The sequence below is a fragment of the Phlebotomus papatasi genome, chromosome 3, assembly GCF_024763615.1.
Source record: "Phlebotomus papatasi isolate M1 chromosome 3, Ppap_2.1, whole genome shotgun sequence".
NCBI lineage: Eukaryota > Metazoa > Arthropoda > Insecta > Diptera > Psychodidae > Phlebotomus > Phlebotomus papatasi.
Genome location: NC_077224.1, coordinates 63,704,274 through 63,848,452, shown reverse-complemented (window position 1 = coordinate 63,848,452; position 144,179 = coordinate 63,704,274). Strand labels below are relative to the sequence as shown.

At 33.3% G+C, this 144,179-nt stretch overlaps 1 protein-coding gene and 1 long non-coding RNA gene across 4 annotated transcripts in view; one reads left to right on the top strand and one right to left on the bottom strand.

Annotated features, from left to right (window-relative positions):
• Positions 1-303, top strand: part of LOC129807177 (uncharacterized) — a 2,003-nt gene extending 1,700 nt beyond the window's left edge. Inside the window, exon 3 of the long non-coding RNA XR_008752246.1 lies at positions 1-303. This exon is cut by the window's left edge and continues 89 nt beyond it. This is a non-coding gene — a long non-coding RNA (uncharacterized LOC129807177).
• A 43,107-nt stretch (positions 304-43,410) lies between these two features.
• LOC129807176 (out at first protein) lies at positions 43,411-141,392 on the bottom strand. 3 transcript variants are annotated; one of them, XM_055856267.1, is made up of 6 exons: positions 141,162-141,392; positions 122,093-122,206; positions 82,432-82,566; positions 77,202-77,385; positions 49,238-49,456; positions 43,411-45,866 (listed from the first exon to the last, which is right to left on the bottom strand). In XM_055856267.1, exons 1-6 carry the CDS (start codon positions 141,267-141,269, stop codon positions 45,850-45,852), a joined length of 777 nt encoding a protein of 258 aa, XP_055712242.1. In that variant the 5' UTR covers positions 141,270-141,392; the 3' UTR covers positions 43,411-45,849. The 3 variants fall into 3 exon arrangements, with proteins under 3 accessions (XP_055712242.1, XP_055712243.1, XP_055712241.1); XM_055856268.1 differs by having other exon boundaries at positions 49,304-49,456; XM_055856266.1 differs by lacking the exon at positions 43,411-45,866 and having other exon boundaries at positions 48,923-49,456.
• Positions 141,393-144,179: the final 2,787 nt, after the last annotated feature.

Genomic DNA, 144,179 nt, shown 5'->3' with positions numbered 1-144,179 from the left:
GCGGTTACTGGTTATACTCTTAAAATTATGAAAAATAAAACTTAATTTCATTCTGCATAATGACTTATTTCTATTCTTCTTTATTCTTGAAATTAATCTTCTGCAGTCTTAAATTTAATCTGATAGCTTCTTAAAAAAAAGATTTAAAGTTATTCGAAAAAAATCTTATTTTCAGTTCCGACTTGATTTTATTCTTTATAGGACTAATATTAAGAATAAAAAAATCTTAATATTTTTTAAGCCCTAAAAAGACTAGAAATTATGAAGAAAAGAATAAATTTTAATCTTTTTTTTCTCTCAGTGGGTATCAATTCAAAAGCATTGTGGTATCAACTTTAGAACATTGTGGCATCAATTTAAGAGCAACGTGGTATCAAGTCAAGAGCATTGTGGTATCAACTTTAGAGCATTGTGGCATCAATTTAAGAGCAACGTGGTATCAAGTCAAGAGCATTGTGGGATCAATTTAAGAGCATTGTGGCATGAATTTAAGAGCATCGTGGCATCAATTTAAGAGCATTGTGGCATCAACTTAAGAGCACTGTGGTCTAAAGTTGATGCCACAATGCTCTAAAGTTGATACCACGATGCTCTTAAGTTGATCTTACAATGCTCTAATGTTGATACCACAATTCTCTTAAATTGATGCCACAATGCTCTTAAATTGACACCATTCCTTTAGAATCAATGCCATTTGTTGCTAAAATTCGGGTTTTTCAAAATCAATGCCAAAGTGCTCTATAATTGATGCCAAAATCTCTTGAAGTTCAATACAGGATTCTCTAGATTCAATGCCATTTGTTGCTAAAATTTGGGTTTTTCAAAATAAATGCAAAAATGTACTAAAATTAATTCCACCATTTCATTAGTTTTGGAGCAGAATTCGAAGTTAATGCCAAAATTGATCCAAATTTAAGAGATTTTGGCATACTTTTGACATTGAATTTATGGCATTGATTTTAATGCCATTGTTATTGAATCTCTCTATACTTCAAATTTTTTTTTCTATGCATATATCAGGCGAATGGGGTCATGTTTGGGCTCGTTGGAAATGTCTTGGAATTTCCGACAAAACTGAACCGGTTCCAATATTTATTCGAAATTCAATTATATAATCAGTTCTAAATTATTTTAGAAAATGTTTTGAGTGATTTATAAATCTGTTAAAATCGGTTCTGAACCGGCAATGAACCGATTTTGAATCGATAAGTAATTTTTGTCCGAAAATCAATTTTATTGCTCTTACAATTATTTTGTGGGATCTTTCAAGTATTTACAAATCGGTCTAAATCGGTTGAGAACCGGTAAACTGTAAATGATGCGAAAGTACTTTTGAGGGATTACATCTAACGCACGAGTTCGAGCTCTTCGCAAAGCCTGGGATGCTTTGCCATCCCCTTTCCTTAATATGGTTTATTTAATTAAGGATACCGTCTCAATTATACCATACGATCTACAAGTATATCGAATCCATTTTTAATAAAATCTGTTTTATCTTATATCTATATATTTTTTTAATAATTAAAATTTCTTTTTCCATAACATAAAGAACAACATTACGAAATTGATCTAAAATTGTGTTTTTCTAGTTTTTTTTCGAAAAGAGATCATAAGTATTTAACCAGTGACTCTGAAAAAAAAAAAACATTTCGGTGGCCAAAAACTGTCTCACCCTCCTCCTCCATTGTGACTCAATAAAGATATTAAAACTAGATCCTAGCTTCTCATGCTTTCTTTCTAAATTGTAATCAATACGTTTGCAAAGTAGATATAATTGTGGCTGTGCTCCAAAGCATTTATAAATATTTCATTTGGTTTAAGTGAATGTGTAAAGAATAGCACAAAAAGAAAATCCAGCCTTTACAACTTGAATAAACATAACAATATTAATATCGTACATCCCAGCAGCTTTAAGCCCAAAAGGATTTTGGGACGCACGCATCATCATCAGAAAAACTTTTTGATCGCTCAAATCGAATTCGTACCATTTTGTCAAGTACAAGTCGACAAAAATATTTGTGGTCTTTGAATATATTAATTCTCCAAATATGCACAATAAACTAAATTGTAAATAAATTCCGAGAACAAGTGGTACGAATATAAGATTTGTTTCGATACGAATTATGTAAAATAGGAGCATTATTATCACTGAACTCGATAAAGTTTGAATTGTAAAGACAAAAGAGTAAACATCATTGAACATTTTAAGATTTTTTAGAATTTTGCAATGAAAAATATAGATAGTTTTTAAAACCTTTTTCTTGTTTTCGAGATTAGAATTATCTAACTGTTTAATCATATCGTGAAAAATATTTTGTATGGCTATAATGTAGAATCCAATAGTTATCAAAATGTATTCGCAAGGTGTAGCTATGATCGTTATGCTTGGTAAAATGAAAGCTTGGTTAATATGATGGTAAATATTTGACTCATTCTGCTTCACAGGTATCCAAGGAATCGCAAAAATCACCAAATTGATATAAATGGCATATGCAATTACTCCAGCTGCGGCCATGTTATAAAGTACACAGATAATTCTGAAATTAATATTGACCGTTCAGTTCCTTTAGAAAATGTTCTGGGCTCTTCACTAAGTTTCTTTTTCATGGAAGTGCACAAAACAGTGAGGTATTATCAAGAAACTTAGTACTAAAAATAACTAGAATATTCATAAAATTTTTAATAATTAAAAAACACATTAGTGAACAGCTCATTCTAATAAAACTTACTTTTTAAATATCCTTATAAAGAATTGGATGGTACTGAAATGAGTTTCTACAGACTGTCTTATTGCGTCAAATGTACAATCTTGATGAAGTCCTCGGATCCACAACAGTAGCTCATATAAATCCTTTTCATTGGTTAAGACGGTCAGTAGTTTTACTAAAACTTGCACAACACCTAAAAAGATCTCAATAACCATAACTGCTTCCAATATAGTGCCATTGAGATAGATGAAAGCTATAATTATTGATAAAATGTAGTAGATAAGTACAACAAGAAAGGTGTATTTTTCAAGACCAAATAAAATTTTTCGTGAGAAAAAAGAAAAAGTTAAAATTTTAATTACAAGATTGAGAAAATTCTCAATCTTGATAAATTCCGAGTAGCACTCAGTTGTATCAACCATTCTGAACAAAAACTTCCAGGAGACTAAAACAAACAGATTTTATTGGTTATTGAAATTCAAATGACACAATAAGTAGGGGAGACCGGGGCAAAAAGTCACAAGACGGATATTTTATTTTTTTACAAGCTACCCTAGCGCCCCAGAAATTTCTAATTAGTGCAGTTTTAAAGGAAATTTGCTGCTCTACAACTTTGTGAAAGTCATTTTCCTCTATTGTGTGAGGAAATACATTTATCGAGCTGTTTTCTATAAGGTAATTTTATGACCATTCTCAAAAATGCTGGGGCAAATAGTACCAGGTATGGGATATTATCATAATTTAATTTGCTTTATTACAGGCCTTCATAAATTTAAAAAAAATAGCTAGATGACATATTTTTATAGAAAATTTATTCCTCTACACTTTTTTAAAACACAGTTTTCTCTATCTGAACGAGAAAAGTGCTTTTCAAGCTATTTTAGAAAAAAAAAACACACAAGAGACTGCTAATCGTTTGACCAATGCTAACAAAAAGCGGTGAAACATGGAAATGACGTTTTTTCTCACCGTGAGACATCAGAAAATTGCTTCGGTTTTGTTACTTTTTGCTCCATACCTTTTGTCAAGGGCATGACATTTCCTATGTTTCCCATATGTTTCTAGCGCGTCAAAAAAACTTTTGGGTTTATTAGCTATTTTCTGTCAGTTTAGAATGAATTAGCAAATAATAGTAATACAATACAAAATAAAAGCCAATTTAATATAGAATAGGCAACCGCAAACCCCAAATTGGCAACCTATGTAGTTTTGGAGATATCTCGTGAAATGTGTACGAAAATGGAAAAATTTTCACTAAATTGGTCGCATTTTTCAGAGTTAATGCCTTTTGTTACTTTTTACCCCAAGTGGTCATTTTTAATAAAGGGATTTCTGGAGAAAAGGATCTTTGTAAAATTTCAAAATAGATAGTGGTTTCGTATTCAAGGAGTCCAAATCATTTGGGAAATATTTACCAGTGCATCAATTTTGCTAAATAAGTAGGTCAAAATTGATATCTTCTGTAAGGAAAACATTTTAAAAATAGGGTTAAAAATTTCAATATTTTTTATTTTGTGAAATCCTAATTCGAATTCTAAGAAACTTACGATTTTGAAGAAGGTCTATGGAGGCCATCTATGGAAAAAAATTTAAGCCGCTGTCTTTTTTATCTTGTAAGATATTAGATTTTCAAATTTTCAATTTGTAACTTTTTGCCCCAGTGTCCCCTATGGTTTTCATAATAAAATATTTAATGACTAGTATTAATGATATAGCACTGCGAATGAGTTTTGTTTTGATAAGTTTAAAGTGCAAAATTTCTGCATGTGTCCATTCCCAGGATATCATCATAAGTAAAACGAGTGAAACAGTTAAATATTTTATAGTAAAGATTGGGTCAATATCTAAAAGAATAGAAAAGATTGATTCCAAACGTACAAATTAATTCCCATACGCAATTAGTTTATAATAATATTGAACCGGGATGTTTTAATATGCCAAAGCAAAAAAGTCAAATTTTATAAATCTTATGTACTTCTCTTTGAACTCAAAAATACAACAGTAATTATATACAATCTGCTTTTTTTTGGTGACCCCAATATGTCGACAACTCGTAGTGACATTTTTCCACTACACTCTCCTATCTTCTACAACTATATTTTCCATTAGTTTCTCTCGAAATTAGCACACCAAGAGAGTTCAGGCAGACCTTTCGTCCATGAGTACCTATGGCCGGAAAATTTTCCATTTTATAAATTTTTGAAGGTCGAATTTCAGCTACTTTGAAGGGCTCATTTCTCAATCAATTTGCCAAATATGGATTCTTTGAAGGGCCTTAAAATTTTCAATGAGACTGCATCGCTCTTGATTGATAAGAAACCAGTTAAGTAGTAATTAATTTATGTTGCACGAATTTATTTGTCATTTTTTTTTAAATTTAGAAACTTATCAAAATAAAATATGAACATTTGTTATTCGATGAGAACTCTTGAACTAACAAATAGATTTTTTGCTTCCTTCACCCAAATCCCCCCATCACCAGCAAAATTATTTTTCGCTAGTTTTTCATTTTTCCGCAAATAGCTAGGGTAAGAGCTCATAATTTTGACCAGTTTCTAAATTTAGACACTTTGAGGATAAAATTGGACACTGAGGGTAAAATTGGATAAAATAAATTGATTAAAATTATGGATTTTTATTCCAATATTTGATGAATATTGAATTCTATCTAAATATTTGTTCCTTTTAGAAGATTTTAACATTAAATACGTTAAATTTTGAATATGATTTGAGTTTTTTTTCTTGCCTCACAACGTCCACTTTTCACCGCATAAAGATAAAAAATGCATTCCTCTGTTTGCTTTTAAATTCGTCAATCTGGCCGTTACCAAAACTCAAGCACAAACTGTTAGAAACTAATCTGAAATTTTCGGAGAACCCTCAGATAATGTCGATTCAGGGGTTATTGCCTGTTCATATTTTTTAGTCTTTGAATGTGCTTTAAAAGCAGTGATAGATAACTTTCTAAAATAAATCTACAAAAACGGTCAAATTGACCTGTTTAAAAACTCTTTAAAATTAATACATAAATTTAAACGGTAAATAGTAATTAAAATAACTACAGACATAAATTACTGCAAGAACATAAGGGTTTAACACTTTTACAATGCATTTACATTTACACTATTAAGGTCACAATACTCCTAAAAAAGATTGTGGGTTAATTTTAAGGTGTTTGTCGGTAATAAATATAAAAAAATAGTAAAGTGTAAAATGCTTGACGGAAAGTTCGAACACTTGAGTGCGATTCTTTTCTCTTTAGTTGGATGACTTTACAACTGTTTTTTTTTATAGAATCGATAATATACACCTGATTTTGTGTGCATATAGCTTTAAAGTCAAAAATTCCAGCATTCCTTTTGGGTTGCAATTCCATTCCTTGTGCTTGAAATAATAGAATAGCCTCATTAGCCAGCAATACAACGATGCCCAAATTTTCATGAAAATTAGAACTCGCCGATAGCATATGGGAGACCCTGCGTGTTTGAGACGCGATGGATTATTCCATGTAAATAAATGTGGCAAAAACGCTAATCGAGTTATTTTAATAAAGTCTACACTAGAAAGTGTGCTAGCTATACAAAATTTCAAGATAATTTATTTATTTTATTTATTAATTTATTGTGTTTACACTCGAGTCCTTTAAAGTAATTATATGTTTTGCGTTTTGCGGCCACCGCCGCCTTAGTGTTGCTGACCAACCGGAGTGAAAACGATGGAAAACTCCTTCACAGGTTGTATAAGGTAAAGTGCCTTCACTCGACCAGGATCCTCGATTCGACCAGTGCGGTGGGCCAATTTTTGAATGTTTTGAATTTTTGAATGTAAGTTTCTATGAATTTGTCACTGATTCGTTTTATTCATCACTAAGGAAAAAATGAGGGTGCGATTAACTTTTTTTCCTCATATTTTAACACTTGTTAGGTGTAAAAATATATCAACTTTTTTTAATGTTAATTTTACACCTTTTAAAGGGTAAAATTAACATAAAAAAGGGTAATTTTAACCCATTATACACCTAAAAAGCATAATATATTTACACCTATTTCGGATCAATATTGCAGGGTAAAATAACAACAACATTTTCTAAGTACCGTTACGCAAAATTTCATTTCATTTCGTACCGGACCTCGAAGGATAAGTAGTGACTAAAAAATTTATGAAATTTAGTGTTGTGTTTTCAGAGTTTTAGAAATAATGTTTTAAACCTTTGAAGTCAAAACATACAGAAGTCTCTAAAATGCCGGATCTCGCCTGTTTCTCAGAGTGTCTACTCTAAAAGGACTCAAAATAGTAATAGAATTTAGCCGTCGATTTCAGGGACTTTAACTTCGTTACCATCATAATAGCACAAAGCAATAAAATGACAAGCAGCATATTTAAAATTTCTATTCATTATAATAAAAAAACATTAATATTTATTGATTTCATGAAATTTTAATTAAAATAATCTCCAAATTATTATAATTACGCTTGCATGCTTCTGTCTATTTAAAAAAATATATTAATAGTTCATATAACATTTTCGCATACATTTCGAGTAATAATTTAATTTAATAACAATGTCTTTATAATAACGTATTTCTGGCAGTAGAATAGAATAAATTACAAATTTTCCACGGATATAATATAAAGTATTCCATATACTATTATACTTAATTAACCACATCGCAGTTCAATGAAATGAATTCGTGATAATGGGTGTTTTATAGAAATTGAAATTTCTATTATTGTTCGCTATACGTTGATGGATCTTCTACAATCCTAGACCCTTTTTCATCTAATTCAATCCATTTACTTAATGATTTTCTTATGATGTATTCAGCTCACAATGGAGCTAATAATGCCAACACCACATTGCGGCAACAATGTTATGTCTATTTGCCATGTATTCCATGTTAAATAAATGTTATAGTTACGAAATGGTATTATGACTTTGTCAGCAAAATGTCTTTCATTTCTAATATCATCCAGGAATCGTAATTATTCCTTTACGCATGGAGGAGGTGGGGAATTGTGGATGAATAGGATGGGATGGAGTTGTATGTTGTCACAGATATAGTATAGAGGTGTAGGAGTTGTGTGTTGATACGGAATTGAATCTGTCACTCATTTGCATCTTATATTAGGGATGCTGTCTTCGTATCTATATCACAATGAACAGATTCAACAATAACGAATACCACCTATCTCAGTCTCCGGAGCACCTCCTGTTCTCATTATCATCACACCGAAACCATGCAGCAACGTCTCTGTCTCAACCCCTGAGCAATGATTGTGTTTGTGCGTTTCAATGAACGGGCTTTTGGTTACAATTAATCTTTCGTTCCGCTTCACGTACCGATGAGGATTGAAATTGCTTCAGAGACAATGTCGATGAACCGTACACTTCAATATATACATAACTACTTTATCCTAGGGATACCATTAAAAGAGAGAAATGATAGAAGGGAAGCGAACTGAAACTACTGTGCATTGTCTATACCATGCTGGCAGACCGTACCCACAAAAAGCACATATACCATCAGCAATCCTTCAATATATTTCAACTAGAAATCATTCAATGGTATAAGAAGAACCAACTGAAAGCCTCAATTGCTATATATCTGAAGGAACTCATTAGAAGATAATCAATCGAAGCTTTTCCACATGGATCTCACATATAGAGGAGGATAGGGAAATTTAGCAGATGGAAAATACATCGGAAGGCATTCATGCACTTCATGCTTCACTTAAATATTGGATAGGTATTCACTTGAAATAAAAAGGAAAAGCTCAGATGTAAACGAAAAATTTTGACCATTGAAAAATGGCTCTCATGAACCACAGATTACAAAAAAAAGATAAATGTATTTTTGATAAGATTTTTTCTTGGGATTTTAATTTTGTTTTTTATCTATTTGTTTCTTACCTTCTTCTTAACTTCCTTCATTATAGAATTGGTAAACCAGTCTCCTTGGTATTGGGTGGCCTTTTCTAGTTTCTTTTGAAATACGGCAAGTCTTCAGCTGGCTGAGCCTTATCCCTGAGGTCTTCAAAAGTCCCCAGTATTTTTCAATCAGTTGAACTTCCAAAGTACAGGATGAGGTGAATATCTTTCCCACAGCCTTGGAGTTCTTTAAAAAGATGATCGTAGAGTTTTTGCGACAATTTTTTTTTGCACTTTGACACTCCAATTCAAATGTGCCTCCCTTCCCCCTAATACAGAATAAATATGTAAATATTATCATAAAACGTGAGATGAAAAATTAGTGTAGTTATTTTGATTTGTTTTAAAGTGCTCTACTTTTGGTGGGGACGCCTGGTACTGATGGAGGCGCCTGGTGAAACATGCCGAATTTTCGATTTCTCTCCTAAAAAAATGTATTAATTGCCAGTTTTAATTAATCAGTTCAATAAAAAGGGTATCATCGACAAAAATTGTATAAATTCTCCTTTTGACGGTGTTAATTAAACTATATTTTTGAACGATATAAAATACCATTGCGGTTTTCGATGATATGTACGATATTCCAAAAATCACAATCTATTGATGTAGTTATCGTCAGACGGTTGGATCAGCAACTGTGCTAACTGTATTTGCTTCGTGTTCACATTCGTTTCAAACACCACGCAGTGATGCATCATTTACAACGAATATAGACATAAAACAAATGCAGTTAGCACAGTTGCTGATCCAACCGACGATATAGAAAGACTTATCAAAAACGTTCAGTATCGTCCAGCTGTTTCATTTTGCCTGCAATTTCAATTACATCTACAAAATGAATTTATGGCAAATGAAAATGTTTCCATGTGATGCAAAATCAATTAAATATGAATTTCCTTTCATGCCACCTTCAACAATGAATTTCTGCTCTGTGACTGACAAATTGAAATTGTGCTTCAACCCTGAAAAATATTATCTGTTCCAGGTGATATTCCCAAGCAGAGGTATTGTCATGGAAAATTCGTAAAAGGTGTTTTACGTAGAAGTGTAAAGAGACAACGGGTGGTTTTAAGAAATTCAATGGGAAACACGTGTTGTCTTCTGAAGACCATCATGTGCTATAAATAAGCTTAAGGAGTTCCATGAAAATTTCAAATTTCCTTGTATAACCTTTTCTAAGGAATTTTCCGAGGTAGCGGCTATTGTTAATTGATTAACAACACACCCAAGAGTTATCCCGGTAGGACCTTGTTTGACTTGAGAGACGATATAAAGGATGAAACCCATTTCAATCTAGGTCATGTGCCTACTCCTTGAAGATACTTGAAGCAGATTTTCGACAGCACAAATTGGCAAATCAATCGACTAGATCGGAAATGTACCTTGAGAAAAGATGGATTAGATAAGATTAGAAGAAACTCCAAGAGTGGATGTACCAAGATGTTCGTTAGTTAAAGTAATTCAGTAAATACTTTACCTAATAATCTGTGGAATTCTTTACCCAGAATATTGCTCATAAATTGAACTTATTTTTTTTAACGAAATAGCCTTCATGCAGATCATGAAGTTCCTCCTATAAAATCCTTGTAAAGAATATTGCAGAAGTGATTTTCAAATAAAAGACTAAAACTTTTTTATTTTAAAGGAAAACATTTTCTCATGTCATTAGTTCCTCTGATAATACGTAAATTTCTGTGATAATTTCGGTCAATCTTGTATGTAACTAATGCAACTAGAAAAAAATTCTGGAGATATTAATTTTAATGGGGGTCACTGAAGATCGAATGTCAATATCCCAAACTGTTTGAGCTCTAGTTCAATGACAAGTTGAAAAAAAAAACAAAGTAGATACATAGATACGTACATAAACTGCGCTCTCTGTTTGAGTTCGAGTATTGAATATGGAAATTTACGTACTTAGTACATTCAATCACTCGGGTCCTGGTCAAAATCCCGAAAGCCAAAATCCCGAAAGTCAAAATCCCGAACGCCAAAATCCCGAAAGCCAAAATCCCGAACGCCAAAATCCCGAAAGTCAAAATCTCGAATTCTTAAAAGTGTCATAGATACTCCCACGATTGCACTTGCGCTTGTTGGAGGCAAAGGGAAATCTTCTGTGTCTTGGGAAATTATTCTAAATATTTTCCTCCACATAATTTCATCCCTTTCAGAATTTTGAACATTCGGGATTTTGGCTTTTGGGTTTTAGGTATTTTCGGGATTTTGGCGTTTGGGATTTTGTCTTTCGGGATTTTGGCTGCCACCGGTTTTGCAGATATGACTCAGATTTCGTTCAATTTGCTTCTCTACCTTAAAGACGATGACTAGCAATGCAGCATTTTTTACAGCTCCATAAAAGCATTTTAAAATGCTACAAGTATCCTTGCAACCAAGATATGTTTCGAAAAGTGAAAAGTTTACATTCAGGTTTTGAAGAGCCCTAAAAATAGCTGCATCCAACTTTCCAGTAAATTATAGCGTCATCAAATGAGTTCCATTACAGATTTCAGAAGTTTAACAAAATATTTTAGGAAATGCTTTTGTGAGCTTTTAACCGATATAATAATTCAGTTCAATTCAATTCAAGTTTATTTCAATCAACTGTTTGTGGCTTTCGACCGATTTCAAAACCGGTCTCCTCGGGTAAACGGCAGAAACCCTAGTTCTCTAACCGTATAAACCATAGAGTTACGGGAGAGTGGCCTGCCTTTGAACGCGGCAGCCTTTGAATGCTTCCATTTTTCTCTTATTTCCCAAAGCTAAAATTTTATTTTGTTAATCGAAATTAATAGGAAATAGTTAATAGTATTAACTTTAGTTAACAAAGTAATATTTTAGCTTTGATAAATAAGAGAAAAACTAAAACATTCAAAGGGTGCCGCATTCAAAGGCAGACCACTTTCCCCTATATACATATTAAATTCAATATAACAAAATTGAAAACCGAAACATAGCATTAGTGAAATAAACGCGACTAATATCACTTAGTTTAGGAAGGGAAATCGGAGACAGGTCCGCGCACCAGTTCATTAGAACGCAAGCAAATAAGCTATAATGATGCAAAATATGAACTCGCAAGTGGATTGAAAGCTATCATTTCTGAATCTTGTTGCATTTTTTTTCAGCCACTCTGTGTGATATAAAATGGTGATTTTAGATACATCTTCCCTGCAATCTAATAGGTGATAATGAGCGATTTTGTGAAGTCCTAAAACCCTTCGAAATGCTATTGCCACATAGGAGTGCTAAAATCGTAAAATCAAATTTCGAATTATAAACATTGAATATCTAGAAAAACCTATTTTCTATTCCGATGAAATTCCTTTTATGTTTCATATAAGATAGACACCATTCCAACGATGATGTACACTCTCCCCCTTAATCCTGGTTCAATCTGATTGATCTATTGAGTTGCAAACGATTTTAGCTATTTAAACTATGTAAAACAGACAAATCAGTGATTGATAAACCTTAATAATCTAATGGGAGCTTGAAATTCTTCACAGGCTACCAGAATGCTTGTAACTGGGAATTAATGCAAATTCGATTGAGAATAGAATTTCAACTGTCGAGGTCAGCCTGTTTAATGCGATTCTTTATCTCGAAGATTACTCGAATTTATGTTTGTTGGTATAATATTCTACGATTTAAATATATGCAGAATCACTTTTCTCATTCAAATAAATTAATAAAATTATAAGAGCACATATTTTCACATCACCACCTCTTCATGCAATACTTTGATAAGAGGCTAAACTTCGTAATACAAATGATCTCAAGTCGGTTGTTAAATGTTCCTCAACCGAAAAAAAATTATAAGAAATTTTTTCAGAATTCTTATGAGTACAATCACTTTCTTAATGTCCCACAGCGGTTGTTTTATATGTACGTGTACATTAATGCTTTTAAAAAGCTCACTGCATAAGCTTTAAAGTCAACAAGAGTAAATACTCAAGTTATAGATTCATACTTTCAATGCACCTGGAGGGTTATGAATTTTGCATTTTATCCCTTGAGGTCGGTCTGACACAATATTCCATTCTCTATTTTTTCCACCAAAAAAATATAAAAAAAACAAATCCACCAAAGAGTTTCTGAGTTTTTTCGTTGATGTTTTCAAGAGAAAAAAAAACTGCGCAAAAACATGAAAATATGGAGAAAAATATGAGTGTGTTATGCATACGTTTATACAAAAATGCCACAAAAGCTGCTCCGAAAATTACATGAATATTCTGCTGAGTGGTGAGTGACAAAGGGTTATTTGGGGCTAAATACCTCAGACTTTAATAAAGTCGCTCCAATTGGAAAAAAAATCCATGAACAAACAACTATCGCATAAACTCTGTCATACGTTTACTCCAAAAAAAGAGAAGGATGAATACCTTGAACTGTGGGAGCTTTTCATTCGTCAAGGAGAGCGACTAAGAGGGTGCAGTATGATGGTGGAAAAAGGGGAAAAACCAACAAACATCGAACTCATAAAAATGTTGTTTTTCCACCCATAACAAAAAGCAATGTATAGCTTTGCAAAAGGGATGATTGTCGTGTTATTGGGTTGTTGCCATCCAGTCTTTTTTTTTTACATCCCCGGTATATTTGTTTTTCCCCCCTACATTTCTACCTTACACTTCTCGGATTCTTTGGACATCTCATTCTGACTCAGAGAAATTTTAATTTAACTTGCTGACCACTGCAAGACCAACACATCCTGTTTATAGAGAGCCAGAGGGCGTGAGAAGTAAAAGCATTTAATTTGAAAAGAAATTAACAGACGTCTTATGAACCCCTTTATTATTCCCTAGTATAAACCCCCGCTTTCGTATTCAATTCCGGTATATTGTTTTTTGCTCCTTTTTGGAATTGTTATTAAAATTCAGGGTGGAAATTTAATATTTTACCCCTGAAAACACAGCATGAGTAAATTGGAAAAGTTAAGTGTCGTTTCGCTACGGTCAGTAACACGAGTTAAACACTTTAGGTCAAATTTGTGATTGTGCGTATTCTTTGGGTTAATTTTAATTAAAATAACTTTAAACAGTTTATTTTCCCACTGAAATAATATGAAATTCTGAAAGAACATTTTTCAAAATATTTGGGAAATAAATTATAAATCTCCTGACTCTTTTATAAATAGTATCTCAGTTTATTTGATTTTTGTCGTAAGTTAAATTCTCTCAAAAGCTCTTTTGACCTTGATTTACATTAGAAAAAAGTAATAAAAATAACAACTTTTATCCGTAGAAATTAGAATAGATTCAAACTCCAACTTTTTCTTTATTGGAAAAGACTTTTTTGGGGTGATCTTCAGAGGAGGGTCACCAATAACAAAAGTTCAAGAGGTACTTTTTATTAAAATAAAAGTTATAGATTTTGAATTTTCACACAATATTGAAAATTTTGACTTTCACTACAGGGTGACTCAACTGAACTGCAACTTTTCAAAATGATGTATTTTTTTTATTTGAAAATTAAATTTGTTGACGTAAACGAGAAAAAGTCAGAGAATAGTCAACACTTAAGAATTTATTTAAAATTTGCTATAAAATCACGCTGAACGAAGATAAGACTACATCTGTGATCCCATTCAAGACGAAAGGCTGACGACGAAAGGGATGAATCTCCACTATTTCTAACCGATTTTTTTTTGTGTACAGTCACGGTTTAAGAGCTTCTTCCAGGACAATTACTCGATGCACATTGATATTCATTTTGACTCCATTGTCCAAAAATAGCAAAGGAAAGCGATAATTTGACATTGCGGAAGTCCATACTATATGTATATAATAAAATGATGGTCCTTGACTTCCGGTGGACGTTCAAATGTTGAAATTATAATATGACCTTTCCCTTAGGTAGACACAACCATTTTAATAATTTTGCCCATCAGAGAAGCTGATCTTCAGCATTAATCGTCTAATGACCAAGCGAAGCAACTCATTCACCCAATCGAGCATAACTTTTCTTGGACATCGATAAATATCTTATGCTTTTTGGAATTTTTAAGTCTTCATATAGAAGTAATTTCTGGATATTTGTCTCATGGTTATTTGCGATTTGTGCGTCTCAGGGACCGTTTGTCTACAGCGATGACGCGGATTTTGTTCAATTCGCTTGTTCACCTTAAGAACGATGGTTGACAATGATGCAATTTTTTTTCGACATCCACCATAGAGTTTTATAATGCTAGCAGTAGGTTATTGTGGTACATTTTGGACCGACTTTTAGCATTTTCAATTTTCAGTCTATTCAAACTTTTTCCCAAATTATTTTTTTTCGTTGAAATTTATATTTATATATTCTTTATTTTATTAAGAATAAAAATCTTATCGAAAATTACTGGAAAAAGCATATTTTTTTATTTAAGATAGCAAAAAATATAAAGAAATAAAATGGTACATTTTGGAATGATGTGGGTGTTTTGGAACAAAGAAAAATGGGGTATTTTGGAACAAAGAAAAATAGGGTATTTTGGAACAAGACGAATTCGTACACAGGATATCCAACACTTGATCTTGGGTTATTGGATGCCACCGATTGTAACAATCTGAGAAGCATTGCGCCAGGCCCTTCTCCCCCTCAGGAGTAAGTTTTGGAGAGTCCAATCTGGCATTTCACTGGACACTTACCGGTGAAAATCGTACTTTTTGACTCATTGAATTCCATCAAGGCATCTCTTAGACATTTCTCACACCTGAATGCTTTCAGAGTCTTCACCACATTATCCTGAATATATGGTTTGCCTTTTGAAGACTCCCTTGGTATAGGAATTTCAAGAAAAACATGAAATACTGTAAAGATTTTTCACATTCCAAAATGCACTGGATTGTTTACTTTTGTAAATTTGCTTTTTTCACTAAAAAATCAAAAAAAAATCATTGAACCTGATCATTGGCCTCTGAATAAAAGGTCCAAACTTCACTTTTTTATCAAACTTACGTTTCAATTTCACTAAAAAAAATAGTTTAAATAATGAAAAACTTAGCACTTTTTCTGCTAACATCGGCAAAATTGACCACACTTAAGATTTTGTGAACAGTGGAATGATACACTATCAATTTCCGCACGTATGTTGCGCTCTAAATTTAATCTAATTTCAGAAGTTTTATGTATATCTGGTACGTAGAAAGTCAAATAATTCAAATAAAACTTAAAAATGAAGGCGAAACAAGTATTTATATGATTTTCAGCGATATATTTATGAAGCATTCCAAAACACCCCAGATTGGTTCTAAAACACACTGTTTTCCAAAATGTACGACATTACCCTATCCCTATATTGAGTTATATTTCAAAACTCAAAAGATTTAATCAAATTAAGGTTTTGAAGAGAGCTAAATATAGAGCAATACATATATATAGAGCAATCACGCCATCATGTTTTAGTGCCATTACAGATAAAAAAAAATCACAAAAAAAAATCATAAATGCTTCTCTGGGCTTGTAACCAATAAAATAAACTAACCTTATGCAAAACTTTAGCATGCTGTCCTAAACGGTTTCAAAGTTATAGCAGTCTAAATTTAGTTGCAGTTCAATTGACTCACCCTGTACTATTTATATTCTTCACTAAACATAATCTAATTGAGTAATAGGTTTAAATTTCTTTTTGGCATGACAAACTTTTAATTAAATATTTTCCACACACTGAATAATAACGAACAAAAACCTATATGAATAAGGGAGACTCGATTTCAATTTATTTAAATTTTTACATATGCTTTATTATATATTCGACAACACTCTCTATTTGACCCTTCCGTGGTATTATTTAAAGAAAAACTCTGCAAGAAATAAATTTTAAAAAGCAGTATAAGTAGTTGTACCAATTTATACAAAAAAAAAAAACCTTTTTTTTATTCGACGTTATTTAGAAAGAGGTAGGGGAAACTTGGCCTGTCTTGGAAAAGAGTGATTAATCGAAAACTAATAGAATTTTTGCTTTGGGAAATAAGAAAAATATAAATAAAATATTTAAAGGATAGTGCATTCAAAGGCAGTCCACTTTCCCCTATACAATACTGTCTGAGGAAACTTCATCTATATAACTTAAGGTCACGCCCCTTAGAAAAGTAAGATCCACGTAGACAATTTTGAATTTTCAATATTCAATATGATTGTATTATATTATTCAAGGTACGATTTATTTCCGAATATTTTTTTTTGCTTTTTGTGAGCCCAGTGAAGATATATTTTTTTAATCTATAAGCCACGCTTTCCTTAAAAAACAATGTTTTAAAATCACTATGCAAATGGTCAGAAAAAGAAAGATAGATCTAAATTCATTTTAGTTTGTATTTTTAAGGAATTTTGTAGTAAAAGTCCAATATTTTATTGATAATATTACATTATTTTTTTTAGTTCCTTTTAAAATTGTTTACTCGAGTTTATGTCGCAGTTTTATAAAGGGAAATTACTTTGTACTGTTCAAATATGACGTATTTGACTTGAAAAGCTTATGGCCTCTACACACTAGAGAAATTTATGTCCATATTGAAGCAAATTTCTTACGACTGTGTAGGAAAAACCCCTCAATATGGACATAATTTTCTCTAGTGTGTAGAGGCCATTAAAGAGATGCACATTAAGCCAAAGAGTATAATAAGAAAGTCTCATTTCCTTGCTGTAATATTTCCTACACTCAAACTTCATTCTCATTTCATTTTTGTCTGGTTGAGAAAGAAAATTGCTGAAATATCGCAATTTTTCACGCAAACAACTGAAAAAAAATCAAGTCACTTTCTCAAGCCAACATGCGCACTCAACAAAAGCTTCCATTCTTCCTCTGGCTTGTTCTTTTCCGTTCGAAAGGAAAACTTTTTCGTGATATTACCTCTCATACAATAGTGCTATATAAATGTATTTTGCAAAAAAGGGAGCTGCGTGTTAATACTTCGCTCCAAAAAAAAAGAAAAATGAAAAAGTATGCCTTATTGTAATATTCTAACTCACCCTTCGTGCTAAACTTAATGAGATTATAGACGCATTTGAGCGGCAAAAGTTAAGGGTGAGCTCATGTTAATATTGTGAAAGAGGTTTTAAAGGGCATCCCAAACATTTGTGGTGTGTATTTGACAGTAATAAATCGTCGAATGTGTTACAGTCTATATTGTTTTTGATAAATGATACTCCATTCCAGGCACGGAGTAAGTGGAAACTTCAAAACTTATATCACTTGCCACAAACTTCTATAAGTTTATTTTTTGGCTGTTGTTCATATGAGAGGGATCGGATGATGAAATTTGCTTTATAAATAATATTGAGCTCATATTTTTGATACTATATGCATCATATGCATAGTAGTGAATTTAAAAAATACAAATAGAAACATTTTTATATAATAACTATTCATTCTAAGATTTTTTTTTACTGTGCTCTAGTTGTTTTCCTGCAAAACTCATTGAAAATAACTGTAAGTGCTTGACAGAATATTGCGCGAAATGTGTATGAGAGCACTTCGGAATCAAATGCTCTAACTTCGCAATTTCTGCACCAATTGCAATATCTGCTAGAGTGGAAAAAAAATCTTTCCAATTCAACTCATCTCAAAATAATTGGCTGCCAGTATATAGAATTGTAGATACAAGATACAAATAATAATGCTAGAATGAATTATAAGATGTTGATATGTATTTATTTATCTCCATCGCGTGGGAGTTTCAGGATGTTTTATTGCATTTCTTGTATGGTAAACTTTGTCTTGCGATATGTGCAAAGATGAGCTTTTACGAAACCCTAAACTCTTCCTTTATAATAAACCTCTTTAAGGCACGCACGCATATCAGCATATGGAGAGCAAAGTTGTATATTGCGATGAACTCTGTAGGTCTGAAGTATCATCCATCCAAGTTGAAGTGGATGACATGAGACGTTGTAGGAAAATGCTTAGAGATGGTTTTGGTGATGAGGGAGTGTTGAGTTATATATTCAATTTCAATTGACTTCCTAAACTCTACCTCGAAGTTTGCATTATGGATAAAACGAAAAACATCCTCTCGAAACTCATTTCAAAATCCACCTCCAGAATAATTCAATTATACGTACAATTTAATTAAAGTTTTACTTATATTCCTTTAAGCAATGGTTCTCTCCCCAAGTTCAGGCTCATCTGCAGGAACCTGATGGACCTTCGGGCAAATGTGAGGCCATACAAATGGAGATGGGTAGATCCTTGAGAAGACTAAAACCTACCTCTCGGGACCACTCAAATGTGAATGTTAGACAAAGTTTACAAGGTTCAAAAACAGCAGAGGGTGAGATGGAGATGAAAATGGGCAGAATAAATTAAAATTTTCACCAATTAATAAGCACAAACTCTGTACGAAAAAGTGTTGAGAATTAATTTCTCCACTTCAGCAATATTTTTTTCTCCAACAATTCTCTTGTACTTCCCATCTCTTAAAATAACATTTCCCACCACAAAAATTCCAGAATTTCCCCACACTCCATGGATAAATTTCATTTCCTCTGTATTTTCGACTCTCCACACGATTATTGCCTTTCCCCCAAAAAGCTCCTTTTTCAGCCTCTCTCTCTCGGATGCCACGGGGTGGATTTAACGAATACTATAAATTTTTAAAATTCAATAGACAGTACTTTTTGGAAAGAGCAATCATTGCTACAAAATTAGAGGAATTTTTATTGTTTGCAATGGGGAAAAGTTGCTCTTTGGTCGTCCAGAGGTATGCTCTGCTAGCAATCATGTCAGATTATCTCTTTTCCAAATACCTCAACTCTAGCTGAAATTTATGTTGTATAGCTACTAAAATAAAAAGAATTTTCAGAGAGAAATGCTAGGCCGAAATTTCTTCGTAATATTAACAAGAAGATCTGTACTTTTACTTGATGGTTATATAGTGCTTCAAATCTACACGTAGAACCCGTAGAGCAATAAAAATAAAAACAATTATTTTTTGGAGAGAAGAGATTTATATTTTTTTAAGCCAAAAACCAACAAACACATAAAGCGTGATGTTTTTTCGAAAAAATAAAAACTACAATTGATCACGGATTATTCTATAGGCGGAAGTGGGGTACTTTCGAAATTGGATACCTTTGAAATAGGGCTTTTTTCCCTTACTTATAAACTAATTTGGACCATATAATAATATAATTTAGATCCACAAACCAATTGTGAAACTAAATTTGCATTATGATAAGGTTTAGTTTAATTTAAAAATTAGAGAAAAAAGCTCAATTTTAAAGCTGATCCAATTTAGAGGTCCCCACCTCCCTCTACTTAAAATTTATTTCTAATAGTTCCTTAATATTATCTGTCATTACGGCGTTATCACACTTGCACATTAAAATTTTAATGTGATTCACATTAATTGTCGCTTATGAGCGTCCAAATATGTTACTTGTGTCTTTGGGTCACCTAATATTTGGAGTTTTTCTATTTATTGATAAAGAAGTGGACTTGGCCTGCAAAAATAAGTTTAAATTTACCTAAAGCATAAATATTTTTCACATTAAAAAATTAAAAAGAAAATCGTATTAATTTTTCGCATTAATGCTATAAATCAATTTATATCAAATTTTGTGGGCCAAGTCTACCTTTTTATCAACAAATAGATCAAATTTTGAATATAAAATGATTTAAACACACAAATTACACATTTGGACTCTCACCAGCGACAATTAATGTGAATCGTATTAAAATTTTAATGTGCAAGTGTGATAACACAGTTAAACTTCCTTTATGGAAAAAAAGAAAGATTTGTTTTTATCTATTTAATTCTTTTTTTTAATTCTTTAAATCCACATCGATTGTGATGGTTCTGGAATATAATGAGGGAGAGCCGACATGTTTGAGACACTTTTTTTTAATTTTTGACTTAAAGGGTTGCATGGGTCTCTCAGGTCAAAAAAAACATTTCTTTATTTTTTATTTTATAGTATAGCATTTGAAAAATATTTTCTGAAAATTTCAAGTCAATCGGAGTAAAACTCTCGGAGGCAGAGCAGTTTTAGTTATGCATTCCGCCCGCGCTCTTGTTTTGAGAATTATTATCTACTGTTTGAACGAAAGATTTGCACTTCCTTTAATCAGAGCCATATTTACAATACAAAATGTGTTCAAAACTAGCGTAAAATTGATACTGTTTGTACAAAAACTTTTGCCAAAAATCCAAATTTTCTTTTTTCAAAAATCCTTCGTTCATCCATAGGGGTCTAACTAATCCTCTAACAGAGTATATTTGGTTTTTTGATTTCAGATGAACCTACTGGGAGAAATCCTGCCTACCGCAAGGTCTGTTTTTTTGAGGAATGGTTCCAAAAATCAGGTAACGGTCGAATTTTGAAAATTTTTCAACATTTTTTTTTTAATTTTCTTCTAAAGTAACTCTTTCATATACCAAAAGTTGGAACTTCTAAAATATTTTCTACACAATAAATTATTATCAGAAAAAAGTCTTATTTTTTGACCTGAGAGACCCATGTAACCCCCTTAAGGCAATATTTCCAAAACTCATGAAATTATCTTAAAATCCTATATAGCGCATAGTATATAGTACAGGGGAAAGTTTTGGCACCACCAAACATGGGTTAGCACCAAACACTGCGATTTTTAAATAGATATTCGACTTCTGAGGACAAGACTTATAGAAATTTATAGGCATTATAGGAAAAAATTAGAAATAATAGAAATATAAATTAGTGTTCGGTGCCACCCCGTGTGTAGTGGCGCCCCAGTTACCCCTAGACTTTTCTCATATTCATTTAAATAAATCAAACAATAATCTACCGCGTCTCAAACATGCAGGTTCTACCCTAAATACATATCATTCAAAACCGCAATGATATTTTATAGTTTATAACCATCGTTTAATTATGACCGCATCAAAAGGAAAATTTGTACCATTTCTGTAGATGGCATGTGTTTGATCGAATTTAACAAAAATTTAAACCCGAAATTAGTTGATTTTTTAGAAAAGATGCAATTTACAATGGTTAACCAGGCGTCTCCGTCAGTGCCAGGCGTCCCCATCGAAAGCAGAGACTATTATTGCGAAATAAACTAGCGAATAGTAATAAACAGCGAATAGCCTAAATAGATTTACTATTAATGAGATTCTTAACTTGAATCAAGACTGACAAAAGGAAAATGGGTGAAATCTAGATAAGAATTTGAATATTAATTTAGCCGAAGAACTTGATCTAATCTTTTGCTTTGATAAAGGAAATCAAATGTCCTAGGAAGGTTATATACAAAAACATATGCATAGATAAATAGATAGATAGATAGATAAATTTAATCATCCACAATGCTTTCAAAGTACAGTTTCGTTTTAATGAGATCCCGTGTGGTTTTCAGCGTCCACCGCTGTCTTGGGGTTGGTGACCAACCTCCAGAACAAAAAACACACTAGATTATAGCATGAACGTTATGAGTCTAGGTAGCAGGTTACACTCATCACATTCCTTTTGTATCGTCTTATTGTTCTATTACCTTCTATCAAAATGTATCAACTCACCATAGGTATCTCTAATTCTCTAATAGTTTACCTAGTATCAATTTCATAATCAAATAGAAGAGATTCTTATGAATCTCGCCTAGCATTTGGTTGTCATTGAGTGCCACTTTCTTAAGAAAATCCAGAAAAACACCTTAAGCTTCTCAAGCCTTGAGATACTTGAAAAATTCTGAACCTCCTTGTCGCTTGAAAACCTCTAATAGAAGTAAACGTCACAAAAAAGTTTCGAGTTTTCTGTATTTGAAGAACATTTTTTTCTCCGTTAGGACTTTATACGTTTTAAAAAACTTTAAAGAAAATTATAAAAAAAAATACATGGTTATTTTCAGGTTCAGAAACCATGTCTTATTTCACAACGCTGCCAAATATTTGAAGAAAAAGTTTTAAAATTACCTAGAACTTGTTATGTATAATACTGCAATAAAATGAAAATTTTCCTTTTATAATCACATTTTTAAAAGAATATGTGACTAATCCAGGAATTTAATATGCAAGTTTCAAATATGCTTAAGACTCCCTTGCATACTTCTCATCCCTGTATTATTAATATACTCTGAATTATGAAGAATTTTATACAAACTTCCTTTTATTTTAACCCAAGACCTACAAAATATCAGAAATTCAACACAAAGTGGAACTTTGTGGGAGAAATAATCGTACATCCATCCAGTACAACCTTCCATAAAACGAGATGCAAAGGATGGCAAAGGGTTTTCGTTTGAAATGCCATCCCCTGGAGGGATGCTTGTGTGTTTTATTTTAAATTGAAAGGCTCGTAAGTGGATGTACGATTCGGTTCCATTGAGATAGTTATCTTGTTAGTCCCAAATGGGATGCCTTTCCAATAAAAGTGCTGTATTACAAGAAGGAAGAAACATGGAGAACAACAAGTTGAAGATACTTTATGTGACAGAGGGTGGAAAAGTCTCCCGAGTGGACAGTTCTGGGATATTCCTTGAGTTGGTACTAGGGGAAGAAAAAAACCCTTTCATCATATTAGGGATGTTCTTGAGAGTAAATGATAAGAATGGGGGAAATTTTCTATTTCACCTTGTGTAGAAATTCTCGTGAAACGAAATTGTATTTCCTCATTCAATTTCCCATTTTCATCTTCCGCGTATTTTCATCTGCACATACCCCTCATCCTTATTTCTCTTTATCACACAACACCCAAGAAGCTAGCGATAAGCTTGTTTTTGTTTATGGGAGTTGTGATTGTGTCAGTGAACAATCCGGTTCTTGATCTAATTTGAATAAAGTGATAAGCACTTTAATTTGAATACACCTAGATAAATTTATCGTAGCAGAATGATTTGCTAACAAACCATATCGTAATTAGTTAAATTTTATATATATACAAAATTTAAGAAATATGAATTAGTATAGGTAGAATAATATAGCTCAACAATACAATAAGTGTAATCTATAGTTGAAATTGTTGAAATGGTTGAACTCATAGGTTCGTCAATATCGATTATTAAAATCCAAAGATATGGTTTGTTTGATCCGGGAAAGTTCTGAACATTATGGTTTTAATTCCGGCTTGTGGGAGACTAAAATGCTTGGACTAATTGTAGAAATTCGATAACAAAATTTTGAAGAACGATTTCTCGATTTCTGTGCATTTTTGGCACTATGGACACGATATTATTATATAAATTATATAGGGAAAACCGGGGCAAAATTAGCCACGCATGGTATTAGACAGTGGGATGTTATAACCTGTCTTAGAAGGACTATTAAAGAAACCAATACTTATTCGAAGAAAACACAGCCCTTCCTATTCCTTGAAATATTTATCAGCCTGTTACAAACATTTTTCTTATAAATTATACGCAACGAAAAACTTCATTTGCTGACTAATTCTGCCCTGGTCTCCCCTACTGAAATGAATATACCATTTGAAGATGGTCTTTACTGATTGGACATGGTAGGAAGAATCAGTGAAGACCATATTTAGGTGCTAGAATGAAAGAAAAGCTTATAAATAGCAGAAGGCAAAATCACTTGAATCCACGGTATAGCTCTATCAAAACCAATCAAAATCAAAAGCAGTATAATCTGGATCAATATTGGCGGTTAATCGCGAAAATCGATCTTGCGATTAGAAGAGTTCAAAAAAATATAAATATGCAATTAAATGAATTCACGATTTTCTTCAGGTTTTCTTAGTTTAACTATGGAATATATCAATAAGAATTGATTTTTTTTTAACTTTTTCTTAGACAAGAATTACGAGCTGCAGATTTCCAGTGCATAAGGGAAGTGTACCACGGACCGGAATGTTAAGAGACATGCTCCATATTTAGCTGAAAATATGAGCCCTAAAATACTAAAAACAAAAAAAATTGCGAAAAACATTTAAGTTCTGGCTTTCAAATTGGCAGTCCCCCATTAAATGCATTTGAAAACTTCATTTTGGAAGGATATTAAGATTTTTTTAAAGATAATTTCAATCGCTCAGAATAAGAAACGAATAACTCGCACTAGGCAAATTTTACAGGAGAGCGATATGAAGCTGAGATTTTACACGCAAAGTATAGGATTTTTGAGATTCAAAATCTCTATAATAATAATAATGCTGGCACAACATTCCATGAAAGAACAAGGCCTTCCCTCAAGTGGATTTCTAGACATGCATTATTATTTTTTCTTGTATGGGATGAGGTTTTTAGTCGCATGCCGGTGGAATCAAATGCAGTGAAGCTCACTGGAAGCAATTCGAACAACTTTAACGCCAGAAAAATTCCTGGTGACCTAAAGGGGATTCGAACCCGGGACACTTGCATCATAGACCGAGTGCTCTACCACTTGACCCATTGAGTACCATCTCAAAAACCTCTATAACTTTGAAAATAATTATCTTTCTAGTATTTATCTAGTAGAGGACAAACTTTAAAAGAAGTATCCAAAAAGCGAATAAAACAATTTTTGTAAAAAATCGAATTGTTCGACTAATATTCTGAGTCATCGATTTTTAAAGATGGACGTAGAGCTTTCGTCGCGGATCGGTCAGGCTTTTGCAGTAATGTGGAAGCTTGGCAGAAGCCTAGTGAGGAAGGCCGAACTGAGACGTTCAGCTAAACTATCGGTCTTCAAAACTTATGTTCATTCGGTTCATTCCTATTCACACCTATAGTCATGAGACTTGGGTAATGACTGAAAGTATAAGATCGCGAGTACAAGCTGCCGAGATGAGGTACCTCCGGGCTGTTAAGAAAATTACTCGTCGAGATAGAATGAAGAACGTAGCCATGCATGAGGAACTAAGAGTTGAAGAGTTGCTTCTTTGAGTTGAGAGATCACAACTTCGATGGTATGGTTATTTTCAGTGCATGAAAGAAGAAAGATTCCCCAGAAAAGTTATGCAAGCCATTTTGAGAAGACATATATCTCGGGGCAGACATGGGACAAGATGGCAAAATCAAATTCAGGATCTTGTCTTGGAGCGCCTGTATTCGAGCATCGGTGTTCACTGGTAAAAAAAACAGTATCATATTGATCCAAATTTGATCATTTTGCAAAGGATGGATCAAAAATCAAACTTTGAAAGCACATTTTTCATAATAAAATATGTTTTATCATAAACTTATGACTCACAACATATTTCTCTCATCAGAGTGAACACCAAAGATGACTTTTCATTGTTTTTATTCATTTATTATTTAGTGAAAAAAGTGATACTTTTCAAATGATCTTTGGTGATCCATTTATATTTACCAGTGTTCATCAGGGATAGATTCTTTTTCACATATCAAAAGAATTTGGAATTTTCTCCAGAGCTTTTGATCTTTAGTATAAGTCCTTGGCATGGTCGAAAGTTCTGAGATAAATTCGAATTTTTCAAATTTGAGAAAAAGAAGATATCCTTGGCAAGTTGCAACCAGAATCTTACAGATTGCCAACCTGAACAATTGCTTTATAGTCTTTCTTAATAAAGAAGTAGAAACGTAGAATAAATACTACATACAAAAGCACTTCAAGCTAACTTCAAAATCTCAAAAAAAAATTGTGAGTTACTACAGAAGAACGGATGAGGAATACTTATGTAGTAAGAAGGTTATCTGTTATCTTTTATTACTGTATACTTGTCAATTTCTCCAGAAAAAAGGAGAGTGTAATAACATCAGATTTTGAACTAAATTTAACGAAAATGAACTAAATTGAAAAAGGAAAGTGCAATTATTTAAAGAATTATATAAGGTCTAGAGATAGATAAAATACAAAATTATAAAAATTAACTCTCTCTGTGAATATGAGCTCCGATCGGACATAATTGATTGAAATTCAGCATTACAATAGCTGTGTTTATGAAAGGATCCCAGCGAAGATATATGAGAATGGAATAAATAAGATAAAAAACATATACAATTGGGTGTTTGGCACTCTTTCTACCGATTTCAATCAATTTTCAGTATGTACTTGATGATATTTCTTACGGTTTTTTTTTCATCCAGCCTTTCCTGGCATCTCGAAACAGAACCGATTCTTTGTGTGGGCCTTTCCCAAAAGGCCTGTGTAATCATGAGTGTGGAATGATGGTGGATTCCAGAAGAAGAATGGGGAACCTGCCAAATAAATTATTGATGAATTTGAATTTTTACACCCTCTTTCGCAGCTTTTTTTTGAGGGGTGGGAGGTAGGCTTTTTTCGTTCGCAGGGTATTTGCACACAGCATGGAGGATTCCAGTTCGAAAAGGGGAACCCGAAGAGCAACAATTGAAGCGTTGATTTATGATTGCTTTTATCGTAAAATTTTTCCCCAGTAGTCTCATCACGTTTCATGCTGAATTCGAACAAACACCATCCCCCCCATGGAAGCCAGGGGAGCTGCCCAGTTGCCACCCCCTGCAATGCGCCGCTTTTTTTCCCTGTCACCCTCTTCAGGCTTCGCCAATTTTAAAAGTCCTTCATGGCTGCCGTTGTGGGAAAATAATGAAAAACGAGAGAAATTTCTGATAACCACATTTTTGTCTCAAATCCCCCAACCGCACATAGTACCAACATCAAAATAATATGACACTCAAGGGAGTACCATGGAAATTAATTTCATATGCGAAAGACATAGCGAATGCGAATGATTTCCGGAAGGGAGCAAGTTTTGTTCTTTTTTTTTCTGGGGTGGTTTGAGGATGACATATTTTTTGAACAATATTTACCCCAAGAAATGAGCATTTTTTTCCCAATGCCACACACAACTTTTCTATAAAATTTCAGAAGAAAAAGTTTCTTACCCTGATGAAAGGAGCCTTTATTGCTTCATGTCAGGAAGTTATGGGGAGAAAAGAGATCGCAATTTGTGTTTGTCAACGTCAATCTTAATTTCAACGGATCACGGATATGCTGAAAAATGTGTGAATCTTTAATGTGAATTTACACAGAAGATTTGTTGACCCTACGAATGTCTTAGTAGTTTGACACATTATTTATTTGACATCTGTCAAAAAAGAAGTTACCAGATAATTTTAAATGTCACACAAGTTGTATGAATATCACAATTCAATTTGCATGTCTTTTGAACTTAAGTTTCTCAGGGATTTCTGACTGTCTAGTAACCTTTTCCTTTATCTTTAAGATCAATTCAATTGAATAAGAATATTTGGCTAAAATAGAAGTGGTGTGAGGTAAATAATTCGAGGTAAGGACCGGTAAGGTAGAGGTATTCAAAAACTCAATAAATAAATGAGCACTGAAAATTAAATTTCATAAGTAAAATATAATATTAAATTTTGCTTAGTAAAAACCATACATAACATCTTTCTAAAAAAAAAAGGATGGCGAAGCGTGCCAGCTTTATTGAATGCTCCATCTCGCAGCTTAGATGTTACATCTTAAGAGCACTTTCGTATAAGTTATCGTTTAATAGTTCACAACCAATTTGAACCGACTTATAAGTCACTCAAAGAAATGTTCAAAATCACTCCAAAAATTTCAGAATTAAATTCCGTAAAAAATACTTAACTGTTCATAATCGCTTCATCACTGGTTCACAATCGACTGGAATAATTTCAGAGTTCAGACACTGATCATAAATTCCAAGATCTTTCCAGTGAGCTCAAGCATGACTCCACTCGATTAAGAATTATACTTTCTAGAGCCTTTTTACGGTTGCAAGAGTTTCATCAATGCTTAAGCTTAAGTTAAAGTTTCAAATCAACTCAAAGGTTTCAGTGATATTTCACACTAATCTTGACAGTTTCCAGAAGTATTACGGGCCTTCTAGATTTCAACGATGAAGTATCAGACCGAGAATCAGAGAAAGAATTACGGAAAGAGTACTTCCAATATATTACAGGAATAGAGCATACAGCACTTTGAAATAACGTAAAAGGCTGTAGTTTCGCGAAATCCGTAATAGATGGATTAGATTTAAATAGATCTCAACTCTTGTTAAATCTTAACAGGGGGAACTTGAGGATTATTATAGGAATTTACACAGGACACTGGCTAAATTTACATCTTGCAAAGTTGGGTGTAGACGTTACCTCAGCTTGCAGGGGTTGTGGAGAGCGTCTGGAAACAGTAGAACACATTTTATGTTATTGTTCCAAATTCTCAAGCCAGAGAATTTAGATCTTTAAGAAAGAAGTGCTGACACTGGGGGATATCAAAAGAGCGGCATCTCAGGATATTCTGCAGTTCAGCCACGTTTTAAAAGAATTGGAGTAAGGTTTGTTGGGTAGACATAAGGTGCTCAAATAGAACCTATTTGTCTGCAGCCCACAGATCGTACCATGCTCCCTATACAATCTATCTATCTATCTTCTAGAGCCTTTTTAACTTTAACATTTAAAAGCCGTTATTATAAGAATTTAATAACTCAGGACAACTCAGGTCATATGACATTGTCATACTGTTACAGAATTCCCCTACTGGTCCGCGAATCAACTTTATGTTGGAATTCTCGTAAACCTTCGGAAGGTTCGAAACCTCTATATCCAATATCTCTAATCGTTTGACTTCTATGTGTTGTAACAGCCTGACAGACAAATGTAGTGCGTCGCATGCACTGGCAGTGCAACAAAAGTGTGCTCGAAAACAAATTTGTCAGCGTCATTTGGAATGTTTTAAGAAAAACAAAATTGATTTTTTGCTGGTTATTATGGACAAATCATAGATCTATCATCATGATTCTAAGTTGCAACAAGAACAATTGCAATGGACTGAGGAAGAATTATCGGCTCCAAAGCAAGTAGAACATGAAAAATCTGCAAAAAAAGATTTTGGCATCAGGTTTTTGGGATACTACTTAATTTTGGTCATGGCTACACTTCCCATCAACCAGGCAATCGCCAGAGAAATAGACAGTAACCAGTAACCATGTAGTGACTGGTTATTTTCAAGAATATGACCTATGGATTGAAAAAGAATAAAATCATTTTTCACCAAGAGTTAACCAAATGTATTAACCATGTCGAAATTCAAAGATTTGAAATATGAATTGTTTGTTCCTCCACCATATTCTCTAGATTTGGTTCCCAATGACTACTATTGGTTCCGAAACCTCAAGCAGTTCCTCTGTGGAAAGGAGTTTTCGTCAAATAAATTAGCAATTGCAACTGTAGAAGGATATTTTGTAGAAATTCCAGAAACACATTTCCGCCATAGAATAGAATTGCTAGAGAGTCACTGGGCCAAGTGCATTGAAGTTAAGGGAGATTAAATAACAATATAAAAATAGTTTCGGAATTATATAGGGTAAGTGTACCAAATTTCGGCATAGTTGCATGCAAGTGCCAAACTCTCAAGTTTGAAATGTAATATCTTTAATAGAAATTGATTTTTTTTATTCCTTTTACTTTAGGAGTGTTGCTTAGAACCTTGTGGACAGTTTATCGTCTTTATTTACTCTAAAATTATTCTTAATAGGGGAAGTGAGGGATGCTTCGCACGTTCGAGCCTTCGAACAATCCGAGTTTTCTCTTTGTTTGAAAAGTGCTAGTTCCTCATTTCTTAGGCATTAGATAGATAATCATAAACCTCATCTTCACTGCAAAAATAAGCAACCTAGCCCTTCTTTCCTAGGTTCTAGAATCACAAATGCAAAAATGGCCTAAAATGGGAAATTTTGATGACTCACATTTCGTGTTATTTCTCACAGTTAAATTGATTTTCAGAAATAATCATTTACACCAATAGATGTAGGGTTAATCTGGGTTGATATTTACGTAATATTTTTTGCATCGGAAGAAAATTATTTTCCGAGTGGCGAAAAAATCCTAAATACTACATTGCGTATTGGTTCAACCACTGAAAGTGTTATGATTCGCCAACTCATCAGGCAACTCCAGCAGCTTAAAATCACAACATAACCTCAAAGAGGAAAACAAATGAAAAGGAAAATGAAGAAAAGACAGCTGATAAATTTTTAGGGTTGTCACATTTGAAATTTTCTCATTTCAGTCGATTTTTCGACATAAACTTGCAAGAAAAACAGTGCTTCAGAAAAATTAGAAGATAACTGGTTTAGATACCTTCTTTTAGTGAAATAATGGTTTCCATGGATTCGTGGAACTTGAATCTAGTAATCGGTGAATAATTTTTAATTGTGAGCAAGAGTTATTCCAGGAAAAAATTTAATGACGAACCTTAACAACCCTTCGTGCGAATCTTGCCTCCACAAGCAAGGTTCGCACAAATCATCATACTTTTTTCATTTTCCTGTCCAGGAAAAAGAACAGATTTTACGGCAGTGAATGAGGCACGCATAGAAAGTTAAAAGACCGCAGATTCTTGTGGTATAGCGCAATTAATTGTCCATTTTACCGTTCAGCCAGAAAAAAATCTTGAATATTGACTTCCACAAAGTGTACTTCCCCTACATTGTAAAATGAATAAAAATGTAGACATAGCTTTGGTGCCCTATTTCGGCCACCTTCATTCTCATAGTTCCTTGCCCTTCAGGAATTCTTCCAATGCCTTTTTCACGTCATCTCGTTTGTCGAAGCTACATTTTTTGTTATTCTTTTGCATTGTATAATCTTTCAAGTATGTAAAAAATTAAAATTCGTATAAATTCGAGGAACAAAAAAGGTGGCCGAAATTGCAAGCTGGCCGGAATTTGACACACTTACCCTATTAGTTTTTCTTTTCATTTGCGGTCTTAGAACTTTTCAACCGACCTGTACTAATCTCAGATCGCCCTTCTTCGGTGCTCCTGATGTTTTTTGGGTAGAAGCGGTGCATTTTACTACGTTTTTATCAAATATGAAAATATCTTTATCTAGAGACCTAGATCTAGACGTTCAGTTGCATGCTCCGGGCAGGACTCGAACTCAGAGCTGCGAGAGTCGAAGAGATCTCACCGCCCAAGAGCCAAGGGTCTTTGCTTTGCTTAGTGCTCCACTGAGATCCCCTAGATTGCAGTAGAAATATATAAGTATATAACTCAAAATCCAGAGATTTTATATACTGTTTTCGAAGTTTGAGCAGTAAAAAAACGATAAAACTTAAACTTATTCTCAACTTCACTTCAATACCGTTTGGAATAATGGGCTTCACAACAGTCCTGTATCTCTTGTTCTTTAAAAGCTAAGAGATTTACGGATTTTACGGAGTATGGATGAGAGTGACTCACCTATATCCCATAGCTAATCACCTCTACCCTGACTTTGTTACCCACAGGCAACACCGTCTTTTGGTATTTTAAGCCTTTGATTATCTTAAAATTCCACTCATTTATTCGATTATGTACTTGATTAAAATTTCTTCTTCAAAAAAAAACAAGAATTTCTTATTGCTCATCATCCACATACAATGATACAATTTGATAATACGCGAATCTACAATTCATTAGGGAATTCCAAAAGACAGTATGGAAATTAAAATGCTGCTTAGGTAATCCTCTAGGTTAATAGATATACTAAAAATATGTCTTCATAATCGTTTTGTGACATTTTAATGCTCTTCTCTCACATTTAAAGAGCAAACCTATTGGAGTGACATAGTAAAAGCTCTCAAAAGCTTTTAAAAGCTTTTGAAAGAAAAAAACTGCGGAAATGGTCTCTTAAACTTTAACATTATGATTTCCTCACTGGTGTTGTCACCATAATGAGAAAATAAAATTCCAATTGTGGAATATGCTCTGCATATTTGCATGTTCTACAGGCGCTTCTCTCACGCTTTTTTTTTTAATAAAACTCTCGTAGACCTCGTAGAACTTACCATTGTAGTGTTGTTCTTTCCAAAGAGCTACCAGGCTTTCCTGGCAAATTGAGCGTAGGCAGAAAAATATTAAGCCTGTAAATGCGATATATTTTTCATTTATTGCTACTGAATGCATCGGAATTGTGTCTGTGGGCGGCTTATAAACCGTTTTGAGTTCCCTTTAAAGAGAATTATGCGTGATTATCGTTGGCAAATTCTGCGGTGTATGAACCCTCTTTGCACATAAGAACATGGATAGTCCCCCAACAGAGGTGGAGCATGAAATATGACCATAAAGAGCTCATTAGGAGAGATCATTCCTGGACTATTTATATTTAAATTATATATTGTGTGTTTGACTTTTGCGTGGGCAAAAGCACCGAGTGTCACGATACCGTAGCAATTGTGCTCATCCATACTCAAGGGCTCCCGGAACGGAAGTCATGGGGTGAACATTGGATGACAGAGTATCACGGAAAAGATGGAGGCTTGAGTGTTGAGTTTAAGCACTTGCCATAAATTATATTTGTGGGCTCTCTCCTACTTCTGCAATTCTTCATAATAATAAATTCTCTCGATTATGTATACGCAATAGTCAGTTTATATATGTGGAGGATGTGCTTTTAGTCCTTGGCTGACGCCAACCCCATTCCCATGTTTACCATGTGGTTATTTCAAGAACAAACAGCAACAATGACAATTTAACATGAAACTCGAACATCTCCCGCACCAGAAGATGGAAATTGTGGCGGTGGTTTGGCCAGCAATAAACACGATTACATTTGAGCAATTTTCCATGGTATTGCAGACCGAGACATTGCCTTGGCATATGAACTCCCACCAGCCGAGGATGATGGAGAGTCGGACCACATTATTAACATGGGACACAATGGGACACTGACACATGAGATGTACACAAATAGAACGTATGTCGAGTGCTCCAGACGGCCCATCCACATGGTGCTCACCCCTTTTAGAATTCCAACAATTCTGCTCCCAAGAAACTGGACAAGTTCTTGGACAAGTTTACACTGTCAATTTTGGAGCATAGCCCATATGCAAACTTTACACTGAATTCAGCAACTTTTCTCCCTTGGACTGCAGACGCTGAGCAATGACACATTTCGGGGAAACTTGCAAAATTCCACCCCGATAACTATTTCCATCAAGAAAAGCTATCAGTTGTGCTAAGAGAAATTTTTGTAAGCAAAAGAAAAGTTTAGAACTCAGATGTGTTTGACAGAAATACTAAATGTCAATTTAATGATCTTTGACAGCTGTCAAAAAGAACTTTTTTACCATACTTCACTGGCGTTACTTTCCACATCTCACACTCTTTAAAATGTTTGGACAAATTCGTAGTTATTCTACCCAGTATAATTGACTCAATCAGAAAAGATGTTAAAATCTTCTCCGAGATGGATTAGTGGCATAAAGTAAATCGTCTATAAGGTCATCCGTAGCTCATAAAAGATATAGGGGAAACTGGGGCACCACTAAACACGGGGTAGCACCAAACACTAATTTTTATTTCTTAACTACTTGGCCTATCTCTACCATTTCTTCAGTAGAAAAGTAAACAAGCATCCCTATAGTGCCTATAAATTCCTATAGGTCTTATCCTCTAAAGTCGAATATCCCATTAAAAAATCGCAGTGTATGGTGGTACCCCGTGTTTGGTGGTGCACCAGTTTCCCCTACACTTTTCAGAAAAAACAAGAACATATCGGATGTACTTAATTTAGATATTTCCAATACAAAGCATTTCTACTTTACACCGTCTCTTCCTCGCGATTTTCTTTCAAACGTACGACTTTTTTTGGGACAAGAATTTTTCTCAAACGTACGACTTTTTTTGGGACGGAGGGAGTAGTATTTTATGAGGTGATTATCTGACTTTATAAGAACACAAAAAATGTTCAAACAAGTAATGATTTTTTTGAAATCGTCCAAAATCTGACCTTTGTAAATCCGTACGAAGCTGTACACAATCTCCCTACAAGAAAACACAGAGTAGGGTAAAAGCTCATAATTTTGGACAGTTTCTAAATTTGAACACTTTGAGGATAAAATTGGACACTTTAAATAAATTGATTAAAATTATGGATTTTTATTCCAATATTTGATGAATATAGTAGACTCTCACCCAATCGGCTCTTTTTCAATCGGTCGACAAATTTTGTTGGCAATTTTCACGTTTAATTATGAAGCTAATTCGCTCAAATTCGCTGTAGTTACAGAGAAATTACAGTTACAGTAGAATTTACAAAGGCTTTGACGACAAATTCTATCGCTAAACCGGTTGACATTTTGCCCCATATTCTCGATTGAGAGAGAGTCTACTGTAATGAATTATATCATAATATTTTGTTCCTTTTGGAAGATTTTAACACTAAATACATTAAATTTCGAATATGATTTGAGTTAAAATTGCTTTGTTGAAAATTCAGTGTGAGCAATTGCTCACGAGAAATATGACAGAACTTTGTGTTTACTTCAGTTTTATTTAGCTGTGGTGAAGCATTAACCATTTTTCTACACTGTTTTTAAGTGATATTATTAAATATTAGTTGAATATTGTGTTGATTCACATTTATAGTGACTTGCTGATTAGACCTGAAGTGAGATTTTTCTTGTGAATTGCGTTTTTCGTGTGAAAAATGAGCAATTTTCTAAGAGATTCACCAGTGAGGTGATACTCCTTATTTCACTGAGAGAAATCCGAAAAAGTTAATATAACATTCCGGAAATGTTAATTTTACCCTGCATTATTGATCCGAAATCAGTGTAAATATTATGCTTTTTAGGTGTATTATGGCTTAAAGTTACCCTTTTTCATGTTAATTTTAACTTAAAAAGGTGTAAGATTAACATTAAAAATGTTGCTATATTTTTACACCTAAAAATGTTAAAGTTCTGAGGAAAAACAGTTAATCGCACCCAATTTTTCTTCTCAGTGTTTGGAGATGTGCTTTTCTTTCGAAATTTCGTGAAGTTTTAACTTTTGTGATGACTATGTTGTATAAATGCCTGGAGAAACACAGGAATATCATCTCTGCGAACGTGGTGTAGTGAGAAAAGCCTTAAAAGGCTCCCGTAAAAGTCAGAGAATGAGCAAATTCGCGAGTACTTGCAGTTTCGAAGTCAACTCACTTTAATGAATGATGTGTAAACTTTCCGGGCTTCTTGTGACATTCTACAGTTCTCTTACAAGTACAGAAAAAGGACTTAGTAAGATTGTTTCATGAAATGAAGAACAATGGGCATCCTATTGAGGCGGATTAGCTGTCCAAATTTACAGCCAAGTTGTCCAAATTAATAACCAAGTTGTTCCAAATTCGAGTCAAATGCACCTCTACATATCAATTCATTTTTAAACGTATTAAAACTAATTATAGTAAAAAAAAAGACAATAAACCCTTGCCAAGTTCCTAAACAACCCTTTTGAAAAGAGAGTAACAAAAAAAGTCAATTAGTACTGAAAATATCGTACTTCAAACTCAGTACATTGATGCTTATAAGCACCCTGTCCAAAATTATGAACCCTTACCCTATATTTCATTTCTTATTTACCATTTTTTATTCAAAAAATACGACATTCTTACAGTTCAAAATTGTTATATTTAAATTGATCAAAATCAATTTTTAAGTAATATTTTTTTACAGACCGCTGGAATCGATTTTCTTGCTAACCAAAATCGATTTACTTACCAAATTTTCTGTTTATACTTGGCACAATTTTTAGATTAGGAAAATTCACGAAAAAAAAGTTTTATAAATTTTTTTCTCATACGTATTGTACACATTTTCGTACTCTTTAGCACTCAAATCAAAATTGAATTTGTTGTTATACTCAAAAGATGAAGACTGAAAGTGAAGGATAGACATATGCAATAGGTTGTTCTGATTTAAAATATCTGGTAAGGACTTAATTGACCAAATGCGATTTCTTTTTATTTACAGATTATTCGTTTGTTGAACATGGGAATTTTTACCTGATTTTTCTGAAACACTGGCACTGTCGAAAAATGTTTAATCCAGTTATTAATTAGGAAAATTGACGGAAGATGTAGTTCCACTTCTGGTCTCATTCGATTTTAATGGCTGTCAATTTGAAATGAAATATGTATCAAGTATGAAAATTCTTAATGGAATTCTACTATTTCGAAAATGTTTTTTTAATAAGTGCAACATCACAGATTATGAAAAATCAATAATATTTATAATTAAATATGATTTGCAAGGGAACTTTTTATGTCTTTCATAGGTTTACCATTCAACTCATTTCATATTAAAAAAAATATATTAAAAAATAATAAATAAAATTGGTGAATTATTATACATAGGAAGTAGATATTGCAACTTAGTTAGATAAATATACGTCAATGTAGAGGTCGAATTGCAAATCATATTTAAGTTTAAATTAAATATGTCAACATATTAAAGAAAAAAGTAATAAAAATCCAGGGTTTTTATGAAAAGAATCAAAAATTTTATTGATTTTCTCTATTCATTTTGTTCCTCAATACAAAATTTATTAAATCATCTTCAGTTTAGTTCTTTCTTTTGTTTTTCACTTTTTTCACATTTACAGAGTATTGAACTGAATAAAAACTTATTTTTCAGTAAAACTAAATGCAATATTGTTCGATGTTAGTAAAGTTATTTCCTATTTATTGAGCGTTCTATACAATTTTTGTTTTGGGAAATAAAAGCCAAACGCAATATCTTGCCCTTCTATTGGTTAATTTTGTCTGTCATACATTTAATACACAAAAACTTCATTTCTTTCATATAGAACATTTTTCCTGTCTGAAATCATCACTTAATAGCATGTGGGAACGGTTGAAGAAAAAGGAAGGAGTAGTTTTCAAAGGATTTCTTCTTCTTTCATGTCAAAAATTGCGAGAAATTGAAAAGCTAAACGGATTATTATACTTTGCACATTGCAATATTTTTTCTATTAGTTTCATTTTCACTCTCTATTCACACGTCTCTAAATAATAGTTATATATAGTTTCCTTTTATTGTAGATTTATTTTTCATTTTTTACTCCTTTCATCCTTTCTTTCTTTTTTACTTACACTGTGTCACTTTGAAGAGAAAAGCTAAGGCCACATAATAATCAGATTCTCATTTGCGCAAAAACATAAGCACTAACAGAGAGAATCCAAAGGGCATTAAAGTCTCACTTTTGGTAGAAGCAGTGTCCTTATCACTTGACAGGTTTTCTATGTTCGAATGGATTTACTTTTCGATTTTTAGAGCATTAATCAATAAAATTTGAATTAAACAGTCACACAACGGAATGCAAACAACATGGAAATTTGTATAAATTATGGAACTTAGATTTTATTGCGAAGAAGAGTATTGTTTAATAAATTAATCAACCAGCTGATTCTGAGTCTTACCATTCACAGCTGGAGTTTGATTCTCCAACAGTGTCTCAGATAAAGGTTAAATGGAAGTCTATTTGCCTTTGATGATGTTCGAAGAATTCAAATTCAGTTTCAAATTTCTGAAACAAATTTTCGCACAAGATGAGAAAAAGTTATGAAACTCTCTTTAAGATGCTGTCAAAAGATTTTGCTCAGTTTCGTTTTTTCTTCACGAAATGAGAACGAACACGGACGAAATGAGAAGTAAAAATGTCTTTTCTTTGGATTTCGAAACTGATCTTCGATTTATTTAAACTCCTTTTGCGAATGAAGCAAGTTACTTCCTTCACGGAATATTCGAAATTCGAATGTTCTGGGAGGTTTTGAACGAGAATATTTTATTGCGATAAGATATGCCTCTTGAAGGTTCAAATGGAAAGTTGATGAATTTACTACTAAGATTGTCTACGGAACTTCGAATTGGAATAAGTTTGACTTTAAATAAATAGGGGAGACTGGGGCAAAAAGTCACAAAACGGATATTTTATTTTTTTTACAAGCTTCCCGAGAGCTTCAAAAATTACAACTAGCGCAGTTTTATATGAAATTTACCGCTCTACAACTTTGTGAAAGTAATTTTCCTCTATTTTGTAAGGAAATACGTTTATCGAGCCAATTTCTAAAAGGTAATTTTGTGTGTATTTTAAAAAATGCTGGGGCAAATAGTACCAGACATGGGGTATTGTCATATTTTGATTCGCTTTATTACGGTCTTCCGTAAATTTGAAAAAATTCCTAGAAGACATATTTTCATAAAAAATTTATTCACCTACAGCTTTGAAAAACAGCGTTTTCTCTGCGAAAAAGTGAGAAAACGAGAAAAGCACCTTTCAAGCTATTTTAGGAAAAACACACAAAAGACTGCAAATCGTTTGACCATTGAAAACAACAAGCGGCGAGACAGAAATTGCTTCGGTTTTTATTACTTTTTACCCCAAGTGGCCATTTTTAATAAGAGGATTTCTGGAGAAAAGAACCTTTGTGAAATTCTAAAATAGATAGCGGATTCGTATTTAAAATATCCAAATTATTCAGAAAATATTCACCAGTGCATCAATTTTGGAAAATAAGTAGGTAATAATTGTTATCTTCTGCAAGGAAAATATTTCAAAAATAGTGCTAAAACTTTCGATGTTTTTTATTTTCTAAATTCCTTGTTCGAATTTTAAGAAACTTACGACATTGAAGAAGGTCTATGGAGGCTATCTATAGAAAAAAAATTGAGCCGCTATCTTTTTTACCTTGGAAGATATTGAATTTTTCGAAATTAAGGTAAAGTACCCTTTATTCGACCGGTTCCTCTATTCGACCGGTGGATCAATTTTTGCATATTTGATGGTGAATTTCATCAATTTCTATGAATTCGTCACTGATTCGTATTATTTAAAGAATAATTGACCTATTAATGTTAGATCATACACAAAATATTATAGCAAATATAATTAAATTGAATAAATAAATCTACCGGTCGAATAGAGGAACCGGTCGAATAAAGGGTACTTTACCTTATGCCTTTTTGCCCCAGTCTCCCCTATTCAATATAAGACTAAAGAAATCATCATTAAATAATTCTAAAGAAAACCGTTAAACTTTCTTAAGTCCATGACTTTGAATCTTTCGTCCGTATAAGTATTGATAAAAATTAAAAAGAAGTACACTCAGTTCTTCGTTATCCGGTACTTCGATATCCGGCTGACAGTTACAAAACACTAACAGTTGATGTATACAATTTTTTTATGAAACATGCAGTTTGCCTAGCGTTAAATATCATTTTCGTTTTGTCAAAGTTTTTGATACTTAACTGTTATAAAAATGTAACTTAAGAATACCACGAAGAAAATACTGTTAATCTTCGAAAATTTAAATGTCATTTTGTTCCCTAAACTTTCCGTACAGTAGTAGATCTTGAAAAATTCGAAAATCTATTTGAAGATCCAAAAAAGAGACTTTTATTACTTTTTAATACTTTCGCAATGTGGCGGAAGTTACATCCTGTTTGAATTTCGAAGTGCTCAAGTGTCAAAATGTGACGATCTTCACATTGTTGTGAGGAAAAAAAACAGAACAACGACGTTTACTGTTCTTGCCCCAGTATTTAATTACTCCATAATCAATGAGTAACTCTTTTGCCAGCTTTTTAGTGTGATATTTGTTAAATTTTCACCACTTTGTTCGAAAATTTAGTATGAAAATTCGAAATTAAATTTGAATTCTTCGAATATCAACGACTTTTTGTGCAAATAGAGTTCCATTTACCTTTCATCCAAGACACTAATGGAGAATCAAAATCTACTTCTGTTTGGGCTCAAAACGTCGAATAATGAAGAGTTGTGAGTGTAATAGAAATTCACAGAAAAATAATCATTGCAATGCCCTAGACACACTTATGACTTAAGCCGAGAGACGACTCAGTGAAAAATGATGGAAATGTAGTTTAACCATTATTTCGAATATAATTGCGCTAAGCCGTCTCTCGGCTAATCCTCAGGTCTGTCGAGAGTCTAACAATGAAATGATGAAATCACTGTAATAGTTCTAAGTTTGAACAGAAGGTACTCCCAGCGCCGTCAACCGGTGAATACGAAAACCTCTACAATTTCTATGGAATATCGAATCAGGATTTCAGAAAGACTTTCGAATGTTTGTAAAACATAGAATTTCAATCTCATTCCAAATTGAATCAAAAACCATTTTGCATTTATAGCCCAGTAAATTTGAATTGTTTGAATTTGACTTGCAGGAATTTGGTATTTGGAATAACAAGCACAGCTATGGGTGATTAATTAGGAACCCATGGGATTGAATTTACGACTGCCCGCACACATTGATGGCTGGTGGCTTCAACAAATATAGACATTTTGTACACCCACTTGAGGCAGTTTAAGGGTCTGCTGACCAGGCACTTCACGCCACAAATTCACACGCTCATTCTCTGGTCAGATAATGGAAATCATAATTTACTGGAGCGTGTAGCTGGAATATCAATAATCTCTGACATCATCATATTTGTGTTTGATCAAACTTTTCCGTACAACCTACAGCATTATTTTCGTCTTTCCCGATAAATGGGCCCATGAGTAAATGTCTGGTGGTGTCTATATCCCCTCAAGCTCTTTTAGTCTACCAGAAATTTTATCTCTAGATGAAATAGTGCGGGGATACTTATTTTCTTTAGGGACGGAGGAAAAATCAATTACCCAGTTTGAAAAGTGAAGGAAGGGAATCATCCCCGGAGGATGCAATATTTTACACGGCATTTTCATCATCAATCATTGAGTTTTCTTTTCGGCACAAAACCTTTAAACGTTTCCCCCACCACACTTCAAATTTTATCAGTTACCATCAATCAATACAATCTATGTGAAATATTTTTCCGTAAAATTCTTCAATTCATTGTTCCATAGTCCTAAATCAGAAATTCCTCCTATATATTGTTCCGACCACCTCTACACTCAAACCCCTGTAAAGAACCAGCTTTCCCCGGAAAACTTTCTTCCATTATCAAGGAATATCGAATTTGAAGAATGTTTTGGAAGTGCGAATATTTCTCCAATTTCACCTATATCCCTGTCTAATAGCATTTCCCTGAAAATGTTTACCCAAAAAAAAACTTTCTCTTTTATCAATTTTGCGCTCAAAGTTGCCCCTGTTCCCCATGGTAGCTCTAACGAATGAAAATATCGACAAATCAATGGCAAAACAGAAATTGCTTGTCTGCAAAAAACATTTCCAATAGGTTTTCATTACAGAAATGCCTATGTAATATTTTTCAATTCATGGAATAAATGTCGGAAATGCCATATCAAAAACTCACAAGCTACAGTATAATCGATGGTAATTTGCACATGGGTTGTAATTTCTGTTGTAATTTCACCATACGTATTATAATAAAATACACAGATTTTATTTTATTTATTTTTTGAGTTATTAAACAAGAGTGGGTAACTATAATAGAGTTCAGTGTCCAAAATGAGCTTTGCGAAAATCTCTGAAAAAAAGTTTACACTTACTACTCGAAATGGACAACTTTCGAAATTTCAAATTCTGAACACTACAATGTAATCTCAAGAATCTTGGAAGATTTTCACAAAAATCTCACTATCTGTGAATTATTTATTTATTTAAGAATAGGGTAAATTAAGCTAATTCAAAACCTACTCCAAATAGAATTTTTTCGCTACTCCAAATAGAAACGTCATTGTTTTCATGATAAATACAGTACTAAATTATTATATTTATATATTTTCTATACCACAGTTTTATTATTTAGTTAATTTCGCTCCAAATAAAGCGAAAATCCATCCATATTTACAAATTTTAATTTGGTAATTTCTCAGGAAAATTAAAAGTGTACCTTTTCAATATCGAATTTTTCACCGATCGACTCTGTTTTCCAATGAAAAACGCAATGAGGTGATTGTTGTTTATTCGTTTTGTGAAAAATTTACTCTTTAATCTAGCCTTATAATGTGCAATAAAAAAAAGTTCACACATGACTAAAATTAAAAAAATATATATAGGGGAAACTGGGGCACCAGCAAACACGGGGTAACACCAAACACTGCGATTTTTTAATTAGATTTTCGACTTCTGAGAACAAGACCAATAGAAATTTATAGGCATTTTAGGGATGCTTGTCCACTGAAGAAATGCTCCAGATAGACCAAGTAGTTTAGAAATAAAAATTAGTGTTTGATGATACCCCGTGTTTGGTGGTGCCCCAGTTTCCCCTATATTTTGTCTTTGAACGAAGTTCTGTATTCATTACTAAATCTATTAGGGACTTACATATATTGCAATAAAGTTTCTCTTTAAGAAAACTTTGGTTTCTATTCAACAATCTAAAGCAAGAGATTGAGAAGATAAACGTTACAGTTTGAAAGAGCATAGACGAAATCGCCTTTTATAAACCTGCAACTTGTGGATGACTTCAACTTTATTATCCTATTTGAATTGATTTCTAGAATAAAACAAGAGTCAGTTTAGATTTTTTTAATCAAGGTAATTGATTTTGATGATAGGAATTCGTCTTGCATTCAATAGTAGGTCTCTCGCTTTTTTCCTACGAATCTTATCATTTCTGTCTCACTGATGCACTCTAATGGTTTCATATACTATAATGGCCTAAAGTTTGTCAATGCCAACGCAGAATTTACGAAGTGGTCAACCCATAAGAATTTCCGGTGGTAATAAAAGACTTTAAAAGGGAAATTGAAGAAGTTTTAGTGTCCCAAAATACATCTACGCTTAGCTCGTATGATAAAACCAACCTCACTCATAAATATAACTCTTTGACCCGAAATACGAAGATTGAATTGAGTAGAGAAATTTCAGGTTGTCATTCCAAAAGAAAAGAAGGTAATAAAAGTATAAGGTAAGTGTAACTATTAATTATCCTGAATTTGCTTGGAAATTTTTACAATTCAAAATCAATAAAAAAAAATTTAAAATAATTGTAACATCAATGTCGTGTGTCCAGAATATTTTCGTGGTCTAAATAACTTTATAATCTAACTTTCAATCTGAGTGACACTTTAATCAAAAACCAAAAGTTTTTGATTAAAGTGTCACTCAGAAAATTTATTATTTTTTTTTATTAAATAAGAAAAGAGAGAAAATTTGTAAATTTTTTTTTCACACAGATTCTAAATCACTATCTTCTGCCGTTCGCATATGTCTCTGATTTTTTTAAAAGTATTAATTTATCGAAATAATTTTTTTGTATTAATTCCTAATTTGTAGATTTATTTGTCTACTTGTGAAAATTTAAATCTACCGTAAGTTCGGTTGACTTTGGCGCCCTCCTGTTCGTAAACTTCTCTTTATTTCTAGAACTCAAGGATGGTCTTTATCGATCCGATCTACTATGTCTGAAAAGGTGAGAACCGTTCTTAATCATTAGAATTAAAGAAAAGCTTACGAACAGGAGGGTATCAAAGCCACTCGCAAGGGACAGTCACGCGTACTTACGGCACCACAAATAAGTATAAAATAAAACCGCCCCTAAAAGAAAAATGTCGGGTGAATAAATTGAAAAACTTATGCAATATGTGAATTCTCAATTATTCGTATTTCCTTTTCGTGCAGTAAAACTAAAATTTTACTATATTTTAAACAAAAGCCTGAGTTTGAGTTTTGACAGCTTGAATTGGCAATTGTCTGGTGGAAAACTAATCTCACTACACAGAAAAAAAATATTTCGTAAATTTTTGTGAATTCCTACTGGGGATTTATAAAATTATCGGAAATCGTAACCCATTAAAGTTTATAAATGTCTGTACGTTTTCACAAACATTTTTCGTAACATGATCATTTAACGACCATTTCTCGTTCTTTTACAAAAATTTATTTGTAAATATTCGTAAACACACAAAAAAATTAACATAAAATTTTGTCATTTATTTGTAAAGTTTTGTCAGTTAAACAAAAATGTACGAATAAATATTTGTAAAAGAGCAAAAAATGCTCACTAAATGATCATGTTACGAGCAATGTTTATGAAAAAGTACAAAAAATTACAAACTTTTTGGTGGCTAAATCCTCAGTAGAAATTAACAAATATTTACGAACAATTAGTAATTTTTTTCTGTCTAGTGAAATTAGTTTAGAAAAGAGACTAACCAATTTGACATTTGACTTAAATAAGCAAAATTAAAAAAAAAAAGTATGAAAGCACTATTCAAACAAAATTTTATTCAAAAAGTTTCATTGTTGAAAATGAAATTTCAATAATTGAAATTGTGTATGAGCGGAGAATTTAAATTTTCAACAAAATTTCTGCCAATTTTTGCAAGGTCAAAAGTTACATCGTCTAAAGTCATCTACACATTACGATCAATTTTCATCAAAAATTGCATTGTTGAAAGAAATTGCCTGCAGTGCTGTATGTACAAACGTCATAATTCTGTCAAAAAGGTAATTTTTGACGCAATTTGCTCCCAAATGTGTAGAGGCCATAAAATACCAATTTCTCAGTGAATATTTGTCATTGATTAATTTGATTGAATCTATTCGAAAGATCTTGGAAAACTGAAGAATTCTGCTCAACAGGTAATAATTCGGAAACAATCAATTAGATGAAAACAATTATTATTATTAATTGTTTTTATCTATACGGCAAACTCGGTGATTTGTCACTTTGAGGTCATGGTTTTCGACGTCTGTCCTGTCAAATATTAACACATTTCGTTCAATTTACAACTATAATAGAGCAGAATTACAGCAACCAACATTTTAAAGTTACTGAATCTGGCAATTATCTGCTGTGTTCATTGAAAATCATCCACCCACATATTATGTGTTCATGTAATGCAAGTGACAAAATTAATCCACTCCACAAAATTTGCTATATTATCGTGCAATGTCAGTAAAAAACCTGACCCAGCGTGCAGCGATATTGCAACCTCTGAACCAAATTGAATCAATAGATTTCATTTGATTGGCACATTTGATAATTATGATATGATACACGTATATATTTTCAACATCGTATTTTACACCTGTTCACTATACGATGGGAGTTGTAGATTTTGTAATTTAGAGGGAAAAGAGATGTTCAGCACTATTTTAAATAATTCCATACCCTTTTTCCTGTTGCATTCCGTTGTGTTTGCCTATATTGAATGACTTTTTTCTCTATCTCGCGATATGGACACGCATGAAAAAAGTACATTTTGTAAATTAACCAAAAAAAAATTCTTCATAAAAAAATATTCTGTAGCGTATCTAAAATAAAAGAAGCATTTTTTTTCGGAATTGCGAGCGAAAAATAATACACTGCAAAATTTTTTCACATTCACTCACAATCCCCTCAGTAAATTTCCATACAGAAGCTATTATTAAATTCATTTTTTATTTCTATTATTTTTTCATCATATTCGCTCTTGTTTTTTTTTATTATTTTGCTAGTCACATACACTCCATTTCTAGGTTATAAAAGAATAGTTGATTAATTTGAAAGTTTCCAAAGTGTATCATTTGTTTTTTTTTAACTCTTGTATGATCCTTTCAGTTAGAAAATATATTTTAGAACCTATGCACAATATACCTTTTTTTTAAACATATCTCTCATTTACGGTTGACTATTTACAAAATTACAGTTTTCCACCCCTACCCGACAGGCTTACCTATCCCTTTTGCTCTTCATAATGTTGTTAACACTGGAAATATACTGCAACATACCACGAAATTTTGCATCACTGATAAGTTTCTTTATACATGAGCAGGTTGTGTGAAAAGTTCATGAAGCAGATTTTTTTTAAATTAACACTGAACCTACCAAGACCCGATCAAATTGACCGCTTTAAAATTAACACATATTTTAAATGGTACAATGTCTCTATCAAACTTTATGAATTTCTTAAAATATGCATGTAACATATTTTTCAGTGTTCAAATTTTAATTTTTTGCTCTTTTCCAAGACAAATTTGTTGAGTATCCAACCTTATCGCAGTTTGTCATTTGACCGAAAAACGACCAAAATTAGTCGGTAGGTTCAGTGTTAAATAGTCCATATGATAGAAATTTCCATTAGGAAGGACTGTTAAGTTACTGGTCTGGGTTTTGGTCAAAACTTTTTAACGTAACCAAATGCTTCTGTAGCTGCCTACCATCTTCTGTGACGGGAAGTGTGACTGTGTAGGATTTTCTGATATGTGATGTGTAGGCCTATGTCTACAAGCCTGTATGAGCATTTAGCCCTCTAAATGAACTGCACCATAAGCCTTTAGATTTAGATAATAGAAAAGACAGGGTGGAGTAAGAACTTTTTAAGGATACAGTAGACTCTCGCTCAATCGTCTCTTTTTCAATCGGGCACAAAAATTTGTAAACGATTTTCACGTTTGATTTTAAAGCAAATTTATTCAAATTTACTGTATTTCCCCTCGTTTTATTGTGATTCTTTAAATTTGAGCGTTTTTTGTGAAAGTTATAATGATTTTGAAGCTCAAATCTCTGGATAATTTGGATGACATTTTGCCCCATATGCCAGATTGAGAAAGAGTCTACTGTAGTATCAATTGTATTTTTTTTTATCAATTGCGTCGATTACGATGATGATAGCTGCAATTTCAGTAGCTAGCATTGGATCGGAACTTTCTTTATCTGTCATCACTAAGCTTAACGATATTGTGCTGTAACCCTGGCTACGGCTTCTTATATGTGGATCAAAATATTCGAACATAAACAAATGGAATTTTTGAAGAGGGAGATTTAAAGTGCCTAAAAAACATGTTTTTAGATTAATTGAAATCGGTTAGCGTTTGGTACACGCTGGGTTCGAAATAGAGGTTCCGAATCAAAATCCCTTTCCCAGCGAGCACCAATTCATCAATTCATTCGTAAGCTTTTCTTTACTTCTAGAATTTAAGGATGGCCTTTATCAATACAATCTACCATGTCTGAAAGGTGAAAACCGTTCTTAAACATTAGAATTAAAGAAAAGCTTACGAACAGTAGGGGATCAAAGTCAGCAGCACTTACGGTTTTTTTCAACTGAATTCTGATAATCTTAAAACGAGAGTCGCGAGACAGTGTCATTTCCATATATTTGGTTAGCCCTTTTTATTCGAGAACTGCTAACCGGATAGCAGATTTTTGATAATCGATTCAGGAAAAATATGCTGAAAACTGCTGAAAACGCTGCTTTCTTTCAGCTAAATGTCGTGAATATTAACAATGCAATATACTATCACGGATTTGGTAGGAGAAAACGACGCGACAGACAGGATTTAAAGCCAAAACCAAGGTATCAAAGTACTCAACACTCAACTTTATTTACTCCTCTAGAAGCAGTCAAATATTTCTGAGAATAGAGATACACGCTTAACGAAGTACATGGTGGCCTCGTCAGCAGCAACTCCGGCAACATCTGCGTAGAGCACCGGTAAAATAGGGCTCCCGATGGGGGACTACAACTTTGATGACAACTCCTTCGTGTACCTTGGATCAACAATCACAGCCGACAACAACATTTTAACAGAAGTCTGCGCACGGCTGCTGAAAGCCAACAAAGCCTAGTTCAATCTATCAAAAGTTTTCCGGTCCAGAACCTTATGCCCTAGACACACTTACGGGTTAAGCTGATACACGACTTAGTGGAAAATGATGGAAATGATGTCTAACCATTATTTCGAATACAATTACGCTAAGCCGTCTCTCGGCTAATCCTCAGGTCTGTCAAGGCCCTTAAGCATAAAGACTAAGCTGATGCTGTATAGGACTATGGTCCTGCTAGTCCTCACGTATTCGTCTGAGACGTGGATCCTCAGCAAACAGAATTGCGAACTCTTAGCCGCGTCTGAGAGGAAGATACTACGACAGATTTTGTGCCCCATATGTGAGGAGGGACAATTCCGGAGCTTATACAACCATGAGGTGTATGAGCGCTACCGAGAGGTAACTGTCGTCAAGCAAATACGCCTCAATAGGCTCACGGTGGACTGGTCATCTGGTTCGCACGGATGAGGACGACTCAGCCTGGAAAGTCTTTAGGAGCGGACTCTATGCTTCGAGAAGACGAGGCCGACCCAGCCTCAGATGGACCGACAGCGTGGACCAGGACGCCAGTTCATTAGGGGTGCGGAATTGGAGAACAGGGGCGCGTAACAGGCTCGAGCGGCGACGGGTCCTGAGTCAGGCCAAGACCAGTAAAATTGGTTGTAGCGCCGGTTAAGTAAGTAAGTAAGTAAGAGTTTTACGCTACAGAGATAGAGTATCAGTTGTTCAAGCAGAATAGCTCCAACAAGCTTTTCCATTCCCTCAAGAGTGGATAATACACCCAAGCTCAATTTAAATTATAAGAGCACATACAGCCGTCTTAAGATTCTCCCACTCTACTTCGCTGCAGGTATGTACTGCTCGCATGAAGTATAGGAATAAATTTAAAATTTATCAAAGCACGACGCACACCCCATAAAGAACATCGTGCAGCATCCCCTTGGAAGAACATGACTAAAAGCAGGTTCACAACAGTATAATATGTTGTATATGGGCTTCAGACTATACCCTTAAACCTGTAATTTAGCGCTTAAATCAGTTTAAAATGATCAGGCATCGAAGCCAAACCAAAATATCTGCCACTTTTCATTTAAACTTCACGAACTTTTCACGCAACCTGTTTTCATTAAATAAAAAGCTCACATATTCATCCAAATTTGAGTTCTACACGGACCATTCTCTTTCTCTCTATTCTGCAAACATGTAACACATAATACTATGCAAAATTTGCAGTTTTATAAAGTTTAATGAAATTAATCTTTGTCTGGCTTTATTTTTGTGTGTATGTGTGTGAAAAAGGATCTGTCTGCATCTAAGCTACATCATCCCATCGTCGTATGCGTTATGAATATTTTAAAACATTTGTTGACAAATTTCATTCTTGCAAAAGGGAATAGTTTCCGTTGAATACAAATGAAATTCCACGTTTGTTCGTGGGGTATAAAACAATGATGAATGAAAATTAAAACTAAATAATGGTCATTCATCCCAGAGACATTGTTGCTTTTGTCGGACATAATATGAGTATTGATTGCACTTACGACACGTTTTTATACCGCATCGATAGCTTGTTGTGCCCGATGCAAGGGCATTATCTTCAGCCTTACCCTTGCAATACTTCAGGCCACACGGGTACCAACCTATGCACATTTCCAAAAAACATGTGCACGGTGCCCAAACACCCGACACTTCGCTGCATCTTGAAGGTTTCGTTGGTGGAAATTGACGCAGTGCTGCCTCCAAGTTGGATATTGAGGAGCCTGCAAAAGAAACCAAACATCCTTCAATACAGAAAAACTTGCAATAAAATATTGATGTGATGCATAAATCTAAAATTCATTGATAATATATTTTCGTCTGCATCAATAAAAAAGGAACTTTTCTCTCTCCAAAATTAATATATTCGCAGTGATGGCAACGTGGTAGGAATACAAAATAAACATACCATTACCCCAAGTCAGAAAGATAGGCATTTCGACCATTTATCATATTGTGCTATAACTTCCTCTCTTTTGCACATTACGCATCACAACATTGAGAAGCAATTGCGATATAATACGAAAAGGAAATTGCAAATTTGTATTGAATTATTCAACAAAATATGAATTATCGACAAAGGCAAAATCCCATTTAAAATAACATCTAATTTTAAAAGGGGTGTTTTCTTATTATTGTGGCGTTCAATCCAACAATATCAAATAATGCAAATTTCCATATATCCTTGGTCACACTTTCCCAAATTCACAATTTAGTTTTTTTAACGTTTTTTTTTCAAAGCACTGTTATAAATAGAAAACGAGGAGCAGAAAAAAACGAATATCGGACAGGAAATAATAGTCAAACCAAAACAATGTTTGTTGACATGCCAACAACAACAATTATAACGTAATCTAAAATCAAACACTACATCATGATGTTAAATTGCAAAACGTTTTTTTTGGTCCATCAAAATTACTTTGAAAAATAAATTCAAAACCTATACTTTTTTAAATTTGTTTGAGCCATTTTTTATGTAATAATCAGCCAAAAAAATTTTGTAAATAAACAATTCATACGTCACAGTACAAACGAACCAAGTAAAGTAATTAAATTAGCAAAAAAAATCAAATTTGACTATTTCTAACTTAGAACTTTAAAATCTGTTTAATTTTTATGTAATTTTTAAATATTGTAACGAAATTGAGTTACTGGGGTCGCAAGGGATGATTTTTTAACACGAGGAATTTGCACTATTACATTTATTTGCACTCACTTAACATTTTGGTGATGATCACTCTAGCGAGATCAGTGGACAACTGAACTTTTATCATCGATAAAACTCTCCTACTTTCTTCTTTATCTCTCCTGACTCGTCCCTCACATCTTCTATCTCGTTTCCGTAACAATATCTTTATTTTCGACTCACTACGAGCCTTGAAGTGCACATGGCAATTGGTTGAGATCAGTGGCAAAGACAATCAGAGCCAGTGTCCCCATAGCTCAGTTGGTAGAGCATTTGCCTAGATAGCGAAAGGCCCCCAGTTCAAGCCTGGGTAGAGGCAGGAATTTTTCCTGTCTCCACTGAGAGAAACCCAAAAAAGTTGAAATAAGATTCCGGAAATGTTAATTTTTCAGAAAGGGTTACGTTTTTGTTGTTGTTGTTCGAAATGTATCAAATGCATCGGTATCGAACTAAAATGTTATATTAATCCATACCATAGGGGTTGTAAATTGAACTTAGACATATTTTAAAACAGACTTCCATTCTAATAATCTGAATACACCTACGGCTTAACGTAGATAATAATCAGAATAATGATTAGTTTGTATTCCCAACTGTTTACCACTAAGCCGTCTCTCGGCTTAAGTCGTAAGTCTGTCCAGGGTATGACGTTCCTAGCGGTGGTAAAACGAATTTAAAATTTTTGAAAGAGAAGAAACAGTTTACAACATCCTTCAAGTTCTAAAGAGCAGAATGAGACTAATGGCTATTCAAGGTTTTTATTTTTATCTCCATTAGCTCGAATCAAGAATGTCCTTTGGGGGAGGGGGGGGGCAAGTTTCTTTTCATAAAAATCTTTCAATCTCTGAACTTAATTCATGGTAGAGAGTCGAAGATATTCAAAATATTCAAAATATTGAATCAAAGGGTAGCAGTATTTTTGGCCTCTACAAACTAGAGAAATTTATATTCATATTGAAGAGTTGTCTCTGCACAAGCCTAGGGAATTTGCTTCAATATGAACATAAATTTCCCTTGTGGATAGAGGCCATTAAACTCCTGATTAAACTTCAATATTCACAAATTGAGCTATTCAGTTACTGCCGGTCGAGACGTTAAAATATTTTTATAAATATTTTTAAAAAGTTTAACAGAGTTATCACACTACAAAATTTCACTTTAAAGTTAAAGTGAAAAGTTGCTCATTAAAACTTCTAAAATCACTTGAAATTGCTGATTCAATCAGGACACATTGCTCGAATTGCTCAATGTCACTATGGCACGCGGGTTGTCAAATGAATGATTTTGTTTTTGAAGAATTTTAGTCGTTTGAGTGAAAATGAGTAATTTCAGTGAAGAATAGGAAGTTCTCCTCGAATAACTGCAATAAACTGTTACCCGATGAAACTTTAATGAACAAATTTTGTTCATTATTTTGCTCATTAATATCAATCGTATTTATGCTATTTTAATCCATGTAAACCAATTTTTTTGACCCGAGTCCACTTTTTTATCACTAAATGAATCAATTTCTTAAAGCTCTTGACAAGAATTGCACATTAGGACACATATCAGCAACAATTAATGTGAATCTCATTAAAATTTTAATGTGAAATTCTGTAGTGTGATACCACGATAAGTCCGATCGCAAAACCTAAAATTTTGTGAAAACTATATAGTAGGATTATTAAGAATCACATTATATATATAACACATTGCCCTGTTTTTGTGCAGTTCAAGAAATGCAGACTTCTCTTTATAACTAGCCGAAGGAAATTTGATTAAAAACCACCATCAAACACCAGTTGATATCATCTGCTTGACAAAACAAGAATGAGAAATACTAATTTTAAACAATCCTTATCATCTATCCCCTGCGACCGTATGGAAATGGAAATTTAGGAAACTAGATACAATATTGAGATTATAATAACCTTTTATAGTTTCTCTCACTCAGTTCCTCTTTCTTCAGATACCTTATGGACTCGATGGCCCGTGATAGTCCCCTGGTGCTAAATTCATGCACAAGAAATGAATTTATGTGGTACACTTGACTCTATTTCCCAGTCTCTATCGTCATTTCACTTTAGTTTCCTATTTCCTTTACCAAATAGCCAATTCCTATCTGATTTAATTTCTCTTGTTCTCAAAATCTCGCTTCACCACACAAATTTATACTACTTTTCCTCTCCTATCATGTAACCGTCCGTTTTGTATATGGTATACTCGGACATGTTCCCATTTAGTCGTCCACTTCTTGCAAAAGCATCCACCCCCCTCATTCACTTAGTTTCTCATTTCCCAATATAGGGGAGACTGGGGTAAAAAGTCACAAAACGGATATTTAATTTTTTTACAAGCTACCCGAGCGCTTCAGAAATTTTTAATTAATGCAGATTTATAGGAAATTTACCGCTCTACAACTTTGTGGAAGTAATTTTTGCTCTATTTTGTAAGGAAATACCTTTATTGTGCCGATTTCTAAAAGGTGATTTTGTGACCATTCTCAAAAATGCTGGGGCAAATAGTATCAGGCATGGGGTAAAATTACCACATTTTGATACGCTTTATTACGGGCTCCCGTAACTTTAAAAAATACCTAGATGACATATTTGCATAGGATATTTATTTCTCTACACCTCTGTGCAACAGATTTTTTCCTATCTGAACGAGAAAAGCATTTTTAAAGTTATTTTCCAAAGTCTATTTTTGGCAAGAAAATTCTATTCAACCATTCTGAAAAGGCGAAAATGGCGAATTGAGCGAGATGCATTTGACGAAATCTGCCGAAGAGTTGCCGAGTAAACGTCACTCAAGTGAAAAATATAAACAAATTAAAAAAAAGCAAGAAGTGTCTAGTACAACATAGAGTTTTTTTCATACAATATGGCATTCAATTTAACTGTGTGGGACAAAGGAAGGACTTTCCAGAGGTCTCAAAGTTTTGTGACTCAGAAGCTCTGAGCGATATAAGGGGAGAATAAAGAGAAATTGGTGAAATGAAAAAAAAAATTTATTGTGTTTCTGTTGGCTGGTATCGAACTATCTCAGAGCCTGAGATATTCCAGTGGTTTTTTCAGCAGTTCCATTTAGTTGCTTAAAAAGTTTCTTGCCTTGTATACCTGTTCGTATTTTGACTTCTGGTGAATTACAATATAACACCCTGACATTGCATAGCTTTCCGGATAATGCGGTTCTTCAAGAGTTTGTTCAGGGTTGTTTATTGGAGCAGTTGGAACATGAAAATATCATAAAATTTTACAATTGACCTCACTAGAACACCACTTTCCAATAAAATTGCAAATTGTGTGACCCATACAAAATAAACAACAAGCGACGACACATGAGAATGAATGACGTTTCTTTTCGCCGTGAGACATCAGGAATTGCTTCGGTTTTTGTTACTTTCTGCCCCATACCTTTTGATACTTTTTACCCCAAGTGGTCATTTTTAATAAAAAGATTTCTGGAGAGAAGGATATTTGGAAAATGCTAAAACGGATAGTGGATTCGTACTCAGGGAATCCAAATCATTTAGGAAATATTCCCAAGTGCATCAATTTTGGAAATTAAGTAGGTAATAATTGATATCTCGTGTAAGGAAAATATTTCAAAAACAATCCTAAAAATTTCAATATTTTTTATTTTATAAATCCCCTGTTAGAATTCTGAGAAATTTACGACATTGAATAAGGTCCATGGCAGCTATCTAAGGAAAAAAATTTAAGCCGCTATCTCTTTTATCTTGGAAGGTATTGAATTATGAAATTTTCGAATTGTGACTTTTTACCCCAGTCTCCCCTATACATTTATTTGCCAACAAATCCCAGATAGAAGTACACATTTGCGAATCCATTTGTGTTAAGGGGAGCACTAGTGTCCAGTACAGTGGACTCGATCAAGCGGTATCTCCTCTCTTGACTCTTTTACCCGAATATCCAACCAACAACCCCCAAAAATTTTCTTTTGCCTCCTCATGAACATTCCCCAACCACAATGGTCAGCCAAACACAAGGGTTAGAGAAACAATAAAGCCACATGAGATAATGGGACCAGATGTCTGGATTTGTGAGTTCTGTTCTTCCGTCGGACATCGTGGAAATTTAATGGGGTTGTCTACTCTATAGCTTCGCTCCCACTACCAACAAAATCTCACCCCTATATGTATACTTACAAGCCTCTAGCATCCATTCAGAATATCTAAATTATTATCATTCTTTCATATCCATAGAGAATATGAGCTATCTATATTGTGCTATATAACCCAAAAATATGCTTTTAGCACAAAAATCTTAATGGAATATCACCCTTTTTAGACGCTCGAATTATGTGCTCTAATGAAATTATATTTCACTTCCCACCCAAAAAGTCTCTTACACCTGCTTTAATTCATTGCTGGGGTGTTTTTTGGAATAATTACGCTCGGTCTTGTTTGTTTTCACCGCACCAAAGACCAAATAAGGACAAGAGGGTTACTGACCTTCTTTGACTTTCAGAATTATACACATTAAAAGCAAGGCAAAACATTTGCAAAGCAATTCATAGCTTAGCTTTAGAGGTGTTCAAGGTAGTTAAACATCAAGATTATAGCCTTATAAATAAATGACAAAATATTATGAACAAGAGTTTAACACAGTAATATGAAGCTTTGAAATTTTAAAGATTAATGGACAATTTTATGCACACGACGAGTACAATTTTAAATTTATCTTTTGGAATATTTTCATGTAATTGTTTAATGTGTCCGAATCCGAATATACACAAAGAGATTTTGGAGTTTAATTATTGCTAGGACTCTACAAAGATTAACCCGTTACTTTAACAAACTGTTGTGACGAGAAATTCTCTTGAATCATCACTTTTGATATCAAAAATTCCTTTTAAGAGAAGGCACGAGAAAGGTACGGAAGAAAATAAGACTTTTCACGTAAACATAAAATTCATGAGAGCAACACTAATGCCAAGAAATCATTTTTGAGCTCAGTAGATACAAAAATAAGCTCATTGAAGGGTAAAACGACTCAATGTTCTGCTCACTGAAAGAATACCTGAGATTCAGAGAAAATGTCAGAGACTCAGAGTAATAGGAGTAATAGGGTAAAGTGGTACAAGTTGGACAGGGCTTTTTGTTTTGATAAATTTAGTATTTACTTCATTTTTATTTGTATATTTTTAATGCTTTAGCTCTATAATTTGGTTCCTTGTGCTTAAAAAGAAATTTCGTACTGTAGTTATCAAGAAAAAAACCATGTCCAACTTGTACCTGCGGATTGTCCAACTTGTAACACTAATTCCAAATTATATCACTTTACCCTACTACTACGGAGAGGACGGTCGAATAAAAAAATCTGTGCCAGTTTTCATATAAACAAATTTTTCTCAAATTGAATAAAATTAGTATAACCGGCGCTGGTTTCTCAGTGCCGAATTCAATCACTTCACGTTTTTTTTTTTTTTTAATTGATATCTCGTTATCAAATTGATGACCAATTGCGTGGGGTTTACCAAAAAATCGGATAAGATATTCTCTTTGTGGAAGAACATTTTTTATAGCCGCCCCCGGTGGTTGGACATCTAAAAACTTTAAAAAGAAAGTTTAAGAAGTATTCAGTAAATGAAACCTTCAGATTCGAGCTTTTCATTGACCATGGAAATTTATTTTTTAACTCCCTAGCACTATACTTCATCACTAAACACTATTCACCTATGTTCTTGGCCAAAAAGATCATCCTGACCTTAAGAACTGTTCAAGAAACTTTAGTTACACTCTGGAGAATAAATGAAAAAAACACATACATTGAGGAAACTCGATTACATTTCAATTTTTGAGAACGTTTCACTTTCTCCTTAAAAAAATGTTCTAGCACGTTCTCTCTGTAGTATTACTCTGAGGGGGAAGTGCTTGTAATTTGGGAAAAGTATGAAGTGCAATATTTTTTCAATAGTTACTCCCTTTTCAGAAGTTTTTTTTTACCCTTGACAAGCTGTTTATCGTTTTTTTCTTTTTATAAAAATTAATGTTAAAACATAGGATAAATTAATCTTCATTTGACGGTAATTTTGGACATTTTCTTGTAATTTTGGACACTGTGCTTGTAATTTTCGACAATCAATGTGAAGTTCTTGACACACTTAGAACTTAAGCCGAGACGGATTAATATAATTACGCTAAGCCGTCTCTCCACTAATCCTCAGGTTTTTCAAGGCCCTGACGCCCATTGTTGTTCATTTCAAGAACATAACTTCCTGTTTATGAGAAGAAACCGTAAGATATCCCAAAGAGTCCGGAAAATTTCCATATAATTCATTAAAAAGAGTTGACTTCGGCACTCCAAGTACGCGCTCATTCACACAATCCCTTTCCTTTTCGGGAATATTTTAAGGCTTTTTGCACTGAATATTAATTATTCAATAATCTAATAAACTCAATATCTTGTAAAAAGAATAATTATTTAGAATAATTAGAAAATACTCCAATTTAATGAATTTATTTTTAGTGTCCAATTTTACCCTCAAAGTGTCCAAAATTACACACTGTCCCAAATTACAAGCAGTTCCCCTAAATGTTTCTGGTAGATTATTGACCTGTCTGCGTATGTGTAATGGAACATTAATTAAAAATACATACTCAATTCAATTTCATAGCAAAATATGTATATTCTAAATTCTTAATACAAAGACCTAAATATTATATTTGCAGTTCATAAAATTATTCAAGAGCTCTAATCCTGGAACAAAATACTGTTTTAAGAAAATATTTTGAATTTGAAATTCAAAATGAAGACCATCCAAATCTAAGACATTTCATGCAAGTAAATAGCCATAAACATTGAAGTAGCATATTGTGCAATTCCCAAGCAAATGAACGAGATACGTATGAATGATTTTGATATCCATTATGTAGGATGCAATATATAAGTATAATTGAGAAAACTTATTACCAATCCCCTAATCTTCTACAACGATAAACAACTGCAGTAATCCCTAACTGGGGAGAAATTGTAAATAGGAAATAACTTCCTGGAGATTATTTTTAGTTCTTAATCAGGGTATTTTGCCTCCAGACAGTACAGCTAAATATTTGTGATAGAGTCTGACCCATGCATGTGTTCAAAATTTCATTTCACATTTGCAAGCAATATGTGAGAACTGTAATAATCCTTAAAGTGAGATGTATCTAACCATCAGTAAAGTTGAAAATTTGTAAGCTTTATCCACAGAGTTTAGCAACATCAATCGGTTAACTTGTTTGAAAACTTTACCAATAAATGTTTGGAGAATTAATCCTGAATAGCAAATTCAACATTTGCTGGAAAACATGTTGTGGATATTTTAGTTCCGTTGTGAAATTTGTTATAGATTCATTAGTTATAAGATAACAAAGTTGAATTTTCAAACAAAAAAAAACATACACGCTAAACTGAAAATACAATTATGTTTTGTGGAATAAAATGGACAAAATTATAGATAAGCCACCGTACTTTTTGAATAAATTGTTACTAAAAGCTTAGCATAGGAGAATGAGAACAATCACTTAAAGCCTTAAAAGCTTTTCAACACACTCTCTCTTATTCCTAATGAATTCTCCCTGGTTTTTCGGTTAATCTTCCAACACCTCCACTCAGAAGGTTTTTGCTGAGGGAAAAAGCTTCCCATTTTGAATGATTTCATCGTTCGAAAATACTTCGTGAGCTGTGTCAAAAACATCGAACTTTTAATCACTCTCAGATGGTGATAAAATACTCATTTGGTATTCACAACACGTCATTTTCGTCATTTTTCCTAGATTATGAACTTTTCTATAATTTCCCCATCTGCAGTCACAAGTTAGATGTGCTTTCTAACTCCTCTCAATTATAACATATAAACATATGTACGTTCTGTATATTGCGCAACTTGTCTGGGTCACGACTTTCAAATAAGTTTTAGAGTTGTGTCCTTTCTCCGAGGTTTCAACAAGATACACCCTAAAGCTAGCCAATAGCTTTATCATACCCAGTCGTAGAGGAAACTGGGGTGATACCGCAAAATTTTGAAAGGTGCAAATTTGACTTAATTTTAGAAGAAAATGTTTAATTTTCGGAAAATGTTGCAGTAATCACGTTTTGTCAATGAGCATAATATGGGCTTCAGACCTAAAGTTTAGGCATATGGGTTAACTTCTTTAACTTCTTTTCAGGCAAACTTTTTAAATAAAAATGGCTTAAAATTGGTGGTTATATGATTAAATGAAAAAAAAGTGATTTACTAGATCTTAAAAAAAAACAAAGCATTTTGTGTCCTTCAGGAACTGGAATAAACCTCTAGCATAGATGCAAAGATGAAAGGTGAATTGTCCCTAAACCCTATTTCCATTTTTTAATTAGTGAAAAGTTTTATTTTGAAAATTAAATAAATTTAAAATAATTTCAAGTATATTTGAATAAAACTGAGGCCTATTTCACACTGTTAGGGCTTCTAGATTGCATTAGATTAAATTACAGTAGGGGTGATTCTTCGCGGAACCGCTGCATCCAGACCTCGTTTTGAGCCCATTATGCATCTGTTAATGGCAAGATGGTTCAAACCAGCCCGTTTTTTCAGATAAACTCCATTAAACAGTGCAGCTTTAATCTTGATAGATCTTCATCACACAATACGGCTTTACCTAGCAGTACGCGTCTGATGTTACATAAGCTGGGGCAGTCGCTCGCATGTGAGTGACCATCTCCTCAGTTTGTTTGCATCCCCTGTATATTTTGTTACATTTTGCCCCATCCTACTCAGATGTTTATTTAGACAGCGACCGGTTAGAACATTAGCAATCTGTCGGGCTCTCCTGCGACTGCTTCCCTCCAGGTACGCTATCCTTTTCTTATATAAGTTGGTCATGAACAGTTTGGACACGCGACAATCCTTAGTCGCGGTCCATTCTGTTTGATGAAATTTTAATAGATCCTCCTGTATAATAGATTTTCTAATTTGCAAGGAAATCCCTAGAGCAGATTCGAAACCAATCAAAGCGATCCTTGCCTCCTCTACCTCAAGGCTGTCCACTTCTTCATTTCCCGCTATCCCCGGATGCCTAGGTACCCTATATGGAGCGACGTCACATTTCTGTGAAGGCACTTCTAACATTTTCCTGCACTCAAGTCACGAGAATAGAACGCGACTCATATCCCGTTATAGATAGAACCGCAGCTCTTATCTGAGAATATTTGAATTTTTCTACCCTCAATGCAACACTCCACTAGACTCCGATCACCAAGCAGAATCGGGACGACCTCAGTCTAAAACACAGTCGTGTACTGACCGAGGGGCGCTGATCCTCTAATTTGAAACTCGGAGTAAAGGTAACCGGGGCGCCTGAGGATCCTTCAACCCGAGAACCATCAGTGAATAGAGCAACCACATCGGATTCAATGATCTGATCCGCACGTTCAGCCCAGTCAGTTATGCCTCTAAATTTTGTAAACAATTTTCGTCAAAAATTGAATTTTTGACAGAATTCTTACGCATTCAATCGTATCGAGACATTTTATTTGTATCTTTACAACACGGTCGCGCTGGAAGAACTTGCTTATCGTAGATCGCCGAGGAACGCTTTCCTCGTAATGTGGATGTTTCTTCCTTACTCCCGGAGTTTTTTGGCTAGAGGCGGTGCATATTTTTATTACGTTTTATCACAGTGAAAATGTCTTTTTCTAGACATTCTGTTGCATGCACCGGGCGGAACTCGAACTCACAACATTGCGTGTCAAGACGGTCTTAACTACTTTTAAAAAAAAAAGCCAACGGTCTTAATTATTGTACAACTGAGATCCTCAGTTTTTTACATTTCTACCAAACACTGTAGACGATTTCCTTCAAAAAAGCAATTTTTGACGATAATGCCTCCTAATGTGTAGTGGCCTTTATGGTCTCTAAACTAAACATTAGCGAAATTTATGCCCATATTTGACAGTTTTTTCTACACAAGTCTATGGATGCATGTAGGTCTTGTCCTCTGGAACTCTATAATGAAAAATCTCATTTTCCGAAAACACATTACGCAGAGCTGCCCCAATTTTCTCTAACTGTAATGAGTAAGTGACTTTCGAATGATTTGCCGTGTATATCCTACCTCATATATCCCATAATTTGCATGCAAACGACAACCATACCTACGCTACATCCATACATAAATCCTCAAGTCCCCCAACTAGGTACCTTTGCCTTGATGGTTGTGGGTATTAGAAAACTTTTCGAAAGGGACAGAGCCTAACTTTATTCTATTTTGTGACTTGAAATATCAATTAAATAAATCTCGTTGTAGGCTCAAATGTAACGGACAAAAAGTTTCTAATGGTCTTTGGGGTTTTTTGGGAACGTGAATTCATTAGAAAACCAGAAGAAATGCCAAATGGTGAGAAAAGTTGCAAAGAACAATCAGGAAAAGAAATTATGTTGAAGAGAAGGAGATAATTTGATGCAATTATCTGACATTTACACCTGCTAATTTTTTTTTTTTTTGTAAGCGGTTGCATTTGTAAATCTTATTAGTTTTAGAGTCATTTAAAACCACCAGTTCTCTCGTCACATTATCCACTCTCACTAAGCAATGAAAAACTTCCAAGCGACACATTAACGTGATAAAGTCAGTAAAGTACTGAATTATCCCTCCACATTCATCTACACAGCATATCGCCACATTTTATACCCTTTCCTGCCCCCGCCCCATATACCACCAAACACTGAGATAAAAAAGTGATCGATGAGCCTTGACGGAGAAAAGCTATATATGTAGATATAAAGTTGGTATATTTTTCAAGGAAGAAACTTTTCTGATGAAAAATTGACAACCGCTGTTAACACACTTAAGGCTAGGAAAGAGAAACACGCAGAAAAAAGTCCCATGAAGAATCGCCCAGAGAGAACAAAATGCTGTATAAGAAACTTTTTTTGGATTGGAAAATACTTGTATAGAACTGATGAAGAAGAAATATTACCACAGAAGGTAATATTGAGCCAAACTACATTTTTTTCCTGTCGGAAAATATTGTCAATATTTTTTTCCCCAGAACTTATAACAATGCAGTTTTTCCTCTTCATTAAAAATGTACCTCTGAGCCTTGTTTGCATCACAAAGGCGAATGTATAATATTATTTAGTAAAAAAAAGAACGTCATTTATTTCTCAAACTAAGCTTTTGAGCATATCTAGCAAAATACAACAAAATGCTCCGTATTGAATAAATTTACAGAATATAAAGGAGAAAATATAAAGTTGAATATTACACAAAGCATATGATTTTCTGAATGAAGTTTATTCCTCTGTAACCAATTAAGAAACAATAGTAATATGAACTTCAGAACAATGTAACTGGAATGTATTCAACAATGAAAATTTGTAGAAAATTGTACTTTAAATAATTGCATTATAACAGTTCTAAATATATGAAAATTAAGGTGAAGAGAACTGGCGAATAACTTTGACAACTAAATTTTCCAGAAAATTCATCTAGTCTAAAATGCGAAATATGACTGCGGGCAGTTCCTACACTCAGAAAAATAATTGAGTAAAACTTACTCGAATCGATGTTAAATTGACTCTTTTTCGTTGTGATTTTCAATTAACTATATTTTAGAGTTGATTTTACTTCTATTTAGGAGTAATATTCAGAAGAGTTGTTCTAAGTTTTTTTTCTAAAATTTATATGACAAAAGAGTGTAAATAACCATTTTTTATGACTGAAAATAACTCGCTTTAAAAGTTAAAATAACTTCACTTATGGCTTTTCGACCGTATGGATATTTAAGGCAAGTCAAGGTGGGAGTTCGGTTGACAAAAAAATAGACCGAACTCCCACCTTGACTTGCGTTAAAATAACTCGTTCCAAGAGTTAAAAGAATCTTTTTTGGAGTTAAAATAACTCTTTCAAATCCCAAAATAAATAGATTTTGCAATTTTATGTTTTTTTTTTTATTTTGTCATTTTCTTTATTAATATTTCCTTGATCTCAAGTTCCCTATAATCCGAGCGAAATATCACGTATGATGCCCGCACATGTCTTCATGAAACACTGCACTCAGGGAAATATATCTGGGAGCCGGGGTTAGAAAGAGGTGTTGAATATGCACCATAGCAATCGGGGTTTAGATTCACACCAAAAAAAGGAAGAAAAAAGTTAAATTCACACCGACTTTGCTTTATAAAAATTTACTCCACCGAGTGTTAATTCTACACTGTACATAAAATATGTTAAAAGGCACATAAAAGTAAGTTTTCGTCATCTAGGATAGTCAGAAATATATCTTATATAAATTTAATACACTTCTGTTTCATTATAATATGAAAAAAGCATAAAAAATGCATTATTACAGGAATATTTCGATAAGCAAATTTAAACCTCATTAAGTGCTAAATTCACACTGCTAGCAACAAAGGTATGCAAATTCAAGACGAGTGTGAATGTACACTTAAAAAGTGTTCTTTGAATACCTCCTTGGGGTTGTTGGACAAGAAAATGCAGTAAATTTTTCGCATTCCTCATTTAGTTTCAGTCTATCGAGAGCGTCCATTTGAAAAGTGGTGTGTGTCCGAGTTTTTTTCCCTGTGGTTTTGTGATAAAATTGTGATTTCGGGAACAAATTTCTGCGTAGAAAAGACGGTAAGTGTGCTAATTTCTCTAAAATATAGTTAAAAAGTAAAATATATGTGCCAGAACAGGAAAATTTTGTGGTGTTATATGGAAATATTGATGCTATGCTGCTTGTGACTTTTTGTTTATTTGTGTGTTAAACTTCTATGCAACTATTGCGCATTTTAATTTAGTTATGTGATGGGGTTATCAATACCTGCTATCAGTCTCGAAATTGTCTTTATAGTATAGAGGAAGGGCCAAATGACCACATAAATGGTGATCACACGATCACATGTGTTTTTTATGCGCAATCTAAAAAATCTGTTGAATTTAGAATTAAATATCACCACAAGCAGCATATCATAGCACCTGAATTTTATACGATTTCTTTAATCTTTTGTTACCGATTATTCCTCTTACTAATTTTACAGTTTTACTTACAATTTTAGATAACAATTCTCTGTTCGAGTGAAAGTTGTACCTCAACGTATTAAATTTAATGCAGAGAATAAAATTAAAATTATGGTAGTAGATTTCGAGGACAATATCCAGGAGCTGCTGCGACTGTGGAATACACTGGACTTCATAATTGAAAAAATCTTTATCGTTTCCGAAATTTTCTCTCTTTGTTTTCTTTATACTATATAACAACTATCAAGTTAAAAAATACTAATAGAGCATATTATTTTATTTCTATATTTTAGAATTATTTTTAATTAACTTTTTTTATTTTAAGTTTTGTACTGTTTTTTTTTTTAAATAACAGTATAGTATTATATTATTTTATTTTTTCAAATTCATGGATTATTTTAAGTCTTTATGGTCTACACAACATTTTTCCCGTTCACATTTTGCGACTAAACAGGACAACGAAGGAAACTATTCTAGACTCTTCGGGAAGTCAAATTCTACTCTCACCAGACTTAAACAACCTCGACAGGATCTTGCAGCAGTGACAAAGTACTGAAGATCTCTAACTGGCTGGAAAAGAAGTAAGACGCTATTTTTTTCTTTGTACAAATCAGTTTAACGCAGCCGGCAATTTAATTACATATTTTAAAAATGAAAATTCGAAAAATAAATGTAAAAAATAGAACTTTTAAGTCTACGTTATGAAAATTATGATTAGATATTCACTCTAAAATAATCGTTGAGAAGGTGTTCTAATGCTTTAGAAATTTAATATATTTTTATAATTTTTCTTATTAATTATAAAAAAAAGTTAAATTAAGTTATTTTTTTACCGCCTTACACACTGTCAATATTTCTTAAAAATTGTATTGCAAAATTTGTTCTTAAGACTATATTCAATTTTAACGTAACTTTTGTTATAAATTTGGCATTATACTTCTTAAAAGTCTTTGTGTAAGCCTTAAAAACATGTCTTTGATTTATTTCCAACAGAAAATAGTATTTAGAATACATGGAAAAAATATAACTTATTTTAGAAGTCTAAATTTTCTGAGTCAAGCAGAAGCAAAAAAGCAAATTAGAAGACGATAAGTTTCGTGGTACATTTTCAGAAAGAAGAACATTAATACAAAATATATTTAAGCAATAATGTATTGATATGTACAAAAATATATTGAAAATTAAATAAAGATTTTCTTAAAAATAAATATATATTTTTTTAATATGATGAATGAAAAAAGTACACCTTAAAAATAGGGGTAATATGTCCACTTGACAAGGTTTGAATAATTTAAATACCATTAGTGTGAAAATAACCCTTGAAGGGGGTTTCAGATTCTTTTTATGGCGTCGGTGTAAAATTCACACTCGATGGGGTTTGATTTTTCTACTCAATCTTTTTAACCCCCGCCTGTTACCAAATTTACTACCAGAGAGGTTTGGTTGATTCGGGGTTAGAATTCGGTGTGAAAAATAACCCCCGATTTGTGCATATTTCACACTCGTATTTCTCTCAGTGTGTCAGGCATATTTCTAGTTGATGTTCCATATGAACTTTGTCACACAAAAATCTTCTTGACTGAAGTATATTCGTAAAACGAATTAAAAAGCAAAAGAATTAGGGGAGAGCGAGACAGTTTCACGCAGCTTAACTTTTTTTTCAAGACTCAGTTGCTAAACAAATATGAACATGAACCATAATCAAATTAACTATGCTGCGTTAGTTTGTCTTGACTACACTGAGAAAAATTTGGATGGTATTTTCTACAAATAAATTCTAGGGGAGACTGGGGCAATATTTGTTAAAATGTATATTTTATTTTTTCACGAGCTATCAGAGAATCTGAATGACTTTTATTAAGCATATTCTTATTCTTAGCATGGAAATGTGATTTTTGAGCAATTTTCTAAAAGATAATTTTGTGGAAATTGTCAAAACCGCTGGGGCAAATTTTGCCAGGCATGGGGTATTTATTGTCACTTTTTTTCGTTTTGTTACGAGTTCTCGTGAATGAATGAAATATCCAATTGAAATATTTTCATAGAAAATTTATTCCTTTATAACTTTATCCAGAATATTCTTATTTATTATCTAAACGAGAAATGTGCTTTTCAAGTTATTTTCCAAACGCTGTTTTTGACAAGAAAATTCTCTTCGCTGGCTTAGAAATGGCAGAGTGACTGGTTGTTTATATTCGCCGTGTGGAACATCGGCATTCTTTGTTTTTTGACAATATTTGCCCCATGCCTTCTGACAAATTTTGCCCCAGTCTCCCCTACTGCCCCAAGAGATAGTAGAAAATATCGTCCTCCATAGACATTTTCTGACATTTTCCTTTAGAATCTACTATCTTGAAATTTTTAAATTTGCTATCCTATGGATAGTAAATTCTAATAGCAGGATGGTAAAATCCACTGTACTCCTTTAAATTTTACCTCGACATTTTACATACGATTTAGTATGCAGATAGTACATTTTACTAGTCGGATATTAAATGTTATAATTTAACTGGTGTAAATATTAGATAGGTCAGATTCAGTATAAAAAAAATATGGAAAAACTACATATGAAGTATTCGAAGCCAGAATGATAGTAAATATTTATTAATAATAATGATACCAAAAATAATATTTCTGGTATAATGTCCCAGGGGGAACTAAAATTTCCAAATATGCAAAGTGTTTGTGGAATCGGATAGTGCCTGGATGAAACTCTAACATTATTAGTTCCAGAAAAATTCCTTCTACATACAAGTGTAAATTGTCACACGAGCAAAATAATGAGCAAAAAAACACGAGCTAAAATAACTTAATTAAGGTATAAACCACATATTAAACGAAAAAAATTGATAAACATAAGCTAAATTTGAATTTCTGAGAGAATTTTGTACAAAGTAAAAACACTTTTCCAAGTATTTCATACGATTTCGTACTGTAAAATAACTAGTGACTTAAGAGAAATGAAAATCCTTCATTTGTGACAAATGAGTTTACAAAATCCCCATGAAATCAGTAAGTCTTCAAAATAGTACTAAAGAAAACCTACTAAAAAAATCGACCAGACCCATGAACAAATCCCATGAACCTTAACTTGAAATACTTTCGATTTTAAGACAAAAACTTATAACAAACTTTTACTAATCCAACAACTATTAGTGCTTTCTTGGTATTTTAAAGCAATTCAACAGGAAAAAATGGGAAAAATCTCGTGAAAATTTTCTTATGCAACAAAGAACCGGAAAAGTTTCTTATTGGTATAAATTAGGAAATCATTATCATAGATTCAATGAAATAATAAAGTTGTAGAAGTTTTTCATTTTTTTTTCCTTTTTTTGAAAAGTAGATGGTTCATGGAAATATAACAATAATGTTGGGGGTGTATTATGGTAAAACAACATCTGTTAAAAGTTTATAAATTCAATGTTGAAGTTGAAAACTCAGGATGAGAAAAGAGGCCAGAAAAGCCGAAGACGACGAGTGGGATGATATGGTATCGGGGGTGAAAATATAAGATGAAAATCCCACTAAAGAAACCTGTTCAAGACATTTCCATTTACTCCCAATTTCCGGAATACCTTTTCCCATTACATTGTCCTCTCCATTTGCATATAGAGGGACACGTTTTTTTTTCTTCTTGTTCCCTCCTTCTTGGGCAAGAACGGTAATCACTACCAAGGAAATATATATCCATTTTCCTAACACATTTCGTAAGAGCTGTATGGTATTTATCTCGGTGGTTTTCTCTAATAGACACTCTCCAGGAAAGTATATATATAGAGAGTCGACAATGATAGATGAGATTAGGAAGGTGTTCAAGATTCCTCATCATGCTTCTACGAAAATTACACGAACTTTTTTTTGTATTAAAGCATAGTCTAATCTAAGGATATATAAGAAGAGTTTACTTTTAGCATCACGCTCATAAGCATTGACATTTTGATAATGTGATAAACTTATTGGATAAATTTAAACTCAAGGATCGAATAGACGTATAGAGAGGTATCGATTTTTTTCAGAAATTCTTCACAGTTGGTGTACAGTTCTTTTACTTATATTTTTGTTTGTACACACAAAGATTCTTTATTTTGAGGAAAGTGGGGCTACTTTGAACTGGTGGGCTACATTGATATTCGACTTTTTCGGATATTGCTGAAGGAAACTGAGTTTTAATGTAATGTAAATTAGCTGTGCAAAACAATTGTAAGTTGTACAATAATTGTAAAGCACAGTTTCTTTTAGAAATATGCAAAAAAAAAATCGTATATCAATATAGCTCCACCTCCCCCTATATTGCTGATTTTCCCGTCGGGTTAAAGTCAAAAATTTGCACATTAGAAAAACTATTGCTATATAAATGCTACATAAAATAAAACACGGGTTTAGACCTGGTTAGGACTTATTCCTTTTTTCTCTTTACGATGTTTCGGAGATATTTTGTTCCCTTCTTCAAGTCTACAAATTAAACAAAATTATTATTTTTGTTTTGGAAAATTCTACTAAAACCTAAAAACATGGATCGTTCTGTTGACTTTCACTTACATTGAGATCAATTGAACAAATCGGATCAGTGTTTTTCACAAACACTGCCTTTTCACACTATTCTCATCAACTAAAAGTGACCGAACTACATCCAGTGCTACATAAAAATTCACCAATATTTTTGTAAAAATTCTCGTTATAAATTAAATGAGGTAAGTAATATAAATAAAGAAAAATCGTAAATTGTTTATTAATAAAAGTAAAGAAATATTATTGGTAAAGGAAAAATTAAGAAGCATTAACCATTTTCTAATTGTCAGTTTGGTTTAAAAGGAATATATAAAAGGTTTAACTCTTTCGCGTCCATAGGGTCATATATGACCCGGGGAAAAAAGTTTCTTTTTGGCTATTTACATTAATTGAAATCTAACTGGAGTCTTGAGAAAATGAGCCAAGAATCTTACATCCTTCTATTATGATGTCGTGCACGAACAGATAGATTTCAATTAATGTAAATACCCAAAAAAAACTTTTTTCCCCGAGTCATGACATTACCCTATGGACGCGAAAGAGTTAAAGGAAATCACTTGTTATTTCTTCCTGACCATTTTGAAATATTTGCTGACCAACTAATTTGACTTTAACACTAACCGAATTTAATAACATTCTGACCGGAAGTGTTTCTCCACCCAAAAAAAAATCATTGGCAAGAATTTCTTACAAGATTATCTATATAATTCTCGCACGGAATAAATGAGCAGTAAAAAGTTAAAATTGAGCAGTAACAAAAAAATTTGAAAGAGTGATATTATCGTCCAAATTTTTGCAAAGGGAAAATAAAGGGTTTTTCATTCTATCTAACAATTTTATATGCTAAATATATAACCTTGGCTCATTTTAGTAGAGATTTATGTTTTTTACTGACCATAGTTAGATATTTTACTGCTAATTTTTATTTTTTTACTGCTTGTTTTGATTTTTTACTGCTCGTTTGTTTTTTGCCTATAATGCCCAACGCACAATAGCTTTTGTTTAGTAAACATGTTTTTGACATTTCAATGAGAGTGAGTGAGATCTAGATCTAGTCATCTCCCTCACACTTATAGAAAATTTTGAAAACATGTTTACAAACGAAAGTTATTGTGCGTTGTGCATAATTCTTCGAATTATTTAGTTTAAAAATAATATATGGTAACATTCATAAACTTATCATCATTTTCAATCTCAACTGATTATCCCTTTCATAAAATTATCACTATACCCTATATGACCACTATCTTTCAAATTAATAATATCCGTTAATATATTTTAAACAAAAAATTTAACAATTAAGGAAAAATGTCCATTCTTTGAAAAATTAAAAAATATAATCGATATAAAAATTAAGACATGAATGTTGGATTACATTTTAGTTAGTTTAAAGTAACCATAAGTGGTAATAAAAAATTTAAAATATAGATTGAAAATACAATCGTTAAGGAGTGGTTTTAGGGTTTTGGAGTTAGCCAAAGAGACAGGAAAAGCGGAATATTATCATCCAAAACTGTTCAAAAATATTTAAGAGCCAAGGGGTATATAACTGCCACTGAGAAAAAAAGACGGTGCGATTAACGTTTTTTCCTGGTAACTTTAACACTTTTTAGGTGTAAAAATATATCAACATTTTTTAATGTTAATTTTACACCTTTTTAAATGTCAAATTAACATGAAAAAGGATAACTTTAACCCATAATATACCTAAAAAGCATAATATTGACACCGATTTCGTATAAATAATGCAGAATAAAATTAACATTTCAGGAATGTTATTTTAACTTTTTCGGATTTCTCTCAGTCTGTGCCTCTCACAGTTTACTTGAGTGCCGATCTGTCGATCTCGTACCGGTCTTCCGCAAGTAATTTTTCAAAATTAGTATTTCCATCCAGTACATCACATTAAAATTTACCACTTGGAATTTTCTGTAGGAAAATATATAATGTTACACGAGCTTAAAAGAACGCTATACTTCATAAGAGCGAACTAACATATAAATCCGCCAATTCTTTGCTAAAATCGTGCCGATTTGCTGTTTTTTCTTTTGTTTATGAGCAATATAAGTTCACTAGATATTCTTGTATCTTGTACTGTTTCCTAGGTACGTGATGACTCCCCTTTTTCTTGGTGTGGTTGAAATCAGTGCAGGTTTTATTAGAATTTTCCTGTTCTCATTTTTAAAGGTTTTTGATTAATGGCGTCTACACACTAATAGAAATGCCTTTTTAAAGAAAATTTCCCCTATTCTTGTAGTCAGAAACGTCAGAATTTTTTTTTTAAAAAGCAGTTTTTGACGAAAATTGCTTCTAGTGTGTAGACACCATAGAGAACAAGACAGTGGTAGAGCGCTAGCCTATAGTAACTCTAATCCGCGATTTACTTTACCCAGGTTGGTTTGTTCACTTTCCGGACAATGCCGATCCTTCACTTTTTGGCCAAATTGTGCCGATCTGATGAATTTTTAGCAAAATAATGTCAATGTGGTGATTTTACCTCCAGATCGGCACAATTTTGCCGATCGCCGCTCACGGTTTACACCAAGAGCCACTTATTCACCCCTTGTTAAAAGCATTCAAGCACGTCAAAATACCTGATTTTTGGGTTATACACAAATTATGTAGAAAAAGGGTTAATCCACCGCATTTCTATCTATGAATTATTGCTAAAACGAAACGATAAGAACTGGTTTTTTAGACGATTGGTTAGAGGGGTTTAAACGGGATTTAAGCAAGAGTGGACAGACAGGAAGATTTAATTGTATTTTACAGGATTTAAAGAGAATCGTGTCCCGGAAAAAATCCTGAACGCTAAAAAACTGGACACCAAAATTCGGAATGACTCAAAATCCCGAACGACAAAATTCCAAAATGCAAAAAAAAAACCGAAATCCCGAATTGGTAATAGTGCCATAGCTATTCCCGCGATTGCACCCGTACTTGCTGAAGGCAAAGGGGCAGTATTCCACTCATCAGACTTCGTGTGATTACGATTCTTTCAGGATTTTGCCCGTTCGGGATTTTGGTTTCGGGTAATTTAGCAAAATAGTGGTGATTATGAGAAAATAGTGGGTGATTATGAGAAGTTATGAAATTAGGCTGAAATTAAATTGCCATACAGCTGATTAGATTAGCTTGGCAATCTTGCTCTCTCTTTTTGACTGGCCTATCCCCAATGAAATGTAAAACATATTGTAAAACCGAAACATACAACCAGAGAAAGGACATTTTCACCGTTTAGTCCTGGAGGTTGGAATCAACGCTAAGACGGCGGTGGACGCATGGAAGTTGGGAAAGGCCGAGAATGAGATGAAATAAATTCAATTCAATTTAATTTAATTTAGCTTTCCATATCTCGACCGCCACCGATTTAATCTAATTATTTTAGTTTTAACTCACTTGTAGAACAACTTCATTTATATATTAGATATCATTTTAGATACACAAACATCGTTATAGTTCTACCAATGCTTATGTTTTTTTTTGTTTTAATTAAATGAATGTATTAAACTTCTGTGCAATTAGATATTGGTCAACTCACGAGAATACTAATTTTGCATCTAATAATAATTTTATAATTATATTGTGCTTGAATCAGCTTGTATAACTGTTTCAATTTCCATATCCTAGGTGATAGAAAATAAAAATGAAGGCAGAGAGAGTTTTAAAAAAGAAATAAAATAGATACAAATTCCATTTTAGTATATTTGACTTTCATTATTGCTATTATAAAAGAAGCATCCACATATCCTCTACATCCTGTTCCAGTGTATTTTTACTGTAATTACATTCTGATGGTGTTTCAGAGGAGTTGATTTTGCATTAAAGTGTTTTAGCCTTGTTCTGTACCAACGATTAAGTTTTAATTAAAATTTTTATTACCAAAATTCCACAAAAGGCTACAAAAATAGGCAAGAGGTGTGCAATGCCTGTGGTTGGTAACATTATGAGGAACACAAAAAATACATTGTAATAAAAACAGGACGAAAGATTACGCCATGGGCAATTTTCAATTTAGTTTTTATGACTTTGGGGTACAGGAGGATTAACAAATACACTCTGTCGGTAGTTGCGAATGTTGATATACCTCCTTTGAAAAAGAGACAGTACACATAGAACATAATCACTGGAAGTTTTTGCATGAATATCGATTTTAGTGGGTGTTCCTCATGGGTTTTTGTGCCTGGTGGGCCCATTAAATTGAACCCTTAATGTTTTTCTATGTCTCACATTTTATACGTTTTTCCAATTTTATCCTCGAAAAAGCAGAATGTTCTACGAATTCCGAAAATTAATCAAAAAGATAGGAACACTTTCCAATTAAGAATGGAATTCCGACAGATATAATTCTAAAATTCACAGTGCTTTAATAAAAATCTGTATGCACCATTTATTAAACCCAATCTTAACAACTTTTCCAAGATTAAAATTATTTAAATTGTTGTCCAAGAACAAACATAAGAATAAAATTAATTTCTAAGTAAGCAATATTCAAAAAAAAATTGTGAAAATTCTGAAAAAAATACTAAATTAATTTAAAGAAAATAATCATACTACTTCAAAGTATTATGATTCAAAAGAATTTCATATTTAAAAGATTATTAAGCTTTAAAATGCCGAAAAGAAAATTGCATTCACTACAAATTGTTTTGATCACAATTGCTTCTACGAGAAAGTTTCCTGGAATTAATGTTTTTTTTTTAAACAATTCTATGTTTATTCAGTATACATTCCCATTAGTAATTTCTTAGTATTTCACGGCATGCAACTGGGAAATAAATATTCATCTAGAAACATTTCAATTGCAAACGAAGGTATGAGTTCTTTAAAACGATGTCCTCGAGGACAAAGAGAGAAATATGCAAAAAATATTGTTTGTAAAAGCAATAGCAATAATGCTGTCTTTATTGCTAAGATCCATTACAATAAATTGTAATTAAACTTTACTTAAGGGGTTACGTGGGCCACGCAAACTTTAAAATACAGTATAATGTACTTTTATACATCTGTTTTTAACATAGTAAAAAAATATTTATTTTGAGCGCTTAAAAGTATACAATTTTAAACTATATTCTCTTTTTAAAGTAATCTCAGAGTTATCACTCTAAGACGGTCTTCAGATTAGAGGTTTAGCCCAGTTCCCGAAGATCTTAAAATATTAAATAGCGAGTAATTTTATTGGTTTTCGTGATCCTAATAGGTCATTTATCTTTGATAATCCAATCCTACGTTATTTTTTTTACAAAAAGTCGTGATTGATAATAAATAAGAGCATTTAAGCCATATGGCTAAGCTTTATGCCCTAGACACATTAACGACTTAAGCCAAGAGACGACTTAGTGGAAAATGACGGAAATGTAATTTAACCATTATTTCTAGTATAATTACGCTAAGCCGTCTTTCGGCTAATCCTCAGGTCTGTCAAGGCCCTTAGGTCTGAAACCCGTATAAGTGAATCGTTGCTTTGGCTCAAGGTTCAAAGGAACCTTCGTCAGATTGGGCTTTCTCCCTCTAATTCCTATAGGAAAAAACAATGCTTTTTCAATTTTTGCTATAAAGAGATTTGTTGATTAGGCTAATTAGGCTAAAGAATGACGCAAAAGTTGAACTTATTGTGGGTCCCTTTCTGAAATATTCCATGGCACTAGCTTCAACCGTTTCGTACGTGATTGTGCTAACGACCGCATGGACGAATAAACAACTTTTTCTTTTTTATTCAATTTAAGCTATAATAATACCGAAAGCCTCGATTTTTGCCTGATAGATATTTTTTACCAACATGCATTAAAATAATACTGTATAATCAAAAGTTAATATTGCAAAATAACTTGGTATTCAATCAGTTTAAGTTTTCAATTAAGTAACAGAAGTGGACATGACCTAGAAAATTGTCACTTTCAATCCCCAATGCTTATTTCCCACCTGTCATGTGTTGAAGAATACAATGGTATAACAATTCATCAATTTAGTTCCCAAATGGATAAATGCTGTTTCCCTATACTGACCCCAAAACATATAAACACTCAGACACTTGATAGACGCATTACACCATTTATCATTCTCATCCAGGGAGAGACCTAAGGATCGATTCAATAATGTCATCTCATTGAATGTCACAGCTTTGCCTTACTTTTTTTTATTTTTATTCTCCACCCACAATATACACTTGAATACCATTTAATTTTATTATCTTGTGCTTTAGGGATAAAAAATGACTTTACCTCGTAGAATCAAGTCACTGTCGGATAATATATATCCTCCTTTTTGTATAAATTTAGATATAAAAAGGACATTTTCATACGTTTATAACATGTTTACAAGGATATTGACACGCCTGGAGTAACGATTGTGAAAATAGAACCACAATACTTTTTATGATTATTACTCTAAAAGGAAAGGTTTGTGACAATGTGTGCCAAGGCTTTGCAAGTGAAATTTATCATCACACACTATTAGAAAAATCTTGCTACAATTTGTGAAAACTAAAATAACTATTGGCGTGCGTTTTACGGCTGAAACACTTTGACTTTTAACCCTTAAACGGAATGGCTCTGTATATGCTGTATATAGTAATAAACTTTCGAAAAGATAAAGCCCCAAATCCAAGCCAAACCTATTCGAAAATCAACCGGAAGCCTAACGTGCAAGCTCATGTACTCGCCGATTTAGCGCTGATTGTTCCGTCATTTCGAATTTCGGTATTCTTGACACTTTAATCATGAATAATGTCAACAACAGAGTGTAAACTTTTACTGCAAAAAGTGAATTTTTGTGTAGTTTTGTGGAATTTCAGGATAGCAGAACTTTTGAATTGCAGTTATTATTACAATAAATGTCGTTTTGATGAACTTGCTCGCTTTTGTGTAACTCATCGGTTTAAACGTTCGAATTTCATACTGGTTTTTAGGTAAGTTCTCTCTGATATACCTTCGAGTCGGTACAGAAAAAACCTCCACCGGAAAGAGGTCTCAAATGGGAATGTTATTAATTACTAAACGAGAGGAACTTGTATCGTAAATGATACTACACATATAAAGAGCTCTTGAAATTTGAAATACATTGGTTATTGTGCCAGAATTCATGCATTTAACAACCGGAGGTCGAAAAAATCCAAGATCGACTTCAAAAGCCTAGACATTCTGACTGAACTGCAAAACGATTTTATTTGCCTAGAGCAGAGGAGTGCAAGAACCGTTGACATCGAATAAACGTCAAATGAAACATGTACGTCAAAGATCAAAACGCCGCGTCAAATCATTGCTCTACCTGCCGATTTTACTCGGAGGGTTTTTGAATTGTAACGGTATATTATAGTACACTTAGAGAAATTCTGTAGATTTTCGTCAGAATTTCTACCTGAAAATCTGGTGATTTTCGGCAGAAATTCTTCCGAAAATCTGCAGATTCTCGGCAGAATTTCTGCATAAGAAATCTGCATAGTCTCCATTGTCTCAACTAAAATATTGTTGATTTATCAAGAAACTGGAGATGTTACAAAGAAAATGGTATGCTCTGCTTAACAAGCATTACCGATTAAACATTTTAGATGAGTAAAAAAGACAAAAATACTAATTTCTTAAAAATCGTCCATAAAATGATACAAAAACTCGAAATTTAGGTCGACACTCTGCTTAAAGTTTTCAGTTCACTATTCTCTACTTATAAAACGGTGTCGCAGAATTCTTTATTTTATATAAACACTGTGATATCACCAAGAATAACTCTATTGAATTTTGCAAACAAAAATGAAAAATATTCCATCTTTCCTGACACATCTGTCTGGAAAGTCTGGAATGTAGAAAAAATCTACATAAAATCGGCAAAATATCTACAGGAATTTTGTTCCAAGCCCAAATAAAATTTGTAGGAATATCTACAGATTTCTCGGCAGATTTTCAGCAGAGATGTAGATATTTTCTGCGGAAATCTGCAGGTTATCTGACGAAATTATTTGACGGAGCTACCAGAATAAACTTATTTTAATGTTTATTCGGTTTCAACAGTTCCCGCACACCTCTGGTCTAGAGTATCAATTTTAACTTTATTATCAGGAAAATAGGATTATATTTTAAAGGTTTTCACAGCTTCGCGCAAAAACTTAGTGTGAAGATTTGATCGGGGCAATCATCTTCCTAATGGACCCCTAATAAAAAAAAATATTTGAAACTGAATTTGAATTTTTCGAACATCAATGACATTTTGTATTGAAAGGATTATTTACCTTTATCAGATATACTTCTAGACAACAAATTTATGCATACCGAGTAAACATAGCCGGAGTTCGATTGTTAAAAAGATGCAAAAAGTGTTGACAAAATGACAATATTTTTCGGAATTATAACAACAAATTACATAAGCCATCTTTATAAAGATTTATAAAGAATTTATAGTCTGTTTATTTTTAATTTTTGAAAACGTTATCTTCATTTTTTTATAACGCGACTACTCTTGTCGAAAGAGTTTCCAAAACGCATAGGTGTTCTGGGTAAACGATCGAAAAAATCACACAAATTTTTCACAAATTCACTATAAATAAACCTTTTATAATAAATTATAAACACGTATCAAGTTATTTAGCAACATTAAATTCACAATTTCAGCAAATGGAGCAACAAATATAAACTCAAACATGTATTGGCAACATAGTCCCATTTTCCCACAAAATTGATGTAATTCGATTTGCACAATTGCCACAATAGATTGAAACATTCTTCTATAGTCACACACACCAGATTTTCCCATATTTTGGAACTTTTAAGGGGAGGTCGATTTTGCAAGAGAAAATCATCCCCCGTATAAAGCAATATAATAATAAAATATTCGTGGAGTGGATGTCGAGACGACGATGGCATCTAGTGACTACAATCAGCATAGTATGAACTTATATAGCCATACTGAAAACTCATACTTGTCCTATTGAAAAATCCCTCTCTAACCATTTAGCTGGCGAGACGACATCCTTTCCAGCAAAATATGGAAACGATAACAACGAACCGTCATCGTTTTTCGCTCATACTCAGCACATACTTGATGTTCCGTTTACACACCAATTCTAATAAAATTTATATAATATACATCCGACGTGTATATAATTCAGAGAAGAGATTTTCCACAAATAACCTCCCTAAAAGTCGGAGAATGTGTGTTCGCTTCACGGAGCATCCTTATGCCCACGTTGCCATTCAACACGGATACATTACATTGAAATGATATTTTCAGTCTACGAAAGCTCACAGAAAAGGCGGAACTACCCGCCCGAAAAAAAATGAGATTTTCAAAATACCTGGTAGCTCTGCCCACGCTCTCAAATCCACATCTCTCGCATATGTTGAATCCGACGCTTCAGCACAGAGAGATGCTATATGGCGGGATATTGAGGATGACCGTTCCAGTGTCACCCAAGACGTCATTGTGAAATTCTCCTTCCCTCGATCCTCCTCAGGGATTCGAATTGTACTGGGATTTTTCTGTTGGAAAAGAAAATCCGCATACATTTATTATCAAAATACAGTAAAATTTCTGTGAACTGTCTGCAATTTACATAAAATAGTTATAAAATTGACTTTATACATATTGACAGTTGTTTTTTATTGGGTGTTATAAACTTGGAACGAGTTTTGATGCAAAACACTAACATTCACTTTGATATTCCTAGAATTACTAAGAAGTTTATGATAGTGCTTGTAAATTGAACACTGAGAGGAATATTGCATTGAATCCTGCAAATTTATCTCCAACGTTGAAGTAAAACAGGCTGGTAAAGCGTCCGAGGATTTGAGAACTATTCAAACTCAAGAGAAGGAGCTACGCGTAAATATTCCATTGCGAAAATTTTTTGGGTGCATATCACTTTCATATCGATATAAATTTATTTACAAATCATAATTAACTCTTTAAGGACGAATGGAACCACGGTGTCCCAAAAACAAAAATAATTTTTTTAGACTATAAAAAGTTGTTTTATCCTCTAATATAAATAGTCCGAAAAATAGTTTTTAGTTTTGGGACACCGGTGTACCATTCGTCCTTAAGGGAGCATCTAAACGGGGGGATTTTATTTCGAAACCGCCATTTTGACACAAAAATCCCCCACTGAGCTTTAGACCGGTGCATTTTTGCCTATCTTTTGGCGCTTCATACTCCCTCTTCGAAAGCTCAATTTGTTTATGTTCGAATATTTTGACATTTCAAGCGATTTTAAAACTTTTTTTTGTATATCAAGAGATGTTTTTCTCGTGAACTATTTTCAAAGTTATCAAGAGTCGAAAATCAAGATGAAATATGGACACGATATCGATCACTCTTCTGAATGCATCGTTTAATCTTCAATAATGGTCGAATTGTTAAAGTTGATTTATAGGAATATAAAAATTTACGATATTGTCTTAATTTATCAACAATATTAACATAAAATCCTGCGGTAGGACGGTTTTTATATAGAGGAAGGGTGCCCCATCTCCTCTTGGTGTTCGTTACCAGGCATAAATATTAACTTTACAACTATTTAACAAATTCTTTGATTGTAAAACACTGTGTGATTGACGTTCGAAACGTTTCGAAATAAAATAGAAAGTCTTCCAGACTATCTATTTTAGTTAGAGCACACTTGGAGAATTTATAACAGAGGGTGGAGAAAATTTATTTCAGGAATGAACCACTAGGGGAGATTTCCCGAGACTCATCGGTGCATAGCACAGTGCGGTGCATTTCGAAATCCCCCCGTATAGAAGACGCCTAAAGGGTTAAAGGGAAACGTGTCCCGAATAATTTAAAATAGTGATTTTTCTGGTAGAAGATGTCTATGAACGAAATATTCAGCTTAATTACCTCTACAACATATTTAGAAAACATTCAGAGAGCTTGGATCAATTTTGAGAAAACTTTAAAAAAAATCTCACTCACGAAGACTCCTCACAGAGGCAGAACAGGAAGAGTGATTTAGAGTTAACGCGATTTCAGGAGGGGTCATCGAAGAATGGAAGTCGATATCTTATACCGTTTGAATTTTATATGGCTCAGAAGATTGAAAAAACTGCACAAGAATAATTTTCAAAATCAATCTAGGGGAAGTCTTTCAAGCTTCGAATATTACTCCGGTTTCAAACACTTAATATTTTTAACATATTCCTTTAACGAATCTGACCTTAATGTCAATACACTTTGATAGGTACTCCTGAGTCACACATTTACTAAAAAAAAAATACTAAGTCAAATTCATTAAAGGAATACGGTACAAATTTGAAGTGTTTAAAGCCAGAGTTTGTGCGAAACCTGAAAGACTTCCCCTTACCAATACTTTCCCGATTCATTACTGATTGTGATCGATGTTCTCGGACTTGGAAATTGTAGACCTTCTAAATAAATCCACATTTGTTTATTTTTCATTGGAATAGGATCATAATTCACTAACTCAAAATATTTATTCCTAAAAAAAATCCAAACTATGAAATAAATCGTCTATTCTAGCTTTTCAAATTATAAATCATTTATAAAGTTATATCCACATGTGTACCTGAGTTTGTGGAATCTCTGTTTTTTCCATTTTGTTTTTACACTTTTGTTTTTTCCAGTCTGTTTTTGAAATCTTTGTCATCGGTAATTCTTGTTTTTGGAAATCTTGTCTTTCATATATTTTAAACAAGTATATTTTAATAAATAAAATAATGATAATATAATGGTGTTTTTTATTAATTTTTAGTTTCGACATTCAGGGCAAAGGGAAATTTTCTGTGTTTTGGGAAATTTTTAGTTTCGTCATTTTGGGCAAAGGGAAATTTTCTGTTTTGGGAAGTTATCAGTATCGCCTGTCGGGGCAAAGGGAAATTTTCTATGTTTTGGGAAATTTTTATTTTCGTCATTTTGGGCAAAGGGAAATGTTCTGTTTTGGGAAATTTTTAGTTTCGTCATTTTGGGCAAAGGAAAATTTTCTGTGTTTTGGGAAATTTTTATTTTCGTCATTTTGTGAAAAGGGAAATTTTCTGTGCTTGGAAAAACTTTATTTTCGTCATTTTGGGCAAAGGGAAATGTTCTGTGTTTTGGGAAATTTTTAGTTTTGTCCTTTGGGACAAAGGGAAATTTTCTGTGTTTGGGAAGTTTTTAGTTTCGTCCTTTAGGGCAAAGGGAAATTTTCTGAGAAAAGGGAAATTTTTGAAAAGTTATAAAATATACTTGTGCAAAATGTGTGACATGCAAAATTTCCGATAATTGTGCAAAATGTATGAAAGACAAAATTTCCAAAAAACAAAAATTACCTAGACAAACTGGGAAAAACAAAAGTGTAAAAACCAAAATGGAAAAAATTAATATTCCCGATCCCGTGTACCTATGATTGTCATAAAGAAAATCTGCAAAATTTCCTCAACCATCCTGGATATTGCATACTTTCTTTTTAGAATCAAAAATGAATTTAGATCTATCATCAGCCCTAACAATGAAAAGTATTTTACTACGTTGAGCCCTATCACATAGTGTTATAAAAAAAATCAGTTACTTGAAATATTTCATGAGATATGCCATATTTGCATTTTTATATTACCCAATTCAAACTTTTGGAATTAAATAAAATACAATTATAGCACCCCTTGTATCAAGTTTTTCAACTTTTTCTAAGCATATGCAGTAAGAAGAAACCCATTCCTAAATCGAAAAGGAAACTCTTTTAATTTTCAAACCATTTGTCAACTTTCCCAAACGTTTCTTTGGACCGTTTTTGGTGGAGTAGGAACCCTCTTTGATATTTCAAAGCCACATGAGCATAGAAAAAGAACTTTTGGTTGCTTTCCAAGAAGTACATAAAGCATAATGTATATAAAGTTGTATGTTAAATACTGGAGAGAATTAGTAACACATATAGAGTAAGTAAATCAGCATCAGCAAATTAAGTTGTGGAATCACATTTTACCTCAACATTAAGTTTTTCTAACCCCCACAAAGTCCTTGATTCTTGTGAAATGTTCCACATTATCAAATTGTTGTACAAGTGCGATGAATGAAGAAAATACCCAGGATTAATAAACTTTCCCCCAAAGTATTCTTCTTCTGTGTGTTGTGGCAGAAATGTCTTTCTCTTTTTCTTTTCTCTTTGCAAAACATGCCACTATTTTTTTTTCTTTTATTTGTCAACGAAAATCATAACTTTTCTCCTTGCATATCACCCACAATTTTCTCTACCAGAATAACTAGAACGCTGGTAACAAAGTAATTTTCTTCTCTTTATCACAAAGTACTATGTGGTTAGAAGTTTAAAGTTAATCAGACACATGTATTATAAATACATTATGGTGTAATATGCAGCCTCGGGAAAGTCTCATGCACAGCAAAACTGTCTAGAATAGTTAAACGTTTGTGTTTTAGTTCTTTTTTCGAAATATGATCTTATCTTAAATTCATTGAGTTTTGCTAAAAACTTTTACGTTCGGTCTACTTTTAAGCACAACCACCATAAATTATGCGCATCAAGACTTCTGACTAAACTTAGTTCTTTATCCCCCAAAAAACTAAAAGTACATTGACATTATAATATTGATCTTTAATGTTTCGTGTCACTGTGTACAATATATAGCAGTAACAAAAATAAATAAAAATAGTAAAATTGTTCTTCAAGTTTTGTCAAAAGGAAAATAAACTTTTTTGTATAATTTAACCTACAACTTACTGTCTAAGCATGTTAATTAAAAAAGACCAATTTTACTGCTCGAACTCTACGGAGAGAGCAGTATATAATCCCTCGATTTTTCCACTCCCCCAAATTTCCATCTTCCACCCCCGGAAACCACTTTTCTCAACAAATCTTCACGTTTCAGACGATTTCTGAGAAATGTCGTCACGCTGTTTGTCCGTCTGTCCGGTCTGTCCGTCCGGCTATCATCAGCTCTAAAGGCCAAACGGTTAGAGATAGAGACTTGGGACCCTCGGGGGACCCCTCCCCATAAGTCGACCCAAGGATCGTTAACATGCCCCTCATTTTCCCCAGACCCCTCCCCTTTCCCTCCAAAACTATGTTTTTTGGATATGTTTAAGAGATTACCCAGGCGAAAATTTCGTCCATATACGAAAATACCGTTGAATCATTCCTAATAACGGTTTTCCAAGGTCAAAGGTTAAAAAGACACTAGAGAGCGCATTTATCAAGCAAATGAGGTCATGTTTGGGGTCGTTGAAAAGGTCTTGGAATTTCTTATAAAACTGAACCAGTTCCAATCAGTTTTGAATCGGCAATGAACCGGTTCATAACCTATAAAAAAAATTTTATCTGAAAATCAATCCTATTACTTTTAAAACTATTTTGGGGGATCTTTTGAGTGATTTATGAATCGGTTCAAATCGGTTGAGAATCGGTAAACGGTAAATGATGCGAAAGTACTTTTGTGGTATAGCATCTAAGCCACGAGTTCGAGCATTTCGCAAACCCTGGGACGCTTTGCCACCCCTTTTTTGTAAAGATTCAGGTTTTTGCAATAAAATAAACATCTAGTTTTTTACTGATCATTTGATTTTTTCTTGACATATTTTACCTGTCGCAATTTTGCCATTGCATCTGATGAGATGAAATCGCCTTTCTGGAATTTCGTCACGAAACACATCACTTGATACTGACTCTGTCCTCGTTCTTCCTCACCCAGAACGAGTGCCTTCAGAACGTGCACCTCCTGCCAATAAAATAGTAAAACAATAAAACTTCCAATATAGTCAAAGAGAATTATATAAATATATCTATATATATCACAGAGTCAGGATACATGTGATCAATTTCACATTCTTCTCACATTTAACGTTCACACCATCCCCGTGAATAAAAAGGGGAAGAGATACATAAGTTACAGTATAGAGTCTATATAGACTCCAATAAATATAACCCAGGGCACTATAGACTTTCAAATGGCACAGAAAAAGGGGTTGAATAGCAAAATGTACAGTCTACAGACTAAGCTAAAATTTGTCTGGAAAGTCTCGTGAGCGCAACAATTTCCAGACAATAAATTTATAGTGAACATTTCTCAGTTCTCATTTTATATAAAATTTACCATCCGCCCAGCAATTATAATTTGAATTCATTGGTTTCTGTATAGAGAGCAACTGAAAAGCAAACTTATGAAAAAATATGAAAAAGTTTCTCCCTGTAACGATAAGCCACTAGATATTTTATTATCCAGAATTTTTTATGTAATACAAGGTTTAGAAGGTTTAAAATAGGCATAGACTAAAGTAAAATTTATATAGATTGAGTCAGTTTAGGGTAGAAGACTTTCACGCAGCTTGAATCTCTTCGGGATTTTTTTTGTTACATGTTCAAGAATTCTATTCAAACTGTCTACTTTTCTTTGTTTCACTTTCGTATTGACTATCTGAAAATCTTCGTAAATATTGGATTAAGAAGTTTTCAGATTAGATATTCAGCCAAGTTTCCGAAGGTGTGGATCTACTAAATAACCTGCAAATTCAGTGATTCTTGATGATTATACATATTAATATGCAATATTATTTGTTGAAAAATTATAGTAGATAAGCCACAATAGTTTAGCCTTATGTGATACGCAGACGAACGACTTAAGTCTAGATACGGCTTAAAGTAATTATAATCAAATAATGATCAGACTCATTCCTATCAGTTTCCCACTAAGCCATCTGTCAGTTTCAACCGTAAGGGCCTTGACAGACCTGAGGATTAGCCGAGAGACGGCGTAGCGTAATTATATTAGAAATAAAGGTCAAACTACATTTCCATCGTTTTCCACTAAGTCGTCTCTCGGCTTAAGTCGTAAGTGTGTCTAGGGCATAAGTCTGTTTAGGGCATTAGGTCTGAAGACCATACCTTAGAGATGACTCTATAGAACATATTTTCAAAATTCATGTATAGGGGAAAGTACTCTCCCTTCGAACATTCATACCTTCGAAAAATGTGAATTTTCATTAATTTTTCTAAAAGATTTAGGGGGAGGTGGGGCAATTTTGAGCTATGGGGCTACATTGTTATACGATTTTTTTGCATATTTCTAAATGAAGCTGATCCTTATAGTTATTTTATTTAAATCCACAATTGTTTTGTCTTTCCAAATTACATCATATAAAAACCCAGTTTCCTTTAGAAACATGAGAAAACATCGTATAGCAATGTAGCCCCACAGCTCAAAGTAGCCCCACCTCCCCCTACACATTTATTTTAAATATTAGTTAGCTTTAATACTGTTTGCTTTTAATACTGTTATACTGATAATTGTCCACTGAAGAAATGATTGTCATAGTTTCGGTGCTACCCCATGTTCGGTAGTGCCCCAGCTTCCCTTAGTTAGTATCACGTATCAGTTAGAGAAACTAAGCATTTTTACAATGAGATTTATGGTCGATCTGTAATGGACTATAATAGGTCCTTGTCTAATATTCAGTTTATTTTACCAACAAAAATTGAGGAATTTCCAGAGATAAGAGAGGTTCACCAGCGATTGACAGTGTTCCTCAGACCTTCATATTGGCCCCGTCTTGTTACTCCTAAATTCTTGGTCAAAAATTGATCATCTGTTATTTTTTTTTTGATCCCTCCCTTACCCTTGATATAGGCCTGAGGCCTATCGGCTTATTGTGACCAAGATCCCATTACCACTAAAACACTTAACAATTAAACAAATGTCCTTAAAAAAAAACTATCAGTATCAGTTATATTCTAACGTCGTTACTATTTAGGAATGCCACAATCTTTTTCAAGGGTCCTGGAATCATCTGTTATCGATAACAATGTTCATTGACTTGTTTGGTACCTTGCCACCAACCGGGAAGCTTTGTGTTTTCCCAAAGCAAGTTGGTACTGTTTTCGATTTTGATCCCTCATCGTGTGAAAACTACGGAGTTTTAGACTTAGAATACTCAAACCGTAGGGGAAAGTAATCCCATTTCGAACGTTCATGCCTTCGAATAAAGTGTATTTTCTTAAGGGGTAAGTGCTCTCCCTTCGAACGTTCATGCCTTCGAATAATACGAATTTCATTTGTTTTTCGTAAGAGATTTACACCAAATTATCACGAAATTATCAACAATTGATGACAAGCCAACTAATAATTTAATAGAAATGTGTAAGTCTCTTATGAAAACTAAAAGAAAATTCACATTATTCGAAGGCATGAACGTTCGAAGGGAGAGTACTTTCCCCTATTTTTCCTAAGAGATTTTACTTAATTATCACATAATTATTAATAATTAATAATAAGCTAACTAATATAATATTTAATAGAAATGTGTAGGTCTCCTATGAAAAGTAAAAGAAAATTCACATTATTCGAAGGCATGAACGTCCGAAGGGAGAGTTTCCCCTATCAATTTCACATCACCTATGCCAAGCCAATTCAATATAAACTATTTCATTCATACTTCAAAAGCAAAATTAAAGCAAAACTTCAAAAAGCATAAGCAAAAAGCAAACATACTTAAAAAGCAAAAAGAAGCGAATTTTTTGGATTTTTTCTCTGGTTTTTCAATCAAATTAATACAGCAGCAATTTTATTCCATTTTTTCTATGGCTTGTAAATGCTTGAAAATACTTTATCAAGTCATGTTTCATATTTCATACCCCTGAAAGCTAATCTTATAGTAATTTTCATCCAACAACGCTTGTAGATCAATGCCCTAACTTGCTCTTGGTCATATTGACTTTTCACATCGGGATCACAATTTCTGAAATATTTAAATTTATTTTCACGAAGGATTTTCAATGGTTCATGTTAGCTGTAGGCCTCTCTAACTAAACAATAATGTGCAAACTTGTTTTTTTTTTCTTCAAATTAAATGCTGTTTATTGGGTCAAAGTTAAACATTTTTGTTGTTAGAAAAAAATGTTGATTTGCGATATCTGTCAGTACAGTAGACTCTCGCTCAATCGGCTCTTTTTCAATTGGGCGCAAAATTTTGTTGACAATTTTCACGTCCGATCTTAAAGCAAATTTGTTTAAATTCGCTGTAGGGAAAACTGCCCATGCTTGATACCATTAGAAGCTTCGTAATGACTAAATTTTCTATGTTTCACAATATATATGTTACTCATTGAAACCATATTATAAAAACTATGGAAAAGTGTCCAGTTTTTAAAATATATTGCTGAGTCACATTTATTGAGAAACATAGGAAAAATTTAGTCATTACGAAGCTTCCAATATTATCAAGCATGGGCAATGGGCACTTTGCCCTAGTTCCCCTTGTTTTATCGTGATTCTTTATATTTGAGCGCTTTTTGTGGAATTTACAATGATTTTGATACTCAAATCTCTCGATAATTTGGATGACATTTTGCACCATTATGACCGATTGAGAGAGAGAGTCTACTGTATTGTTACTGATTTATTGTTGACAGATGACTAACCTCAAAAATAAGCACGACTACATGCGACATTAGCACAATTTATGTATGATATCCAGAAAAATAGTTCAAAGATCTAGTGTAAATGTAACCTATAAACCAGGATTGAGCAAGAACCGTTTGAAACCGAACAAACGTCAAATGAAAATTGTGCGACCATGGTCAAAACGCTACCTGGACAAACTTATTTTGACGTTTATTCGATTTCAAACGGTTCTTGCTCACTCCAGCTATAGACCAATAGACATCATAATAGTGACTGTTCTAGCACTAAATCCACTAAGTACCCTTCAACTCTGAAAAAAATGTCAAATATAATACCCTCAGTGACAAAAGATTTCTGAAAATCACTAGAGCTGAATGGTAGAAAATTGCTCTAGATCATTACTATTCCAAATACACAATGTTTCAGTGGTTGCGTGGAACAAAAAAAACGAGATCCATTCACATGGAGTAAAATGCTGCCTGATGAAAGTATGAGAAATCAATTTAACATTTTACCACCCACACATTTGTCGTCTGCTCACATATATACATATATAAAAATCAATCATTTTGCAACTGACGAAGAGTTCAAAAAGCTTCACTGACCATCATGCGAATTTGTTATCTCAACAGCATACTCTGGACGCAACTTCATCCCTCCCATGTCGAAATGGTACAAAAGAAAATAATATATCACACACATCCAGGGTTCGGGATCAATGATAATCAAGGGTTTTTGTGTGTGAATGTCGCAGAGAAATCGTGACTGGTATGTGAGAGGCGAAAAAAAGAGGAAAAATTTTCACAGGATATCTAAAAGGATATAGCCCAGAAGTAACATTGGTTCACAACTTATATGGCAAAATTGAACAAGTAAAATAGGTGGGGGAGGGGGGACCAAAGTGAAATTGTATGGAAGGAACAATCAATATCTATTCAACATGTCAAGATTATATATGGAGGATCTTGACAACATATACCTGAATTTAGTCTTAGTTTTCTTTTGGTCCTTCTTATACCTCCCGCACGTATAACTCTCGTATATGCCAAAATATTTTCCGAGCTGTTTTTATTTATTCATACAAAATAGTTAAGCAACAGACAGAATATTAAATAGTTGTTGTATGGTACGTTCAGCACGTTCTATTCTATCTTGTATATACAACAATATCCTATGCAAAAACACTATATGTACATATAATATGGGTAAATAGAAAAGTTATTCAGAAGCTTGTAATGTGATACCATATATCTTCAAATATGTCATTTATAGAGCAATCAATGGTATTCAAAGAAATAATATTTTTCTTACAACTTACTTTTTATAACCCAGAGGATTGCGAAAAAAAACAAGAAATTTCTTTCCATTGTTATTTCACCGAAAAACTCCCATACTTTTCATTCAATTTATTTTTGGATCTCTGGGAAATTTATCTATTGTCTCTTGGAAAACTCTTAGTGGATATAGTAATATGTACCATTATTTTCATATACTCCAAAGTCATGTGGAAGGCAAACACAAGTGGCATAAACTTTTACTTGAGTTCTATGTTGAAAGCTATTCTTCTTCGCCGTACTACCTTCCAAAAAACATATTATACTTTATCTATAGACATGACGATGTCAAGTGGTTTATATGTCTTGGCTTTAATTCTCATGAAAATCCGTTAGTTTATGCGGTAGCACAAACAACTGGCGCAATTGTCTACCATTCTTTTGTTGATATAGCATTGCAGGCAAGAAATACTGTACCCCAGCATTTCCCTGGGTCTTCCTCAAAAGGAAACTGTTGTCTAAAACTCTTCATCATGTCTCATATTTTGCGGCTTAAGAAATTTAATGTACAAGTTCAACAGGGTTAAAATGAAATAGAATAAGGCATTTCTTGCAGATTTGTCAAGCTGCTTCTCCTACAAATTTCAAATAATATACAAAAGTCGTTTGTTAATTTACAATTTCTCCAACAATATTTACTCAAACAACATCAATGAAGCTGTCCATCAAGTGTATAAAGTTTATAAAATTAAGTTTAGTCTGCAACAACAATATTGCCATTATTGTTAATATTGATTATAACCGAATTATGGTTTTCCATTAAAATAACAAATCCGCCCTATTGTTCTGCGGTTATACTAACAAAGCCTCAATTTTGAAAAAAAAAATAGGATAAATGGGAAATTGTCATTTCCAAAATACAACTGCAGCATAATTTAATTTTCTAGTGACTTTCAATAAACACTTTACAGTGTTTATACTATTATGGGTTATTCAACATTATTCTCGTAAACAAAGCATGAATAAATTTAGGTCAATTAATTTTTCATGTTCGTAATAGCTTTTCATGTTATATACTATATTTCCCGAAAATCGGAAACAAAGCACAATTTACCATGAAAAATATAAATAAGCCCGTTCTTCCATTAAATTTTAAGGTAAGTGCAATGAAATGTAATAGTCTAAAATAATTGATTTCTAATCTCAAATTCAAAATCTTTGCTTTAATCTGCCATAATCTAAATCAGAAGGGAGATACGATAATTCTAGTATAAATGGGTGTGCTTCAGGAAATGGCACTTTCACAAATCGATTTCCTATTGAAATGTCTCATTCAACAGATTAACAATAGAGATTCCACTTGACATATTGCATTACATATGTATTTTTTTGATATAAATAGTAATGATTCGGTTCATAAATAGATAAGTGATTTTTATCCTTAATTCACTTGTATTACTCTTAAGGTATATTGAGCTTTTTTTTGCGTGATTTATAAATCAGTTCCAATCGATTGAGAACTGTTAAACTGTAAATGATACGAAAGCACTTTTTACGTATGAGTTTGACCATTTCGCAAAGCTGGAACGCATTGCCACCCCTTTAATTTTTCATTTAACTAATAATTATAATAATTTATTCAAATTCTACATTTTCCACCCTTCCTTGCGTCTGCCGCCATCTTAGCATTGATAACCAGTCTCCGAAGCCAAACGGCAGAAATGCTGTGGCTGTATAAAGGCCTCGACAGACCGGAGGATTAGCCGAAAGACAGGTTCTTGCAAGAATATTCGCAATAATGGTTAAACTAAACTACTTTTCCGTCATTTTCCACTAAGCCGTCTCTCGGCTTAAATTGTGAGTCTGTCTGAAACATAATCCTTCAAGGAGATTATAAAGGTTTTTTTTTAAATATAAAGTCACGATATCTCTTATTTTTGATAAGCTGAATTTTCAAAATTGCGACTTATAACAATTTAGTTCAGGTTCTATTACACGTAATCGAGCACAAATCAATAAGTTCTTAAAGCATTTTAAAAGAATTTCACCTTTAAGAAAAAAAATTTAATTCAAAATAGACGTATGTAGAACTTTATCTTCGAATACTGTATCTGACGCAGTTGTATATTCTCTTCAGTTTCTTCCGGTGTTCGTCAGAGGATTGCCTTCTTCTCAAATCAAAGACTAAATTTTTCTCCAAAGCTTTCAACCCTCGGTATGGGTCTTCCTCAGTGGGTCAATTATAATCTTTCTAATGATTTGGAAACGTCTTTGGTCCTCTGAACACTACACATAGCCACAAAACTTACTTTTGTTTCTTATTATATGGGAATTATTACTATTACTTTTTTATTAATTTAGTTTTATTCTCTGTCTGCTGCTTCTTCTTCAGTGGTTTTGTTCCAACTCGACTAATTTGTAACTTCAAACTTTGATGATATTTCGTCGGTTGCGTCTACCTCTATTGTATCTGCATTTCTTTTGTGTCAGCATTTCACGCAAGAGGGGACGTCTATATTATAGCTTGCAACGAATGCAAATACAAAACAAATGCAGATACGACAGAGGTAGATGCAACCGACGATTTACTTACTAATTTACACAATTTAAAAAAAAAAGATTTATTCTTTATTAGTATTTGAAGGCTAAATAATCTTATTCTTATAAAGCGAAATAATCTTATTCGTATCATTTTTGTTCCTGGGAAGCCTTATGACCTCGAAACACTCAAGGCTTAGGACAGAATCACATTGACAATAAAATGCTCGTCGTAGCCTCACTGTATTTAGTTAATTTACACATTTTCATTGGAATTCTTACCCAAATTTTCCATAACCGTATTACCTTATCTTATACTCGTTGGCACTAGATGAAAATAATATAAGAACGGTGAGTAAAAAAAAAACTGTAAGAGAAATTATTCGTACAGTTTTTTTGCTCACCGTTTATCGCATTTCCGTTTTATTTCTTCAATTTTCATATATTATTTTCAGCTAGTGCCACCGAGTATGAGATAAGGTAATACGGTAATCGAGAATTCGCGTAAGAATTGCAATGAAAATGCGTAAATTAACGAAATACGGTGAGCATTTCACAGTTAATGTGATTCTGCCCTTAAGCTGAACGAAAGACGGCTTAGCAGGAAACTTATGAAAATGTAGTCTAATCATTATTTTGAATATAATTACGTTAATCCATCTCTCGGATTAAATCGTAGGTGTGTCTAACATATTACGTCATTATTATGTAGAGTATTATTTATAATGAAAGTAATTTTCGCATACAGAGTTCTAATTTATTACCTGTATTTATGTGCGAATTTAAAAAAAAATATGACAAAGATCGTCAATCAAAAGAAGTGATACGAAAAGTCAATTGAAGAGTTGAAGATGATTTCAAACAAACTCAATAAATAAGTTCATTTAAGTAAGCTTGAAAGTTCAGTTTTTTCATTGCAAATTAAAATATTTACTTGCAAAAACTAGTCTAATCCCAAAAATTAAATGCAAATATCGAATAAGTGTTGCAATAACTAAGCTTAATGTTATGACTTTCTTGAGAACTTTTTTTTCCTGAATTTCTTCATAAGACAAATAATGCCTAAAGTTGGCTGTTAATAACCCTCAAGATACCCTCACATGTTACGTTAGCAAGACATCCAGTATGCTAGAAAACTACGACACATAGAATGAATAGAAAAAGAGGAACTATTTAACGTGTTAACCACCCTCCCCTATTCATACCTTTCCATGTTACTTCCACTTCGTTTTATCGCATAGTATCCACCCCCTTGAGAGTCTTAACTTTCTTTGTGTTTTGTTTTATGTGGATTATATCACCTCGAGAAGTATTACCATTGTAACCCCTTGCCACCGGAAGACCAGCACAAGATTAAAAATGTGATGCAATTAGGAAGGTAATAAAAGCCAAGATACATTCCACCACGACCCAATTAGTTTCTTGTCAAGAATTCGTGAGTTATGATGTCTACACGCGCCCCATAAGCTCACGATGGTTAAGTCAAGCGCACGAGAAAAAAAAGAGATACAGGACATAATTTTGAAATATAAGTTTTTCAAGAGGGGAATGGAAATTATTGCACACCTAACGAGGAAAATTTAATAAATGCTAAATTAATTAAGGTAGATGAAACGAGGTAGCATTATTTTGATAATATTTTACATCAACAACAAGATTTTCCAGGTCTTGATATCTTTGAGAAAGTTGGTTAGTAATATCTTAAGAGAAAAACTTCTGCTAATTCAAAACCTCCAAGTTGGTGCAAAGTAGGATGAATATGGAAGTTCAAATGAGATATCGATTGAACTTTGGTATTTATAAGAATAAAGCCCAGATCAGGGCTATCTCCTGTGAATGAAATAATTAATTAAAGCTCTTCTTAAAAGTTCCGACAAACATTAATTAAGGCAAAATGTCTGTCAGCACCTTTAATTTATTCAAGTTTGCCAAAAATATTGCAAGAAAATAGGCCTATAAATAGTTCAACATCGAAATCGTTATGCAATTTTGAATAAGTAATAAGAAACTTGTAACTTAATAGAATAACAGCGAGAAAATCGATTTTCATCATATTGCAATAAGGCATAATCAAATGTAAAGTAATTTCCTTAATGTGCAATTAGATATCTTTCGCTTGTTTTCCCCTCTGCAAGCATAACTCACAATATAGTAAAGCATAGTAATAATAAGGGATAAGGATCTTCCAATTTCAGTTGGTAATTTAATCGAATTGTGTTCCCACCAACTTGCAATGGTAAAACACATTTCCAACTCCCTCGCACTTATATAAATACTTATATTCCTATGTGAAAAGACAACAAACTTTCTTATAGGAGGTAGAAAAGCTACTCATTCTTACTGTCATGTCGTACTGAAGCATTTATATCAAGTTTTCCCAATGTAATTTCTTCGCTTTGTTTTTCATCCTCATACTTCCAATTTATCCATTTCTCATTCACTAACAGTTTCATTTCTCAGATACTTAAGAATTTCTTATAGGATTGCTTTTAAATAAAAACCAATTGCTCCTACAATATAATGCAAGACAGATAACTTACGTATAGTTTTATTTAAATTCTAAATGAAAGTAATTTTTTAAATTCAATCATTCAATCAAAATTACGTAATGTCACATATTCGTTTATTCTCTGACAAACTTAAAAGCCAAACGGTATGAGATATCGACTTTAGGTTTTCAAATGAACCTGTTGTAAATCGATATTGGAAGACGAAACATTACATTAGTTTTATCTCTCGTTCGTATCTTTCTCCGTAATAAATAAAATCGTGAGAATCTTTGAAGTATTTTTCATATAATTAGGAATTTTTTTTAAATATTTGTCATAATTATCTTTTTAATATACGATATTTTTTATATTGGCGTGGATTACCCTATAGTGCGGAATGAATAGTAAGTAGGGTAGAGTCAGCCCTTTTCGCCATGTAAGCACTTTTTCGCCACCTAATATAAAACAACTAATTTAAGGTATTTAAGAATAAGTAGCATTTCAACACTCATAATATGTTCTGTTCTAATATCTCAATACGTTTTTACGTCTCTTAATTAATTTAAATTCGTTTTAAAGGTAGTGAAAAGTACTGAAACAAGCATAATTGGGGAAAATACATATTTTTCAATGAGATTCTCTAAATTCTCGAGACGTATCCTAGATATATAGATAGATATTGCTTCAAAGTATCTTTATACAAAAATTCATTTTAGTCTGACAAAAATCGTCACACCTTACGAGGCCCCTAAAGCTTAATGGTGGCGAAAAGTACTGGCTCTACCCTAGAATGAAGAATTTGTACTTTTTATCCATAACAGAGTAATGCGCGTTATTAATTAATAGCTAAGGTATAATCTCTAAATGGAACGATTTTACCTACTTTCAATCACTTTCTAAAAATAGGTCAAACCTGCATTCTTCACTTAAAATTATTTAGAAAACTTCAAATTCAATAAAAGGCTATCAATTCAACTTTGTACAAACTCAATTTCGTTCAGAAAACCTTTTCGCTTAACAAACTTTCTTATGGGAACTGGCCTAACTGATCCAGATAATGTGACCACCTCTATACATTCCTTTTAAGTAACAGAAAAGGCTAAAATGGAAGTAAAAATACTTTTCTCCCAAAACTATGTTAAGAATCTGTATATTTGCATATAACGCTTCCCCAACACATCAGCCAACATTCCCCCAAAACACCTACATTGAGGTGTCTCTTGCACTAAGTTTTCACTTTGTGTCATCATCGTCCTTTTTTACGGATGCTTTTGTAATTATATAGCCCTTGGGGGTATAGACTATAGATGTTGCAGTGAAATTTGTTAGAGGGGGGGGGCAAAAAAAACCTTCCTTGCACATTCTTCGCCTTAAGATCGGAACTTTAGTACTCTACATTCTGCAAACTTAAGAGAAGCCGGGTGGGTGAAAAAATAAGTATCTTCTCCGGAATGTTAGTAAACTTGGGGTGGTTCGGGCGATAAATGGAAGAATTTGCTTGCCAATGACACTGGAATATATAAACTCCATCGGAAATATTTTATACCTTTCCACAAATTTTACTTTTATTGCTCGAACTCTTCAGAGAGAGAGAGAAGTAGTATAAAATAGTGATAATATCTCGATTTCAACTTAAAAATATACACAACATTTGCCTCTCATACCTAAAGGGTTTATTTACTTTAAGCTCTTAAATAAATGAAAATTTTGAGAAAACTGATGTACAAATATACTTATCAATTTTCCAATTTGTCCGTTTTAAATCTACATAGAGGCCAAGCGGTACGAAACATCGCTTTGAAATTCGACAATTTTTTTTTAAATTACATATTGTATTATTCCTATGCAGTTATGTACTGCTTTTATACATATCGTTTGTCAGCTGGTTTTGCTCGAACGAAATGAAGCATAATAGGAATGTACAGTAGACTCTCTCTCAATCGGGAATATGGGGCAAAATGTCATCTGGTTTAGCGGTAGAATTGAGCATCAAAGCCTTTGTAAATTCCACAAAAAGCGCTCAATTATAAAGAATCACGATAAAATAGTAAGGACTACAGCGAATTTGAGCGAATTAGCTTCATAATTAAACGTGAAAATTGTCAACAAAATTTTTCGCCCGATTGAGAAAGAGCCGATTGAGTGAGAGTCTACTGTATAAGTGGCATATACGGACTATGATTCAGGGTTTCTGCCGTTTTCCTGGTGATCCCGGTAATGGTAAGACGGCGGCAGACACAATCAATTTACAGATTCGATATAAAGTATCTATCTACATATCTATCTAACTCGAAATTAGTTAAGAATGCTTCTAGTCGTGAATTCTAAATACTCTATAAATATTGCTCCTCCAACCATTTTATTTCTAAAAATACATCCAAAGATTAAAAAAGATATGGTTTATTTATGTTTATAAAAGCACAATTAATTCTAAATAAGTTTTTAAGCAACGCCACTAAAGATTAAAGAATATGTATGTCAATTATCACATGGTAAATCCTTAACAAAAAATATTAATTGCACAGTGCATTTAATTGAGCCAATAGGTTTTTATTATATGCACAGAAATTATAAGATTTCTATATTTTAAAATATTTCTAACCTGGTAAGGAGCTGTATTACGCTCCTGTAATTCTAAATAATGAGAATATCTTTGCGTAATAAGAGAAACTCGTATTAGTTATGCCCTTGTTTCAAAAATATAATAAAATATACAAAGATTGTTTGTGTTGTGTATATTTTTGACAACTTGTTTTCTATTAAAGCTATTTTGTATCCTAGATTATCTAAAAATTCCATAAAATAATTTTCAAAACACATTGAAACCTCAAAATCGAAAAATATAGCTTTATGTTCCTGTAAATTCGAATCGACACTTTGAAACTTTAGTTTTTTGATACTTCGAAATTTCCAGCTTCTGTCCCTACTCCTGAGGATCCATTTTGTATCAGATCTTTGAAAACAGAATGATTTTTGAAATATAATGTCATTTTCCACAACTATCATTCCAACTGGCCTTTAGCAAAATTAAGAACTTAAACTGATTAAAGCTATAGTCTTGATTTTTTCTGAGTACTCTTAAATCTTATATAACGAACATGACCTACCTTCACTCTTCCCTATTTTCCCATATTTGGAAGATTTCTAAATTATAAGGTATTTAAATAAGATATCTTACTTTAAGATATCGCTGAAATATACATAGACGACCTAAACTGTCTATGTCTTATCTATCTATTTGTCCAGAAAATTCGTTTTGATTTTTTGGAGCATGTTTCTGAAGTTGTCTGAGAGGATATTTGATAAATTTACAAAAATGATTTTATTAGATAAAAATAGATATGAAGTAGTGGAAAAGTATCACAAAATTATTAAAATCGTAAGAATTCTTTATCAAAGACTGAACCGCATTATGAATTTAAAATTAGTAAAACGGTTTTTAGACTAGAAATTTAACTTTCCTCCGGAATGTCCGCATTTTCTAAAAATAAGTAATATTGCAGTGATTTGCAAAATATATTTAGTTAAGTCAAGTTAAGCCATATGGCTAAGCCTTATGTGTTGAACAGACCTATGGCTTAAACCGAGAGACGATTTAATGTAATTATAATCAGAATAATGATGAGTCTAAGTCTATATTCCAGTTTGTTTCCCACAAACTGTCTTTCGGCTTAAGCCATAAGTTTGATTAGGGCATTAGGTTTGAAGCCCATATAGTTCTAAATAATTTTTGGTATAGAGCACCTTCATATAGTAATTTCGAGCGTTCTGCAAAACTAGAACGCTATGTAATACATTTTTTTACATAGCAACTACATCGAAATGCACATTAGGGTTCTTGTAAAAATAATGGTCCCCTAGATGTGAAAAAAGAGTAGAAAAAAGAATCAAAAATTTATGTAACCAATAAAAACACCTCAAGGAATTGCAGTTCTTCTGGGGACACCACAATTCTTCCTTCTCTATATTACATTCTTTGGTGTGGTACTGGAACCGTGTTTCCAAGAAACCGAAAAAAGCATCTCACCTCCATGTTATATGTTCATTTCTGCATACAAACATTCATTTATATACAAAACTCCATAAACCTTACATTTTATGCATATATTTAATAAAGTGAGCAGAAGAGATAGGAGGGCTCAATGCCTGTTGAACTGGAAAACATTTTGTACATCTACAGCACGACCATATACATATACCTCATAAATTCTAACAGAATGTGAATGCGCTTTTGAAAGAGTTCACCGTACATTTGAGTTTATGGGAATGAAGGCGTCACTCCCATCAGTAAGTTCATTATGAGCTTTTCCAGAGATACTTAAATCTTATACACCGTACAATGAAATGTAGAATTTGGCATTGCATTATGAACATTTATTCAGCAGATCTAGCTCTAGTAAAGAGCATTAAATAGTTTCCTAAAGCAATTGCATGCCTTGTTAATATTATACTGCAATAAAAAATAATGAGTAAAAGACTTATTACAAAATATGAAAAGTAATAATAATGTTCTCTTTGTTTCACAAATCACTAGGGGGAAGAGGGGCACTTTTGTAAGTGAGGCATCTTTGAAATGGGATTTTTTATCTATTTTTAAATAAAATTGAGCCTTATGGTATCTATACACTAAAAGCTGTTTTCGTCAAAAATTCCCTTTCTTAAATTCTGACGTTTCTGCCTATAAAGATAAGGGAAATTTTCTTTAAAAAGACATTTTTTAAAGAAATTGCTCCTATTGTGTAGAGGCGATTATGGAGATATAATTTAGTTGCACAAATTGATTGAGAAGCTAAATTACATTATGATATGGCTGAGTTCCACTTGGTTCCACTTAAACATTAGGAGAAAAATCTCAGTTTCAATGGTGCCCCACTTCCCCCTACACACTTAAAAATTTGTCCACATTTCATAAAATTCAAAAGTTTTAGTTAATTTTATTACTCGAAACTTTGACCAGATTTGATCTTATAATAACGGGGTATATTCAGGTAATCCATTAGAACTGGAAGCTGCTAAATAGCTAAGATACAATTTATATTATATAATCTTCGCAATAAACGAGAATTCAAGCTTTAGAAGTCCTCATTTAAGACAGAAATATGAAAGAGGATAGGAGAAAGATAATCTGAGTTTTGTATACAGGAGTTGATTCACAATCCTCTTTAGATGAAGAAATAAACACCAATGCGAAAGTTCAAGGGTTAAGTTCCAGAGTATATTTACACAATGCAAGTAATTTATTATTCAAAATGCAAAAATCATACGATGCCAAGATCATAGAGTTCAACAAGAAAACGTACAGTTTCATATTTCTTGGAAACTAGAGAACCCATGTGGTGAAAAATAATTTTATTGGATCAGAATAAAAGTGGAAGTTTTTTAATTTCATTTGAAGTGAAGGCACTTGTGGTCCTAAATAGATATTAATAATAGATAAATAGATATTGACAAGATTCATATAAACAAGTATTAAGAATCAACAAAATACTGCCAAGAGTTATTATAACAGGTGCAATAATTGTTTAGATATCCTGGGCACGATACAATATAATTCATAAAGAAAATAAAAGAAGGACGGTAAAGTATTCCAGAATAATCGTATATCAGATTTACGTATTTCGTCTTTAAGCTAGATTTTGCATTAATATTTTCTATGAAAATAATTTGTTTCATATGGTCCAGTTCAAAAGTTTGACACTTCAGAAATTATTTTAAAGTTTATTTTTATGAGACATCCGACCAGAACTGATTCATAAATTAAATCAGAACTTAGGAGGAAGTGGAGTACCTTTGAAATTGGGATTTTTCTCCTAGGTTTAAGTGGAACCGAGCCATATCATAATGTAATTTAACTTCTCAATCTGTTTATGTAGCTAAATTATATCACGATAAGGCTCAATTTTATTTAAAAATAGATTCTCAATTTCAAAGATGCCCCACTTCCCCCTAATCAATTTAGTAAAATACAATTTAATTCAAAAGAATTATATATGAATATATAAATAATATAATAAATGAAAAAATAATAGAGTAGGGGAAAGTACTCTCCCTTCGAACGTTCATGTCTTCGAATAATGTGAATTTTCTTTTAGTTTTCATAAGAGACTTACACATTTCTATTAAATATTAGTTGCCTTATGATCAATCGTTGATAATTTCGTGATAATTTAGTGTAAATCTTTTACGAAAAACAAATTAAATTCACTTTATTCGAAGGCATGAACGTTCAAAGGGAGAGCACTTTCCACTACAACTGATTTTCGGATAAATAAAATTAGTATTGGTACGTAACCGGTTCATAATCGTTTTTAAATCACTACTGCCTTATGAAAAATACTACGACACTTCATATTAATCTACATTAATTAAAAACCAGCAAGATAACGAAAATTGTAGTTTTTTGAACAATTTTTTTCCGAAAACCAAAATTTTCTTTTTTCTTAAAAAATCCTTTGCTAAATAATGAGATGTAGTTAACTTTAATTAAGTTTTAAAAGAAAAATTATAGGATATTACTTTTAACTGTAAATAAAAGAAATAAATTGTGAATTTTAGTCGATCTAAAAAAAAATAATCTTAGCACTTCTTAATTTTTTGAAAATTCTTCTTTAATAATAATCCTTTTATTGAGAATTTAAGCTTTCAAAGTCCTTTTAGGTTTGATACTCAAAAACATACTTAAAAGTCGCAACCGAAACTATTTAATTTTGTATAGAACTACCCCAAACGTGGATAAGTTTTCAGAACTAAATTTAGCACTAAAATACTCTGTTACAACCTTATAAAATTCATAACTGTTCTCAAAATGCATTAGTTAGTAAATTTATTAATTTTCGTAATTTCGTCAAAAAAGGGACAGATAATCCTAACCGGCTTATGTAGGTGAGATTCTTAACGTGAGCTAACTCGGAGTGCATGCAAATTCGATTTAGAGCTGAAGTTGGGAGACGCCATTCAGTTGTCTTGAATAAAATTCGTGAAATTATACAAATTTTGTATTTAAACCAAAATATCAAGGATTTGGATGAACTGACAGAAAAGTGATATATGGGTGAAATGTAGACCAGAATGTTCTCTATAATTTTGCCGTAGAACTTGAACTCATCGATTACTCAGAAGCCAAGATAATCGAGGTTTTTTGTTTCTTAACTCGTTTTTTCATCCAGAGTTCCCCAAGTAGTCATTTGTTGAACTTCAACTATATCAAAGAATTGTTGTATTTTGCGGGACTTTCCATTTAAACCCCTATTTTAAGTGTCTTGGTGGAGTAGAGGCAGTCAAATTGGCATCTGAGTGATTTCAAAGCGTTATTATGGGAAAAATCAATTTTTTCACACTTAAACGGCAAAATCGGAGTGATAGCGTAGTCTGAGCGGAAAATGACGTATGGACGAAATGTAGAGACAAATGTGCTCTACAATTATGTCGAAGTAATCATCAAAATCGGTTCAGCGACAGTCGAGATAATTGAGGTTATGTGATATTGAAATTGGTTTTTCGACTGTGGCGCCCCTGGTGTTGGTCCCACGAAGTTCAAATATTTTAGAAAGTTGTAGTATTTGGTGAGATCTTTCGTTTAAGCCCTCATTCATCAAAATCGGTCACACAGAACCGGAGATATGATTTTTTGAATTTCGTGAACTTTGACCCCTCATATCTCCGGTTCTGTTTCAACCACAGCGCACATACGCACCATTTTGGAAACGTCCTAGACTGGACTACAACATACTAAAATTTCATTAACTTGCACAATGCCGTTTTTGAGAAAAGTGACTTTGAATTTCGATGAATTTTGACGCTATCACAGCGCCACCTGTGGTGACTTTTTGAACTTCCATCTGAAAGTGCTCATCGAGACGAAACCAAAAAGGTAAAATTTAGGTCGCTATGTTAATTAGAACCGGAGATAGAGGCCGGTCAATGTTCGAACTTTGACCCCTTATAGCTCGGGTCAGGGGTTATGGATCGACTTAAGGTTTTTTGTGTTTGATAGGTATAATCAACGGCTACAACATACTAAAATTTCAGCTCGATTGCGTAAGGAATTTTTGAGTTATTTAACTTATAAGATTTAAAAATTTTCTTTTTAAAAAAAGCGCCCCTAGCGGTGGTTTTATGAACTTGCGATGTTAGAAGGGGAAGTGGCATTTCACGAGAGCTTTCCAAAAAGCCCTCACTTTTTAAATTCTGACAATTAGAACCGGAGTTATGGCCATTTTAAGAAAATTTTTTTGGACCCTTATAGCTCGGGTCAGGGGGGTCGGGGGACCTTAAGTTTGGTACTGATGGAAAGCTCTAAGGCCCAGCTATAACATACTAAAATTTGAGCCCGCTCGATGCCATAGGGGCGGAGCTATTGAGAAAACAAAAAAGGGGGGTCCTCAAAATGGCGGAAGGAGGGGTGGGGGGTGGGGGGTCAATGCACCAAGTTGCAATTTTCATACGATATTTAACCTTTGCCGAAAACCGCAAGTCGATATCTTTTTTAGTTTAGGAGCTATTAAGCTCCAAAGAGCGGCCGGACGGCCGGCCGGCCGGGAACGTAACTTAGCCCCCCATATATTCGTGATCAGGAAGTGGCGAAACACATTTTGGCCAAGTTTGAGCGCGATCGGACGACATGAAATTTTGTTAGGATTATAGTAGGTGAGATTGTTAAGAATCTCACCTAATACGGTTTTGAGGAAAATAGGGGAATGTTGGCATAGTTCGCACAGAGTGAACCTTCAAACAACGCAAATTTTCTCTTTGTTTGCAAAGAACTAGGGTAAGTTGCATAAATTGGAACAATTTCCAGAGGCTCGAACTTTGATACAAGATTAAAGACATTATAAATACATTTTTCCCTGATGACATACATAAATTTGCTCCTTGATTCTTCTAGAATATTACCGTTTCATGGAAATTCTTGAAAAACAGTTTGAAAAGTTCTTAAATACAAGAAAAATACGTGAGTGCAAAACAATATAATTTGGACAGGGTGGGGCAAGTTGGACGTGGGAATTTGGACAATGCGTAGGGGAAGGTTGTGCAAGTTTCAAGATTTTTTACTGAATGCCATACACACTGAATCAATTGTACCACTAGGGTAAAGTGTATAATTAAAAAGTAAAAAACATTAAGGCTTAGATATATATTATTTATTAAATCTTTTTCTTGGATATTTTAATTTTCTTGCTTTGCTCCTTTTCTTCTTTTATTTTGAACCTTTCTTCCTGTTTCTGAAGTCTAATTCTTTTTTTTTTCTTGCATAGCCTCTTCTTTTAGTTTTCTTTAATCATACGAATTGTCACAAAGAACTTCAAACATGAATTTAAAAACTCCATAGAATAATATTAGATACCTGTCCACCTTTGGGCGAAAGCATTACACCCGTTTCGTCAAGATTAAAGACGCGATCAGGAGAAAGTTCCAGAAGATCTTTGGATTTTAAATATTCATGAGTTTTCTCAAACCACTCAGTGGTAATACCAGCTCTTTGGGTTGTGTATGCTTCTGGTGTACAAAGTCTCAATTCTGGGTATCTGTTCAAAAAGCTCTTGAACCAAGAGTATCCTGGCCTTCCATCGGTGAACTCGTTGACAATCTTGAACTTCTTACAAATAATTTGCACAGTGTTGAGGACTTGATCTTTTGTTATAGGATGCCACTTGTCACTGCATCCTAAAATCCATTCAACGAGCTCATCTTCTATATCTTTTGGCAGCGTAGGAGGCCTTCCCCCAGAGCATTCTTCCGGACATTTCCCGGTCAGCTTATTAAAAAGTGTTGTTCTTGGCACCCCAAATAATACTGACACCTGACTTAGTGACTTTCCTTGACGAAAAGCTTCCAGTGCTTTGTTCACTTGGTCTTAAGTATAGGATTTGTACTTTTTCAATTTATTTGCCTTTTTACCCATCTGAAATAAAAAGAAAACCCCTGCAATACAATCGTATCTCCGGATGTCCAACTTGTCACTTTTGCTCACGTTTTAAATAAGCACTTTTTCTTCATACAGTTAGTAATTATATCAAATAAAACGATTACGTACCGTTAACTATCGAGATTAAACACTTTATTCCACTAAAATTTGCCAGAAATATTGAGAAATGTCAACAGAACCGAAAAACCAAAATCACTCTTCTTGTGTTTTTATTAGGAAAAAATGGCCGATCGATGTATTTTTTCGACGGTGAAAAGTTACACTATCAATTGAGGTAAGAATTTTATACGTTAAATCTTATTCATATGAATGGATTTTCACTTTATTTGCAGCACAAGGAACCAAATAATTAAACTATAACATAGAAAAATATACTAATTAAAATTTAGTACTGTATTTATCAAGAAAAAATTGCCTGTCCAACTTGTCCCAGCGAAATTTTCCAACTTTTGCCATTGTCCAACTTGTACCAATTTACCCTACTTCGTCATTTCATAGCCATAAGATAGATCATTATTAGGCTTATGAAACGAGATGAGAAATGGTAGGTCAGCTCTTTGCAAACAAAGAGAAAATTCGCATAGTTTGAAGGTGCACTCTGTGCGAACCATGCCTACATTCCCCTATCTTTACTACTTTACAAAAATTTTTCCCAGTCAGTGTCTTCAGAAGCAATCTTCATAAAACGCATTGCACTCTGCATATCATTTATTATTCTATTCCTATATAAGGATACTCCATCCTCTCAACTGCTGCCAATCGTGCCAATCTACTAAAGAATTTAAATTTTCAATACTTCATTTCTCTTTGAACAGCTGCTTATTATAAATTGTCTCAGCATGACTACAACAACTCGTCTCTAAACTTTCGACGTTCCTAAACGACATGTTAATCAAACTTCTTGAGATTTTCACATTGTCAAGAATTTGAACTCATTTTAAGTTCCCCTCCTGCTCTCCATGAGCTTCCGCGTGTGTGTGAATTCATTGACCACCTGAGTGCACGAAGATTTCCCCAACATGTTACAGTGTTTGAAAGAGCTAAAGACAACCTAGAATAATGTCTATGTCATTGCACGTTTGGAGCTTTAGCAGTGTGTTAACCACCTATCCGGAAGGACATATAATGGAAGTGAAATTACTTGGAAACTTTTCGGTTACAAGGCAAATTTTAAGTTTTATGGGATTTACCAACTTCCTTTCTCATCATTTCTTTAGCACTAGAGAGATGACAATACTCTATTGTCAGTTAGAAGGTGGTGTTTATTCTGAAAATTTTGGGTTTGGTAATCCCTAAACCCGTTTTCTGAGGGAGGCAGATTTTCTTTCAAGAACCAAACTTGTTTGTCCGAAAAGGCTGAAAGGAACTACCTCATTCTCTTCAAAAACTATCAACAAAAGACATCTGATCTATTCTCCACTGTTTTATGTTAAATTAATCATGTTGGAAGGATGATAAAGTTGAATAAACAATGGACTTTCGTAAATTAGAACAATAAAAGAGGTACATAGACATATATCATTATGAGAACATAGTACCAACGTATTCAATATACTTGGATAAAAAGGGGTGGCAAGGCGTCCCAGGCTTTGCGAAACGCTCGAACTCGTGACTTAGATGCTATACCTCAAAATTACTTTAGCATCATTTACCATTTACCGGTACTCAAACGATTTGAATCGATTCATAAATCACTCAATAGACTCCACAAAATAGTATAAAGAGTAATAAAAATTATATTCGAACAAAAATTACTTATCTTACTTATTAAGAAGCTCTTTAGGAAGCCATTTCGTCCATATACGAAAATACTGTTGATTCATTGCTAATAAAGTTTTTTTTAAGGCCAGAAGTTAAAAATGTCCTAGAGAGCGTATTTCTGAACCGTATGGGGTCATTTTTGGGCCCGATGGAAAAGTCTTGAAATTCTTAACAAGCCTGAATTAATTCCAATCGGTTATAAACCGGTATTGAACCGGTAATGCAAGAATGTAGCACGCGATGAAATTATCATGAACAAATTTTTTCATTGTGAATTTGATCAATTCTTATCAATTTACTAAATCAATAACCAATCAAATTTATGCTAATTTAATCTATTTAAACCAGTTTTTGTTGTCAACGTCAACCTTTTTCATTAAATATCACTAAATTGAGCTCGATTAGAGAACAGGAAATTTTATTAGAATTGTGGTACAAGAATCCTAAGATTATTGTGGATTTTATGATGTTTTCACCACTTATATATTATAGAAAACTGAACTGTAGGGGAAAGTGCTCTCCCTTCGAACGTTCATGCCTTCGAATAATGTGAATTTCTTTTGTTTTTCGTAAGAGATTTTCACTAAATAATCTCGGAATTATCAACAATTGATGACAAGCCAACTAATATTTAATAGAAATGTGTAAGTCTCTTAGGAAAACTAAAAGAAAATTCGCATTATTCGAAGGCATGAACGTTCGAAGGGAGAGTACTTTCCCCTACCTTTTAAATTGTTTCTACACATTGGAAGCAATTTTCGTTAAAAAATTGCATTTCTGGCAGAATTTGAACGTGAATGAGAATACTTAAATTTGTGCAGACAATTTCTTTAAAAAGAGCAATTCTTGACGAAAATTGGCCTCAATATGGAGAGAACATTAGTTACACTTAGATTTGCTAAATTATACCCTCTCTGTAGCGCCGTCCTACTGAAGGCCGATGTAAAAGTCTTCAATCAAAAACACCTATACTTGAAACGTAATTAACTATTAACTATTACGCCATTTGTACAACCTATTATTACTCGACTTAACGACAACTGTGAAATAAAAAGCACAATTGTCATATATATAACCTTGATGAAAAATTCAGATGTAATAATTGAAAGAATCACATGTAAAAATATACGTTTCTTGTTATAAATTTTACACGATGCATAAAAATTTAATTAAAGAATAAAATGATTTATTCTAACGCTTACCAAGAAAAAGCCCATATAAGCTTATGCTAGTTGAGATTCTATACAGCAACAAAAATAAATCAAAATTAAGCGTAAAAAATCGCAATACTGAACTGTGCAAGATCAAAATATAACTATTCTACTCTGAGAAAATTTCTTGTTAAACAAATGGATTTTGTTGAAATTTTGTCAAAAGGATGTTATTTTCCAATTTGACAAAACTTTTTCTAGCATTTTATATAGTAAAACACCTTTTTGACAAACTTTTAACAAGATCTAGTTGGCCGCCGATTTGACAAAACTTTTCCATATTCTGTATGGAAGAGCATAATTTTTACAAACTTGTTTTGTTAATTTGACAAAACATTCATTTAAGCTGTCTACACATTATCAAAAAATTCTGTAAAAAATGACATTAAAAAAAGTTCTTTAAAAAAATCGCCTCCAGACTAGTGAAATTTTTTTAAAAAAAACTGGATTTTTTACAGAAATTTGTATAGTGTGTAGGCGATTTTGTAAAAAAACGACCCATTTTTTTAAAAAATCAAGGTTTTTTCTTTAAAAAAATTCTTTTAAAAAAATGCCTCTACACACTGGGACAATTTTTTACAAAACAGTTTTTTTAAAGAATTTTTTTAAAAAATCACAGCAACTCGAGGCATTTTTCATGAAAATTTGTCATTTGAGTGGTGGAAAAAGTGTGAAAAGTATTTGTTGGAATTTCCTGGGATAGTTGTTAGTGAATGTTCGTGGAAAATTTTCCAAAATTGCGAAAGTGCAGTGTTTTTTTACAGAAGTTGTTCCCAGTGGAATCAAAGCCAGTTTTGGAGGAACATTTTCGCTGATTTTTCTTTTGACGTTGCCGAAAGTTGTGATGTCTGTGTAGTCTTGAAGATTTTTATGGTACAGTGACCTCGTGCACCAAATTAAAACATGAATGGAAAGAAGGAAATTGAAGAATTTTGGAACATGAACCTGGTAAATCAATCAAGACAATAGACCTATTCAGAGCCACTGAGGAGATCCTAGTACATACAAGAGTCATCCGTAGTTACCACAGCCCATCACTTGAAGCCCCAGAACCACCTCCCATCATTCCTCCTTTTCAACCACGATGGAAATGTTCCCATCCGGAAGCACAAGGATGAGATGGCTACAAACTTTTGCTTCCTCCATGGGACTCCTGCTTGGACAGTAGTGGATAGAGGGAGAAGGCTTTAATGTACACCGGATAACCAATAAAAGATTTCGGATTGGAAACCAAGATATCAGAATTTATTTTTCATAAAATTTATCATAATTATCACTAGTGTCCGGAATCAAATCAGTGTCATCCAGTATTCGGAATCAAATTTGTAGAGTTGCACTGGATCAATTTTTGCAGGAATTTTGGTGAAGCACTTTCTAATTATTCCTCAAAGTCCTTCCCCTCATCCACAATCATGCTCTTCCAATTGTAGTCCTGAATTTTTTGCAGAAATAGCTTTGCAATAAAATCAGCGAGTTTTTTTTAGCATATTCATAGTACTTACGTCAATGTTCTTGGTTACAAATACTCCTGTTCATCCAAACGTATCCACAAGTTTTCCTGAAGTCCTGAAGCTTTTCCAGAAAGAGCTGCTGATCAATGGAATCTAGGATCTTTTGAGCTGCACACCTTCTCCACTCTACCCATTGTTCCTGGTAACAAATTTGTCCTTCCGAGTAATTTCTGCGGTTCTTCTGATGAGCATGTTTTGGTTTCCAGATTATCGCAAAGAAAAACAATTTCTGTACATAAATAACTGCGATAGTCACACAAAATTTTTAGGGAAAAACAACAGTTTGAGGTTATGTTCACACACTCCGGAATATTGATTCCACTGGGAACAACTTCTGTAGAAAAACACTGCACTTTTGCAATTTTGGAAAATTTTCCACGAACATTCACTAACAACTATCCCAGGAAATTCCAACAAACACTTTTCACACTTTTTCCACCACTCAAATGACAAATTTTCATGAAAAATAATCCCAAGCGAAATGCTGAGAGTAATCTGTCAAAAATTTTTTACAAAAATTAAGTATAGTGTGGAGGCATTTTTTTTAAAAATTTTTTTTAAAAAACAGTTTTTTTTAAAAAATTTTTTAAAAAATTTTTTAAAGAATTTTTTTAAAAAATGCTCATAATGTGTAGACAGCAGAGTAGAAGGTTTATTATACACAACTTATTTAGTCAAGAATATGTAAATCTTTAAGGGGTTACGTGGGTCAAAAAGACAGGAAAACAGCATTTTATCTTACTTTTCTTTATTTTTCAACATAATAAGTTTTTATTTTTTATTTAAGTCTTTAGGCATATAAAAGTACAAAATTGAAACTGTATTAGGTAGGGGAAACCGGGATATTTTTAGCCAGCAAATGAAGCTTTTTCTTCGCGCATGATTTGTAAAAGAGTGATAAAGTTTGTCTAATGTTTTAATGTTTCATGGCAATCTTAGTAGTTTTATGATTGAACTATGCGTATTTTTAAGCGCAATTTTATCCGTTTTCGTTTGAACTGTGCATGTTTTTAATTGTAATTTTCTCCGTTTTTTTTTGTTAGAGCTGTGCGTGTTTTTAGCACAATTTTAACTATTTTATGATTTAACTGTGCATATTTTGACCACAATTTTAACGAAATTAATTTAATTTTCATGACATAACATGCTGAATTCGATCAAAAATATGAGTATTGGTGGACTATACAATAGCTGGTCTACTTTCATATATTTATCAGTGAATCAAATTTTTAATTAAATAAAAGTCAATTTTTCTAATAATTGAAAAGATATTTTTAGACAAGAGTAAATTTGAGCTTATTCTTATGAAAAAATATTTCAAGGATATATTTAAAGAATTATACTCCTGAACAAGTCTACACTGAGAGAAATCCAAAAAAGTTAAAATAACATTCCGGAAATGTTCATTTTACCCTGCAGTATTGATCCGAAATCGGTGTAAATATTACCCTTTTTAGGTGTATTAGGGGTTAAAGTTACCCTTTTTCATGTTAATTTTACCCTTAATAAAGCGTAAAATTAACATTAAAAAATGTTGATATATTTTTACACCTAAAAAGTGTTATAGTTCTGAGGAAAAATGTTAATCGAACCCTCTTTTTTTTCTCAGTGTATACTCTTCCGATCACATAAGAACATCAAACAAACTGGGATTTTTTACATGGTCATTGCTTTTTTACACGTGGAAAAAATATCCAAAAAATTGAGTCATCAAACCAATGTTTGCATCAATTTGATCTTTTTCCGTTCTCTGAGACAATATTCTGTAAAAAGAAAATGATATTTTAGTAAAATTAGCCAAATTTAAATACCTTGAACAAAAAGAAAAAAGCAATTGCCCGGTCAATTGCTTTTCCTTGACAATTCCATATCACATAGTCCGTTAACATTCTCTATTTAAATTCACTGTTCGAAATTTCATCGACCACCATCGAAATCAGCTGATGACAGAAAAAATCAAAACAAAGGAAATTTTATTCATAAAACTCTTGTAAAAACTTTTGAAATACATTTAAAATGAGTCTAGGCATTAGTGAAATTAAAGTTTAGTATAAAATACATGTGAATAATGTGAATAATGTGTTTTGAAGAACTTATAATATTTCCCGCCTTGCACATTTTACTTACACTGGATGGCGCTGTTCTCAGTGAGTTTTCTAATCGAAAACAATGAAGGTGTCATATTCACTTCTCCATTGCTTCTTTGAAAATCGATTAAAAGAGCAATGGCCCAGTCTGTTCGATGCTAAATTGTTCTTTGATTTATCATATCGTTTTTCTATGTTTCTGTAAACTTCGCCAAAGCTTAATCAATTAAAAAAAATGTTTTTAAAAATCCTAGAAATCGGATCGGATATGTTTAAGTAGTACCCGAAAATTTGAAAGGTTGTATCCCTGACCCGCCCGACGAACAGGCGGTGTCAAAGTTACCAGTAGGGGACAAAGCCACTCGCATTTACGGTTATAAAATTTGAGACCGATTCAATCCATAGAAGCTGAGTTATTGAGAAAATAAATTTGGCGCATATAAATTCGTGGTCTATGAGTGTTAAAAGTATACATACAAAGTTTGAGCCTCATCTGATGAGGTCGGATTTCACCTCGGACTACAAGAGCTGAGACAGGTAGAAATATCATCTAAAATATATAAATATTGCATAAATTGAACTTTGTTCTTCAGTCTTTACTAAATATTTCGCCGAGCAACATTACGCCAAATATGTCAGTGGAAAGCAATTTGGAAATGTTTAACAAAATTAGGCCTAAAATTGAACTTGGCATTACGATTGCGACATTTTACGCTACAACTGAACCACTTTGGAAACGGATGTTTATAAAAGTTTCATTTATTTCTACACTGTTGTGTTTGGTTTCAGCAACATACCATATTTTTAATACGTTTGAAGGACAATTAACGGGAAACCTCGCAATGTCGTTCATACTGTGTGTTGGATGTATACAAATAATTTCCAAAAGTATCTTAATGCGCTACCATCGAAACAATCTACTGAAACTACTGGAAAAGATGCAAATACTTCATAACAATTTCCAGAATGAGGAAATAAATTATATTGCAGCAAAAAAACTGAAGAAGTTCAACGACATTTGGCAAATTTGCTTCAAGTATGTATAATTTAAATTCAGTACTACAAAATGCTAAGCTTAAATTTTTTGAAAATTCGAATATAGAACATGATTATGGTAACAGTTGATCTTTGATTTCAGGTTAATAAAAGCAATAATAGCCATGGCAGTGATTATCTTTTCAATTTCTAATATCGTCAGGGGGAAATCCGGAGTAATTGCTCAAATACCATTCATTCCGAATAACCTTCCCTATTATACTCAACTTATGTTATTTATCCAATTTATCCTTCTTGCAATGGCATCTATATTTGTTTTTTATACAGACATATGTATAGCTTTTTTCGGTTTTGAAATTATGGCAGCATCAGACATTCTCTACGACTACATTTCTGCAAACACAGATCGAATTGAGAAAGATCCTGACTTTCTGAAAATCATCATGATAAGATACTGTGAAGTCGTGGACAATATCGAACTTTTTAACAAAATCAACTCCATTGCAAACCTTATTCAATTTGCAACAAGTGTTTTTCTAAGTTTTGCGGTCTTTTTTTTCATTCGTTTATACCCAAAGCATCCTCTTGGATACCCCACGGTTGCGGCTGTTCTTGTCGAATTGTTTATACCTTGTTTATTCGGAGAGTTTATCAAAATCAAAATGGAAAGATTATCGTCAACCCTGTATTTAACCAATTGGTATAGTTTGAGTTTAAAGGATCAGAAGTCCTTCTTAATTGTCCTGTTAATCACTCAAAGAGAATATGGATTAAGAGCTGCAGGAATGTACGATGTTAATATCTACACATTCATTCAAGTATATTTTCTTCATTCTTCTGAAATATTCAACAAATAATAATAAAACTAAAACACACTTTTATCGTTACAGGTCGTAAAGATGGCAGCATCATGGTGTGCATTTATCTTTACCCTGGAGGCCGTTCAGGGGAAAACAGCTTAAATGCTTAAATATATAATTGAACATTCTTGTGAGCACTATCAAACTTCATTGCACATATGAAGAAAATTGGTATAACAAACTCTATTGAACTATTAAATATTTTATGATAATTTGTTTGTGTAAACTTATAGCGATTCCGATGAAATTTTAGTATATTGTATCTAAAATCGAGACCTTTCTAACGGTAGGTTGCATTCGTCCCTGCTCCACCCTTTAGAGTACAGTGTACCCTAACCCGACCCTTACTATACCGAAATAGACCAGACTCTATCTCTAATATTTACTAACCGATTTCAATGAACTTTTTTTCTTTTATCGACCTTTTATAATCAAACTAGTTAAAATAAAAAATGACCAGTTATAAGCCCAGACAAGTTTATGGTAGCTGAGATTCTTTAGATTCGACCTTGGAGTGCTTACCACTCGAGGTGCTTACGACTTGGAATGCTTGAAAAGTCGAGAATTAAATTTTGGGGGAAAGGATCGCGTCGAGCGAATTTTATTCATTTTGGCGGCCAAGAACAGTTTGCTTGACGTAATTCTTTACGCCCTTAATTCAAAATGAAATGATGATTTTAGATTAAAATATTCGGGCATGAGTTACAAGCATATGGACAATTATAAAAATCATATTAATGATCCTTGAATCGATTTATGGGGGGGAGGGTCTTTCGAAGATCGGAAGTTCGTTTTCTCTTACGGTTTTATGTGCTTCACATCTAAGGCTTAGCCATATATATTTTTCATCAATCAAGATTTTTCGGAAAAAATTAACTTAGGATTCGACAATTAAAAGCAATTGATCTATTCGATTCTAAAAAATCAATAAAATTGGTTTCTCTTTGGGTTTTTGAGATTTTCGGAAACTGGGCTAAACCTCTACACTGAGAGAAATCCGAAAAAGTTAAAATAACATTCCAGAAATGTTCATTTTACCCTGCACTATTGATGCGAAATCGGTGTAAATATTACCCTTTTTAGGTGTATTATGGGTTAAAGTTACCCTTTTTTCATGCTGATTTTACCCTCAAAAGGTGTAAAATTAACATTAAAAAATGTTGATATATTTTTACATCCGAAAAGTGTTAAAGTTATGACGAAAAAATGTTAATTGTAGCCCCTTTTTTTCTCAGTGTAGTCTGTAGACTGCTTTTCGCTTCTAGACGAGTAACAAGTTTACGAACAAAAAAAAAAAAGAATATTTAACGATTCATTACCAAATGAGACCGATGCAATCGGGTTGGAAATTTCAAGACCTTTCCAAAAAATCCAAATTTAATAAAATTGTTTGAAAAATTGGACCTTAGTTAAGCTTTTTCCTTCAAAAATTCAAAATGACGATTTTTTGCAGGTCATAGATATGTTTGTTTGGACCACCTCCAAACAATCGTAGGTGCCGTTTTTGAAAAAAATATGGTTTTGGAAGAGAAGGAAAATACGTCTATAGATATATCATTTTTATTGGGGGATACCGAAGACCGGAACTTGATATCTTTTACCGCTTAAGCTCCAGGACGGTGACAAATTGAAAACAAAGTCGATTACACAACTGCTCTCTCTTTGAATACGAACAGTAAAATATAAAGTGTTCGAAGCCAAAATGTGTGCGAAGCTTGAAAGCTTTCCCCTACACTTATTTTTTTTATTAAAATTCGTAAATAGTAATACATCATATAAACAGATATAGTTAAATGGATCATTAATAACTAACTATAGCTTATACAAAAAATCCAAATAATTTTTTGTGGCTTATACTTTTAAGTAAATGCGGAGCATTTCTCTTAACATTTCGATCCGTGGTGCGTTCCCTTATATGGAACTTATTAAAAAAAAATCCAAAAAAATAATATAGTACATAATTGAAGCATACGAAAATTGATATGAATCATCCAATTATATCATAAAAAATAAATATTGAAACATTTATTTTTGTAAAAGGATCCCATAAAAAAAACGATATAATGATTATAGTAGAAATAAAATGAGGTTTATTTTTGTTCTCTCACAAATTGCTTTCTTCGAAATGATCATTTTTTTTTGTACAAAGTGGTTGCTACGTGTGTCATATCGTCTGGAACTTTTATATAAACATCCCTCTAATTGGCAATTTTCCATTTTATCAGAAATAAACTTTTCTACCTCGAGTATGAAAAGGAACGAAAACAAAAACAGTTAATAGAGGATGTAGGTGCTTTTTTTCACGATTTCATTCCCAATTCAATTATATTGCAGATTGGTGCTCAAGTGTACAATATAGCATCGTTAGATAAAAGAAGAGCATACACGGTAATGGTTAAAAATCTTGTTAAAATAACTTTTGAAATGTTCGTAATCCAGGGAAAAAGCATATTCAATTTATCTCCATGTTGAACATGTCATCGATGAGGAAAAATTCTGCCGGTGGTTATTCAAATGCTCTTGCAAATTGAATCATCACAAAAGAACTCGGTACCACTATGGACTTATATTGCAACATATTTCACGGGAATAGATAAAAATCATTGAGTGAGGAATCGGTCATATATAAAAGCTTCAACACAGCCTATATAAGTTCTTGTGCAAGCTATATGATCCAGCATTCACCAAGCGCGTGTTTGTCAATTGCATATTCGTACAGAATGGGATAATCGATACATATTGCTATTGCTTCATCTCCACATTTCAAGCACACTCCATGTAGAGGAATTCCTCAATAGAGGTTTGCACTTGACCATTGATCGGTGACCGAGCTAGTTTATGGCAATTTAGTGGTGCATCTGATACGCATTTGATCACTTCCTATCATATTTCTGAAACACCTCACAACAATAAATCACAAATCAAACAGCAAACCCCCACAGGATTTTTTTTCTGAACTGACAATGGGATTATGTTTTTATGGAAATCATTTTATCTTACAAATAAACCTATAAGCATTTTTTTTATTAAATGATATAGAAACTTTGACAAATTTCAGACTGCTTATTTTATTAGACACTTCTTTTGTGTCTTAAAGTTCCATAAACCTTTAGCTTTTATTTCAATTTCTATAAGGTTGGAACAAAAGGGCATCGGTTTTGCAAAAGAAATGCTGTAGAGAAATCCTTGGAAGGGTTCCGGAAGGGAAATTTAAATTAAAAATGTGTTAAGTGTAATTCTAGAGAAACAAAATGATTAACGTCTTTTGAAAACATCAAAAACACATCTTAGTATTATCTTTTAACAAAAACAGCTTTTTTAAGAAAATTAGGGGGGTGGTACGTGTTCAAGCTTTGCGGAATGTTCAAACTCATCATAACCTTAATACACCAAAAGTAGTTTTATAATTACAGTAGACTCTCGCTAATTCGGTTGTTTTAAGATCCAGCTACTTCTTAATTCGGGCGTCAGTTAATTTTGAAAAAAAGTTTGTTGACATTTTTAAGGTTTGACTATAATTATCGAATTAAGCAAATATGCCTAAATTTTTCACAATTTTACTCAGTTATGATGTGATTTTGCATTATTAAGAAGTTTTAATGCAATTAATATTAAGTATGAGTATATAAACTTAATTTGAGTACGCAAATGAACAAAAAATCGTTGTATTTGAAACAGTTTGACGCCAGAATTTCTCTCTAATTCGAGAGACATTTCGGTCCCAAATGCCCGAATTTGAAAGAGTCTACTGTACTTCTGTCAAAAAATTCTTAATAATCAATTTCACAAAAAAAAAAATCATAGTGCCTACGAGTTCGTCAAACCGTTTTTCTACACTGGTTCTCAGATGGTTCTTAGCCGAGTATTGCAATTAAATTTCATATAAAAATTTATGATGGTATCATAACTGATTGTAACTGGTTTAGACTTGTCCAAGATTCCAAGACCTGTCCAATGGAACAAGAAATGATCACATTTGATTTAGAATCGCGGGGGTCAATAGTAAACATGGGGAAGGTGCATATTTTCGCATATTTCTGAAAAAAAATGGGCTTTATGCGCCATTTCCATTGAGAAATTTTTCAAGAAATTTGTTGGAAAATTTTCAAGTCCATATGAAAAAAAATGGTGCTTTTATGAGAAAAAGTTCAATTTGGTTGAACTTTTTCTTATAAAAGCTTAAAAATAAAAATTGTGAACAGTTTTCCCCTCTGTTCCTATCGGGTACAGCGCCATCCAACGAGTTTTCTTTCGACACTTGCATGCCAATTGAATAAATTCTCATCAATATGGTTGTTTTCAATTGTCAGTGAAAACCCAAAGCGTGACAATGAAGTGCTTCAGTATTCTTGAGATGGAGAAAATAGTGCATGCAGTGCGTGAACGACCGTGTGTGTGGGATACAGCTTGCCCACAATATCGACTTACGGTGTATACGGATAAAGTTTTCCAGGACATAGGACAGGACTTGGGCAAAAGTCCAGAGGAGGTTTTAAAGTGTTGGGAAGCACTCAGAATGAAATACGCCAGGGAAAAAAGGAAGGTGAAACAAGAAATGCCGAAATCAAGGTCCAGTGGAGGGATGAAGAGAAAATACAACACAAAAGATTGGGAGCTTCTTCCAATAATGAGGTTCCTGGACAAAACTTTGGAAAGACGTCCAGTTTTCGAACAATTAGATGTCCTTGATGTATGCAGTACGATCCAGGAGAGCCCAAGTATCATAAACGTACCAGAAACTAATTTGGAAAGGAATTCAGATGTTCCTTGTTCACTTGATGACACCGAGAAAAATTTGGATGGTATTTTCTACAAATCGTGTCTTTAAATTCTACTGCCTCAAAAGATAGTAGAAAATACCATCCTCCATAGATACTTTTCTTTAGAATCTACCATCTTGACATTTTAAAATTTACTATCCTATGGATAGTAAATTCTAACAGCCGGATGATAAAATCTACTATCCTCCTTTAGATTTTACCTTGACCTCTCTTAGATTCTAATATCCGGGAAGTAAATTTTACTTGTCGCATATTAGATATTAGAATTTAACTGGAAGACAGTAAATTTTAACGGAGGATAGTAATTTCGATTGAATACTATCCAAACCAGTAAAATTTGCCATCCTGCTGTTAGAATGTCATTTTGGAATATCGTGTGTGCCGATGCAACGGTTCTCGATATGCTTTGAATACATTATAGCAATTCGTGGCGCAGCTGGAAGATGCTGGACTGTCATCACAAAGGTCGCGTGTTCAAATCTCGGCATAGTCATCAATGTTGGAAAAAGATTTTCACGCACCAAAATGGCTTAAAATACAGAGAATGTCATCCAGGAAGGGCCCCAAGCCGTCAAACAATGGCCAAAAATCAATGAAAATAGGGAAAAATAAATTTTTCCGACATTTTTCATTCTAATATCCGGCTAGTAAAATTTACTATCCTGCCAGTAAAATTTACCATCCGGATAGTAAAATCTAATATCCGGGGATATTAGAATTTACCATCCGGCTATTAGAATTTACTATCCATGCAATAGATTCTACAATTTTTGACAGTCCAATTTAATATCGCGTTTGCTGGGTGACTTTTTTACTATCCGGCCATTAGAATTTTGTATGGAGGATGGTAAATTTTACCATCCACATTTTTCTCGGTGGATGAGATGGCAGAAGAATTTCCTTCGAGCTTTGGTGAGAAAAATTATTTTTTTTTCTCGCGTTTCACTCAATTCCTCTCTTTTTTTTAAGATGGACGATCACAAAATATTCACCCAGAAGAGGATCACGTGGCCGTTCTTGACCCAGATATATCCTGCCAACAGCAAACACTTGTAACTGAGAACCAAATTCCCGGAGCCTCCAAAAACATGTGTCAAAAAAATCAGCAAAAACGTCCATTGGAAAATGAATTTCCGATAGCAACAAAGAAAGCCAGGGCAAATGCAAAGACATATGAAGATGAGAGGCGAACCTTCATCAATAAAATTACTGAGATCCTAACAACATCGCAAACAACATCAAATGACCCGAAGAATACAGAAGAAAGGATGGCACAGGCCTATGCAGACTACGTTAAAATGAGATTTCTTAATTGGAGCAAAGAAAAAATGATTGAAGGATTTGCAATGCTGAATGAAACTATTGAGGAAATAGAGAAGAAAAAAATGTAGTTGTGTTTTTTTTTTCTTTATCAAATCCTATTGTCCTTTACATAGTCCTTCAAGTAATCTCTGATACGACTGGCATTCCTAGTGTAGTTGTGAGACCCAATGTGAATATTTGCAGGAATGTCTTGCAATATTGATCCTCGAACTTCTTCCCTCCACTCTCCTTCGATTAATCTACCATTCTGCTCCCTATCAGTGTATTTTGGCGGCGCATAATTGTGCTTGTTACTAGTGCACAGCAAATTGTGGAGAGTCACAGTAGCTAGTATCATGGAATCTACTGTTTCTGGAGCTGCACAAATAGTACGATGAAAAATGCGCCATCGCGCACTTAAGATTCCGAATGCATTTTCAATGACACGTCGAGCTCTGGAAAGCCTCATATTAAAGTTTTGGTAGTCTTGACCCAAAAATCTTCCAGCATAGGGAACTTGACACCATTCTCGCAGTCCAAATGCTTCATCTCCAACGAAAAAGTAGGGAATATTTTCTCCTCCTGGAATGATGGGAGAACTTTTGGGAAAATTAATTTTTCTTGCCTCTAAGATACGTCCTAATTGCGAATCCTTTAAAATTCCACCGTCCGAAGAAGATCCATAAGAACCAATGCTAACATACAAAAATCTGTAATGAGCATCAGCGATACCAAGGAGCACAATACTGAAATATCCCTTGTAGCACCAGTAGAGGGATCCACTATTATTTGGTGCTCTGATTTTTGCATGTTTACCATCGATGGCACCGCATGTGTGTGGGAAATTCCAATTGACGGCAAATTCATCAGAAACCGTTTTCCAAGTGGATTCTGTTAGAGGAGGAAACGCATAGTGGGCTAGATGAGCGTTTAGCAGAACACAAACTTCTTGGATGATCTTGCATACTGTTGATATACCAATACGGTAGCAGGTAGCCAGAGTAAAGTAAGAATCTCCTGTCGCCAGAAATCTAGGCAGGTGTATTAAAGTGTTAAACAAGAAAGACGAATTATGAGTTCAAATCACCTGAGAGTCACCATAAGCCTGAGTTTTGCACTTAGCGGTTCACGAACTACGTATTTTCTTTCCAAGACTGGTCTCAGACGTTTCAGAATCCACTCAAACTGGTCGCAATCCATTCGGAAGTACATAAAATACCATTCAGGATCTCGATTACTCATTTCCCGGACCAATGTCTCTTCGTGACCAAGATCCTTTCTCAACCTTATTATGGGACGAACCCAACAACTCTTCTTTCTTTTCCTTTCACTGTCCTCTATTTGCATATCAAGCAATTGAAGATATGCTCTGATTGATATTTCACACAATTCACGAAGGTTTCGACTCATTTTTATCAATTAGGTTAGATATCAAAACAAAAACAAACAAATGTCAAAAATATTCGAATTCAAAAGTGGGCTTTTTCGCAAGCTTTTATGAATTGAGAATTATAAAAATCTGAAATTTTTCTCAATGGAAATGGCCCATTAACGTAATATAATTTAGTTTAGATAGACAAAACAATACTGAATCTAAATTAAATTATTGCAATGCTAAGTCCCAGCTTCCTCTAGAAATATACGAAAAAATCGTATTTCAATGTAGCCCCACTGCTCAAAGTAACCCCACCTGCCCCTATGTCGATCATTTCTTCAGTAGACAAAGATCCCTTTAATAGTTATGAAATTCATATAAGGTTGGTCCTCTGAAAGATGAAATTAATTTAAAAAATCGCAGTATTCAAACTATGCCCTGTTTAATACAGCCCATATGGTAATTAACAATAATTACACATGGATTGAGATATAAATTAAAAAATAATTCCATTTTTACACGTACATTGGAATGAAAGGAATGAAAATATCTGAATACAACTCAACCAGTTCTAACCAATTGAAACCCGGTTTTGAATATATAATTTTTGACCAAAAATCAATCTTATTACTCTTAAAACTATTTTGTGGGATCTCTTGAATGGTGTATGAATCGGTTTAAATCGATTTATGAACCGCTAAATGGTAAATGATGCGAAAGTACGAGGCACAGCATTTATGTCGCGAGTTCGAGCATTTTGCAAAGCATGAAGTACTTTTCCACCCATTTTTTGCCTAAATTGCTAATTTGACGTCAAAAATATGTGATTCTCAAAATGCTAAACCGGCATCCGAGTAAAGAAGAATGGTCAAAACTATATGGGCGCTGGTCCCGGAATCACCACATATGAGAGTAGACGCGCTTTGTACTGATATAAGATTAAAAAATTGCTAAGACCCAGAGCGATAAACTCTGTAAGTCCTTGTAAAAAAGCCTTAATCCTTCCGAAGAATCGCTGTTTTGACAATGATTTGCGCAAGAACTGCTAAAGCGATCTTGATGAAATTCGGCACAGGTTCAATTTATAACTTAAACTTTATATTTATGCATACCACCCCCTACCCCCACCCACCATTCTAATGGCTTCCATACAAAATGGGAGCATTTTACCTTATGACTTCTATCTGAGAGAATGTAGAAAGCTGAAAAACGGCATGGGAATAAGGCTTAAAAAAAAGACTTTTTAACCATGCATACAAAACCCTTCCTCCATCACCCCTTCCGGCAGCTTCTATACAAAATGCGAACATTTGACCTTGCAATTCATTTCTAAAAGATGAAATAAAAGGCTGAAATTCGACGTGGGAACAAAACTTAGGGAAGGCTCTTTAACTATGCATACCATCCTGTCCCCCAAAACACCCAAAAAAATATTAACACCTGAAATTATGAAGGTTTTCTCTAGTTGGCTAAGTGATCTAATTTCGTTTGAACCTCAATTTCGAGGTTAAAAAAAAATTTGAGGGAAAAGTTGTACATAGATGAAAATGAAAGTAATAAAATTCTCTATCAAACCCAGAAAACAGATTGTTAGGGACAGTCCTAGTTTTCGAGATATTTTTGATTAAAGTTGCTAAAAAGTTCATTTTTCCATATTTTCTGACATATATGAAACTACAGCGCCCCTGGTGTCATTTGTACGAACTTCATCTGTTCAAAAGATTATCGGGCATGTAAGGAAGAACAAATGTTCCCATATTAAGAAATAAATCGGTTCAGCAGAATCGGAGATATAGGCACCCAAGTATCAAAAAACGGTTTTGCCTAGATTCCAGGCGCAAAAACAAAATCAAATCAAAATGATAAGTATTTTCGTAAATAATTTAACCATAGCAATAGAAAAAATAGCATGAAAACCCAGGGACAAACAAAAAGTTTAAAATTGTCGCACAGTGTAATTCACCAATTATTCATGACAGAAAGAATTATACTAAATAGACATTGAGGATATGTTTCTTGCTTTTACGTACCAACAAATCTTGAAGAGACGGAAAATGAAATATAAAAAAGCTGTCTACAAATGCATCTAAAAATCTAGCAAATTACCGTTAACATAGTTATTCAATTTGTTTCATTCAGTTAAGCTCGATCGAAAAATTCTTCGTGAGGATTGTTGAAAATACCTCTTCTTAAAAATGAATCATAAGGTAAATTGCTCTCATTTTGTATTAGGGCTACCAGAAGAGGTGATGGAGGAGGGTGTTGGTACGCATAGTTAGAAAGTCTTCTTTAAACTTTGTTCTCATGCCGTATTTTAGCTTTCTACCTCCTCTTAAAAAGAAGTCATATGGTAAAGTGTTCTCATTTTGTATGGGGGCTACCAGAATGGTGGGTGGGGGGAGGGAGTGGTATACATAAATAAAAAGTTTAAGTCATACATTGACTCTATACTGAATTTAATCAAGATCGCTTTAGCAGTTCTTGCGTAATTCGTTGTCAAATTAGCGATTTATCGCAAGGACAAATGTCTTTTTACAAGGACTTCCAGCGTTTATCGTTCTGGGTCCCGGCAATTTTTTAATCTTATATCAGTACATACAAAATGCGCCTATTCTCATCTCTGTATAAAGATGAACGAGCTCCCAATATACTTTGGACCATTCTCCTTCTAAGAAATCATTTTTATGATGCTCTAGAACTTTTCTTGACATAGGTCCCATTCGTGTCGATTTCGGGACCGGATTTGACTATTCTCCTTTAGTTGGCGCATGTGGACTTTTTTTTGAATTAAAGTAAAAGAAATATGCTTTTAACCATCTCCATAAATAGTTCTTTTTATATTATCTAATATATTTTTCATCATTTAATGGTTGTTTTTTTGCTAACATTTTCTGATGAACTCGATGAATACTTCCTATATAAATTCTACAAAAGTACTCTCTACAAACTGAGCTAGTATATATATTTTCCACATGACATGAATATATTCTGTTGGAAACTTTCACCCTATGTTGACAAGTCATAGAAAAAAGTCAAATGAATTTTCCACCTCAAACGCTGAATATCCAATCTGTTGTGGATGGAATTAATTTTCTCGGCTTTCATGTTATTTTCCTGATATGAATGGTAGTTTGGAAAAAAACCCTTGCATCTTGTCCTATGTATGTATGTTAAATGTATGATGAATATGGGAAAAAGTTTACTGGAAGCCAACTAAATTATTATTCATCAGTGAGAGGTGTAACAAAAAGGTTATCTTCCACTGACATAGAACTTTTGCTAATTTAGCCATGTTATTCAGTTCCATTTTGAATGAATATGGTTTCATGTGTATTTTCTTTTTACCCCTATTCACAAGTATCACTGGAAATGGTTTATAAGAGAAATTAACAATACGGGGGATCTCTTGAGTATATTTTTTTGTTCTTTTCTCTATTGAAGCTGCTAAAATATCAAACTGAGACGCTTTTAGAGATAACAGAATTGTAAGAAGACTTATAGAAAACCCACATCTAGATGGGCAGTTCGAATTTTCTTGGAAAAGCTGTAACAATGCTTTCTGAAAGTGCAATCTATCAAAAGAAGGTTTGTAGAATATGCTTCTTTGGGATTTATCTGGGTAAAAGGAAATTGAAAATTTCTACAAAAACAACGTTCCAATTTAAATTAAAGTTCACAGATTGGATTTCTGAGGATATTGTTCCAATCTTGTTTGTCTGTTAACAATCATCAACTTACGTTTCGAAAGTCAATCAATTCTGTGATAAGAGTTCCATCAGTCCTCTGAAACTCCAAGGTAATAACATCATCACTAACATTGGAAGTTATTGTCTCTTGCACCACTTCGCCTCCCTGAAAGAATACAAAAAAGAGAACGACGTCACACCATTAAGAAAGTGACTCACTGTTTTTGCTATGGTATCATATTGACGATCTAAAGTGCTAGAAAGCATCATTAGGGTATTTAAGAAGATACTTTCCCTCTATCACTTTTCATATCATTTAGCCAAACAATAAACTCAATATACCTCTCCGCACCTGCACTTCTTCCTTTGAAATTATCAATGTTTACAATATCGAAACTACGTAATATACAATAATGATCAAGAAAGCCGGTACACATTTTCCCCAGCATCCTATTTCTATTGTCCAAGAACATTCAACTGCAACAATATTCATATATAGGTACACGTACATACTCTTACAGGATTAGCTTTTGTGATAGATGAGAAGCTCTTTTGGTATCAGTAACATATCAAGTTTCTGGGATAGTTTGCTAATCAAGGAGCCGTACCAAAGGGAAGGATGAGAATGCTTAAGGGATTCACATGTTATTCAATGTATAAAACAGACGTAACTCATGCAACAACCAAAACGCATAGCTTTAGGACACAAATAGGTAAATATCTTAACGCTTAGGTTCCTCTGAATATCAAAATACGATATCACTAGAATGCAATATGTAATCACAAAGTCATTTAAACTACCTCTCTTAATTTATTTGACAACCAAAACCACAATTTAATTAAAACATGAAGTATTCAGGAAAACTATTCAGTTCTTGAAATCCAGAAGAAAAAATATTTCGACTATTTAGATTGGCAGGGGTTGTTTTCCCACAGTAATTCTATTGCTGTGAGTGTTTGAGATATAAGGATCATAGTACAAATGTAAATTTCATTAAGCTCCCCAACAATACTTATTATTATGGAGAATAATCATATTTTCTTCTTAGGCCCCCCTAAGTATATGGCTTAAGCTCATGATATAAAATTGAATACACGCACAAAGATGCTGTGATATCAGTCATTTTCCGTCATTGAAGTATGGTCATGTTACATAAAGATAATTTTAGTATACCAAACACTGTGTAAGCCCTAAATTAATTGAAGCATACTCCGAACACTGCTTTATACCCAAGTAATATTATCAGAATTAATTTTAAGTATTAATGAGGTAATTTCTGATCATGTTGTAGGGTACTTTAAAAAAAAAATATTTACCACTCTCTTACATATTTACGTAATAGCCCAGGGGGGTGATATTAGCTCTGAAAAATGCGACCGGTTTTAGTGTAAGTTTTTTCCTGTTTTCGTACACATTTCACGAGATATCTCCAAAACTACGTAGGTCGCCAACTTGAAGTTTTCGGTTGCCTCTTCGTTATTAAATTGGCTTTTATTTTGTTTAAGATTTCTTGATAATTCGTTCTACAATGACAGAAAACAGCTAATAAACTTAAAAGTCTTTTCGGCACGCTAGAAACATATGGGAAACATGGAAAATGTCATGCCCCTGTAATAGCCAAAGAGATTTTAATCTTGCTTAATAATTTCGTTTTCTAACACTCACTTATTGTGGGACCTACTCGTCCTTAAAAGATTAAGCTATGGCCTTATGCAAATGAAAATCATCTTAATAAACTTAATTACAATAGAATTTCGTAGCTTTTTTGTTATTTGATCTTTTTGATGAAAAATTGGTTCAGTCATAAGAAATAAAAGACGAATTCTGAATACGAGTCATATCGTTCCGGAATTTTTTTCGCTTCATCAGTTTATTTTTCAGTGGTTTACAATGGAAAAGAATTGAACCCTTCTTAAAATGTCACAAATATGTTTACAAAACAAAAGTTGTTGTTTTATTTTGTAAAAATATTTTTGACTTTTCATTGAAAGTGTATAAAAACTAGAACCAGTTATCTCTCTCACTCAGGCATTTTCAAAAACATATTGTGACGAATTTTCCCTTTAAATGGCTAGGGGTTGTGAAATATTCAAGACAAAGCCCCCTTTCTATCTTAACAATATGACTTTGGGTCCATCATATCCACAAACACTTGTTTTTGGGCAAAAATTCATGGATAATCCTTAAGTGCGATTTTTACACTTAAGCGTATACTTTGGGAGAACAACACACATACCTTTGAAAGACAATGTATGTGGTGAAAACAGAGGAGAAGAGCTTTAAATTTCCCTTTCTCGGCCGGTACAAAATGTTACACAATATTAGATAAATATTATATACAAAAAGAGAGAATAGGCCTACTATAGTTGGGATAGTAGGGCGATTTATTATTTTTTTTTCACTTGATCAGGCATTTTTAAGCTTCATTGGCCACTTTAATATATCTATTTTAATTTAATTTTTTGCAAGATTAGAGGAAAAATTTGAACATTTATTTTCGTTATTAATGTAGCAGTGGAATATATCAGAGACACTGTGGAATTAGTGGAAGTTATCTTGGATAATTACAGGGTACGAATATCATATATTTATAAATGAAAAATATAATACAATTCGTACTCAGATTTTTACAATTCGTACTCAGACCCAGGAAATGTATTGCCTGTGGTGCCAATCACAGTTCATGGTGAGTCGCCTGCTGTGTAAATGTGGAAGCTCCTGGGGTGGAATAGTCGTGTCAATCTCTAACAGACAAGCGCATCCTCTTTATTCCTGTGAAGGGGCTCTCTACAATTCCGCGGCCCAGGTCGCATCTGCCTGCCGTTACAGTATTTTTTTAGTTTATTTCGAAAACGGTTCCTACGATTTCTTTCATTTTCGAATATGTGTTAAAGGTGGTCAAGGCGAATATTTCGTCCCTGGACGCCTATGTTCGAAAACCAGTTTGAAATCGAATTTTCGAAGATCAAAGTATAATCAGTTTGGAAGGCCTTATTTTGTAACAGATTAGCTTAAACTTTTAAAGATCTTGAAATTTCCATACCGACTGCATCGGACTTAATCGGTCATGAGTTATTATGGTACCCATAAATGAGTTACCTTTCTTAAATTTACTTTTTCATTTGTTGGTATGAATGTTACTCTCTCATGCTAAAATATTCTAAAACCTTCTTTTCTTAAGAAATTCTTTAATTCGGAAAGGTTTTTTTTTAAATTTGTCAATCAATTTAATCGGTAGTAAAACAGTATGTACCCAAAAAACATGCGTAAAGGTTATACACGGATAACCTTTTCTCGTGAGGTCGAGCATTCCGCAAAGCTGGGACGCTTTGCCATTTCTTTGTTAATTGAATAATGTACAAAATGGCAAAAACAGACCGGTGAGACCGGTACTCACAAGGACTGAATATATAGTCATACACAGGGACATGACGTTTCCTTTTCCCATATGTTTCTAGCGAGCCGAAAAATGTTTGGAGTTTATTAGGTGTTTTCTGTCATTGTAGAATGAAATAGCAAAAAATACAAATAGAAAATAAAAGCCAACTGAATACTGTATAGGCAACCGAAAACTCCAAATTGGAAACCTACGTAGTTTCGGAAATATCTCGTGAAATGTGTACGAAAACAGGGAAAACTTTACACTAAAACCGGTCGCATTTTTCAGAGCTAATGTCACCCCCCTGGTCATACACATAACCGTTAAAATCTATTTTGTCAGTTTGGCAGTCTATGGCATACTGTGCCCGCTCTCTAATTCAGATCGGCGTAATCCGGACGAGTTATTGACGGTAACATTTAAAATAATTTTGAGGTTATGTATACATGTGTGATCAGCAATGAAAATGAATTATCCTGTGATGTTTTTGTTTAATAAATGAAGTTTAATAGCACAGAATTCTCTAATTATGTCTTTTTAAGTTTCTTTAAAATTTCTTTTCTATTTTTACAAAAAAAAATTTGTATTATATTTACGAGACGTTGAACAAATTCAAAAAATCCATCCGGATTACGAAGCAGACATCTGTCATTTTGTCTCCCAATCATCCGGATTACAAAACGGACACTGTATCTAACCCCAATTAAAAATTAAATAAAAGGTCAACCCTGAAGGTGAAATAAAATAGGTCGAAGAATAAATGTAAAGACTTCCTGATGTCTTCAGCAACAATGGTTGTAAGACAAATCAGTTTCATTCAATTGCTTTTCTGCCACACCATTGAATATATATCACCCTGATGACGGTACTTCGATACCTCTAATGACTTTGGGCAATAATAGCGTCAACTTGCCTGAAAAATACCCTTTTTCTATAAATTGATGATTTTCCGCCATGGCATGAACCAAAATACTAATGAAGAAGAATTGTGTCCATTTTGGTGAGGGAAGTGAAGGTGGGTATTTCGAAAAATGACTGCTGTCAATAGCAGAAAAATATTAATAACGCAAAAATAATGACTAGACGCTTTTTCGACGGCATAACCTTTTCACCCTGCCGCCCCGCCTAGTCCCTCTGCCACAAAAGGCATGAAAAAAAATTAGGGGGAAAGTGGTGTGCGTATAAATCGGCAGGAAATTGAGGATCAAGGAGAACGATTAACCCTTTCACGGTTGGAGGTGTGGATGATGAAGGAACATGTTTCGTGTGGGGGGCTTGATGGGAAATATGCCACTTGGGGGGGCTTAAAATGCCTTCTCTCTTCTGCATAAAATATCCTCCCCTATTTTGTGTGAGAAAAGCCTTTTTTTCCTTTGTTACAAATTCCAAGATATTGTTCATATCATCTCAATTTTGTGCTAGACCTATTAAGGGTGCTGGGTATTATTTTTCCCCGTGGCATCATCTCAGGAAGGAAAACAATATTCTTTTGAGGTATTGTTGAGAGGTGAAAGTATCCAAAAGTGTCAAATACACTCAAGACTGGAGAAAAGCTTTCTTCTTCTTTTTTTTTGTAGGTCAACAAGGGTAAAGCAAAAGAAGAAGGCTCAAATTGCGACAACCGCATAATTTTGAGAAGAAAAGTTTCCACATTAAATTTTTATTGCGTATAAATTGCGTGTTGCCCTTTTTTATATTCTTAATACATCGACTTGATACTTGAGATTCTAAGGGTCTTCTAGAACAAGGGAAGAAAACACATGTGAATAAGTTCTTTATTACTCTAGTAATGTCACATAATGTGAATATGTATACATTAAAGCATACATACCATAAATATATCCACATTATTTTTTTTTGTTCTTTTTCACATAAATATTTCTTTTCCTACGCTCTCTATAAAGAATAAAATTACATTTATGTTTCTATTTTTAGGAATATGTGAAATTGATGGAAATATTCTTTTTGTGATGGATATTTGCATTACTTTCATCGACAGAAACAATTTTGTGGAAGTGAAATTTCTCATATTGTTTGGATCTTATGTGAATGTACCTTTACGTCGTATTTTTTATGATTTCTCAAAATTACATTTTGTATCACGTGTATTATTCTTGGAGTAAAGTGAATTACCATATGTTTCTTTTTGATTTCCTGTCTGATGAAAAAGCAAATGGGAAAATGGGGTAGTGAAACTCGCTTAAGGCATATGCTTTTGCAATTTCAAACCAACCACCACAGACTTGTAATGGAGTCTAACCACAAAATCCGCAGTGTCTGTGAAAGTAACAAGTTTTTAATTACAAGGAAAATTCCGTGTAATAGGCTTATATAAAAAAAAATCTTACCACAATTTAAATCTCAATCTAAAGCACAAGACGAATGATTCAAATGGAAGCTTTCCACATACTTCAACATGCCAATATTTAAGAATCTAAAACCTGAAATTCAATTTACATAGCAATCTAAACCTAAATAACAATAATGTACTACAAAAGGTTGTAAAGGGATCATGTATAAATCATATAAAGTGTCTAACAAAATGTTTTAAGTCATTTTAAATGCGTATCTCAATATGCCCTAAATTTGAACACAAGTAATTTAATAAATTCAATGTTACGAAATAGCTTTACGTTCTTAAAATCCGCGCATGAAATATAAGTGCTGTTAAAAAATGATAATATAAAATTTTCATAGAAATCTCTGTCAACAATTTCAAGGGCCGGGAAGTGAATTTATTGTTGCGGAAAAGGAAAAAAAAATAAACTGAACGAGAGTTGGAGAAAAGGACTGTCAAGTGAAATATTGCTGAGAAAACCGGAAGGAATTAACAATGCGAAAAATTTGTTAAAATTCCGTGAATAAACTCTTATATTAGGGTGGTAAAATCGCAACCAGTATCTTCAGTATCTCCTAATTCTTTTGAGGGATTCCTACTTTTTCCTGCTCGAACTTAATAGAGAAAGCAATATAAATAATTTGGCTATGAATTTGAAATTTCAAAATTTCCTCCTTGTAGGGGGAAGTGGGGCACCTCTGAAAGTGGGGCACTTTAGAAATTGGAATTTTTCTTCTATTTTTAAATTAAATTGAGCCATATCATAACGTAATTTAGGTTCTCAATCTGTTTGTGCAGCTGAACTATATCTCGACGCGGCTCAATTTTATTTAAAAATAGGTGAAAAAACCCAATGTCAAAAATACCCCACATTCAAAAGTGCCCCACTTCCCACTACTGCTTATGTCACTATACGTAAATGCCCTTAAATTATTCTAAATACTGGTTTATCAAGGTCAAAAGTTAAATATTCTTGCTCATCCTATCGGGACAAATATACTCATAAAAGTCCTATAACACTATGCAACAAATTCACAACTTTTTTTGCTAACGGAGATATCACATGGTACGTTTGATAGTCAAGTCACCTGATTAAAAATCTGGCTTTGATTTTGCTCCATCACGTGACAAAGTTTTTTTTTATTAATACTTTTATTTTTTTTCTGTTTTGCCTTACATTATCCATTATATCTCAGGTTCTAGTGAGCAGAACTTAAAAAGTGTAGGTCCGTTAGAAAGCTTATTAGCTGTGCTTTAATTTTGATAATTACAAAAAACTTAGTAAAACCACTCCTTCAGGGTGTGAAATTGGAGTTTCTCTAAGAATTACCAAATAAAAATGGTCTTAAAGTGAGGTTTTAAAAATTTGTATAAAACAAACTAAACAAAATATTAAAAATTCATTGACACCAGGCGATAGGCAACACTTAGAACTACAATTTTGTTCATCTAAGACATCGCGCTCCTATCACTTTAAATGCCTCATTTATTGGTTTTTGTCCAAAATTATAAAGTACCTATTTTAGAGCAAATTTCCTAAAGATTTCTGAGAAAATACCTTTCAAAACTAATGTCAAACATATATAAATGTTGAGATTTTTCTTTAATTTGATCGGGAAATCATCAACATGATTTTCATTTACATTCCCAATACTTAATTTACATTCCCAATTCGATAGAATCGAATCGATAGTATCGAAAAACCTATATCTCTTAGATTAAGTAAATGACGACTTTTTCTGCATCGCTAGGCCATTTATTGTGACATTCTTCAAAGAATATTATTGTTATTGGCTACATAAAGTACCGCTATCGTTACATTAAAGTACCGTCTCAAGACGGTTATCACAAAAATCCCATTTACTGCAATTTCAAAATTTCTATTCACTCAAAATTGATTTTGTCAATTTAGTTATAATCTTACTGACATTTCTCTTGAGAGTAAATGTAAATAAACGCAGTAAAAGTCTGTTTTCGCTGCGTGCCTTGACATGTGGTAGGGGGAGCTGGGGCTACTTTGAGCTGTGGGGCTACATTGATATATGATTTTGTTCCATATTTCTTATGGTCTGTACAATTCTTTTGTTCAGATCAACAAATGTTTTGTCTTAGCTTTTGTAAGCTTGAACGCTTAGTTAACGTTTTCGAAGCTCGAACTCAAAACAAAAGAACTAGGAGAAACTGGGACAGTACTAAACAATGGGTACCGGGATTGTGCATATTTTAAGGAACGAGAAAATCCACGCGAAATGGCTTTATGCATACAGAAATTTTGCATAGCCGGAAGATATTTCTTTTAAATAATTGACAGAAACATCGTAAAGTATACAAAATATTGTTGGCACCGATTTTTTTGGTTATTTTTGTTTCGGTGAATTACGTACGATTAGGTGTATTTCAAAAATGGTTTCACTGATTAGCTCCTAAATCAAAGATACATAAGTGTATTTGCATAAACCCGATATGCACAATCACGGGACCCCCTGTCCCGGATCCTTGCCCCTGAACAAATAGTCAATATAAGTCCATGTAATGTAGACATAAAAACAGTGTTTACAACTACCCTGTGTTTACTACTGCCCCAGTTTCCTCTATAATTAATCGATTTTACTTCTTACCGGTTTAACAAATCTAGCCCAATACGAACAGACAATAATTTCGAAATTCTGTAAGCTTGAGCGTTCGCACAATTTTCCTTTGCCATTGCTTTTTTCCATAATTCCCAAATTGTGGATTTATTTAATGAGAGCCATCTACTGTATAACAATTCTTTTGCATTTTCATTTTCATACCGCCGTCACGATGGCGAGAAACCATAAAGCCCCACAATTCAGTCATGAGAATTCCACATTAATTAGCAAGGGCGGGGGGATAGCTGACTGAGGAGCAAATGGGGTCTGTAGGACGGGACGATAAGGACTATACTTTCATTAATTTAGCAATTCATTTTCATTTCACTTGTTTGCTCCGGTCTTTTTTCTGCCTCCCGCACGGCCTGTGTCTCGCATGTAACATTCTGAGTGCTTCCCCATTTTTGTTCGGGATGGCAAATGGACAAATATTGCACGTAGAGGGAAAAAAGCCAACACTGTATTCTGGTGCGGGGGTATTCAGTTTCGGGTGGCTTTCATCAATGATAAACGAAAGCGAATGGGTGACTAAATGAAAATGTTCCATGGGTGATTGTAAGCAATAACATGAGAAAGTTTCCTTAGCAGCTCTTTTTCTGTGTGTACACAATTGTGTTGAAATTGAAGAAAATACGAAGCAGATGAGAGAATAAAAACAAAAACAATAAGAGAAAAAAAATGGGTATGTAAATACAAGGAGCATCACAAAACTTCCTTCACAGAATGTCCACGGATGGCACACTCTCAACCAAAGGAAAGGTTATCTAAATACAGATTATGACATTTCAGAAGATCTCAAACAATAATGTTAGGGAAAACCGGGGTACTTTTAGCCAGCAAATGAAGCTTTTTTTTCGCGCAAGATTTGTAAAAAAAAATGATAAGGTTTGTCTAATGTTTTTATGTTTCATAGTATTAGGATATTGGCTGTATAAAACCGTGTAGTTCAGACCCCTAAAATCCTTGACTTTTTCTAGAGAGGATGATGAATAAAGTATAACATATTGGCTACACGTGCCCCGGCCTGGGTGGAGATACAGCCACTTTCGCGGTACTAATTGCCACCAGTTTTCCAGACGCAATATTATACTGAAAATTCCAAATATTGTTTCACTTGATACACTGAAGCCCACTAATGCTAAATATGTCACTTAAGTTTACTGAAAAAGGCTTTAGCCGACTTTTTTGTAATTGACATTCTTGTAATTACGGCAAAATTGATGCAAAACATCCTGAAAAAATCTATTTCACAAAATGTGTTCCTACTTTCATTAAAAAATACATTGCCCATTGTACATTTTAAGGGAAACGAGAAAAATCCATTGTCTAATTCTACGCCTGGCTAATGGTACCCCGGTTTCCCCTACTATAATTTTCCATTTTTAACTTTTATTTCCGCATTTTAATTCATTTGAAGTGTAAAGTTAGAAGTAGACCCAGGTTGATCTTTCTTAATATTTAATCCGAAGAATTTGGGAGTTGAAAGAGATTAGGATCGGCCAAAATATATTCAGGCTCCTCAGGCTTGATCCGTAAAAATATTTATCCCGTAAAATTTGGTGGAAAAATTTATCCTAGTCTCATATACATTGAGGGCTTACCCAAGAAGCATTTTTTTCTTAATGTAGTCTTGTAGAATTCCCTAAGTAAGGCATTATAGAACCAAAAATCTTTTTAAATGCTTATAACGTTCTTGGTTGCATCACTGAGATTACTATAAGTAAAGTGGCGCACTCTTAAGGATCTTAAGAGCTTTTATAGGAATTAAAACACAAAATTCTCACTTTAACTCTTTTAAAAGTGCACTAAAAGACTTGTATAATACTTGGTTCTATAAGGCAGCTATTTTGTTTCTTGGGTAGGATTATCGATTAAGAGATCTTCTGCATAACTTTTCTTTACTTATTCATTTACAGCTAAATACTCTCGAGGATCAGCCCAAATCTATTTGGATCCTAAGCCACTTCAAGCTTAAGTTAAGTACTGGTTTCGGTGCTATTTCTAGACGTTATGATATTTGACTGCAATGTAATACATCTTATCGGTAATGGCAACACAATGTAAGAAGTTTTCGTGCACATTTTCCTCAAAACATGCCGAGAGATTGTATACTTTATTTATTTTTTTTTTAAGGAGTCTAGTGGTGCAAACTTTCAGTTACAGGCTCGCTTTTGTATCCTAGATGACAAAGCTTTAAAGTGATTCGCTTTTTGATTTGGAGCCGGTCAAAATCTCGAAAACCAAAATCCCAAAAAGTAAAAATGCCGAAAATCAAAAAACCAGAATATCATCGCAATCCAAATTAGCCAGAATTCCGAATGGGCCAAAATGCCGAATAGCTAAAATTTGAAATGGACCAAAAGCCCAAAAAGCCAAAGTTATTAGAGACAAATTCCTGCAAGCCACAATAATCCCGAAAGCCAAAATCCCGAATAGACAAAATCCCGAAAGAGTCGAAATTATGTGGAGAATATGTTATGTTAACTAAAGGTTATTTCTAACTTAAACGCATAAAATACCGAAATGCGTTTGAAGTTGTTTTTAAAGTAATCAAATTAACCAAATACGCAAACTTTTTAACCATCTGGGAATACCCCAACTAACCGGATTTAAAGTTGTGATAAGCTGTAACTATGATCTCAATGTTTATTGATCAACTTTTATCATAATGAAGAAACTTAGTGAATTTCAGCGTCCACAATTTATTCCAAAATGTTAAATTTTGACATAAAATTTTGTTCAATGGATAGGGCCTATTTCTGTTTGATATTGATTCAGTATTAAACATTTTAAGAAGACCTTCTTGAAACGACAAATGATTGTAAGATCTGAAGGTAAACCTTGATATTCTTTGACCCAAACCTTCAACCCGATTTGAGATAAACGATTTAAAAATGTATAAATTGATGAAAGCATTTTTTAAACCGACTAACAATTAATGTTAAACGTGATTACCATTACATATAAAATATTCGCATTATTTATTTATAAAATCTTACAAATTCTCAATAATAAATAATTCGTTCAAAGCCTTTATTGAAATCTTTAATGGTTTTGTATATCTACAAACGCATTTATTCATTTTTTTTTGCTTTACATGCTTCCAAAATACCCTTATTTGGATAGAGTGTTCAATACTCGTGGCTAGTACAAAAAGTAGCATCCTCGGTCGCCAGGATGGGTAGAAAAAGTTCTAAATCATGGATTAATTAAACCGTCTGTAGCCCGAGGAAGAATGGCAAATTGAAAAAAAAAAAGAAGAAACAAAGCGCGCCAATGAAACGAATAAATTTTCCCAACGAATACACATTTTCAAAACCACCCCTAACACAAATCCAGATGGCAGAAAACACAAAATATAGTACCACCCTTTTCTACGCCAAATTAAAGTACAAATGGCATTGGGTAGTGAAAAGCTTCCTCGTGCAAGCAAAACCTCGAAAAAAAAAGCTTCCCCTATTGCGCCATCATCAATAACAGTTAACCTTTGATTGGGAGAAAAACGCTTTCATAATCCAGGAACTAATCGCAAAAGAAAACGGAAAAAATACCATTCGACTAAGGGGTGTTTTATTTCGCAAATTAAACAGCCGACACATCATAACTTCTATTTAATAACCCTCTCTTTTGCTGTAGCTACATTTCCCTATCTGTTCCATTTATGAAACTAATTAGTGGTTTTTATTTTTCAAATAGCTATCTACGCCATATCCAGTCGTTCTTTCGCGAATCCAAATGTTGTTTTAATAGCCACGCCATTGGTGAACTTTATTTGAGAAAATCATTTGTTGGAAACCACCATCGTCATCTACAGAGAATACTGCTAATGACGTCAGTGAAAGAAAGCACTTAACACTCAAAAGACTAAAAAAAATATTTAAATCATAAAAAAACTAATTTGCAACTATTTCGCACTGAATGAAATAAGTTATTTGAATTGAAAGTTCTGATGTTCAAGTTATTTATTTTAAACTTAAGCTATATACAAATATATATTTGCATATCGAATAATTCTCTTTCATTTCTCTATCGTTTTCTTTTCACATCAATATCACCAAGAGATTACAAAATAAGCTCAAATATCTGACAAGAAGTTTAAATGTTTAGTAGGGCATAATTAATCGATTTCATACAAAATCAACCAAATATATATAATTAGGAATGTGAGTTACAAATTGCAAACTCACTTGTAAACACTGTGGAATATTTGTAAAACAAATAACAGAAAAATGTCGCACCTTTTGCTAAACACGTTAAATCCCTTAATTCCCCCCTACTAGCTTAACCCTCATTATAAGACCCAAATCGTAAAGCCCCAATTGGACTTGACCTATCGGACAACCATCTAATTGAAAATGCTGACCAATTAAGGGACAAGGAATCATTTAGAAAGCCTCACTAGTCAAATTGAACAGACAACAAATCTCGGGATTAAGGAAGATTTCAAACGTTTCGAGGTGATTTCAAGCATACCTTCCTGAACAAAATTACAGATAATATGGCAAAGGATAATTTAAAAAGTATCTCATTCATATTAAGCCTGTTGTAGCAGAAAGATTTTCATAGGAAATTGAAAAGAATTCTTAGAAGAGCACCCCTTAAGTAAACTTGATATTTTTAGATTTGTCCTGTAAACAACATTTGAAAGCAAATAACGAGCCTTTCAGATATTTGAAAATTGATTTTCACAATTCAATACAACATAGCAAAAATAGAATAAATAATCTTGTCACACAATTTACTCTGTAGAGTGGAGTCATGCAAAAATCTTAAGTTCTTACCTAAAACATATTTCCCAAAATCGTAAAATTAAGTTTATGATAATCTCATTAACAATTCTGTGATTTTTCGAAATCTGTTCTAGGTAAGAAATTAAGACTTGCAAGCTGTCCAAAAGTGTATAACGTCCATAAGTGATGATTCCACCCTATGTGATGGAAAACCAAATCAAAAATTAAAATTTACCTCACATCTTAATGTTGAATAATCGAAATGTTCCTGAATCTTTCAATAAACAGCAAACGCAATCACAATCCAAACAGTGATTTATATCCAATATTATAAAGTTCTCAATAAATTAAAAGCAATGGGATTGGCAGAAATGGAACATTTCTGGTTGTAAATTTTTAATCAATTTTCTGAATTCTCTCTCGGGACACATTTACGGAGACATATGATTGGGAAGTTGGGTTGGCAATGATTTAAGAGCACCGGTGATTTGGACGTTTTTTTTTAAAGAAGTTTAGAATAATTTATCTGAATTAGTTGCCTGATAATCTAAAAAAAACAACTCATTCTTATGAGTTCTGGCTTTTCAAAAAGTTTATTTTCTTGTTTACATCATATCGATTTTGAACCGATTAAACTACAGAAAATATCAACTCATAAGAAACACAATAAAATTTCAAAAAATAGTATTGTAAGTTAATAACCTGATCCGGTGTAGACTTATCAAAAAATCCAAGACCTTAAAAATTGATCCATTTCCATACTGCACTACCGCATCCTTACACGAAATCTACATTATCTTGGATACTTTCTTTCTATAAGCAATTGATGTCCGAATTTCTGCCTGGAAAGGATTCTTCTTTACTTTATTCCTTCAATTAAATGGAAAAAAATAACACGACTGAGAAGTTTCATGGAAATTAATATTATTAATTAACTGAGATGATCCCCTAGAAAAGTTATGCAAGCCATTGTGAGGAGGAGTCGACCTCGAGACAGACCTAGGACCAGGTGGTTGAATCAAATTCAGAACCTTGCCTTGAACGCCTTGAGATCGAATGAATATATTCCTGAAGTGGCATAAGATCAACAAGCATGGGGGCTGCTAAACTGGATGTCATAGGCCCGCGACCCCAATTGGGATAAGCGGTTGAAAATGATGATGATGAATTAGTTTCAAATATTGACAGTTTAGCTGAGATTCTTTACAATCTCAGCTTTTTATGGTTCTAGGTGAAATTCGATCTCGTCAGATCACCTCCAAATTTTGGAAGCACTGCTATGAAAGTCATAGATCACGAATATTAAATTATAATAATAATGCTAGCATAACATTCTATATAGAGGACGAACTAGGCCTTCCTGAAAGAGAAATTCTAGACGCTCATTATTATTTTTACTTATACGGGATGAGGTTGTCAGTCCCATGCCCGTGTAACCAATATTTTGCTAAGAAATATTGAAACGGAAGGCGCTACATCAGCTAAAAAATGTAGAAAAAAAGCCCCTGAAGTCCAATATAATTAACAATGAAAACGTAATATTAGAAATAAATATACATTTTTATTTAATAAACATTTGCATTTTTATTTAAGAAATTTGGTTCAAAAGTATTGTAGGGGAGACAGGGGTAGAATTAGCCAGCAAATGAAGCTTTTTTTTCGCGCATGATTTGTGAAAAAATGATAAAGTTTGTCTAATGTTTTTATGGTTCATTAGTAGCATTAAGATATTGGCTGTATAAAACCGTATAGTTCAGAGCTCTCAAATCTCTGGCTTTTTCTAGAGAGGATAATGAAAAAAGTATGACACATTGACTACACCTGCCCCGGCCTGGGTAGATTTAGCCACTTTCGGGGTGCTATTTGCCACCAGTTTTCCAGACGAAATTTTAAAACTGGAAATACCAAGTGTTATTTCACTTGATCCACTGAAGCCCACTGATACTAAATATGTAACTTAAACCTAATGAAAAAGACTTTAGCCGACTTTTTTATGACATTTTTGTAATTGCGGCAAAATTGATGAAAATATCCTGAAAAAATCTATTTCACAAATTTTTCATCCGAATGGCAATATTGCTTGGAATATCAATAGTACTCTTTCATCTAACAATTATCCATGTATTAGTGAAAAATCATTGATAGTTTTATCCGGCCACGGAAGAGTGGCTACAACTGCCCCGAGGGCTGTTTTAGTGTTTTTCATCTTATATAAAAAATTGGATAATTATTATCCAAGTGAAAAATATTTTTTAATTAGGTTTATGAAACCAGAAACGAGGTAAAACTATGAAATCTTGACTACAAACTCAGAAAACCAAATGCTGGTCTAAAAACTGAAACATCAAAACTGCAGTTTTATACCCATTTTATAAAAATGCTTCTAAATTGTAGGATAACAGGATCAGACTTATAAATATTTCTGGGAATATGGGGATGTGTTCCTACTTTCATTAAAAAATACTTTGCTCAAGGTACATTTTAAGGGAACCGAGAAAAATCCACTGTCTACTTCTGCCCCTGGCTAATTGTACCCCGGTCTCCCCTATATCATCTCCCAACTTCAGCCCCAAATCTAATTTGCATGCATTCCGCGCTGGCTAACGTTTGAAATCTCACAATAAGATCTCTGTGATACTCATCTCATGGATGGAAGCAGAGTTTGATCAGTCTTGGAAAATTAAATAAAATCACAAAATAACCATAAAAATTGAAACATGCTCTTTCTGCAAATTTAGCATTATTACTTTCAAATCCTCTTTTATTTAATAAAACTGTGATTTAAAATTAGACAAAAATGTCCCCTTTTCGGGGACGATTTCATCGTCGTGCTTAGGGGAGGGTGGGGCAGTTTAACGACGGGGCAGTTTCATTTTTTGTATATTCTTCTTATCTCTTTGAAAGGAATGGGATAAAACTTTTATGTTATTGAAGAAATAACTGAAACCCATGTTCATAAAAATAATTAATTTCGTGACGCTTCTCGTTTGAATTCTGTAATTGATTTTATAAAACTGCATCAAAATGAAATTTTTTGTAATGTTTTATTTTCAAAAATTTCTGAACTAATGCCCTTATCTATCGAAGTAACATAATTGTATTAAATTACCAGTGGTTTTATGATTATTATAAGGCACTTAGCGTTGAATGAAATCTAAGACGGTTCTGACAATTTTCATTTGAGTTTCGAAAGTTCGTGAGGGATAGTTTCATGTAAGCACAGGGAGAAGTTTCCAGTGTCCAACAATTTACTTTTTTAATCAAAATTAACATAAAATGATTATTGAAAACGTTTTGTAGCTGTTTTTTGTCGATAAAGTTCAAAATTATGAAAAGTAGTATTTCCTAAAAGTTCATAAAAAAAATTAAAAAATAATCTTTCAGTGTTTTTTAAGTGCTTAAAAATGATGAATTTAATTGTTATAATATCTTTTCAGAATGTTTTCAGCAAGATATTGTAAATTTTTTTTAGTATTATAAAAATTGAAGACTTTAAAATACTATTATAAAACTGTTGTACTAAAAGGGACATGTTCTAAGACGATACAATGATCCAACATTGTACAGAATTAGCTTAGCACTACAAAAGACATTTCTTTCGTATAAAACTTCAAAGAAAATTGCTCAATTAATGAGAAATAGGCTTGGAAATCTTTAGCAATATTTTATTTTCTCTGTATGATCAATTAGTGTTCAAATTCTGTTATAAAGTTCTTGTTCGTTTATATTTTTAGGTTTTAGAGTCTTAGAATACTTCAAAATAGTAATTTTAATCAATTCTGGTATCGCAAGTTTCCTATAAACACGTTTTATCTTTCTCAAATATTGCCTCATATTTATCTTGAAATTGCCCCGCAATGGGGGACTTTCACACATTCTGCTTTTCAAGTGAAATGAATTTCTCCACAATAGACTAATGAAATAAAAGGATTATTGTTATTGTTTTTATTAACCCTAAACCAATCGGTAATTCACAGAATATACAAAGTTTTACTTCTGTTTATCATCTTTTTGCAAAATGGTCTCAAAATCCATTTTGCAATTTAGGGGTGAAACTGCCCCACCCTCCCCTACAGAACATTTCGGGGACGATTTTGCTACTACTTTCGTCTGTGTCATTTAGACAGGGCGAAAAGGGGACGAATTCGTGCCTTTATTTTTTTACAGTGTAGCTGAGATTCTCTACAATTGCTCTATAATTACTCATGAATGCTGGGAAACGTCTTTAAAAACGTCAAAGTGAAAATACCGCCAATTTGAAACAATTATAACTTAAACTGCTCTCTCTTGGAGTTCGAGAACTTAAAAAAAAATATTTTTTATGAGAAATCCATACAAATATTCCGAGGTTACCTGAAAAGGATCTTGTCTAAGCTTCTCTTGCATGGATGATATGGATTAATATTTGAGAAGAGTGTTACCACAATACCCCAAATCACTCTTAAATTAACAAGTATGATGAGTAAATGTGATTAATCGCTTCGTTCAACTAAACTTGTCAAAGCATATTGACTAGAACCAGCACTGTAGGGGAATTTATGTGTTCCATCGACAGTGAGTAAATAGTTAAGAGGTACAATCTGCTCCCCGAGTAATGGGCATTTAGCCTGGAAAATTTGCGCGATAATAGGAAAATGATCATGGTTCATCATCAATGGTTGAATGTTTAATTAAAACGACTAGCAAATATGTTCCCCAACCGACAAACGTACACATCCAAATGAGCTAATTATTCTAAATACGGTATGTGGTAGCAAATTGTCCAATTTCTCATTCCCTCAGCAACCTGGTTAAATGTGGAGCAGATTGGAAAGAACCACACATTTTGGTACAAACTCTGATTTATCCGTAAACCACATTTCCTAACTGCCAGGCTTTATATTTTGGGACATTGAAATAGAGGAAGAATCACACGATGATAACTAATCAATACACTATGAAATATTTATGGTGAAACTTTAGAAAGTACATAACGAAGAGTTTTTTTTTTAGGGGTAAAAAGGTCACTTTCTTCACGAAAGGGATGGTCACTTAGTTTTTCTTGTTTGCTTTTTTTAGATAAATAGAACACATGGTGAGAATTTCAGCACAAATTTTATCCCAACATAACCATTTTCAACACCTTCCAAACTTTAAATGTTTAATGGTAAAGTGTTGCTGGGAAAAAAGTTTAACCCTATACCCATCACAGAAACATCAAGTTTGAGGTAAAAATACCACATTCACTAAATCAACACACTCAAACATGTTAATATTAGATATATTACTATGGAGAATTTTAGTGCTGAGTGTTTTGCTCCAAAAGGGCTTTTCGTTTAAATAATTCAAGAGAATGTAAAACCGGAGGAAGAATGAATTTAATTCCGATTTAGGTCTTACAATATTCACTAAAATAACTCCACCCTCTCAACTTTGTTACATCCCAGCAGACACTCTGTGCTTTTTTTTAGGATTATTTCTGGTGGTGAATTTGGAAAATCCATTTGAGGGGAAGGTTGTGGTAATTAACTATAATTAATTTAAATTGGTTTATTAGCCAAACACTCCCCCAACTGCACAAAATTTCAACCAAAATATACATATTATTTTACTAGACCGTGTATTTGCCACTATTTTGCATTTTATAACCATCGTGTTGTGTGGCAAACAGATAATTTACATTGGACGCTTTTCAATTTAGTTGCAATGATAATGAAATATAAGCCATTCAGCACAAATTTTATGCTGCAATTATAATTGAATGATACTCCTGTGGTCCATTCCAAAAGATAACCCTATCTTCCCGGGGAATGTTAATGCAACTCCAATTTAGCCCAATTCACAACATAACCTAAATTTTTAATTGAAAACTCTGACCCAGAATAATTGAAATTAGTTACTATCCCAACATTGAGCCATTAGCCACTATTGGACCAATAACCAAATTTATCCCTTTCAATGTCCACAAAAATTGCCCAACATCCTCCTAATTTCCGCAAATAAATTTGAAATGTCAATAGAAGAAATATTTTTTGACAGAACTACAATGAAATTTCCTATGTACCTGATTTTGTACATTAATTAAAAGTTCAGCACTGCCCAAAACAATGAATTGTAGAAAGTAGAGTAATCCAAATTTATAGTTTTGCAGGTAATACACTTTACGACACATTCTCACTAAATATTATCATAAGAAAAAGTATTTCTACATTAAAAACTTCACTGTTTGTCCTTCTACTTCACTTGACGGCACCGTTCTGTTCGCCTGCCACAATACGACTGACGTTTTGATAACGCAGCAGCAGCGTCGAAGCGGCAACTAGAATAAACCCAAACCGTGTTATAACAACCAGCTGAAGTATGACATGTGTGAGCCGAAGCGCCGACAAGTGTTGGCACATAAAAAAGCGCGGAAAAATACACAAAACTCACAACGAGAGATATCCCATTCTTTCCGACTATAAAATCTAACTTTCTGCACACAGAAGCGTCTTTAATACACCGCATCCCCCCAATTCTGACACTTTCATCACATGTTTTCACACATTAGGACAGGGGGATGAGACCACGTAAGAGAAACTGAGGTGAGAAATGTAAAGAGGATAGTATTAGAGAAGATTTATGCACAATATCTTGGCGGAACTTTGTGCTGAGAGCTGAAAAAAAAGTCGGTGCGATATGAAATATATTTTGTTCTTTATCTAATACGCTGCAAAGTTCATAGAGAGGGTCCATATATCATGTCTTCTTCACTCTATCTTCCTGCATCTCATTTGCATTTCCAAAGGATATTTCTAATCAATAAACCCAGTTGGATCAACTTTGAGAGAAATTTAGAGCGAAAGTTTCAGTTTAATCTTTCAATTGAGATGATATATGGATGGAAGCCGGTGGTCTGCTGATAACAAAGAATAACACAAGTTTCTTAGCCATTATAGTTTAACTTTCGTATTTGTCTCAAGGAATAATATCGCTTCCTTTTGTGATTATAGGAAAATTTACTTGAAATTGAATAGTCTGTATATTTTGATGTAACAAACACATCAATACAAATTTCAGTCATTGTTTTCTATTTTACACAGAAAAAGTTTTTTTTTGTGAAAATATAAAAATCAACAATTTTGAAATTAGTTTGTTTTCCATCTTTTGCACTGCAAAAGGAGTTTAATTTCATCTCAAGAAGTTTGAAAAAAACCTATGTGACTTTTGAAGTTTGTTATAAAGTCAACTTCAAATAGGTAAATATTTGTAGAACATTGAATTGAACTGTATACCAGAGATTAAAATATGTTATTTTCAATCAAAAACACTATTAGCAAAAGCTGTCCAGCAAATTATAAAACAAAAATATTTTTCTCGTCACCTAGCAATAAGGGGAATGTGGTCTGCCTTTGAACGAAAAATTATGTTCACAAATATTAAGATGTTTTTGTGAGATATTCACGGAATGGGTCTTTTTTCTAATACGCAAAAAAATCTCTTGTTCATTCAGTTTCTATGCTTAGGGCAGAATCACATTGACAGTAAAATGCTCACCGTCACCGTCAAAGCCCTCACCGTATTTCGTTGGTTTACGCATTTTCATTGCAATTCTTACGCAAATTTTCCATTACAATAGTACCTTGTCTCATACTCGATTGCACTAGGTAAAAATAGTATAAGAAAATTGTATAAATAAAGCGAAAATGCGATAAACGGTAAGCAAAACAAAAAACTGTAGAATTTTTTGCTACAGTTTTTCGTACAGTTTTTTGCTCACCGTTTATCGCATTTTCGTGTTATTTCTTCAATTTTCTTATTATTATTTTCACCTAATGCCACCGAGTATGAGATAATGCAACACGGTAATTGAGAACTTGCATAAAAATTACAATGAAAATGCGTAAATCAACAAAATACGGTGAGGGCTTTGACGGTGACGGTGAGCATTTTACTGTCAATGTGATTCTGCCCTTATCCCATTTAACACTAATACGCTACAAGTCCTTAGTTTTTCCTGGTAAGGAAATGGAAAATCTGATGTCGACAAAGACACTCTAGATGATGTGCCTTTGAACACGATTAAGGCTGCCCTTGAATCTTATGGTGACTACACACTAGAAGCAATTTTCGCCAAAAATCGCTTTTTTTTAAAAATTCTGACGTTTCTGCCTACAAGGATAGGGGAAATTTTCTTTAAAAAAGCATTTTTTAAAAAAATTTCTACTAGTGTGTAGAGGCCATTAATTTCCCACTGATAATACTAGGGCAATAATATTAAACGGGCCATGATTGATCAGTCTGAAGCCTAATACATTCACTAAAACATCACTATAATCAAAAATATTAAAAAATAACTTGTTAACTTTATCTCCGTCAGAATATTACCCGCGTACCAAAAGGAATTATTTAAGGATCTGAGAGCTCTTTTGATTTGAAAGAGGGTCAGGGACGAAATCTAAACCTACCACCCATTCTCCTCTTTCAAGATGCTCCCTCTGGTATGCACGCGTGCACGTCCTTACTCGTCCGAGTCTAGTCACTAACTAACTCTCTTTAACGCGTCCGTCTCTCAATTAGTACTCTCTCTCAATTAGCGATCGCCGCTAAAGTTCAGAAATGTCAAACCCTAATAGCGTATGTGTGCAAGAGGGAGGAAAGTGGTCACGCCATAATGTTCTCCCATCATAACACACAGGGGTAGGTCATCTCCATGGATGAAAAGGTGGCAACAAGGAATGTCAAATAGTCAAATGCCCGCCTGGTTTAGCAGTCGACAAGTCTGGGGCTTACAAACTGTTCTTCACATTTTTCTAAAGCACTATTTTTCACGAAAAAATTGTAACAAAATAACCATTGAACTTGTCACAATCTTCAGTACACACGGCTCTTCGTTATCCGGCACTTCGTTATCCGGGTGACAGCTGCCAAACACTGGCGGTTGATGTATTCAAAACGATCTTTTACGAAGCATGCAGTTTGTCCAGAGTGAATTAACGTGTTATTTTCATTTTATCAAAGTTTTTGACACACAATCGTGCTACAAAATGAAACATAAACACACCACAATGAAAATTCTGTTGTTTTTCGACAGGAAACAAAT

Bases quoted from the DNA above. Each gene is read 5' to 3' on its own strand.
- LOC129807176 (XM_055856266.1), bottom strand. From the start codon at position 141,269: ATGTGTCGTAAAGTGTATTACCTGCAAAACTATAAATTTGGATTACTC. The intron at 82,567-122,092 runs GTAAGTTGATGA...TTTTATTGGCAG, and splicing joins AATTGATTGACTTTCGAAAC to GAGGTGCACGTTCTGAAGGC. The intron at 49,457-77,201 runs GTATTTTGAAAA...TTTCTTTTGCAG, and splicing joins AGCGTGGGCAGAGCTACCAG to GCTCCTCAATATCCAACTTG.